This window comes from Oryctolagus cuniculus, chromosome 4 (genome assembly GCF_051225735.1).
Source record: "Oryctolagus cuniculus isolate XC-2025 breed Fujian yellow rabbit chromosome 4, ASM5122573v1, whole genome shotgun sequence".
Taxonomy (NCBI): domain Eukaryota; kingdom Metazoa; phylum Chordata; class Mammalia; order Lagomorpha; family Leporidae; genus Oryctolagus; species Oryctolagus cuniculus.
In genome coordinates, this window is record NC_142870.1 from 110,135,283 (window position 1) to 110,279,461 (window position 144,179).

At 43.0% G+C, this 144,179-nt stretch overlaps 2 protein-coding genes across 8 annotated transcripts; both read right to left on the minus strand.

The window, feature by feature from the left end:
- Positions 1 to 553: 553 nt before the first annotated feature.
- Positions 554 to 59,190, minus strand: GPR160 (G protein-coupled receptor 160). 7 transcript variants are annotated; one of them, XM_008266469.5, is made up of 4 exons: positions 58,945 to 59,190; positions 30,929 to 31,077; positions 5,352 to 5,462; positions 554 to 1,988 (listed from the first exon to the last, which is right to left on the minus strand). In XM_008266469.5, exon 4 carries the CDS (start codon positions 1,917 to 1,919, stop codon positions 903 to 905), a length of 1,017 nt encoding a protein of 338 aa, XP_008264691.1. In that variant the 5' UTR covers positions 1,920 to 1,988; positions 5,352 to 5,462; positions 30,929 to 31,077; positions 58,945 to 59,190; the 3' UTR covers positions 554 to 902. The 7 variants fall into 7 exon arrangements, with proteins under 7 accessions (XP_008264691.1, XP_008264689.1, XP_051715089.1 ...); XM_008266467.5 differs by lacking the exon at positions 30,929 to 31,077 and having other exon boundaries at positions 58,945 to 59,185; XM_051859129.3 differs by lacking the exons at positions 30,929 to 31,077; positions 58,945 to 59,190 and adding an exon at positions 58,292 to 58,427.
- A 25,602-nt stretch (positions 59,191 to 84,792) lies between these two features.
- On the minus strand, positions 84,793 to 120,542 carry SEC62 (SEC62 preprotein translocation factor). Its single transcript, XM_008266466.5, has 8 exons — positions 120,491 to 120,542; positions 112,023 to 112,131; positions 110,753 to 110,858; positions 100,724 to 100,928; positions 100,392 to 100,484; positions 96,261 to 96,321; positions 92,643 to 92,762; positions 84,793 to 86,971 (listed from the first exon to the last, which is right to left on the minus strand). Exons 1-8 carry the CDS (start codon positions 120,524 to 120,526, stop codon positions 86,502 to 86,504), a joined length of 1,200 nt encoding a protein of 399 aa, XP_008264688.1. The 5' UTR covers positions 120,527 to 120,542; the 3' UTR covers positions 84,793 to 86,501.
- Positions 120,543 to 144,179: the final 23,637 nt, after the last annotated feature.

Below are 144,179 nucleotides of genomic sequence, written 5' to 3' on the forward strand. Positions count from 1 at the left end.
ATTTCTGTACGTGTATAAGTAAATATGTGGGTCATGATGTAAAACCATGTGCCTTAATGTGTCAAAAAAGGCACTAATTCTGGATATGCTAAGTTAGATTCATGCAACATGTATTAGCATTTACAAATGAAATCAACGTTTACTTCATAAAGTGACTTGAGATTATTTTGCTATTTTATTTCAGTGGTTCTTAATGGGGGTAGTTGTGCCCACCCACCATGAGAGGTTGGGCAGTGTGTGTAGTTTATTGTCACTGCTGGCACCTGGGGGCACAGGGCAGGGATTCTGCCAAGTATTGCTACAAAGCCCAAGGCAGATCCTGCAACAAAGAATTACCCAGCCTCAAATGTTAATAATGCTGGGTCTGAGAAACCCTTCTGTACTTTTACAGTGTGGGATTTGCTGATGTGATTATGATTTGAGATGCCAGTACATGATACAGAGTTGTGACTAAAAATGAATCAGGTAACACTCATGGAAAGAGACATGGTTGCTATTCGCAGTTCTGTGTGAACTCTTCCCTATGTTAAGGTTTACACCAAAATAATCTTGATTTTCTTGGCTCTGAATTTAATAAAAGGTTTATTTAACTTTATGTATTAAAGTTGCAGTGAAATTTTAGAATTACACAACATTTTGCACTTAATAGTTTTGTGGGTGACAAACATCAGTGTGGCCAAATGTTTCATTTTTGAGTTAATAAATTAGTATTTTTAATATACAATGTTTGTGGACAAGTCTAGAAACTTCCTGGAGTTGTATTTTTGAAAGAAAACACTCTTTAATACCCATCAGAACTGCAAAAGACGTAGCCTGGAAAAGCACGGGAGGAGGAAAGAGCTGCAGTTCAGTTCATATCATTCTTTCCCTTAAGTCTCAAGTAACTTTAACATGGCAGCATACTAACATGTGATTACTGACATAGGCTTTTCAATTTGCTCAAAATTAGGAACTATAAGTGGAATAAAGCAGCATTTCCAGTTCACAAATGGATCTACAGGTAACACAACATCTCTTAAATTAAGCTTGTGACAATTAAACCAATAAATTGTAGCAATGAGGAAGCTATTGACCAAGTACAACCAGGGAATGTTCAGATCCATATATGCTGGTATCTGTACTTTAAGTAAAAGAATGATTACTTGAAGTAGTACAAATGGTAGCCAGGTACCAAGAAAACAGACAATGAGTTTGGACAATAGTACTTTTTTAGAGTTCACGTTATAACTAGAGTGGGATGAAAAAGGAAAATATAGGATAGTCTCATTCATATAGGAAGTTATTCTAATAGCCTGTACCAACGTCATGACCTCTGACCAAGAGGTTATAAAAGCTGCAAGTAAAACCAGCACCATGGCAAAGGCCAGCCAGTAACTCTGACTGCTGATGTAGAAAGGACACTGAAAAGAAAAACCATTCTGTGTCTTCAGGCTTTGGTCAATGGATGGATCTCCCAAAACATAAGCTAGGACTGAAACCCAAGTTATAATTACTATAAAGAAATAAAGTAATTTTTGACATTTAAATGACAGCATGGTGGTGTTAGAGAAATGCAGGCAATAGTCGATACAGGCTATCAGGAAAACTGGATAATGCAAAAAGCCGTAAGTAAAGGAAATAATTTGAGTAAACAGGCAGATGTGGTATTTAGTAAACCGAATGCCCAAAAGTACAAAATCCCTGTAATAGGATATAATGGAAATGTTTACCAAAAGTAAAAGATCAACAAGTGCTAGAGAAATACAAAAACATCCCATAAAGTTTTCATGGGTGTTTTTTCTTCTCATTGCTAGCGTGACAATGTTTAGAAGTATTTTCCCGAGTATGATCAAGAACAGCAGACAGTTAGCATCTAGGGGCTGGTTTGTCTGATGTAACTCATACTGAACAGCACAGTTCTCTGAAGAGAGAGCGGTCATTTTTAGTTAAATTTCAAGAAGACCTGCTGAAATACAGGTCACAACACTGCTTCACTTTATTTTCCATCCCTGCAAAAAAAAGGGGGGGGGGGAGAAAATATTGATGTTATCTTGATGCTATCTATCTCTACCTTAAAACTCTACAAAAGCAAGCACCCTTATTTCTAAAATGTAACTTAATGCAATCCTTTCTCCCTGAACAATTGATGGAATAAATAGTAATTCTATTTCCAAGAAGACTTACAGAATAAGAACATGTTCAAGAGGAATTAATGTGTAAACTCCGGTAGTTTTGAGGCCTAAATGGTCAAAACTCCCAGATCTTTATACCAAAGTGTTATGTATCAATTGCTAACTTCTAAGTATAGGCTTAATAACTTAGAAAAGAGGTAAGAGAAGTACTTTTATCTATTAGAGCCAAAACACATGCCTAACATATCAGCTTGATAGTAATACTCAAAATAATTGCTGAGAACTCCTACCCCAGTCCCATTCTGACTCCACATTCCCCAAACACCCCTTTGTAAAGGCTACGCTTAGGGGGCCAGCAGAACTTTCAGGTTAAAATCTTTGAGCTTCAGACAAAGATAATTAAGCTGAAAATCGCAGAAATGTAGAGAGAGAAAAAGATTTACTTTAGGGATGTGACTTTTTAGGTGATAAAGCCTGAAAGAACAAGAGTATAAGGAAGAGATGGAGAACATTTACAAATGGGAGGTAAAGGCAAAAGAACAGGAGTTGAGGCTTGAATGATGACTCCATTTGAAATCAGGAAAGAATGGCAGAAGAATCCACCTTTTTTTTTGGACAGGCAGAGTGGATAGTGAGAGAGAGACAGAGAGAAAGGTCTTCCTTTTGCCGTTGGTTCACCCTCCACTGGCCGCCATGGCTGGCACACTGTGGCCGGTGCACCGTGCTAATCCGATGGCAGGAGCCAGGTGCTTCTCCTGGTCTCCCATGGGGTGCAGGGCCCAAGCACTTGGGCCAGCCTCCACTGCACTCCCTGGCCACAGGAGAGAGCTGGCCTGGAAGAGGGGCAACCGGGACAGAATCCGGCACCCTGACCGGGAATAGAACCTGGTGTGCCGGCGCCGCTAGGCAGAGAATTAGCCTAGTGAGCCACGGCGCCAGCTCAAATTCACCCATAAAAAAAAAAGTCCAAAAGGTATTGCTCTTCAAAGCCCAAACAGTAACAAACCCATCTATATATGTCAGCAACTGGAGAGGGGTTAAAAATACATACATCATTGTGCACTGTTGTGTGCACCCATTACAAGTATTTCTCAGGATAGGAGGAAATCTTCATTTACATTCCATGTTTTGTATACTTAAAAAACGTGGTAAATTTCCACAATTTGTGAAATACAAGTTTCAAAATTATTTAGTAATATGTCAGGTAAAGATACACACATCTATGTAGTAGTATTATGTTTGTAGGTCTTTTTGTAGTTTCGATAGAGTTTGGAAATACAAAGCTGAATTTGCCTAAAAGCAGGTCGCTGATGGCTACACAGTTCTCAAGGGAGTAGTGAAGTCACTGAGGATAAAGAATTCAGTGTTGACAGAGTGAACCCTTTCTCTCATGGTCATATAGCTACTGTGTCACAAGCTTGTTTATTAAGGTACACAAATAATGTATGTCTCAATGCATGCTCGCTCACTCTCTCTCACATACATATATATATATAAATTCCTAAGCAAACTTCAATCAGGTTTATTTTGGTGGAAAAAAAGTTTGTGGGGGAAAAAGCTGTGCATGGATTTCAAATTGAAGATACCTTGTATAGGTATAAAGTAACTGGTCAAAGTACTTGCCTATATGCAAACATCCTACAGCTTAACTTGACCCCATCTGAAAAGTTCCATTCCAAGTCTGATATACAAGGGTACAGAAACCTAAGCTGCCAACTTGACAATGCCACTGGCCTTGAAAGTGGTGTTTTTCTTGGATAAAGCTTAGACAGAATAAGGCCATTTGAGATTTTCCTCCTGCCCCCTTAAAAAATCAAAGACCCATTATTGATTTAAAATAGGGGTGAGGTAGGTAAATGTCATAGGTTCATATTCATAAAGACCCACTTTTTTGGGGGGGGGACAGAGAGACAGAGACAAAGGTCTTCCTTCTGTTGGTTCACCCCCCCAAATGGCCACTACAGCCGGTGCGCTGTGTCGATCCGGAGCCAGGAGCCAGGTGCTTCTCCTGGTCTCCCATGCAGGTGCAGGGCCCAAGGACCTGGGCCATCCTGCACTGCCTTCCCAGGCCACAGCAGAGAGCTGGACTGGAAGAGGAGCAACTGGGACAGAATCCAGTGCCCCAACTGGGACTAGAACCTGGGGTGCCGGCGCCGCAGGTGGAGGATTAAAATTTGGATTCTACTCAAAATCCGAGTCAGGAAAGCTAAGTAGACCCCATACAAATGGTGGTTTCACTCCACTTCATCACTGACTCCCACAGGGGAAGGCCAGAAAAACATGGCAGCCCCTCAAGGAGAACTCTTAACGTCACCAGAGGCGAGAGAAGGCCACAGAGGAGGAGCACCAGCTACAGACTGAGGCAACCAAGAAGCTCTTAGAAGAAGCTCTTTGGCCGGCGCCGCAGCTCACTAGGCTAATCCTCCGCCTTGCGGCGCCGGCACACCGGGTTCTAGTCCCGGTTGGGGCGCCGGATTCTGTCCCGGTTGCCCCTCTTCCAGGCCAGCTCTCTGCTGTGGCCAGGGAGTGCAGTGGAGGATGGCCCAAGTGCTTGGGCCCTGCACCCGCATGGGAGACCAGGAGAAGCACCTGGCTCCTGCCATCGGATCAGCACGGTGCGCCGGCCGCAGCGGCCATTGGAGAGTGAACCAACGGCAAAGGAAGACCTTTCTCTCTGTCTCTCTCTCTCACTGTCCACTCTGCCTGTCAAAAAATAAAAAAAAAAAGAAGAAGAAGAAGAAGAAGAAGCTCTTTGATTCTAAGGGAATCAAAGATGGAAGAAAAGAAAAATAAGACCTAGGGAAGATGTGCAAGAAGAAGAAATCCAAAGGAAACAAAACAGCAAATATGGATACCACGATCATGGAAACCAGTCATGCTTTCCCAGAGGAGGCAAATTTTATACTTTCTGACCCACTTCCCCAGTAGATCGCTAAAACTATTCAAAATGGCAATATTTTGTTCTTTAAACTGGTTCCCGGGACAAGACAAATCCTTTGGTAAGCTACCTGTCCCAAATTTTCCCTTCAAAAGGAATTCATTGGTTTTAAGACTTGGTACTTTTCCTGCATGATGTTTTGAACTACTTAGGAAACAACTCATGAGCCCCATGTGTAACCTAAAAAGTTACTGTCAAGGCATCTTGTCTCTTCCCTGACCATGCTTGGTGGTCTGGCTTGGTCTGAAAGCATTCTGTACTCTATTTAGAATGCAAATCAATTATCAACACGCCATACTTACTCTGTCTCAACTGATGATCTTCCTATTGCGTTTTCGTTTTACTGCCATTGATTATGTTACTTTGGCTCCTTGCATTTCACTTTTCATACCAAAATGCCACGTGAGGAAGTTCTGTATGAAAAAAAAAAATCCATCATTAATAGCCATCACTGGAGTCCAGTGTGACGGCTGTGTAGAAAAAACTCCGTAGAAGACTGCAACTAACTGCTTATATAGAATTCTTAGTTTCTTTTCAGCCAAAGGAAGAAAAGGGTACTTAGGCTGAACTTCACTGGCGTGGGCGTTGTGCAACAGGGTAGGTCCCTGTGTCAGATGCCTGCATCCTGTATCGGAGTGCTTCCCCTCTGGCTTCCTGCTAATGCATTATGGGAAGCAGCAGATGATGGCTCAAGTACATAGGTTCCTGCCACCCACCCATGAGACCCAAGTGGAATTCTAGCCCTTTGTTTTTTTAATGTTTATTTGTACTTGCTTCAAAGCCCACCAAAGACTGCAAGATGTTAGTGCACACTACAGCAGGATGTAAAGAAACCTGCAGGCAGTTCTGAGACTCTGATTTCAGGACATTTTTTACATGTGAACATACATGGAAAATTACTGTATTTTCTTAAAAAATTGAGAACAAGGTGGAACAAGATGGTGGCTAAGACATGCCAGTGGCCAGCTGCCCCATTTGTGTACATCAAAAGAACAAGAGAAGCCAGGTGCGAGACCCAGAACATGGTTTTCATACGATAGTAAAACATCTGAAGAAGGCAGGAAGAAAAGGCTGGCGTGTGTTACCCCTCCCCCATTTCCAGATACCACGGCGTGGAGAGACAAGCCTCTCAGGAGCAGGAAGGAATTAAGTCGAGTAACTGTCACTTGCAACCCACTACATGACCCACCATAATAAAAACCAGTGCTGGCCGGGGCCCCACAGCTCCTGTCCCTATGCCTGTACATGTAAATTGTCTTCCGACCCTCCTTAGCCAAGTCTACCACCCCTTCCCTACCTTTCAGCAGACCACAGAGCAAGACTCCAGGCAATGGGTAGGAGGGTGGGAAAGAGAATTTGAGATTTCGCCCTAGAGCCAAGGCCAGCACCTGAGACCCAGCACCTGATAAAGCGCAAAGGCTTCTGCCTGCAGGCCACTGCTCACAGATGGGAGCCTCTGGAGTTGCTCCAGCAGTAGGCAGAGATTTGTGCCCTGATGGGACAGGCTCCTTTTTGGCAGGCATCCCCACCAGCCTCACGTGGGCCTTGTGTGCACTGCTGACTGCACAGGGCCTGAGTGCGACCCAGCTTAGTGTCAGTCTGGGTGGCCAAGGAGTTGCCTTTACCACTTCTCCACTAACCTTGACAGATGGTAAGGAGCCATAGGACTGTGTCTTGGTGCCCAGTGCAGAGCCGATAAACACCCCACACTGGGCAGATCCTAATGGTCCCTGTCCCCAGGCCAATGCCAGCAGGCAGCCTCTGGATTTACATTCCAGCCATTTAGTCCTAATGCAATGCAGTGCTATGAGGAAATGAGATCCAGGTGTGATCTGGCTCTCCCACCCATCCCACCCCTGAAGAGAGGCTTGTAGGGACAAACTCCCCACTCTGAGCAGCACATAAACTGATTTCAGGCAGATCTAGGCTCAGAGAATCACTGACAGATGATAATTTTTAAAACTCAGAAATCTTTGAACTGAACAGTCCACCAAATGAAGTTAAAATTCCAAGAGGTACCAATAGCAGAACAGATGGAAACAGGAAAGAATCTGTGAGCTCAAAGACTAAAAACAGAGAAGTTGAGTAGGCACTGAGACATGGTGGGTTGAGCTGCCTCTCGGGACACCAGCACCCCATATCACAGTGCCTGGGACTGAGCGCTTCCACTTCTGATCCGGCTTCCTGCTAATGGGGCTGAGATGCAGCAGAGATGGCCAAGATTCTTCCAGGTCAGCCTGGCCAAGCTCTGGCTGTTGTGGGCTTTTGTGGAGTAAATTAGCAGATGGAAGATCCCTCTGTCTCTTGTCTTTCTGCCTTTCAAATAAATTTTTAAAAAAAATGCGTAGAGGGCCAGCGCCGCGGCTCACCAGGCTAATCCTCCGCTTTGTGGCGCCGGCACACCGGGTTCTAGTCCCGGTCGGGGCACCGGATTCTGTCCCGGTTGCCCCTCTTCCAGGCCAGCTCTCTGCTGTGGCCAGGGAGTGCAGTGGAGGATGGCCCAAGTGCTTGGGCCCTGCACCCGCATGGGAGACCAGGGTAAGTACCTGGCTCCTGCCATCGGATCAGCACGGTGCGCCGGCCGCAGCGCGCTGGCCACGGCGGCCATTGGAGGGTGAACCAACGGCAAAGGGAGACCTTTCTCTCTGTCTCTCTCTCTCTGTCCACTCTGCCTGTCAAAAAAAAAAAAAAAATGCGTAGAGAAGAATCAAATTAAAAAAAAACATGAAAATTTGGGGACATTATGGGAAAAAAGTAAATATCCGAGTTGCTAGGATTCAAGAAGGATATAAATATTCTAAAGGGGTGGAAAGCATATTCAAAGAAAATAGAAAATTGTCTGAACCTACAGAGAGACACAACTATTCAGGTCTAGTAAAGTTAAAGGTTACCAGCATAGTCAACCAAGTCTGTCCCCAAAACATCTAACCAAGCTCTCCCAGCTTAACGATAAGAAGATTCTCAAAGCTGCAGGAGAAAAAAAGAACACTTACAAATGTCCCAGTTTGTGTGGTGCAGACACTGAAGCAGAAACCTTGAAAGCCAGGAGGAAGTGAGATGAGACTTTGTAGTACTGAAGGGAGAAAACGGGAGGAGGAGGAGGAGGAAGAAAGCCAATCTACTAGCCAAGTGTAATGTACTCACCAATGATACCCTGTATATATAATGAAGAGGTAAAGACGGTCTCAAAAGATGAGAAGCCACCAGACTTGTTTTACATGAAATGCCAAAGGGAGTTACTCAAAATGAAAGACACTGAGTAGTAAGAAGATCTCAGCGGGCAGATCACTGGTAGAGTAACTGTACAAACTCATAGTCCTCTAACAGTAAATATGGTGTACCTTTAATATGGGGGGCGGGGGGACAAAGTAAAACCCCTAACAATTGCATTAACATGTTAAGAGACATGCAATACAGAAAGATGTAAAATGGGGATCAAAAATTCAAAATGTGGGGAGGGATGGAGTGTAAATTTATTATCTTTTGCTAATATCTTTTGTTTCTTGTCCTGTTTTTATAATCAATGTCAAGTTGTTTCCATTTCAAAACAGCTTGCATAACCAAATGATGTTTTCCATAAGCCGCATGGCAACTATAAAGCAAACATTTTTAATAGACAAGGACCCACAAAACATGACTAGAATCACTTAAGCACAAAGGAACAGTATATGGGAAGAAGAAAAGGAACTATAATAAAGCTAGAGAACAAGTATCAAAATGGCAGTAATAAAATATTACCCATCAGTAATTATCAGTGTAAATGGACTGAATTATGTAATCAAAAGAAACAGAGTGAATGGATGAAAAACGCTGCCTACAAGAAATTCACTTCTGGGCAGTGTTACGGTGCAGTGACCCCAGCATCCCGTATCAGAGTGCTGGTCTAAGTCCCAGCTGCTCCACTGACCCAGCCCCATTAATGTGCTTGGGAAAGCAGAGGAGGATGGCCTGTAAGTGCTTGGACCCCTGCCATCCGTATGGGAGTACAGGATGGAGTTCCTGGCTTCTACCTGGCCCAACTCTGGCTGTTGTGGCCATGTGGGGAGTGAACCAATGGATGGAGTATCTCTCCCTCCCTACCTTCCTCTCCTCTATTATCCTGCCTTTCAAATAAATCTGTTTTTTAAGAAACATTACACCTCTAAAGGATATACACAAACCAAAAGTGCAAAGATAAATTAAGATATACATGCAAATGAAATTAGAAATACCGTAATTCTTATTTGATCAAATATACTTCGATTCAAAAAAAGTAAAAGGATGGGGCTGGTGTTGTGGTGTAGCAGGTTAAAGCCGCCACCTATGATGCTGACATCCCACTTGGGCACTGGTTTGAGTCCTGACTGCTCCACCTTTGATCTAGCTCCCTGCTAATGCACCTAGGAAAGCAGCAGAAGATGGCCCAAGTACTTGTGCCTCCGTACTTACATGGGAGACCCAGAAGAAGCTCCTGGCTCCTGGCTTTGGATGGGCCCAGCTCCAACCATTGCAGCCATTTGGGGAGTGAACCAGTGGATGCAAGCTTCTCTCCCTCCCTCCCTTCCTCCCCGTCCCTCCCTGTTTCGAACTTTGCCTTTCAAATAAATAAAAATTTTTTTAAGTGACCATTTAGGGAGCGAACTAGCAGATTCTACTTCCCTCCCTCTTTCTAACTCTGCCGTTCAAAAGATAAGTAACTCTTAAAAAACAAAACAAAATAACATACCTCCACATAATAAAGGCCATATAACAAGTCAACAGCTAACATAGTAAATGGCAGAAAAACTGAAGCCTTTTTAAAATCTGGAACAAGACAATGTGGCCCACTGACACCACTTCTATTCAACACAGTACTGGAAATTCTGTTCAGAACATTTAGGCAAGAAAAAGAAAAGGCATCCCAATTGGCAAGGAGAAAGTCAAATTATCATTATTCAGGTGATAAGATTTTATGCATATGAAATGCAAGACTCCACCAAAACACTTTTAGAATGGAGAATTGAGCACAGTTGCAGGATACAAAGTCAACAGTAGTGGTGTTACACACTAAGTGAATTATCAAAAATTAAATCAAGAAAATCCCATTTTCAATCGCCATACACACACATGCACACAGTGCAGAAATCAGTCCAACCAAAGAGGTGAGCAATCTGCAATGAAACCAGAGAACACTGATGGCAGAAATTGAAGATGACACAAAGCAACGGAAAGACACCGTACTCTTACAGTGTGCATACCATCCAAAGCAATTAACAGATTCAATGCAACCCTTATCAAAATACCAAAAACATACTTCATGGAAAAAAAACTAGAAAAAACATTACTCAAATTTCTATGGCCCCATAAAAATCCCCAAATACCCAAAATAATCTTGAGCGAAAAGAAGAAAACAGGAGCCATTAGCTCCCTGACTTTATTTTTTTTAATTTTTATTTACTTTTTTGACAGGCAGAGTGGACAGTGAGAGAGAGAGAGAGAAAGGTCTTCCTTTTTGCCATTGGTTCACCCTCCAATGGCCGCCGCGGCCAGCGCATCGTGCTGATCTGAAACCAGGAGCCAGGTGCTTCTCCTGGTCTCCCATGCGGGTGCAGGGCCCAAGGACTTGGGTCATCCTCCACTGCACTCCCTGACCACAACAGAGAGCTGGCCTGGAATAGGGGCAACCGGGACAGAATCCGGCACCTGACTGGGACTAGAACCCGGTATGCTGGTGCTGCAGGCGGAGGATTAGCCTATTGAGCCGTGGCGCCGGCCTAAACTCCCTGACTTTAAATATTTCAGAAAGCATGGGGCCAACGCTGTGGCAGTGTGAGTTAAGCTGCTGCTTATTATGCCGGCACCCCATACTGGAGGCCAGTTCAAACCCCAGCTTCTCAACTCCCCATCAGGATTTCTACTAATGCATATGGGAAGACAAAAGAAGATGGCCCAAATACTTGGGCCCCTGCCACCCAAGTCAGAGATCCAATGGAGTTCCTGGCACCTGGCTTCAGACTGGCCCAGACCTGACTTTGTGACTATTTGGAGGAGTAAGCCAGTGGATGGAAGATACTTCTTTCCCTCCCTCTGCCTTTCAAATAAACTAATCTGTAAATCAGCACATAAGATATATCACAAAGCAATTAAACAGCATGGTGTTTGCATAAGACATGTGACCTATGGAACAGAAGAGAGACCCTAGAAGTAACCCCATGTATTTATAGCCACTGATCTTTGACCAAGGTGCTAAGAACACACACTGGAAAGAGTTACAGAGAGAGGAGTCTTCCACTGCTGGTTCATTCCCCAAGGGACGCAATGGCTGGAGCTGGGCTGATCTGAAGTTAGGAACAACTTCTGGGTCTGCCACGGAGGTGCAGGGGCACAAGGACTTGGGCCATCTTCCACTGCTTTCCCAAGCCACAGCAGAGAGCTGGATTGGAAGAGGAGCAGCCAGGACTCGAATCAGTGCCGACATAGCATGCCGGGGCTTTAACCTAGTGTGCCACAGTGCTGGCCCCAGGACAGTCTTTTCAATAAATGTTCCTGAGAATGCAGATGAAGGAAACTAGCACACGGCCTGACCATATATACAAATCAACTCAAAATGGATCCGAGATATAAATATAAAATCTGAACCTTAGTAAAAGAAAATGTCGTTCAGGACATTGGAATGCTAAGAATTTTTTTGGATCAGACCCTAAAAGCAAAGGATACAAAAGCAAAACTATACAAATAGGATTTCATCCAATTAAAAGGCTGTTGCACAGTAAAAGAAACAACATGTGTAGAGAGAATCTATAGTACAGGAGAAAATACTTGGAAACTATACATCTGTCAAATGGGTATTAACCAGAATATATAAGGAACTCAACAGCAAAACGCTCCACAAATAATCCACTGAAAAACGGGCATCGGGCAGGTGTTTGGTGCAGCAGTAAAGTCACACCACTTGGGGGCAGGCGTGCGGCACAGTGGCTGTGTTGCTGCTCGGAGCACCCGTATCCTGTATCAGTGCCAGTTCAAGTTCTGGCTCCTCTGCCTCCAGTCCAGTTTCCTGCTGTTCATCTTGGGATGCAGCAGATGGCGGCTGAAGTAACTGGGCCCGTGCCACCCATGTGGGAGACCCACATTAAGTTCTAGGCTCCTGGCTTCAGCCTGACCCAGCTCTGGCTCTTGTGAGCACATGGGGAGTAAACCAGAGGATGGAAGATCTCTCTCCTTCTGACTCTCTACCTTTCAAAGGAATGAAAATAAAATTAAAAAGACAAGATACTGCCGTAGATGTCCACAGCCCATAGCAATAGTGAGTTTTGAGCCTTGGCTCTGCTTCGGATTCCAGCTTCCTACGTTTTTCAAAGACATACTAATGGCCAGCAGGTGCGTGGGAAAATGCTCAGCTTCACTAATCATCAGAGAATTGTAGTTCAAAACCGTGATATCATCTCACTCCATTTAGATTGGCTATTGTCAAACAGACAAAGATAACAGATGCTGGCCAGGGTAACCCTGCACTCTGTTGGTGGGAATGTAAATTACTACAGCCATTGTGGAAAACAGATTCCTCAAAAACTAAAACAGAGCTACCATGTGATCAAGCAGTGTATCCCAGGGAAGGAAGTCAGCCTGTCAGTCACTGCACTGCTGTGTTTACTGCAGGACTGTTCCCAACAGCCAAGCAACAGAAACACCCCCAAGTGTCCATCAACTGCTGAAAAGATAAAATGCGTACAAATCCACAATGGAATACCATCCGGCCATAAAAGGATAATCTTGTTAGCAACCATACGGATGAAACTGGAGGTCATTATACTCAGTGAAAGCAGCCACACACAGAAAAAAGGTTACCACATTATATCTGTTAATTTGACCTCATAGAAGTTAAGAATGTAATAGTGGATTTTATAGGCCTTTAAAAAAAATTCTTAGAAAGGACCAGTGCTATGGCGTAGCTGATAGGGCCGCTGTCTGCAATGCCAGCATCCCATATGGGCGCCGATTCGAGTCCCAGCTGCTCCTCTTTTTTTTTTAAACTTTTATTTATTAAATATAAATTTCCAAAGTACAGTTTATGGATTACAATGGCTCCCCCCCCCATAACTTCCCTCCCACCCGCAACCCTCCCATCTCCCGCTCCCTCTCCCACTCCATTCACATCAAGATTCATTTTCAATTTTCTTTATATACAGAAGATCAATTTAGTATATATTAAGTAAAGATTTCAAAAGTTTGCACCCACACAGAACATAGAGTGTAAAATACTGTTTGAGTACTAGTTATTGCATTAATTCACATTGGACAACACATTAAGGACAGAGATCCTACATGAGGAGTAAGTGCACAGTGACTCCGTTGTTGACTTAACAATTTGACATTCTTGTTTATGGTGTCATTAATCTCCCTAGGCTCTTGTCATGAGTTGCCAAGGCTATGGAAGCCTTTTGAGTTCGCCAACTTCGATCTTATTCAGACAAGGTCATAGTCAAAGTGGAAGTTCTCTCCTCCCTTTAGAGAAAGGTACCTCTTTCTTTAATGACCTGGGATCTCACTCACAGAGATCTTTCATTTAGGTCCTTTTTTTAATTTTTTTTTTTTTTTTTTTTTTTTTTTTGCCACAGTGTCTTGGCTTTCCATGCCTAAAATACTCTCATGGGCTCTTCAGCCAGATCCGAATACCTTAAGGGCTGATTCTGAGGCCAGAGTGCTATTTAGGAATCTGCCATTCTATGAGTCTGCTGTGTATCCCGCTTCCCGTGTTGGATCGTTCTCTCCTTTTTTATTCTACCAGTTAGTATTAGCAGACACTAGTCTTGTTTATGTGATCCCTTTGACTCTTAGACCTATCAGTGTGATCAATTGTGAACCTAAATTGATCACTTGACTAGTGAGATGGCATTGGTACATGCCACCTTGATAGGATTGAATTGGAATCCCCCGGCACGTTTCTAACTCTACTGTTTGGGACAAGTCCAATTGAGCATGTCCCAAACTGTACATCTCCTCCCTATTATTCCCACTCTTATATTTAACAGAGATCACTTTTCAGTTAAATTTAAACACCTAAAAATAATTGTGTGTTAATTACAGAGTTCAACCAATAGTATTAAGTAGAACAAAAAAATACTAAAAGGGATAAAGTATTACATTGTACATCAACAGTCAGGACAAGAGCTGATCAAGTCACTGTTTCTCATAGTGTCCATTTCACTTCAACAGGTTTCCTTTTTGGTGCTCAGTTAGTTGTCACCGATCATGGAGAACATATGATATTTGTCCCTTTGGGACTGGCTTAATTCACTCAGCTGCTCCTCTTCCAATCCAGCTCTCTGCTATGGCGTGGGAAAGCAGTGGAAGATGGCCCAAATGCTTGGGCCCCTGCACCCGGGTGGGAGACCTGGAAAAAGCTCCTGGCTCCTGGGTTTGGACTGGTGTAGCTCTGGCTGTTGTGGCCATCTGGAGAGTGAACCAGCCATTGGAGGACCTCTCTCTCTCTCTCTCTCTCTCTCTCTCTCTGCCTCTGCCTCTGCCTCTTTAACTCTGCCTTTCAAATAAAATAAATAAATCTTTTAAAAAATCCATAGAACAATCATAGAAAGTGTAATTTTTAACTGTGTGGAAAAAGCTTCGGATTAATAAGTATATTCCCTTTGGGCACATGACTCGTGTTAGAGTTGAAGTTCAACCTCAGGTTGGATTTCAAAGATCCTGTTCTTAGTACGCCATAATTTTGCAAATAAAAATCCTTAACAAACTATCAGAAAACTTTAACCCAATCAGACAAAAACTCACAAACAAGCAAGCAAAGGGAACTTTCCTAAACCAGATAGTGTCTGCAAAAAAAACCCCTACACTTGCACTCATGCTAAGTGATAAGAGTGATCATTTTCCACAAGACCCATAGAAGTGTAGGGGTGTCTACTCTCCACGCCTACTCAACAGTTTATTATTATTATTTGAAAGAGTTACAGAGGGAGGTAGATACTGAGAGAGAGAGGCAGAGAGGTCTTCCATCGGCTGGTTCACTCCCCAAATTGCCACAACAGCCAGAGCTGAGCCAATCCAAAATCAGGAGCCAGGAGCCTCTTCCAGGTCCCCCATGCAGGCAGGGTCCCAAGGACTTGGGCCATCTTCTGCTATCCCAGGCCATAGCAGAGAGCTGGATTGGAAGAGGAGCAGCCAGGACTAGAACTGGCGCCCATATGAGATGCTGATGCTTCAGGCCAGGGCTTTAACCTACTGCACCACAGCGCCAAACCCCGCTACTCAACATTTTATCAGACGTCCTAGCCAGTACAATAAGGCAATAATAAGAAAGTGCAAGTTGGAGCAGGTGTTGTGCAGCGAATTAAGCTGCCTCTTGGGACATGCACATCTCCTATCAGAATGCTGGTTGGAGTCCCTGCTACTCAGCTTCCCATCCGGCTCCCTGCCACTGTGCCTGAGAAGCAAGTGCTTGAATCCTGGGGACTCAGGTGTGAGATGGGGATGGAGGACTCCGCTCCTGGCTTTGGCCTGGCCCAGCCACAGCTGTGGCAGCCATTTGGGAAGTGAACCAGCAGAGGGAACATTGTTGTCACTTTGCCTTCCAAATAACCAAATAAACAAGTTTTTTAAAAAGCATATAGACTAGAAAGAAAGATGTACAATGGTCTTTATTTACGGCTGATATGACCATTACTCAGATAAGAAATCTATGATAGGAGCTATAAAACTAAAAAGTGAGTTTAATAAAGTCACAGATTAATTTTTATAGCTGGGACTGGTGGTGTGGTCCAGCTGATTAAACCACGATTTGAGAAGCCAGCATCCCATATAGGAGCACAGTTCAAGCCCTGGCTGCTCCGCTTCTGATCCAGCTCCCTGCTGATGGCCTGAGAAAGTAGCAGAAGATGGCTCAAGTGCTTGGGCCCCTGCCACCCACTTAGGAGACCAAGATGGAGTTTGAGGCTCAACTTCAGACTGGACCAGCTCTGGCCATTGTGGCCATTTGGGGGAGTGAACCAGTAGATGGAAGATTGATCTCTTTCAAAATAAAATTTTTAGAAAAATTGTAAAAACTTCCTATATACTATCAATAAACAACTGGAATATGAAATTCTAAAATTATTTATAGTAGCATAAAAATATGGAATACTTAGGGATAAATTTGGCACAGCATGTGCAAACATGGTATCTTGAAAATTTAAAACACTGCAGAAACACTAGTGAACTGCCTGAACCAGAAGTCTGAGCAAGGTTTTTGGTAGAAATCTGCAAACTGATTCTATATCTGATGTGGAAATGAAAAGGACTTAAGACAGCCTAAATAATTTTTACAAAGAACAAAGGTGGAGGATTTATAGAACCTGATTTTAAAACTTGCCAAGAAGTTACAGAAATAGACTCTAGTTTTTGCTTAAGGATTATTTGTCCTATAAGTCATTCATTCATTCAACAGGTACAGCGCATCCCATTTGTTGGTCCACTCCCCATATGCCTGCAACGGCTGGGGACTGACCAGACTGAAGCTGGGGAGACAAACTCAATCCAAGCTTCTCATGTGGTGCAGAAGCCCCGTTATCTGAGCCCTCACTGCTGCTTCCCAGGGTCTGCATTAGCAGGAGGTTGAAGTCAGGAGCTAGGAATCAAACCAAGGTACTAAGATAGGGCATCTTACAACCTCAGGCTAAACACCTGCTACTGCCATAAATCAGAAGAGAGTCCAGAGAAAGACTCACATATTTGTGTTAAGCTGATTTTCAACAAAAGTGTACAGGAGTTCAATGGGAGAAAGGAGACCTTGCTTAAAATGGTGTTAGAAGCTGGCGCCGCGGCTCACTAGGCTAATCCTCCACCTAGCGGCGCCGGCACACCAGGTTCTAGTCCCGGTCGGGGTGCTGGATTCTGTTCCAGTTGCCCCTCTTCCAGGCCAGCTCTCTGCTGTGGCCCCAGAGGGCAGTGGAGGATGGCCCAAGTCCTTGGGCCCTGCACCCCATGGGAGACCAGGATAAGTACCTGGCTCCTGCCTTCAGATCAGCACGGTGCGCTGGCCGCGGCGGCCATTGGAGGGTGAACCAACGGCAAAGGAAGACCTTTCTCTCTGTCTCTCTCTCTCTCACTGTCCACTCTGTCAAAATAAAATAAAATAAAATAAATAAAATGGTGTTAGAAAATTGACAGGGGCCGGTGCTATGGTGCTGTAGGATAAGCTTCCTCCTGTGGTGCCAGCATCCCATATGGGTGCTGGTTCAAGTCCTGGCTGCTCCAACTGCTGATCCAGCTCCCTGCTGATGGCCTGTGTGCAGTCTCTCTGCACTCATATGGGAGACGTGGAAGAGGCTTCTGCCTCCTGGGTTTGAATCAGCCGATCTCTGGCCATTGCAGCCATTTGGAGAGTGAACCAGTAAATGGAAGACTGCTCTCTGTCTCTGCCTCTGTAACTCTGCTTCTCAAATAAATAAATAAATCTTAAAAAAAAAGAAAGAAAATTGATAATTACAAAAGTGAGAAAACCCCAACCTTGACCCTTTTCTCACATCATACACAAAAATAAACTCAAAATGGATCATGGGACTAGATGTAAAAACGGAAATTTCTAGAGATAAAAAGGAGAAAGTCTTTGTAGTTCTGGGTGGGTGTATCAGCTTCCTAGGACTGCCCTTAACAAATTATCCCTGGTGGCAAATTTAGACTGGGTAGCTTAAAGCAACACATTCATTCACTCTGGTTCTGAGGCCAGAAGCCTGAAACCAGAGGTCTCTCCGAAGGCTCCGGAGGAGAAGCTACCCAGGTCTCTCCCTGCTTCTGTAGACTCCTCATGCTCCTGGGCCTGTGGCAGCATTGGACTAATCCTGCTTCCACGTTTTCCTGGCCTTCTAAGAACATCAGTCATGGGATTTATGTTCATCCTAAACCAGTAAAAACTTATCTGAAAAACCCAAAATTTCCAGAAAATATTTCCAAACAAAGTCACATTGTGATGTTCCAGTCCTGCCAAAGACAGGAATGTGGAACTCCATCTGGGCTTCTCACATGGGCACAGGAGCTCAAGCACTTGGGCCATCCACTGCTGCTTTCCCAAGTGCATTATCAAAGAACTGGATTGGAAGCGGAGCAGCCAGGACTCAAACTGGCACTCATATGGGATGCCTGCATCGCAGGTGGCTGCCTAACCCACTGAGCCACAGTGCCAGCCCCAAGAAGGCAGGTGCTTTCAGATATGATGCATGCACACCTATACATTCATGAGTATGACTTCTTTAAAAATCAGAGTTCTATTTGCAAGCACAGTTAAGAAAATCAAAAGGCAAGGTATAGACTAGAAGAAAATATTTAAATATCTCATAAATGAATTGGAGCCAGAATACAAAAGGGTTCTTACAATTCAATAATCAGATCATTAGTCCATTAGTAAAATGGCAAAAGACTTAAACAGACACACCCCCAGCACAGCTAAAATTAGCAAGACTGGTAATATGTCCCGGCAGGCAAGTAGAACTGGTGGATGGCTCGGCCACTGCTTCGGGGAGTATAAAATGGCACAACCACTTTGGCAAACCGTTTGGCAGTTTCTTAGGAGGTTCAGTATTCAATTAGCATTTCACCCAACAACCCCCCTCCTAGATATTTATCCAACAGGGCTGAAAACACAGGCGGGTTTGTACACAAACACGTGGGGAGTTTATTCAGCAGGCCTCATGCCAGAAACAAGCCTAATGGCAACAGGAGAACAGATGAACAAACTGTAGTATAGCCATAAAACAGAACACTTCTCAGCAATACAATGGAACGAAGTACTCATGCGTGCTACCACAGATAAAGCTCAAAAGCCTGCTGAGTGAAACAAGCCCAACACAAAAGAGTAGAGACTGTGTGATTCCAATGATGAGGAATTCAATACTGACGCAACAAATCCATGAGGCCAGACAGATCATCAGTGGACACCGGGCCAGGCTAGCGCAAAGCAGCACAATGAACCTTATGGATTGGGCTGGGGGAGGGGGGATGTGGTTCAAAGTGCACACATGTTTCAAAATTCAAACTATACATTGAAAATGAGTCTTTTGCGGGCCGGCGCCATGGCGCACTAGGTGAATCCTCCGCCTGGGGTGCTGGCATCCCATATGGGTGCCGGTTCTAGTCCCGGTCGGGGCGCCAGATTCTGTCCCAGTTGCTCCTCTTCCAGTCCAGCTCTCTGCTGTGGCCCCGGAGGGCAGTGGAGGATGGCCCAAGTGCTTGGGCCCCTGCACCCACATGGGAGACCAGGAGAAGCACCTGGCTCCTGGCTTTGGATCAGCGTAGCTCCAGCCGTAACGGCCATTTGTGGGGTGAACCAACGGAAGGAAGACCTTTCTCTCTGTCTCTCTCTCACAGTCTGTAACTCTGCCTGTCAAATAAATAAATAAAATCTTTTAAAAAATGAGTCAATTTATTTTCTTAAAAAATATTTTATTTATTTATTTGAGGGGTAGAGTTACAGAGACAGGGAGAGACAGAGAGAAAGGTCTTCCTTCCACTGGTCCACTCCCCAGAAGGCTGCAACGGCTGGAGCTGAGCTGATCTGAAGCCAGGAGCCAGGAGCTTCTCCGGGTCTCCCATGCAAGTGCAAGGGCCCAAAGACTTCAGCCATTTTCTACTGCTTTCCCAGGCCACAGCAGAGAGCTGGATCGGAAGAGGAGCAGCCGGGACTTGAACCAGTGCCCATATGGGATGCCGGCACTGCAGGTGGAGGCTTACCCCACTTTGCCACAGTACTGACCCCCAATTTACTTTTAAGATGTTTAATCTCACAGTAATGAAAATAAATAAAACCTAGAATTAATTTAAATGTCTAATAATAGGAAACTGACTACCTAAATTATGATGCACCTTCTAGGGAAAACAGCTTTTTAAAACAAATGTTGTCGGGCTGGCACCATATAATAGTAGGTTAAGCCTCCACCTGTGATGCTGTTTCAAGTCTCGGCTGCTCCACTTTCCATCCAGATCCCTGTTAATGCACCTGGGAAAGCAGTGGAAGGTGGCCCAAGTGTTTGGGCCCCTGCACCCATGTGAGAGCCCCGGAAGAAGCTCCTGGTTCCTGGCTTCGGATTGGCCAGCTCCAGCCATTGTGGCCATCTGGGTAGTGAACCAGAGGATGGAAGACCTCTCTGTCTGCAACTCTGCCTCTCAAATAATTAATTCTTTACAGCAAAAAAAAAAAAAAAAAAAGTTACAGTAACCTGCTCCCCCTCATACTACCACTAAAATAACAGTGAAATCAAGTGAGTCCCTGAACTAGAATGAATAAGCCAATGTAATTTGTGATGCTGGAAGGCAGCAGAGAACCAAGTCACAGTTTTTTAAACTGGTAAACACTAGAAAAGTAACTTTTCCTGTCTTTGCTCTACAAACTGACTCATTTGTGATCAGGTCATGAGCGGAGGTTTTATTGTAGAGAAAGTTCTCTAGTTAATAATAAAAAATGGTAAAGTTTGAAAAGCTCCACTTTGCAAGTCCTTGATGCACTACTAATTGAGGTGGGCCGGGATCATCCACGACTATGACACCCAAAGAGAGAGGAGAAAAACACATCACCACCCGGGAAGTAAAACTGCCAAGAATATTAGAAGTTGGTCCAACCTATAGATTCAACCACTGAAGAACATGTCAGATGACACCCTGGGTATGGTCACCAAAATCCAGATGGTAGTAAACCCCACAGGGCGAACAGCTGTTTCTTTCATAAACTGTATCATCGACACAAAAGATTGAGAGTTAAGATGAACAACTGGGGCCAGGTACACACACGTTTATAGACCAGGAAACCGCCTCAAACTCACACAGGGTCTGCTTTGTGGGAACAGGCATCGGTTAATGGTTATTCTATTTGTAGGTTTGGAAATGTTATTTAAGCACTTGTTTTATTTATTTATTGAAAGGCAGAGTTACAGAGGGGTGGGGAGGGAAGAAGACAGAAGCAGAAAGAGAGAGAGAGGTCTTCCATTTGCTGGTTCACTCCCCATGTGACTGCAATGGCCAAGGCTGGGCCAGGCAGATGCCAGGAGCCAGGAGCTTCTTCCAGGTCTCCCACATAGGTGCAGGGGCCCAAGCACTTGGTCTATCTTGCACTGCTTCCTCAGCTGCATCAGCAGAGAGCTGGATTGGAAGTAGAGCAGCCAGGACTCGACCTAGCACCCACATGGGATGCCGGAGTCGCAGGCAGCAGCTTTACCTGCGATACCACAGCACCAGCCCTGGTTTGGAAATTTTTATAACTTAGTTTTAGAGGCGTAAACCTCCAAAGATGCAGGAATGGTAATGACTGAGCACCTTACTGCACGAAGTGCAGCGTGAGGAGCAGAAGCACAGGTATCACCAAGGAGACGACCCAGTTCAGGCTGGAGTTCAGCCCACAGAATTAGTGTCCCTTTTTAATTTAATCCTCGGGAATCATGTACCCTGGACAGACGGAAGCCAGCAGTGGAGGAAGTACAGTGACAACTTAATCTTTGCCTCAGGATCCTCAAAGGACTCAGCAACTGTTGACTCAAGTGTCCTCAGAAAGGGATGCCAAGATGGGGTGACAAATAGAATTCCTTGCAAAGGAAGTAACAGACAGGGCCTCAGATCCAGCCCTCAAAGACAAAGCGCCACTCCCTCTGCTGCCATGGGGTAAGAATGGACAAGTTCTCCTCTGGGACAGTAAAACAAGAAATCTTTGGACTGTGGACATAACTGAGGATAGACAAGAACCCTATTGAAAACAGGGAGACAAAGTAAAAGTACATATACTAAAAGCTGATTGATCGTAAGATTACATAGAAGTAATCAGAAGCAAATGCATGAACTACTGAAATCCATGTAGGACATGACAGAAAATTTCTCCCATGAAATTGAGATCTTAAAGAAAATCAAAATGAAATGAAGAATTCAATAGAACAAATATAAAATGTGGTGGAGAGCCTTAACAACAGAATTGGTGAAGCAGAAGACATAATATGAGACTTAGAAGACAAAGCACAGGAGAGTATACAGTCAAACCAAAGACAAGAAAAGGAAATTAGAAAACTAAAAAACACTGTGGGGAATCTACATGATATTATATATATAAAAAAAACCCTCAATATTTGGGTTCTAGGAGTTCCTGAAGGCATGGAAAGAGAGAAAAGATTAGAAGGCCTCCTTAGTTAAATAATAACAGAAAAATTCCCTAGTTTGGAGAAAGAAAGGTACATCCAAGTACAGGAAGCACACAGAACTCCTAATAGACAGGACCAGAGAAGATCCTTGGCATGACACACTGTAGTCAAACTCATCACAGTAAAACATAAAGATTCTAAAATGCATACAAGAGAAACATCAGATTACTTTCAGAGGACCTCCACTTAGACTCATAGCAGACTTCTTACAGGCTAAGAGAGAATGGACAGATATAGTCCAAGTCTTAAGAGAAATAAACTTGGGGGCCAGCACTGTGGCTCAGTGGGTTAATGCCCTGGCCTGAGGCACTGGCGCTGGTTCTAGTCCCAGCTGCTCCTCCTCAGATCCAGCTCTCTGCTATGGCCTGGGAGAGTAGTAGAAGATGGCCCAGGTCCTGCACCTGTATGGGAGACCCGGAAAAGCTCCTGGCTCCTGGCTTCGGATCAGTGCAGCTCCAGCCATTGCGACCAATTGGGGAGTGAATGAAGACCTCTCTCTCTCTCTGCCTCTCCTCTCTCTGTGTAACTCTGACTTTCAAATAAATGAATAAATCTTTTTTAAAAAGAGAGAAATAAACTGTCACCCCAGAATATGATACCCTGCAAAGCGCTCATTTATGGATGAAGGTGAAATAGACTTTTCATAACAAACAGAAATTGAAAGAATTTGTCACCACTCATCCAGCCCTACAAAAGATGCTTAAGGATGTGTTGCAAACAGAAATACAGAAACATGATCATCACTATGAAAGAAGGTAAAGGAATAAATAAGTAAAAGTTCAAAGGAAATTCAAAGTAAAATACAGGAATATGTTTGGAAAAATGGCAGGGCAAAGTCATTACTTATCACTAGTCACCTTGAATGTAAATGGCCTCAACTCCCCAGTTAAAAGACACAGACTGGGTAAATGGATTAAAAAACAAACCCATCTATTTGGTGCCTACAAGAAACAAATGTCACCAACAAAGATGCACACTGACTGAAAGTGAAAGGATAGAAAAATATATTCCATGCCAACAGAAAACAAAAAAGAGCTGGTGTAGTTATCGTAATGCCAGACAAAATAGACTTTAACACAAAAACTGTTAAAAGGGAAAAAGAAGGGCACTATATAATGACTAAGGGATAAATTCAACAGGAAGATAACTATTATAAATGTATATGCAACTAATTACAGGGCATCTGGCTATTTAAAAGAAATGTTTAAGGGATTTAAAGGGAGACTTAGACTCCAATACAATAGTAATGGGGGACTTCAATACCTCACTTTCAGCAATGGACAGATCAACCAGACAGAAAATCAACAAGAAACAGCAGATTTAATCGACACTATAGACCAAATGGACCTAACAGATATCTACAGAACTTTTCACCCTACAGTTGCTGAATACATAGTCTTCTCAGCAGTGCATGGAACCTTCTCTAATATTGACCACATACTAGGCCATAAAGCCTGCATCTCAACAAATTAAAAAAAAATTTGAAATCATACCATGCATCTTATCAGACCACAATGGAATGAAGCTGGAAATCAGCAACTCAGGAATGAGACTGAACAACATGCTCTTGAAGAACAGTGGGCAGTCACAGAAGAAACCAAAAGAGAAGTCTGGAAACAAATAAGAGAACACCACAACATATCAAAACTTACGAGATAGAGCAAAAGCAGTGTTAGGAAAGTTTATAGCAATAGGTGCCTGCATGAAGAAACTGGAATGGCACTAAACAAATGAGCTGCCAATGCATCTCAAGGATCTAGAAAAACAACAGCAAACCAAACCCAGAACTAGTAGAAAAGAAATAATAAAAATTGGAGAAGAAATCAACAAAATTGAATAAAAATACAAAAAATCAGCAAAATAAAGAGCTGGCTTTTTGAAAAAATAAACAAAATTGACACACCATGGGCCTAACTAACCAAAAAAAGAAGAGAGAAGACCAAAATCAATAAAATTAGAGATGAAAAAGGAAATGTAACAACAGACACCACAGAAATAAAACGATTCATCAGAAATTACTATAAAGAGCTCTATATGTCAACAAACTGGGAAACCTAGAAGAAATGGATAGATTCCTGGACATGTATAACTGATCTAAATTGAGCCATGAAGACATAGAAAACCTAAACAGACCCATAACCAAGAAGGAAATTCAATTAGCAATAAAGGCCCTCCCAACAACGAAAGCCCAGAACTGGATGGATTCACTGCTGAATTCTACCAGACATTTAAAAAAGAACTAACTCCAGGCCGGCACCGTGGCTCACTAGGCTAATCCTCCACCTTGCGGCGCTGGCACACCGGATTCTAGTCCCGGTTGGGGCGCCAGATTCTGTCCCGGTTGCCCCTCTTCCAGGCCAGCTCTCTGCTGTGGCCAGGGACTGCAGTGGAGGATGGCCCAAGTGCTTGGGCCCTGCACCCCATGGGAGACCAGGAGAAGCACCTGGCTCCTGGCTTCACATCAGCGTGGTGCGCCAGCCGCAGCGGCCATTGGAGGGTGAACCAACGGAAAAGGAAGACCTTTCTCTCTGTCTCTCTCTCTCACTGTCCACTCTGTCAAAAAAAAAAAAAAACAAAAAAACAAAAAAAAAAAAACAAAACAAAAACCAACTAACTCCAATTTTTCTCAAACTATTCAAAACAATTGAAAAAGAGGGAATCCTCCCAAATTCTTTCTCTGAAGCCAGCATCACCTTAACTCCTAAACCTGAAAAAGATGCAGCAGAGAAAAAGAATTACAGACCAATTTCCCTGAGGAACACAGACGCAAAAATCCTCAACAAAATTCTAGCCAATCGAATCCAACAACACATCAGAATGATCATCCACCCAGACCAAGTGGGATTTATCCCTGGTATGCAGGGATGGTTCAACATTTGCAAATCAATCAGTGTGATACATCACATTACCATCTATTGAACAAAAACTACATGACTATCAATAGATGCAGAGAAAGCATTTGATAAAATACAACACCCTTTCGTGATGAAAACTCTAAGCAAATTGGGTATAGAAGGAACATTCCTCAACACAATCAAGGCAATTTTTGACAAACTCATGGCCAGCATCATATTGAATAGGGAAAAGTTAGCATTCCACTGAGATCTGGTACCAGACACAGATGCCCATTCTCATCATTGCTATTCAATATATTGCTGGAAGTTTTAGGCAGAACCATTAGACAAGAAAAAGAAATTAAAGGGATACAAATTGGGAAGGAGGAAGTCAAACTATCCCTATATATAGAACATGGTTCTGGTTCTATATATAGGGGATCCAAAAATACTCCACTAAGAGACTATTGGAACTCAGAAGAGTTTGGTAAAGGAGCAGCATATAAAGTCAATACACAAAAATCATCAGTATTTGTATACACAGACAATGCCACATCTGAGAAAGAACTTCTAAGATCAATCCCATTCACAATAGCTACAAAAAAAAATCAACTTGGAATAAATTTAACCCAGGAAGTAAAAGATCAATAATGAGAATTACAAAACATTAAAGAAATAGAAAATACAAAAAATGGAAAAATCTTCCATGTTCATGGATTAGAAGAATCAGTATCATCAAAATATCCATTCTTCCAAAAGCAATTTACAGATTCAATGTAATACCACTCAAAATGCCAAAGACATTCTTCTCAGATCTAGAAAAAATGAAGCTGAAATTCATATGGAGGCACAGGAGATCTCGAATAGCAAAGCAATTTTATACAAGAAAAACAAAGTCAGAGGCATCACAATACCAGATTTAAAGACATATTACAATTATAATCAAAACAGCCTGGTTCTGGTGCAAAAACAGATGGATAGACCAATGTAGCAGAAACACCAGAAATCAATCCAAACATCTACAACCAACTTATGTTTGATCAAGGAGCTAAAATCAATCCCTCGAGCAAGGACAGTCTCTTCAACAAATGGTGCTGGGAAAACTGGATTCCACATGCAGAAGTATGAAGCATGACCCCTACTTTACACCTTACACAAAAATCCACTCAACATGGATTAAAGATCTAAATCTATGACCCAACACCATCAAATTATTAGAGAACATCAGAGAAACTCTGCAACACATAGGCATAGGTAAAGACTTCTTAGAAAAGACCCCAGAGGCAAGGCAAGCAAACCAAAAATTAACAAATGGGATTATTTCAAATTGAGAAGTTTCTGTACAGCAAAAGAAACAGGAAAGTAAAGAGGCAACTGACAGAATGGTATAAATTATTTGTAAACAATGCAACTGATAAAGGATTAATAACCAGAATCTACAAAGATATCAAACTCCACAACAAAACAAACAACCCACTTAAGGGATGGGCCAAGGACTTAAGACATTTTTCAAAAGAGGAAATCCAAATGGCCAACAGACACATGAAAAAGTGTTTAGGATCACTAGACATCAGGGAAATTGCATATCAAAACCACAAGGAGGTTTTACTTCACCCCAGTTAGAATGACTTTCATACAGAACTCAACAAACAGTAAATGCTGGCAAGGATGTGGGGACAAAGGCACACTAAACCATTTTTGGTGGGAATGCAAACTGGTAAAGCCACTATGGAAGACAATTTGGAAATACCTCAGAAATCTGAATATAGTCCTACCATACAACCCAGCTATCCCACTCCTCGGTATTTACCCAAGGGAAATGAAATCAGCAAATAAAAGAGTTATCTGCACCTCCTTTTGTTTACTGAAGCTCAATTCACAATAGCTAAGACAAGGAATCAACCTGAATGCCTATCAAAGGAAGACTGGATAAAGAAATTATGGGATATGTACTCTATGGAGTACTACACAGTGGTTTAAAAAAAAAGAAATCCTGTCATTTGCAACAAAATGGATTCCGATTCTAGAAAACATCATACTTGATGAAATAAGCCAGTCCCAAAGGGGCAAATACGATATGTTCTCCCTGACCTGTGACAACTAATGGAGCACCTAAAAGGAAACCTGCAGAAGTGAAATTGACACTTCGAGAAGCAATGACTTGAACTTGACTGTCAAGGAACAGTTTATTATCTTTTTTATTATTTTCTCTTTTTACTTAAAACCATTGGTTGAACTCATTACTTAACATAGAATTATTAATAGGTGTATAAATCCAATTGAAAATAGATACCAGTAAAATATAAGAGTGAGACTAAGAGATGGAAAAGCTGTACAGTTCAGCACATATTCCCAAGGACTTACCCCTAAGGATAAAGCTAAAAATTTGCCATGGGACTCCAAATCCCATTAAGCTGGGTGGTACTAATGCTATCTTACATGTTAAAGTGATCATATTAAGTGTGTAGTTGATCATGTAGATAGGCATAAGTGTAAAAGGGATCACATAAGAGCAAGTGTCTGGTAATAACAATAGATAGAATTAAAAAGGAGAGAATGTTCCAACATGGGAAGCAGTCCACACAGCAGACTCATAGAATGACAAATGCCCTAAACAGCACTCTGGCCTCAGAATCAGCCCTTAGGCATTCATTTCTGGCTAAAAAGCCCATGAGAGTATTTCAGGCATGGAAAGCCAAAACACTGTGGCAAAAAAAAATTACCTAAATGAAAGATCTTTGTGAGTGAGATCCCAGTGGAAAGAATGGGCCATCAAAGAAGGATGTACTTTTCTCTGAAGAGAGGAGAGAACTGCTTTGCTTATGGCCCTGTCTAAATACTAACGGAGTTTGTGGACTCAGAAGGGCCATAGCCTTGGCAGCTCATGTGAAAAGCCTTGGGTAGGGGCCAACACCATGGCACAGTAGGTTAATCCTCCGCCTGTTGTGCCAGCATCCCATATGGGTGCTGGTTCTAGTGCCAGATGCTCCTCTTCCAATCCAGCTCTCTACTGTGGTCTGGGAAAGCAGTAGAAGATGGCCCAAGTTCCTGGGCCCCTGAACCCATATGGGAGATCAGAAAGAAGCACCTGGCTCCTGGCTTCGGATCGGTGCAGCTCCGGCCGTTGTGGTCATCTGGGGAGTGAATCAATGGACGGAAGACCTTTCTCTGTCTCTTCCTTTCACTGTCTATAACTCTACCTCTCAAATAAATGAATAAAATCTTTAAAAAAGAGCCTCAGGTGATCACTGACGTGATAAATAAGACTGTCAGTTGTTAAATCAACAGGAGTCACTGTGCACTTGCTCCCCATGTAGGACCTCTGTCCTTAATGAGCTGCACTATGACAATTAACTGTAAAACTTGTTTTCAAACAGTACTTGTGTGTCTGTGTAGGTGCAAGCTGTGGAAATCTTTACTCAGTATAGAGCTGATCTTCTGTATATAAAATTAAAAAGGAATTTTAATGAAGAATGGGATGGGAGAGGGAGTAGGAGGTAGGATGGGAGGTGGGATGGGGGGAAGAACCACTATATTCCTAAAGATGTACCTATGAAATTTGTATTCATTAAATAAAAGCTTTCTTTAAAAAATTCCAACATGGAATTCTAGACTAAGCTAAATGGCCAATTAACTGTAAATATAAAATAAAGTCATATACTGAAAAATGTTTGCCTCACACAAAGTTCTTAGGAAGCCAGCGGAAGCTACTTTCCATCCAAAGGGAGGAATAAACCAAGAAACATGGGATCCTGGAAACAGGACGCATCAGACGAGAAAAGAAGGACCCCGAGTGGGAGAAGACAATCTGTGTACCAGATGTAAAGCCACAATCTAAACTACAACAGGGCACATGGCTATGAGAGAGATTTCTACAAGAAGATAGAAATTCCGAGTTTCTTTAAATGCATAGAGAGAGATTTAACAGAAGTAAAAATTGTGGGCCTAGATGAGTTCAGCAGTTCAGTATATAGAAAACAAAGACTGGAGCAGGTGTCATGACATAGCCAGTAAAGCTGCCACCTGTGGCACCGGAATCCCATTTGGTGCTGGTTTGAGTCCCAACTGCTCCAATTCTAATCCAGCTTCATGGTAACGAGCCTGGAAAAGCAGCAGAAGATGGCCCAAGTGCTGGGCCCCTGCACCCAGGTGGGAGACCCAGATGGAGCTCCTGGCTTCGGACTAGCCCAGCTCCGGGGGTTGCAGCCATCTGGGGAGAGAACGAGCAGATGGAAGATTTCTCTCTCTCTGTCTCTCCAATTCCGCCTTTCAAATAAATAAATAGCTCAATTTTTTAAAAACTTTTATTTAATAAATTTAAATTTCCAAAGGACAACTTTTGAATTATAGCGGCTTTTCCCCCCATAACCTCCCACCTACCCACAACCATCCCATCTCCCACTCTCTCTTCCATTCCATTCACATCAAGATTCATTTTCAATTATCTTTATACACAGAAGATCAATTTAGTATATACTAAGTAAAGATTTCAACAGCTGACACTCACAAAGAAACACAAAGTATAAAGTACTATTTGAGTACTAGTTTTGCTGTTAATTCATATAGTACAACACATTAAGGACAGAGATCCTACATGGGGAGTAAGTGTGCAGTGACTCCTGTTGTTGATTTAACAACTGACACTCTATGGGGTCAGTAATCATCTGAGGCTCTTGTCATGAGCTGCCAAGGCTATGGAAGCCTTTTAAGTTCACCAATTCCGATCATATTTAGACAAGGCCATAGTCAAAGTGGAAGTTCTCTCCTTCCTTCAGAGAAAGGTACCTTCTTCTTTGATGGCCCATTCTTTCCACTGGGATCTCACTCAGAGATCTTTTATTTAGGTCATTTTTTTTTTTTTTTTTGCCACAGTATCCTGGCTTTCCATGCCTGAAATACTCTCATCGGCTTTTTAGCCAGAAATGAATGCCTTGAGGGCTGATTCTGAGGCCAGAGTGCTGTTTAGGGCATCTGCCATTCTATGAGCCTGCTGTGTATCCCACTTCCCATGTAGCATTGTTCTCTCCTTTTTTAATTCTATCAGTTAGTATTAATAGCTAAATTTTTTTTTATTTATTTGAAAGACAGTGTCACAGAAAGAGACAGAGCCAGAGAGAGAGAGTTCTTCCATCCACTGGTTCTCTCCCCAAATGACTGCAATGGTAAGAGCTGAGCAGATCTGAAGCCAGGAGCTTCCTCTGGGTCTCCCACATGGGTGCAGGGGCCCAAGCACTTGGGCCATCTTCCACTGCCTTCCCATGCCACAGCAGAGAGCTGGATCAGAAGTGGAGCAGGTGGGGCTTGAACCAGCACCCATGTGGAATGCTGACGCAGCAAGCCAGGGCTTTAACTCACTGTGCCACAGCGCCGGCCCTGTAAGTAAATCTTTAAAGTAAAAAACAGAGAGGTGCTGGGGGAGAGAGGGAGGAGAGGGAGATGATGATCAAAAGAAAAACAAAAAAAAGTATTCAGGAAAGGAAACATAACCAATGTGTAAGGCACCAGTCAACTGTGGAGAAATGCTGCAGACTCCTAATACCGTTAGCAGTGAGTAATGTCTGACCACGATAACGTAGTTATCTACGCAGCACAGGCTCATGGGTACGTGATAGTGGTGGTGGGGCTCACCAGCAGTGTGCAAAGGGTCTAAGGAATCATGTTCCTTTTAGTAGGCCAGTAGGTAAAGCTTAATATAAGCATATAATCATGCTACTGAAGATATGAGGGTAAAAACTGAATCAGCGAAGTTGTCTACGGGGAGCAGGAAGACAAATGGTTCTCCTCTCCCCCACCCCCATAGGAATAAACCCTGGGGCCCAACTAGATAAGCCTTTGAATAATGTGCTTTTGATAAGTGGGTAAAAAAATGAAATTATAAAGTTAAAACATGGTTATTTGATCTTAAAACAAAGACTGTATTTCACTTACTTTAGGGTACAGTGTTCCTTCATTTCTTTTGCTATCTTTTAAGTCAGGATGCTGATGTATGTTGCAGTCTCTGTTGGCCAGGTGGTGGCTGTGAAGTAGCTGTCATAACCAAGTCGGGGTGAACTCAGTGGTTACTCCAGGTTGCAAGGCTGGACAAGTGCAAACACTCAGTATTTTGATTAGCTGCCATTTAAGAACCACCTGAATAGTCATGGTTGTCGAAGTCTGTTGGCACCTTCTGCTATGATCTGGAACGCTGCAGCGTCAGCTCTTGGCTTGGGGGAAGAGGCACTGTGGTGCAGAGGGATACGCTGCTGCTTGGGATGCCTGCATTCCACATTAGAGCTCTGGGCTGAGTCCTGCCTGCTCTGCTTCCAATCCAGCTTCCTGCCGACAGGCCTCTGACAGCAGTAGATGTTGGCCCACTGGGCCCCTGTCACCCACGTGTGAGACCCTGATGGAGCTCCTGGCTACAGCCTGGCCCAGCCCAGGTACTGCAGGCATTTTGGGAGTGAACCAGTAGATGGGAGGTATCTCTCCCTCTAACCCCCTCTGTCTCTCTGCCTTTTAAATAAAAAAAAAAATGTGGCTTGAATAAAACCCTAGATATAATAATGGTACATTCTTAAAAAAGTTTCATTGGAATATACTTCATGTACAGTTCATCCGTTCAATGTGTAAAATGCAAAGGCAGTGGAACATGTCTAAATGTGCCACTGCTGTCAATGGCAGAGATGATGGTATTCTGGGGGAAATGCAGGTACTGAAGTCTACATTGCTGAGGAAAGTTGGGCACTCAATATGAAGGCATTTTAGGAATACCTTAACCAACTGATTTTGCTTATTTTGTCATAATAATGCACATACAACATACAACCAAATAAATTAACAAACTAAGCCTAACAACACTCTTTGAATGAAGATGACAAATTTAAGTTCAAAACAAAACTGCATTACAATTTGGCAGGATGTTTTCCTTTTTAGTGGTACATAAAATCATGTCTTAGAATTGGTGGCATGTTAGGTTGCATGAAACAAAAGTAAATCTCATAAAAATATATATTTTGGGTAAAAAATAAATTATCCAAAGATACTTTGGGGCCGGCACTGTGGTGCAGTGGGTTAAAGCCCTGGCCTGAAGCGCCGGCATCCCATATGGGCACCAATTCTAGTCCCAGCTGCTCCTCTTCCAATCCAGCTCTCTGCTATAGCCTGGGAAAGCAGAAGATGGCCCAAGTCCTTGGGCCCCTGCACCCATGTGGGAGACCTGGAAGAAGCTCCTGGCTTTGGATTGGCACAACTCCGGCTGTTGTAGCCATCTGGGGAGTGAACCAGCATTTAGAAGACCTCTCTCTCTCTCTGTCTCTACCTCTCTCTGTAACTCGGTCTTTCAAATAAATAAAATAAATCTTTAAAAAAAAAAAGATATTACATAACTATTGAAAGTAATGTGTTTGAGGACTAGTTAATGAGTGGAGAACTTTAAAAAATGTAAGATGGAACAAAAAGACCCAATAAACAAAACCATGTATGGTGCAATTCAACTTTGTTTATATATAGACTGGATGGAAATATTACAAAGTGTTAACAATGGTTATCTTAGTTTTATCCTTACACTTTCCAACTGTTTGAAACTGATGATATTTTATTTTAGAATGAGATAGCCATTTTCTAACTATAATGCTATTATTTTACCTATTAAACAATAACAATGCTGTCCACATTAAAATTTTCCTAACTGTCCTAATATTGTCATTTATGGTTTTTAAAAAACAAAATCAGAGCCAGTGCTGTGGCTGTGGGGCCAGCATCCCTTATGAATACCAGTTCTAGTCCCGGCTGCTCCTCTTCCAATCCAGCTCTCTATTATGGCCTGGGAAAGCAGTAGAAGATGGCCCAAGTGCTTGGGCCTCTCCACCCAAGCTCCTGGCTTCAGGTTCCTGGCTTCGGATCAGCCTATCCCTGGCCATTGCGGCCATTTGGGGAGTGAACCAGCGGTTGAAGACATTTCTCTTCGTGTCTCCCTCTCTCTGTAACTCTCTCAAATAAATAAATAAATATTTTTTAAAAAGTCCAAGACCCAATCAAATCTGACATCTGTCTTATTTTTAATCTAGAATAGTTTCTCATTTTGGGGGGATCTTTTTAAGAGTGTTGGCCAGTTATCTTGTAGAATATCATCCAATTTGGATCTATTTGCTTCTTCAATGTGAGATCAACATTTCTGTCACCCTGTGGGATTCCCAGAAGAGGCTCGTGGCTCATGGCTTTGGATGGGCCCAGCTCTGGCTGGCCGTTGTGGCCATCTGGGGAGTGAAGCAATGGATAGAAGATCGATTCTCTCTCTCTCTCTCTCTCTCTCTCTCTCTCTCTCTCTCTCTGTGTGTGTGTGTGTGCACGCGCACACACGCATGCGTGTGTCTCCCTCTTTAACACTGCCTTTCAAAATAAATAAAATAAATCTTTTAAAAAAATATTTATTTTTACTTACATTTATTTGAAAGGCAGAGTTACAGAGAGGGAGAGGCAGAAGCAAAGACGGAGAAATCTTCCACCTGCTGGTTCACTCCCTAAATGGCCACAATGGCCAGGGCTGGGCCAGATAGAAGCCAGGAGCTTGGAATTCCATCCAGGTTTCCCATGTGGGTGCAGGGGCCCACACACTTGTGCCACCTTCCGCTGCCTTCCCAGGCGCATTAGCAGAGAGCTGGTTTGGAAGTAAAGCAGCCAGGATTCCAAACAGTGCCCATATGGGATGCTCATGCTGCACACGGTGGCCTAACCTGTTATGCCACAGTGCCAGCCCCAATAAATAAACCCTTTTTAAAAAACATGGCCAAAATCCCACCCTGAAAGATATTTTTTTAAGATTTATTTATTTTTTGAAAGAGTTAGAAAGAGAGAGAGGTTTTCTATCCGCTGGCTCATTCCTCAACTGGCAGCAACAGGTGGAGCTGTGCTGATCTGAAGCCAGGAGCTTCCTCCAGGTCTACCCATGCAGGTGCAGGGGCCTAAGGACTTGGGCCATCTTCTCCTGCTTTCCCAGGCCACAGCAGAGAGCTGGATCAGAAGTGGAGAGGTGGGACTTGCACCGGCATGTATATGGGATGCCGGCACTGCAGGCGGCGGCCTTTACTTGCTACGCCACAGGGCCAGCCCTCTCCCACCCCAAGATATTTTTTAAAAAATCCATGCACACTTTTCACATAGTATGCATTTCTATGAACTTTTTGAAGACCCCTTTATACTCATGGATTTCAACAAAATGATTTGCTCCAAAATAAATGCATCTTTTGATTCCACTTTCCATGAACTTTTTGAAGTACCCTTGGACATTATGGATTCCTTAATTTATTCTTCTCGAATGTGTTATAATCTGCCTGCTTTGTTAATTCGCCTGCTTAAAATTTCCCAAATTTGTCCTGACCACTGCGTTTTGACTGATACACGCTCCGGCACGGAGCACTGGCCTGCTTTCAGGCATCTCGTACTTCTGCTGACCCAGAGTCATTCCTTCAAGGAGCCCTACTTCCTTCTAATAAAAACTGTATTCAGAAACCAGAGCCTGCACATGGGTACACACTGCTACTGGGGTATCATTGTGTCTAGGCCCTGTTAATGACAGCGATAGTATATATATTCTCTATCTAAACATATCGCGGCTTCATATTAACTCTTCCATTCTTAAGGTAACATCACAGAATCCTCTTCACTCTAGCCTACTCCAAATGTTTCTCCCTTCTCCCTCAGTGAGAACCTGCCTCCTAATGAATTTACTGTATGACACTTTTGTTCTAGCTACCACACGTGCTGAAAAATTCAAGTTACTACACTGGTATCATTGCCAACAACTAACCACGTAACTAAAGTTCACCATTTCTTTCCCATTCTCTTTGACACTGGACTATATCCAATGAGGGTGCATTCTTAAGTGTTATGCAAAAAGTTACCTGAATTCCTTTCGCCCCCTTTGTGGTTATGTGATATACCATTTGGAGTCCTCGTTTGTTGCATATTCAAATTACAGGATTTTATTTTTAATTTCATATAATTAAATGTATTTAACACTGTTCAAAATCAAAACTATGTAAAAAGATATACTCAGAAAAGTCCCATTTCCATCTCTATCCCCTCCACTCACACCATGTACTCCCTATCATTTGTTTCTGGCTTATAGTTCCTACCCATCTTGTTGCAAAAACAACTCGCACACAAATTTTGAGCGCATGTTGTGTTTAATTTTCCTTGTTTTCTAAATAAACTTCCCCTTCCAGTTAGATAAACTCTTTTGCAACTGTATTCTCTCCACACACATGCCCCCCCTTTAAAACATGTCCTGGGCTGATGTTGTAGGACAGCAGTTTAGGCTGCCACCTGCAACACTGCCATCCCACACTGGAGCAATGGTTTGAGTCCCAGCTGCTCCACTTCCAATCTAGATCCATGCTAACATGTCTGGGAAAGCAGCAGACAATGGCCCAAGTACTTAGGCCTCTGCCACCCATGTGGGAGACCCGGATGGAGCTTCTTTCTGGCTTTGGCATGGCCGCCCCAGCTGTTGAGGCCATCTGGGGAGTGAGCCAGTAGACAGGATATCTGAGTCTCTTTATCAGTCATTATGCCTTTCAAAAAATTTGTAAAAATTTTTCTATAGTTGCATTATGTGGATACAGTATGGTTTATTCAGCCAGTGTCCTATGGTAGGCATCTGTGTTTTTTTTTTTTTTTCATTAATTTATTCGAAATGGGGAGAGAAAAACAGAGAGAGAGATCTGCCCTTTGCTGGCTCACTCCCCAAATCCCCAATAGCCACGGCTGGGCTAGGATAGGCAGGAGCTGGGAACTCAATCTAGGTCTCCCACATGGTTGGCAGAGAGCCACCTACTTGAGCCACCTGCTGCTCAATAGCAGGAAGCAGAGCAGGACTCAACCCCAGGGACTCCGACATGGGACGTGGGCATCCCAGACAACAGCCTAACTGCTGTGACGAACACCCAATTCTAGATTCTTTCTATTTGTAAATGATGTAGCAATGGATGGCTTTCTATGAATATATATTCATTGTCATTTGTGGAGGTGTCTCCTCAGGAATAATTACTTGAAGTGGGGCTATTAGGTCATAATTTTGTTAGATATTGCCAAATTCTTCACAGAGACTGATGATTCTCATTTCTTAAAAATTTATATACTTAATTTGAAATGGAGAGAGGAAAAGACATATATACAAAGAGGGAGAGTGGGGAGGAGGTGGGGGAGGGGAAGACAGAGAGAGAGAATCGTTTTTCCATCTGCTTGTTTACTACCCAAATGGCTGCAACAACCGGGGCTAAGCAAGATTGAAGACAGAAGCCAGGAACTCCATCCTGGTCTCCCGTATGGGTGGCAAAGGCCCAAGTACACGGGCCATGTTCTGCTGCCTTCCTGGCACATCTGTGGGAAGCCAGATTGGAGGTGGAGCAGCAGGACTTGAACCAGCACTCATACACAGCCCTGCAAGTGGCAGCTTAACCTGCTGCACTACCATGCTGGCCCCTATCTTTCTTGAATGATGGTTTATTTTGTATTGAATTCTAAGTTGAAGATTTTACTCTCTCTGTTCTAAATCCTATTACTGATGAGAAATCTGTTGTCAATGTAACTGCTGTCTCTTAGATGTATGGCAGATACTGTTAGCTGCTGTCCAAACTTCTGTCCTCTTCTTTTTCCTGGGCACCTGGCTGATCTGGGTTTTCCAGCCTCCCTTGCATGGACATATGACTTATTTCCAGCCAATGGGGTGTGAGCAGGTGTGATACGAACCACTCATTCCCCACTCCTGGGGGCAATCCGAGCCACTCCACAGCATGTGGGCGGCTGCCCTTTGCTGGGTCCCTGCGTGTGTGCACAGCCAGCCACTGACCCGAAATTCCCAGCCTGGACTAGTGCAGGAGAGAAGTACACCTGCATGGGGTCTGAGGTATCTGAGCGCGTGGACACTTCCACACATCCCGCCCTGTTCCCAGGAACCCGAGTGCCTGGGGGGCCCTGAGAGGCCTTCAGCGTGAACCCGCTGACTCCTTCTGTGCCTCAGTGCTCTTTCTGGGTGATCGGGATGATGGCAGCCCAACTCCGCTAAGTCTGCTCGCTCACCCTTTCGTACCGCCGCTACCTCTGCCAGGTGTAGCTCCTGCGCCGTCTTCACTAGCTGTCTAAACGCTCTGTCCAGCTCTCCCGTTGTCCCCTGTGTAAGTTTTGTAATGTCTTCCTTATGTACAGCCTTTGGCTAAACATCATCCTTGGAAGTCTTAATCAAGATCGAAAATGATGAGGGTGATTTCACTGTGTCTTCTGCCTGCTCTCATTACCGCGAGGATTCGTAACCAGAGCAGGGGTTTCTGAGACGAGGTCTTCTGCATAAACCTGCAGCACAGCTGTTGGGATGGCTCAACTCCCTCACGGCTCACCACGGCCCAGGGGCTTTTTCTGCAAGAAGAGGGGCAAAGCCAAGCCTTCTGCACCTTCAACCTCTTACTTGCAAACTTAAGTAGCCTTCATTTGACTTTGTCCAATTGATTGATGCGCAGTTTATCTAAGTTATTTTGACTTCTGTTTCCAGTATATTCTTGCATACAAATACATACACTAATACACCACCAGTCATGGATTTAAAAACCCGGTCCCGGACTGACCTCTGAGAGTTAGGTAAGTGAGAAGAATTAGCCTCTTCTATCACCATATGCTTGTTAACATCTCTGAACGACTTTCCAACCCTCGAACCGTGGTCTCATCTGAGCTAAACTGTTTCCCTGGGCTGTTGATGATGATGATGTTATTCATAATCAAATCAACATGAGGAAGTTAGATATATGTGCCCCGCTTCCTCCAGATCCTTACAGTGTTCTTATAAAAATTAGGTTACACTGGCATGATTTGTTTTTCCATAGAGCTACCATTAGTTTCCTCCCAATGCTTTATATTGGCTTGCACAGTCACATCTGGTGGTATATTTTCACACACTGTCATCGTTAAGTGGGGACTTGACCTGCTGCACTACAACGCCAGCCGCTGCTCCTGCTCTTAACCATAGAAAGGGGCTCTCCGAAGAAACCTTTTCTCTCCCCATGTCACACATCATTCAGTGTCACACTGCTAAAATCCCACGTGTGGGCATGTCCCCCACATGTCAAGCATTTCTCCAGGGGGCAATTTCATCATTTTTAAAAAAGATTTATTTTATTTACTTGAAAGTCAAAATTAGAGAGTGAGAGAGGAAGAGACAAAGAATGATTTTCCATCTGCTGGTTCACTCCCCAAATGGCCGCATCAGCTGGGGCTGGGCCAGGCCAGAGCCAGGAGCTTCATCCAGATCTCCTATGTGGGTCAGGGGCCCAAGCACTTGGGCCATCTTCTACTGCTTTCCCAGGTGCAGTGCAGGGAGCTGGATAGGAAGTGGAGCAGCTGGGACTCGAACTGGTGCTTATGGGATGCCGGCTTTGCAGGTGGAGGCTTAACCTACCACGCTGCAGCGCCAGCCCCCCAAAAGTCATTTCTGTTGCCATCTACCCAGATAGAGCATTGGGCCCACACAGGTTGACAGCTCGGTCCCACGAGACTGCCTCTCACTTCAGACGCCAACTGCATGTACAGTTGTGACCTCTGCTTCTGACTGACCAGATATGTAACCCAGGGATCACACGACCTCCTCCTCAGGTTCAATCAATGTCCAATTAAGCTCATCCAGCCCCAGGGAATGCTTTACTTAGGCTGATTGATTCATCATTGGCTATGAGTGATCAACGTGTCCCTGCAGGTCAGTGGGTAGGACTCAAAGTTCCAACTCTGTGATCACAAGGGTGGCTCCAACAGCAACCAGGCCCCGTATGGAGGTGGCCCAGGAGACCAGCTTGAGTCACCTCATCAGAACAGAGGTGCTCCTGTCACCCAAGAAATACCCTGATAGGAACTCTGTCAGAATCAGTCAAAGACCAGCTATTAGAACCAAACATCCTCCTAGCGCCCGTATCTCCAAGGGTTTCTGCAACTCTGCATCAGGAACTGGGGACACTGGCCAGTACCTAATTCCTGTTATTTCATAGTAACACAGGCTTCAGCCTGCAACGACCTAGAGTTGCCATCAGAAATCTGTGCTGTGTACAGTTCCTCAGATCTCACTCTCAGTCTCTGGCTTCTGCACATGGCTCCTGGGATGACTCAGCCACCACAGAATTCACACTGGGGCACTGCTCGTGCTCAGCCCTTCGTGTTTGCTGAAACCGTGGCTGTCATCATGGCTAAGAAAGTGATCCAGGCCAACCACCCAAAGGAGATCCATTTTTCACCACTGGGTGTGGTGGCCCACCCAGCCTTCTCAGGCCGTTTTCTCCTAAGTCCTTAACAACAGTACTCTAGATCGAGGCCAGCTTGCCTGTTTTGTTGTCATCCTTTCAGCGTTCAGATAATACAACAGACACATCTTCTGAGATTGATTTTTTTTAAAGCATAAGACTAAGGGTGCGACCAGCATTGTGGTACAGTAGGCTAAGCCTCTGCCTGTGAAACTGGCATCCCATATGAACACCAGTTCAAGTCCAAGCTGCTCCATATCTGATCCAGCTCCCTGTTTATGTGCCCAGGAAAACAGAAGATGGCCCAACTGCTTTGGTCCCTGCCACCCACCTGGATGACCAGGTTGGAGTTCCTGGCTCTGAGCTTCAGCCTGGTCCAGCTCTAGCTGTTGCAGCCATCTGGGGAGTAAACCAGGGGATGGAAGATTTCTGTATGTCTGTTAGTCTTTCTCTTTCTGTAACTCTTTCAAATATATATAAGACTGTCTATGGCCATACCACCCTGAACACGCCCGATCTCATCAAATATACATAAGACTAATGGTGGGGGCCAGTATTGTGACATCGCAGGTTAAGCCTTCACCAGCAATGCCAGCATCCCATATGGGTGTCAGTTGAAGAGCTCTCTGCTATGGCCTGGGAAAGCAGCAAAGATGGCCCAAGTGCTTGGGCCCTTGCACGCACATGGGAGACCAGAAGAAATTCCTGGCTCCGGGCTTCAGCCTGGCCCAGGCCTGGCCGTTGCGGCCTTTTGGAGAGTGAACCAGCAGATGGAAGGTCTCTGTGTCTCTTCCTAACTCTGCCTTTCAAGTAAATAAAAAATAAATGTTAAAAAAAAAGACCAATGTTGAGGATTTAAGAGACATTTTGGGTTCAGGCAGGATACTCAAGTCAAATAACTCTACTGAAATATATATGGTACTTTTTAGATTATATTTCATGAAGACTGTCTGACATAAAGTGTCTAAATCATACTCCTGAACAATGCCAAGATGTTCAGATGTTAAAACTGAGTAATAGAGGCCTTGTGGTACAGCAGGTAAAGCTGCCACCTGTAATGATAGCATCCCATATAAGTGCCATTTCGAGACCCAGCTGCTCCACTTCCGATCCAGCGCCCTGCTAATGCACCTGGGATGGCAGCAGAGGCTGGTCCAAGTGCTTGGACACCTGCACCCATGTGGGAGACCTGGAACAAGCTCCTGGCTTCAGATTGGCCCAGTTCTGGCCCTTACAGCTGGTTTGGGAAGTGAACTAGTGGAAGGAAGATCTGTCTCTCTGTAAACTCTGCTTTTCAAATAAACAGTTAAAAAAGAACACAGGGAAAGAGATGAAAAAAAAAAAAACTGAGTAATAGTGGTCTCTTTTCTAGTTTTAGTTAAGGAGAAAGTGCCACAAAGGAAAAACACTGCACAAAGGAAAACAAAGATATAACCACCATTTGAGATGCAGAAAAATCTTGACAAAATTCAACATCCCATTCATGATAAAAGAGCGGTCAGCAAGCTAGAAATTTCGTTTCCTTACTCTGCTAAGGAACATATGGGAAAAATCTACGGCTGTCGTCAGACTTCATTGTGAAACGCTGATCATTTTCCCTCTAAAACTGGGGACAAGGCAACAATACCTGATCCCAGCACTTCTTAAAAAAAAAAAAAAAAACTATACTCCTGAGGAACAGTAGTTTTTCTACTTACTACATGGTGAATTCTTATTTAGAGGAGGGTTAAGCTTGTGATTAGAAAGTAAACTGAGGCCGGTGCCGTGGCTCACTAGGCTAATCCTCCACCTTGCGGCGCCGGCACACTGGGTTCTAGTCCCGGTCAGGGCGCCGGATTCTTTCCCGGTTGCCCCTCTTCCAGGCCAGCTCTCTGCTGTGGCCAGGGAGTGCAGTGGAGGATGGCCCAAGTGCTTGGGTCCTGCACCCCATGGGAGACCAGGAAAAGTACCTGGCTCCTGGCTTTGGATCAACGCAATGCGCCGGCCGCAGCGGCCATTGGAGGGTGAACCAACAGCAAAGGAAAACCTTTCTCTCTGTCTCTCTCTCTCACTGTCCACTCTGCCTGTCAAAAAAAAAAAAAAAAAAAAAAAAAGGTTGTTAACTGAGGGAGGAGGCAAGATGGCGGAATAGGAAGGGAGCACACTGATAGTCCGGGGAGAGACAGTTTAATAAAAGTGGAGATACTGCAGGTTCAAGGAAGAGTAGGGGAGGAAACAGCAGAAGAAACTCTTCCGGAACGCGTGATTCACAGCGGACTTGCGTGGAGAGCGTGGGAGCCCACAGTTCGGGACACCAGCGGCAGACTCAACACACCAGCGCTGGAACGCGAGGTGAGCCGAACCTCAATAGCCCGAGACACTGGCAGGCAAGCGGAGAGAGGAGACTAGAGGGAACGACCCCTGGGTGGGGGGGGGGAGTTCACCAGGCTAACTGGAAGAGAGAGAGAGAGGAAAAAAAAAAGTGACTGGTATGGACACGGGTTTCTCTCTCTCCGCTCACCTCTCAAGGGCGAGCAAGACAAAGAGCAGGCGCCATCTTGGACATACATCATAAGCAGAGCGACCTCAGGTCTGCACCGGCCCTGAGCCTAGCAGAAAAACCTGACTCTGGGCGGGGCGAATTAACAGGAGATTAGGACCTAGTAAATTTGTGGTGCTACTGAACTGAGACTGTGAAAAAAGAGACGGTGGGGGAGAGAACTCACGGAATTCACGTGAGCACTCTCCAGAGACGCTACAATTCTGTAACTTTGGCAACCCAGTGGGAGACTGAAGGAGAATTTGAGCCCACTCTGAGGGCCGAACAGATTCCCTGTGTGGTCCTTGGGAAAGAGCTTCCGATCTCTGGCTCCTGTGGGTATATCATTTGCCTGCTAACTACCTCCAACTTCGTTCAGCTGTGCAGAATTACTTCCCTTTTGAATCAAAAAAAAAGAGAGAGAGAGATTTACCACGCCTAACCTGGGAGTGTCACCTTTGGCACACCAAACAGAGCTCTCAGGCCACACCCATCTCAAGCCCTAAGGCTCCATCAAAAACAGTCCACTTAATCTAGAGTCATAGTATAACAGGAAAAAGCACCACAGTGAAGAAACCAAATATCTCCAATATGCCAAATAACAAACGCAAAAACCGAGGTAATAAAAACAAGGAAGTCACCATGACGCCCTCAAATGAAAAAGACACCCCAATTCAAGATTATGAAGATGATGACATAGAAGAAATGCAAGAAGCAGATCTCAAACAATTGATAAGAACATTAAGAAGTTCTCAAAAACAAATTCTTGAACTACAGAAATCCTTAATGGACAAGATAGAAAATCTCTCTCGTGAAAATGAAATATTAAGGAGGAATCAAAATGAAACAAAACAACTAGTACAACAGGAAACTGTGATAGTGACTGAAGTGAAGAATTCAACAGATCAAATGAAAAACACAATAGAGAGCCTTACAAACAGAATGGGTGAAGCAGAAGAGAGAATATCGGACTTAGAAGACAGACAACAGGAAAGGATACAGTCAGACCAAAGAAAAGAAGAGGAAATTAGAAATCTAAAACATATTGTCAGGAATCTTCAGGATACTATTAAAAAACCCAACATTCGGGTTCTAGGAGTTCCTGAAGGCATGGAGAGGGAGAAAGGATTAGAAGGCCTTTTTAGTGAGATAGTAGCAGAAAATTTCCCAGGTTTGGAGAAGGACAGAAATCCTAGTACAGGAAACTCACAGAACCCCTAATAAACACGACCAAAAGAGATCCTCACCACGACACGTTGTAATTAAACTCTCCACAGTGAAACATAAAGAAAAGATCCTAAAATGTGCAAGAGAGAAACGTCAGATTACTCTCAGAGGATCTCCAATCAGACTCACAGCTGACTTCTCATCAGAAACTCATAAGCTAGGAGGGAATGGCGAGATATAGCCCAGGTACTAAGAGAGAAAAACTGCCAGCCCAGAATATTATATCCTGCAAAGCTATCATTTATGAATAAAGGTGAAATAAAGACTTTTCATAGCAAACAGAAATTGAAAGAATTTGTCGCCACTCGTCCAGCCCTGCAACAGATGCTTAAAGATGTGTTACACACAGAAACACAGAAACACAGTCATCAATATGAAAGAAGATAAAGGAAGGAAACCTCACAGCAAAAGATCACAGGGAATTCAAAGCATATATTAGAACTTATCTTTGGCAAATGGCAGGGCAAAGTTACCACTTTTCATTAGTCACGCTGAACGTTAATGGCCTGAACTGTCCAGTTAAAAGACACCAATTGGCTGACTGGGTTACGGAACAAAACCCATCTATTTGCTGCTTACAAGAAACACATCTTTCCAACAAAGATCCATACAGACTGAAAGTGAAAGGCTGGAAAAAGATATACCATGCCAACAGAAATTAAAAAAGAGCGGGCGTAGCCATCTTAATATCGGACAACATAAACTTTACCACAAAAACTGTTAAGAGAGACAAAGAGGGGCACTATATAATGATTAAGGGATCAATACAACAAGAAGATACAATTATCAATGTATATGCACCTAACTACAGGGCACCAGTTTATCTAAAAGATTTGTTAACGGACTTAAAGGGAGACTTAGACCCCAATACAATAGTACTGGGGGACTTCAATACTCCACTCTCAGAAATAGACAGATCAATAGGACAGAAGATCAACAAGGAGACAGTAGATTTAAACGACACTATAGCCCAAATGGATCTAACAGATATATACAGAACTTTCAATCCTACAGCTAAAGATTTTACATTCTTCTCAGCAGTACATGGAAGCTTCTCTAGGATTGACCACATACTAGGCCATAAAGCAAGTCTCAGCAAATTCAAAAGAATTAGAATCATACCATGCAGCTTCTCAGACCATAAAGGAATGAAGTTGGAAATTAGCAACTCAGGAATCCCTAGAGCATACGCAAACACATGGAGATTGAACAACATGCTCCTGAATGAACAATGGGTCATAGAAGAAATTAAAAGAGAAATCAAAAATTTTCTGGACGTAAATGAGGATAACAGCACAACATACCAAAACTTATGGGATGCAGCAAAAGCAGTGTTAAGAGGAAAGTTTATATCAATAGGTGCCTACATCAAGAAATTGGAAAGGCACCAAATAGATGAGCTTTCAATTCACCTCAAGGATCTAGAAAACCTACAGCAAACCAGACCCAAATCTAGTAGGAGAAGAGAAATAATTAAAATCAGAGAAGAAATCAACAGGATTGAATCAAGAAAAACATTCCAAAAAATCAGCCAAACGAGGAGCTGGTTTTTTGAAAAAATAAACAAAATTGACACCCCATTGGCCCAACTAACTAAAAAAAGAAGAGAAAAGACCCAAATCAATAAAATCAGAGATGAAAAAGGAAATGTAACAACAGACACCACAGAAATAAAAAGAATCATCAGAAATTACTACAAGGACTTGTATGCCAGCAAACAGGGAAACCTATCAGAAATGGATAGATTCCTGGACACATGCAACCTACCTAAATTGAACCAGGAAGACATAGAAAACCTAAACAGACCCATAACTGAGGCAGAAATTGAAACAGTAATAAAGGCCCTCCCAACAAAGAAAAGCCCAGGACCAGATGGATTCACTGCTGAATTCTACCAGACATTGAAAGAAGAACTAACTCCAATTCTTCTCAAACTATTCAGAACAATCGAAGAGGGAATCCTCCCAAATTCTTTCTATGAAGCCAGCATCACCTTAATTCCTAAGCCGGAAAAAGATGCAGCACTGAAAGAGAATTACAGACCAATATCCCTGATGAACATAGATGCAAAAATCCTCAATAAAATTCTCGCCAATAGAATGCAACAACACATCAGAAAGATCATCCACCCAGACCAAGTGGGATTTATCCCTGGTATGCAGGGATGGTTTAATGTGCGCAAAACAATCAATGTGATACACCACATTAACAGACTGCAGAAGAAAAACCATATGATTATCTCAATAGATGCCGAGAAAGCATTTGATAAAATACAACACCCGTTCATGATGAAAACTCTAAGCAAACTGGGTTTGGAAGGAACATTCCTCAATACAATCAAAGCAATCTATGAAAAACCCACAGCCAACATCCTATTGAATGGGGAAAAGTTGGAAGCATTTCCATTGAGATCTGGTACCAGACAGGGATGTCCACTCTCACCACTGCTATTCAATATAGTTCTGGAGGTTCTAGCCAGAGCTATTAGGCAAGAAAAAGAAATTAAAGGGATACAAATTGGGAAGGAAGAACTCAAACTATCCCTCTTTGCAGATGACATGATTCTTTATTTAGGGGACCCAAAGAACTCTACTAAGAGACTATTGGAACTCATAGAAGATTTTGGCAAAGTAGCAGGGTATAAAATCAATGCACAAAAATCAACAGCCTTTGTATACACAGACAATGCCATGGCTGAGGAAGAACTTCTAAGATCAATCCCATTCACAATAGCTACAAAAACAATCAAATACCTTGGAATAAACTTAACCAAGGACGTTAAAGATCTCTACGATGAAAATTACAAAACCTTAAAGAAAGAAATAGAAGAGGATACCAAGAAATGGAAAAATCTTCCATGCTCATGGATTGGAAGAATCAATATCATCAAAATGTCCATTCTCCCAAAAGCAATTTATAGATTCAATGCAATACCAATCAAGATACTGAAGACCTTCTTCTCAGATCTGGAAAAAATGGTGCTGAAATTTATATGGAGGCACAAGAGACCTCGAATAGCTAAAGCAATCTTGTACAACATAAACAAAGCCGGAGGCATCACAATACCAGATTTCAGGACATACTACAGGGCAGTTGTAATCAAAACAGCATGGTACTGGTACAGAAACAGATGGATAGACCAATGGAACAGAATTGAAACACCAGAAATCAACCCAAACATGTACAGCCAACTTATATTTGATCAAGGATCTAAAACTAATTCCTGGAGCAAGGACAGTCTATTCAATAAATGGTGCTGGGAAAATTGGATTTCCACGTGCAGAATCATGAAGCAAGACCCCTACCTTACACCTCACACAAAAATCCACTCAACATGGATTAAAGACCTAAATCTACGACCTGACACCATCAAGTTACTAGAGAACATTGGAGAAACCCTTCAAGATATTGGCACAGGCAAAGAATTTCTGGAAAAGACCCGGGAGGCACAGGCAGTCAAAGCCAAAATCAACTATTGGGATTGCATCAAATTGAGAAGTTTCTGTACTGCAAAAGAAACAGTCAGGAGAGTGAAGAGACAACCGACAGAATGGGAAAAAATATTTGCAAACTATGCAACAGATAAAGGGTTAATAACCAGAATCTACAAAGAGATCAAGAAACTCCACAAAAACAAAACCAACAACCCACTTAAGAGATGGGCCAAGGACCTCAATAGACATTTTTCAAAAGAGGAAATCCAAATGGCCAACAGGCACATGAAAAAATGTTCAAGGTCATTAGCAATCAGGGAAATGCAAATCAAAACCACAATGAGGTTTCACCTCACCCCAGTTAGAATGGCTCACATGTAGAAATCTACCAACAACAGATGCTGGCGAGGATGTGGGGAAAAAGGGACACTAACCCACTGTTGGTGGGAATGCAAACTGGTCAAGCCACTATGGAAGTCAGTCTGGAGATTCCTCAGAAACCTGAAGATAACCCTACCGTTCGACCCAGCCATCCCACTCCTTGGAATTTACCCAAAGGAATTTAAATTGGCAAACAAAAAAGCGGTCTGCACCCTAATGTTTATTGCAGCTCAATTCACAATAGCCAAGACCTGGAACCAACCTAAATGCCCATCAACGGTAGACTGGATAAAGAAATTATGGGATATGTACTCTTTAGAATACTATACCGCAGTAAGAAACAACGAAATCCAGTCATTTGCAGCAAAATGGAGGAATCTGGAACACATCATGCTGAGTGAAATAAGCCAGTCCCAAAGGGACAAATACCATATGTTCTCCCTGATCGGTGACAACTGACTGAACACCAAAAAGGAAACCTCCTGAAGTGAAATGGACACTATGGGAAACGGTGACTTGATCAGCATAGCCCTGACTGTTAATGAACAACTTAATACATTATCCCTCTTAGTTTTTTTTTCTGTTCTACTTAATATGACTGGTTTAATTCTGTAATTAATACACAGTTATTCTTAAGTGTTGAAAATTAACTGAAATGTGATCCCTGTTAAACATAAGAGTGGGAATAAGAGAGGGAAGAGATGTATAATTTGGGACATGCTCAAGCTGACTTGCCCCAAATGGTAGAGTTAGAAACATACCAGGGGATTCCAATTCAATCCCATCAAGGTGGCATGTACCAATGCCATCTCACTATTCCAAGTGATCAATTTCAGTTCACAATTGATCATAATGAAAGGACTAAGAGTCAAAGGGAGCACATAAGCAAGTCTAGTACCTGCTAACACTAACCGATAGAATAAATAAAGGGGAGAGTGATCCAACATGGGAAGTGAGATACTCAGCAGACTCATAGAATGGCAGATGTCCTAAATAGCATTCTGGCCTCAGAATCAGCCCTAAAGGCATTCGGATCTGGCTGAAAAGCCCATGAGAGTATTTCAGGCATGGAAAGCCAAGACACTCTGGCAAAAGATCTCTGTGAGTGAGATCCCAGTGGAAAGAACAGGTCTTCAAAGAAGGAGGTACCTTTCTCTGAAGGGAGGAGAGAACCTCCACTTTGACTATGACCTTGTCTAAACAAGATAAGAGTCGGAGAACTCAGAGGGCTTCCATAGCCTTGGAAACTCATGACTGGAGCATAGGGAGATTACTGATGCCATAGACAGGAGTGTCAATTGGTAAAGTCAACAACAGGAGTCACTGTGCACTTACTCCTCATATAGGATCTCTGTCCTTAATGTGCTGTGCATTGAGATTTAATGCTATAACGAGTACTCAAACAATATATTTCACTTTGTGTTTCTATGGGGGTGCAAACTGTTGAAATCTTTACTTAATGCATACTAAACTGATCCTCTGTAAAAAAAAAAAAAAAAGAAAAGAAATTATCAATTCCCAACTTGACTCTCACTGGGATTAAACATGACAATAGGTCTGATCTGATTTCATCATCATTTAAAAAAAATCATCTATTATTTTTCACTTTATGTTTCTGTGTGGGAGCAAACTGTTGAAATCCTTACTTAATGTATACTAAGCTGATCTTCTGTATATTAAGATAATCAAAAATGAATCTTGATGTGAATGGAAGGGGAGAGGGAGTGGGAAAGGGGAGGGTTGTGGGTGGGAGGGACCGTATGGGGGGGAAGCCATTGTAATCCATAAGTCGTACTTTGGAAATTTATATTCATTAAATAAAAGTTAAAAAAAAAGAGAAAGAAAGAAAGTAAACTAAAATTTGTCATTGCAAACATTAAAATAAGAGGGGCCGGTACTGTGGCACAGTGGATTAAAGCCCTGGCCTGAAGTGCTGGCATTCCACGTGGGTGCCGGTTCTAGTCCCGGCTGGTCCTCTTCTGATCCAGCTCTCTGCTATGGCCTGGGAAAGCAGTGGAGGATGGCCCAAGTCCTTGGGCCCCTGCACCCACGTGGGAGACCAGGAGGAAGCTCCTGGCTCCTGATTTCGGATCAGCTCAGCTCCAGCCGTTGCAGCCATTTGGGTAGTGAACCAGTGGATGGAAGACCTCTCCCTCTCTGTCTCTACCTCTCTCTGTAACTCTGTCTTTCAAATTAAATAAAAATAAATCTTTTTATAAAAAAAAAGAGAAAAATAAGAAAGGAAGGGGCAGGGAGGGTGGGAAGTATTATGTTCTTAAAACTCTACACAGGAAATACATGAAATTTGCTCCCTTATATAAACAAATAAAATTTCAAAAACATTTATTTATTTGAAAGGCAGAGGAACAGACAGAAACAGACAGACAAAGAGATCTTCCATCATTCCTCAAATAGCCACATGACTGGGGGCTAGGCCAAGCGGAACTCCATCTGGGTTTCTACATGGGCCATCTTCATTGCTTTCCCGGGCACATTAGCACAGAGCTGGATCAGAACCAGAGAGACCAGAACTCAAACCGGTGTCACTCTTGTACAGGATGCAAGTGTCCCAACCAGAGCTACGCCACTCAGCCACAATGCTGGCCTCTAACTCCCATCTCTGCTGCTCAGCATTGCAGGATGTCCTAGCCAGTTCAGCAAGGAAAAAAAAGGGGGGGGGGCATACAACTCAGCAAGGATAAAGTAAAACTATTTGATAAATGGCAAGATATACCATAACCATGGCAAAAAAGATTATGCAAATGAACCCCAGACTGAGAGATTCAAGGTACTGTCAGCCCTCAGTATCTGTGGCTTCCATATCTACAGAGTCAACCAAACACAAATCGAAGAAATATTTTTTAAAAATGCATCCACAGTGAATATACACAGACTTTTTCATGTCATTATTCCTTAAACAACATAGTGTAACTATTTTCATACTATTTATACCCTACTGGGATATGTATAGTTCTTATCAAACCCAACCAGGCTGTTATAAAAAAAAAAAAAAAAAAAAAAAAAACACTAACAAGCTAATTCCAAAGCATGTATGAAAACACACAATGCTAGAACAGTCAGGAGTTTCTGAAAAGGGGATGTGCATTGTGACGTAGCTGGTGAAGATGCTGCTTGGGACTCCCACATCCCACCCAGAGTGCCTGGCTGGAGTCTTGGCTGCTCTGCATGTTTCCCATCCACCTTCCTGCTGACTCGCTTGAGAAGGAGCAGGGGAGGGCCCCAGGGCTTGGGTCCTGCCACCCATGTGGGAGACCCAGATGGAAGGGAGTTCCTGGCTCCTGGCTTCAGCATGGCCTAGCCCTCATTATCGTGGGAATTTGAGGGATGAGCCAGCGGAGGGAAAATCTTTCCCTCTGTCATCTCCCTCTCACTCTGCCTTTGTTTTCTTTTTCTTTTTCTTTTCTTTTCTTTTTTTTTTTTTTTGACAGGCAGAGTGGACAGTGAGAGAGAGACAGAGAGAGAGAGAAAGGTCTTCCTTTTCCGTTGGTTCACCCCCCAATGGCCACTGCAGCCGGCGCACCACACTGATCCGAAGCCAGGAGCCAGGTACTTATCCTGGTTTCCCATGGGGTGCAGGGCCCAAGCACTTGGGCCATCCTCCACTGCACTCCTGGGCCACAGCAGAGAGCTGGTCTGGAGAGGGGCAACCGGGACAGAATCCGGCGCCCCGACCGGGACTAGAACCTGGGGTGCCGGTGCTGCAGGTGGAGGATTAGCCTAGTGAGCCGCAGTGCCGGCCATCATTCTGCCTTTCAAATAAATAAATAAATAAATTTTTAAAGTTTATAAAAATAATGAAGCTTGAGCCTGATTTCAAGACTTTTATAAACTACAGAACCCAAGGCAGTAGGGTCTTTGCTGAAGAACGGACAACACATAGACAAAACAGAGAAGAAAGCGCTGTGGTGCAGTAGGTCAAATCTCTGCCTGCAGTGCCGACATCCCGTATGGGTGCCAGTTTGAGTCCTGGCTGCTCCCTGCTAATGCACCTGAGAAAGCATCAAGTCCCTGGGCCTATGCCACCCACATGGGAGATCCAGATGAAACTCCTGGCTTTGACCTGGCCCAGCCCTGGCTGATGTGGCCATTTGTGGAGTAAACTGTGGATGAAGATCTCTCTCTCAGTCTATGTCTCTCCCTAACGCTGCCTTTCAAATAAATAAATCTTTAAAAAACAAAGTGGCTAACTGGATGAAAAAGAAAGCAAACCAAAACCTTAATCCCACCTCACACCATAAACAGATTAATTTAGGATGGATCACAGGACTAAATATGATGTAACTTCAAAAAGTTCATGGAAAGGATTTAAAGATCAGTTTATTTTGGTACAAAAAACTACCTCCATGTAGTATTTTCGTAATACTCATGTTCATGAACTCTTTGAAGACCCCTTATAAAAACTAACATTCTCACCAGCGCCGCGGCTCACTAGGCTAATCCTCTGCCTTGCGGCGCCGGCACACCAGGTTCTAGTCCCAGTGGGGCGCCGGATTCTGTCCTGGTTGCCCCTCTTCCAGGCCAGCTCTCTGCTGTGACCCGGGAGAGCAGTGGAGGATGGCCCAAGTGCTTGGGCCCTGCACCCCATGGGAGACCAGGAGAAGCACCTGGATGCTGCCATTAGGCCGACGCACCATTGGAGGGTGTACCAACGGAAAAGGAAGACCTTTCTCTTTGTCTCTCTGGCCACTCTGCCTGTAGAAAGAGAGAGAGAGAGAGAGAGAAAGAGAGAGAGAAAAGAAAGAAGGAAAGGAAAGGAAAGGAAAGGAAAGGAAAGGAAAGGAAAGGAAAGGAAAGGAAAGGAAAGGAAAGGAAAGGAAAGGAAAAGAAAGGAAAGGAAAGGAGTTGGGGCTGGCACTGTGGCATAGTAGGTTAAGCCACTGCCTGTGATGCTGGCATCCCATATGGGTGCTGGTTCGAGTCCAGGCTGCTCCACTTCTGGTCCAGCTCCCTGCTAATGTGCCTGGGAAAGCAGTGGAAGATGCCCAGATGATTGAGGACCTGTATCCACGTAGGAAACCTGGATGAAACTCCTGGCTCCTAGCTTCAGTCTGGACCAGTCCTGGTAGTTGCAGCCATTTTTGGGGGGTGAATCAGAGAATGGAAGATCTCTTTCTCCCTCTCTCTTTTCAAATAAATTAATTTAAAAAACTAATGATATCAAATATTATTACTGATATCAAATATGTGAAGAAATCAAAACACTTAAACACTGTTGGTAGGACTCTAATGCTGTACAGCCACTTCCGGCAAACAATCTGGTAGTTTCTAGAAAAGCTGAATATAAACTTAGCATATGAACACTCGAGAGAAATAAAAATTAGGTTCACACAAACACTCGTTCCTAGCAAATTATGTAGTTCATAGCAACATTATTCCTAACAGCCAAACCTAAAAGCAACTCAAACGTCCATCAACTGATGAGTGGCTGAATAAAATATGGGATGTCCATAAAATTGCATGCAGGAAGCTAATCTCTGCCTTCCCTTCCCCTGAATGTCAATGGGAAGTTCCCTGTGACTACTTAACAGGACAAGGAATTAGAACTCATGTTACCCTCCATGATAAGGTAAAACAAAGCCTCTGCCATGTTTGCGTTTCTGGCCTGAACCTCAGTCCACTTTTGTGTTCCCCTGACAGGCAAACAGAAACCTGCATCCCTGACTGCAGATCATATTAGACAGCCCTGTTTAAAATGATGAAATGTTTTCAATGTTTAAAATGCAAATGCTAGTTACCAGCACCAGCATTACTTTCCCAAGTTAAAACCTAGCCGCTGTATAATTTTTCACACTAATGGCCAATCAGGCAGCATAAATCCACAGAGCCTGTGTCAGGATTTCATCAAATTGTCCTAGCCCCTCACAGCCTTCCTATGAGGCGTGCTTAGCCCTGGCCCTACAGGAGCACTGGGTGCCCAGGGGCCCCGGGCTTACCCGCCTGCCAGGTGATGGCACCCTGACTGGGCTGGGAGGCCTGTGCCTGACTATCACTCCACTTTGCCACCCCAAGCTCCTCCTCTACGCCGGAGCAGTTTATATCCACAGGAATGCCATGCAGGGATTTTAATCCTCGAACCACAGAGCCGAAGCCCTGGGTTCAAAGCCCGAGGCTCTGGCCCAGTTCTCGCCAGTCCCAAAGCTGTGCTGTGCCTGCTGGCATTTGTCACAGCGAACGCTTCCATAAGGCCATGGGGCAGCCCAGATGGGCTGAACTGGGCCCCTTCAAGACAACATCGTTGGCATGGAGAAGCATTTGCACCCTGTAGTCTTTCTCCTGACATTATGGAGTGGGGGACTCCTCCACAGAGAAGTGCACATAAAGGAGGCACATAAAGAAGGCAGTCAGCCAGCCCTGGCGATGAATCCTTGCTCCAGGCAGGGTATGGGATAAGCACTGACTTGTGCCACCTCAAGCTCACATCCCTAGGAGGTAGCTACTATTAGTGCCATTTTGCACAGGGGGATAGGGCAGAGGTTAACAGGAAAAAAAAAAAAAAAGGTCACAGTCACATGGCGAGGTGGAGGAAGAACTAGAAATCCAACCCGCAAGCCCGAGTGTATACTGAAGACTGCTTGGCTACGCCGCTGTTTGCTCTGGCTAATAATCAATCAACCCACTTTTCCTTGACAAGGGAGTTAATCATCTCCTAAGACGGCCACACCTACAGGGCTGAATCCAGGGCTCTCCTGCAAGCGCCCCATACACCTCTACAAAGCACCTCAGCCTCCCAACTTGCTTCTCTGGGTCCAAACCACTCTCGGGGTGACGGCCTCAAATCACCCCTTCGCCAGGCTGTTTTGTGATGCTTCCTCTTCCTAGTCTCTCCCACCTCCAGCCCCTCCCCACCTCACACCAGTCCGGCTTAGAAACAGAGATCTACATAAAAACCTCCACTGTAACGACACTCCATGCAGAGGACAACAGCTGTCCCTGCGGCACCTCCGTGGAAAATTTCAGGAGGAAATTAACTGGCCCATGGGTGGCCTTGCAGAACCCCCTCCACAGCTGGAGGAAGCACGGGCGCCCCAGCTCCTCCTCCAAGGGGGCTGTGCCCAAGCGCTGCTTAGAGGCACATTTGTCATTTGCAGGAACGGGGTGGACACAAGGAAGGGAGAGAGGAGACATTCGCAAGTTCTGGGAAATCCCAGAGGGGCCAGGATCCAGCTCAAAGGAGGCTGGAAACCCAAGCCACAACCTCGGGATCATCTGGAGCCCAGTCAGGCTGCTTAGAGGGGGCAGCCCTCTTGTACCCCGAGGAACACCCTGGGGAACCCCCGCGCTGTACAAGAGCCATCTTCTCACTCAGAAGAACGGATCAGGCCCGTCTTTTCCCTAACTGCCCACACGTGTACCCCCATCTTCACTGCACTGCAAGAGGAGACAAACTGGCAAGTTGTATAGTAGTAAGTGGACAGGGTATGAGAAAAATGTCAGAATTCACATTTTTCTTCTTAAAAGTTCCTAATTAATAAATTATTTGAAAGGCAGAGTGATATAGACTCTATATCACTATAGAAACTATAGTGATGTATTGACATAGAGATTGTCCACCTGTTAATTCGCTCCCCAAATGGCCGCAACAACCGGCTCTGCCACGCAGGTGCAGGGGCCCAAGCGCTTGGGCCATCTTCTGCTGCTTTCCCAAGTGCATTAGAAGCACAGCAGCGGAGACTCTAAATAGCACTCTGCTATGGGCTCTGGTATGGAAGCAGCTTCCTAAGTGGTGGCTTAACCCACTGTGACAGCCCTTGAATTCATGTTTCTGGCAGAAGCACTGCAAAGCAAACACAAGCCTCTCTACGTTTCTCTTGTTATCTCGGTTTGGATGGAGGTGTTAGGCAAGGAGTCAGAAATGAACCCATGTGTGTGAGGGGAGCCTGAAGAAACCAGCGTCTGCTTTGGAAACCCCAGAAGCCCAGCATCTTGCACTTCCAAGTCCTGCTCAGACCCTGATAACCTTCCAGGTGGTCCCAGCCCTTCCCCCAAGGAAAGCTCCCAGAATTCTCTCTCCTCAGGACCAGATGAGTTCCCTGACCTGGTAACATGGGGCAGTAAAACCTTCACAGAGGCCCTAAGGGAAGGCCCCCTGCTCTGCCCGGTGCCAGCACCTCTGGGGAGGAATCCTTTCACCAGGGTTCCCTACCCTTTGTCCTGGAGGAGAGGGGGAGGGGGGTAAAGAGATTCCCTTAAAAACCGAGGGAGTCCAAACACGGATAGCGGTGCCCTCTGCTCTCTGCTGAGCCGCCCGCCTGGCCTGCCCAGGTGTATTCTCTCCATTCAGCCATGCAACCTCCCGCTCCCTCAGTCTGAGTGACTGGGTGCACTCTATCGGTCCCTGCTGTTCTAACAGATGCCCTAGCCTTAATAAAACCTATCACTTCGCTCTCTGTCTCATGCCTGAATTCCCTCTTGCATGAAGACAAGAAACCCACGGCTGCCACAGCCTTTCCTCCGGTGACGGAGGCACATGGAAGGATCTCTCACCTCAGAGACAGGGCAGTACAAGTGCAGGGCACCCACCTCCAGGAGCAGCAAGGCCAGGGAGGCTGCAGCCACCACGTGTCCCTAAACTGCTCCAGGCCCGCCTTCAGGAATTCTGGTGGCAGAGTATTTGAAATCTGATTTTCCATGCTGCCTCTGCATGATAAAAGTGTCCAAGGGCCCATTGGTGGATGCACACCATGCCCCTGCCCCACCGGGTCCCCAGGGCAGTGAGGTGTGGGGAGGAGAAAGTCCGCCTGCACTGTCTACCCCGGGCCTGGGTGTGTGGCTCTGCTGCCGGCCTAAGGTCACGGCACACCCTCTCCAGGCCACAGAGCTGAGTTTGCATCTTGGTGTTACTTTTTCCCTAGAGCGAGCCTCAAGCACACTATTAGCCTCTCTGAGGCACAACCTCTATCTGCAAAATGGGCCACAAACATCCAATTTAGAAATATTTGTGAGAATTAAAAACATGTATCCTCTTAACATAAACGTTCCTTTAAAGGCAGGCGTCTGGCACAGAGGTTAAAATGCCACTTGGGTGCCCACATGCTGTATCAGACTGCCTGGGTTCGAATCTCACCTACACTTCCACTTCCAACTTCCCGCCAATGTGCACCGTGGGAGGTGGGAGGTGGCAGGTGACGGCTCCAGTAGTTGGGTCCTTGTCACCCACGTGGGAGATCTGGATTGACTTCCCAGCTCCTGGCTTTGGTCTGCCCGGCCCCGCCTGTTGCACGTATTTGGGGGAGTGAACAACTAGATGGAAGATCTCTGTCTCTCTCTGCCTTTCAAATAAAATTTAGAAAGTTAAATTTCCTTTCACTATACCCCTGAAGAACAACTCTCAGCCTCTGTAGAGTTCAATGTTCTCCCCTGTGAAAAACAAAACAAGGGCCCATCACAGCTGCTCCAGCTGGCCCGAGGCAAGCAGAGCGCTTCCACCGTGGGACAAGGGTGCCGACTTCCCCGCCGGCACCCTTCCCGCTTACTCTGCGTCCCTAGTGCGTTGCCAGCCTCCAGTAGCCTCCAGTAGCTCGAGGCAGGGAGAGGACGGCATCACACCTGTAATCCCTTAAAATGGCTGTCAGCAACCAACTCCTCGCTGACCCGGGAAGCATTAGGTCACCAGCTGGTCACCTGGGGGTCCGCAAGCTTCCTTCCCTTCTCCAGGCTCTCCTCTGAGGGGACTGGAGAGGAAGCTGAAGGTAGAAAGGCAACTCACCCAACAGTTTCATATCTTTGGCTCACACAGACAACTGCACTGCAAACCAAATAATTTCACTGAGACGCCATAAAGAAATCAACCGCGGTGTTTTTCGGGGGCAGGGGAATTTTTCTTGGCTCTCTCATTTTTCCCCCTACACACGCAATGCAATTAGGACACGCTCTGGGGCATTCCGGAGCTGAAGGCAAAGACGCCTCTCCACCAGTGGCCCACGCGGCGGGGGCGGGGGTGGGGGGGCTCTGGGGATGCACGGGACACTGCAGCTTCTGACTGTCGCAGATGGCGGTTACTGCGTTGGCTGTCTCCCTGAGTCAATGAGACATCACATTAGCTGACCATGAAGCGGCTGCAGGTGTGAGTTTCTCTGGCGGGAGCCACCTCCTCCTCCTCCCTCCGCTGAACTTCAGTAGCTCCCTCTCAGCATCTTTTCTAAATCACTCATCAAGCATGACACAATGAGGAGGAATGATAGGATCAATTTGGAGGAGCAAAAATGCACAAGTTGAATATATAGCTGTTCATCCCACCCCCACCCCCACCCCCACTCCGGTTCTTGAAACAAGATGTGTAGGATTCTATTATGTGCTGAATATTTACCACCGGGTCCCGCAGCAGATGCAGTGACGGGAACTCAGCAGCGCGCGTTAGCTCTCTTCCAGGTAATATCCAGGTCTCCACTCAGCTCCTACCTTGCTTTTCTACTGTGAGTTTTTTTTTCACTGATGTCTGTGGTGCTTCCAGGAGCATACCCGGCTGTATTCCCAACTTTTGAAAAGCAGAACTTGGAAGGGCCACCAGGCAAAACTTCTAACATTTTATACAACCCTCCCGATGCGAGGCAGCTCAAGCCCCAGGCTGGCTAGGGCCCTTTGTATAGAAACAGCTGACCCAGCATCCACCTGCATCGGATCTGCTCAGCTTTGCCTTGCTCAGCAAACACCCCCCCCCTCCCCGACAACCCTGGAAGCGAGAAAAGGGAGGGGTTGGGGGCTCTTTAGGAAAGGCAGCCTTGACACCCAGTTTACAAAAAATAAGTCTCCTGCAGGACATCCTGGAATCTAAAATCACCTGTGGTGCCAAAGCTACCTTGTGCAAAACAGCTCCACAGGTGGTGACGGCTGTACTTGTAAAGGAAGGCACACACAGAAACGGGTGCAGTAGCAATACTGCAAGGACTGCACTGGGACTTCCAAACACATCGGGCAGCTTCAACTGTGAATGAGTGACAGCCAATCGCCTCTCACGTTGTCCCCCCACCCCCAGCAGTGCCCCTAAACCGGGCTGTTCTGAAGCAAACCCCCCAACCTGTACTTGAACTTTAGTCAACACCTCTAGGAATTTTAAAAAACCCTTGTCGTGATACAATTACCGAAAAACAAAGCTGATATCTTTAATACCATCAAATAACAGGTGCACATCTCCACCATCTAATTTTTTTTTAAAGTTCTTTTATCAAATTAGGATGCAACCAAGGTCCACACACTCTATTTCCGCCTTGTATCTTAAAGTCCTCTCCCTGTGCGTTGTACAGTCCCTGACCCTCTGGCATCTGCGAATACCTCTCATAACTCTACTCCGGAGATTAGAAACGCTGCCCAGTACGTGTGTGCGTTTGTATGTAAATTTATAAATACAGAGCACATGGCAAAACCATTTCACCCGAGGCAAATAATCCTGAGAGCCAAACCCTCATTCATGAGTCCCCTGCCACCCTTCCCGGTGTGGGCTCTCGCAGGGACTCGAACTCACTCGAGTCTGCCACACACGTGTGGGGCCAGGCGGGTGCGGCTGCCCCTGGCTCAACCCTCCTCCGCAGGGCAGGTTGGCCCAGCACCACCTCCCCGGGGCCAGCTGGGCAAGGTGTGAGAAAAGGAGTTTCAGCTGTCGTTCCGGAGGGCGGTCCCGGTTTAGATCTAGAGGGAATTCTGAACCAGCTGGGCTGCTCAACAAGAAACCAACCAGGTCGTCATGGCCTCTGAAAACAGCCCTGCAAAGCCCGGAGGCTTAATCCCCGTGGCTGGCGCGCGCGGAGACGCTGTCCCCGACGCTCAGGCCACTGCAGGGGCCGCGAGGTCGCCCCAGCTAATGCACGTGCGTGTGTGTTCGTTGACTGCGCGCACCCAGGACAGCGGAAAGATTCAAACCAAGCCCCCCTGGAACGGCCGGTGCCGAGGGTCTGGATTGGGTACCCGCCCACCCCCGGGTCCCTGTCCCCGAGCCCACGACAGACTACACTTGCAGAGGCTGCGCAGTAACCCGCACCCCGAAACAGGAAGGCTGGCGCCTCCGCCGCCCCGCTCCGGGATCTTTTTAAGTAGCCGAGAAAGCTCAGGAAATTCCTCGCCTGCCCGACGTGCGCAGCGCCCCGCGGGGGACCCCTGCAGCCGCGGCCCCGCACTCACCCGCAGTTGGCGCTAGGCGTCGGGGGTCGAGGGCGCCCCACCACACTCGCGGCGAGGTCGCCACCAGGCACCTGCCGCGTCCGGCCCCAGGTGACTGCCAGAAGGAGGGGCGGGAGCCCGCGCGCCGCCCGCCTCCGCCCCGCCCCGAGCGCTCCGGGGTGGGGCTGCGCGACCCGGGACCCCGCCGCCACCCCGCGGCCCGCGACGGCGTCCACGCCTGGCGGCCTCCCCGCGCACGCCCCGGCTGCGCGCTGGCGGGACAAGGGTTTGAGGGTGCCACCTGCTGGCAGGCTGGAAAATAACAGGTTTGGGTTAGCAGGGGGTCGCCCCCTGGTGCGGGTTCGGGGAGCCGACGGGCGCTTCCTGAGACCCCAGGACTTAGGTTGCAGCCCAAGGAGCTCCGCATCTTCCCAGCAGGCAGGGCGGGCAGGAAACCTTGGGGGACTCAGTCTCTCTTCCGACGCCACAAATTTTGACCTACGGCTGTCGTCTCCAGATGAGGGTACACACAGGGAGACAGAACTTACAGGGCCCTAAGCAACCGCCCGCAGTGCGCTATGAATTCAGATTTTAAATTAAGTCTGCAAATCGCACCCTGACATTGCACGGCTTTTTTGTGTGTCAACAGTGCTAATTGGTTGTGGTCATTCAAGATATATTTGTTGAGCACCTCCGACTCGCCAGTCATTTCAACAGTTAAAATACAGCACAGCTTCCTCCCCCTCCTCCTCTTCCTGCAGAGCCTTGCACGGAGGGGTGGCCTGGGCCTCTCTTCAGCTCCCAGGGAGTCGGACTGGCCTTGCGCACAGTTATCGCCTGAGGGTACAGGAGGGCCCTCCACCAGCCCGGAAGTGGGAAAGGACTTCCTGGAGCCCGGCTGAGCCATGACCTGCAGGGTTGTGAGGTGCTTGATCTGAGACAGGAAAGGCAAGTGGCTCAGTGTAACCGAGAAGAAGCGGACGGGGACCAGATCAAGCTCTTAACAAAAGCAAAACGGCCATCATCTACGGAGCGTACAGTTGAAAGCAGGGACTGCTCATAATTGCTTCAAACTAGCCTCACACCTAGCCTACCAGGTAGGGTTATGGCCTTTACGAGAGGCCCCTTGATCGTGACGTAACGTCAGACTAATAGTTTATTTCCTAGACTGTATCTGCTCTGCTAAAATTTTTAAAAGAAACAGAGCAGAAACACACGCTTGTTGTGACAGTCATGAATGACTGGTATGCTAATTTAACAGAGGTGCATATTTCTATTAAATCAGAACTCTTTTTTTTAAACGTAAATTCTGTCAGCTTCCAGCTTTGTATTTTTAATTGCCAAACAAGATATTTTAATGGGCCAGAAACATGTTTTTGTTGAAATTAAATAACATTACAAATTAATATTATTCGGGGCCGCCCTGCGGAGGAGGGTTGAGCCGGGGGCAGCCGCACCCGCCTGGCCCCGCACGTGTGCGGCAGACTCGAGTGAGTTCGAGTCCCTGCGAGAGCCCACACCGGGAAGTGTGGCAGGGGACTCATGAATGAACTGCTGTACCAAGTGCCTGTCCTTTGAGTGTGCTTCTTGTGGTTAAAAAAAAAAAAGTTCGGGAAACTAGTCTGAATATATAAGCAACGTATAACACGAGCCGGTTGTGGTTCTTGGGTTTACTTTTCTTGGGGGCCTCATTCAACAAGTAGTCAATTAAGTGCTTCCCATGAGGAAGATATCGAGCTGTGCCCCGGCTGCCTCAGCAGAGGACTGAACAGACACTGTTCCTAGGCCCATGGAGCTGGTGTTTAACAGGGGAAGCAACTTTAGATGACTGGCCACCAAACAGAGTGGTAACAATTTCAGGACAAGGAGAGTGTGCTGAGAGCTCACCCAGGCGGCACCTGACCCGAGCCTGGGGCCTGTGGAGGAAGTGGTGTGCGGAGCGACAGCAGAGGCAGGAGCAGATGCAGCTGAGACAGGACAGAGAAGGGGGTGAAGGATGAGCCTTTGAGCCTTGCATACAGCCTGAAAGCTGAGACTGGACAGGGACAACACAAAGCGCCAGAGGCACGGGAGAAGGCCGCAGGGCCTGGGACCAGGAAGGAGCAGTGACAGATAGGAGCCTGCAGCTGGGGAAGCGGACAGCTGACATGGGGCTTTGCAAGCCAGGAAGACAAAGACGCAATGAAGTCTCATTTTCTCTCCAGCCCCCCCCCCCAAAAAAAAAAGCAATGACTTCTGGAATTTGCTTCAGATAATCCAAGAACACTGAGGAGAGAGATGAAACAAAACTGGTCATTCGTTGGTAGTTGCTGAAGTTGAGCAGTGGGTATGTGGGAACACAATAGACTCTCTACTTATTGTGAATATTTAAAATCTTCCACAATTACAAGAAGGAGGGAAAGAATTCCTCCAGCCACCATGAAGAAAAGGAATCAGAACACATGTGAGGAAGCTAGTGTTTGCTGGTAGACCAGTGAGAGAGAAGATTAAGTGTTAAAATGAAGTGGTAAGAGCAGAGTTTAAGGTAAGCAGACAGATTCTCCTGAAAACAGAACTTGAATAGGTAGACCTTGGTGAATGATTAGCCATGAGAGGAAGAGGGACATCCCATACGTGGTCCCTGTTTCCTGGCCTGAACAACCAGGGAAAGGCGCTTTCGTCAGGAGTGATCTGCCAAGCATGAAGACCTGGTCAAGTCTTACTACTTCTTCCTGATATATGGTGCCCCTGGTTGGAGTTTCTGGGGGACCTGGGGTACCCGGCCGTGCGGTGTGGAACATGTGCATTCTGATGACTGTATGGGACCCTGCAGCTGCCAGCCTCTCATCTGGCCATAGCTGATTGGTTCCTGCTTTTCACCAGGCCCAGCCCGCCATGGACCTGTTAGAGCACACCCCTAACTTCCCTAAGCTCCATGTTAACCGACTGCTGATGGGTTTTTGGCCAAACCACATTCAGGCTCTGCTGATTCCCTGATTGGTTCAGGTAGCATACCTCATTAGCATATACCTTGACCAATCAGGTGAGCTTCCTTCTTTAGAAACACATAAAAATCCCAAGCCAGGCAGTGCCAACCAGCAACCCTTTTGGGACCCCTCCTGATTTCTGGTAGCTTTGTTTGCTTCTTGCAACAAACTTCTTTCACTTTGCTCACTCTTCCTTGTCTGTGTGCCTCATCCTTTGTGGTCACAAGACAAAGAACCCAGCTGAGAGCAGACGCTGAGACAGGGAATACTGTGACACTCCTGGACCAACCTGGCAGAGAGGAGAAGCTGTGACCCCAGGGGAGGGGAGAGGCTGCAACACGAGAAACTGTAATATAGAAACTGTGCTGTTTCTGAAGAATCTGGCAAAAAGAAGAATCTGCCACGGCTCTTGGAGAGACACAGACCCTAGAGGTTGGAATGCAATCAACCATGAACAGCATGAACAGTTTAATTCAATTCACCAAATTCGCTGCATTCTTTTTTTTTTTTTTTTAAGATTTATTTATGTATTTATTTGAAAGAGTTACACCAAGAGAGAAGGAGAGGCAGAGAAAGAGAGGTCTTCCATCTATTGGTTCACTGGCCAGATGACCGCAACAGGCAGAGCTGAACCAATTGGAAGCCAGGAGCCAGGAGCTTTTTCCGGGTCTCCCACGCAGGTGCAGGGGCCCAAGCACTTGGGCCATCTTCTACGACTTTCCCAGGCCATAGCAGAGCTGGATCAGAAGTGGAGCAGCCGGGTCTCAAACCAACACCCATATGGGATGCCAGCACTGCAGGTGGCGGCTTTACCAGCTACAGTGCTGGCCCCTTGCTGCATTCTTACTATTGCGCTAAGCACTGTTTTGGGAGATGTGGGGTGGGGTGAAAGGAACATACAATTGTAAATACAAAAACTCTCACTGAGTGCCTTTGATGGGAGAGGAGTTTGGCAGGCATTACCTATAACCCTCCCAACATCCCTGCCAAGTAGACACCATTCCACACTTTATAGATGAGGAAACAGAGGTTTGGAAAAGTTGTGGAACTTGGCCAAGGTCTGAAATGCTCCTCAAGTCCAATGTTTGTCTCTAATGCTTGTGATCCTTCCACCATACAGTATGACAAAACTTCAAATAGGTCACGGGAAATAGAATTAAAAGATTAATTGATTTTGGTGTCAAAATTTTTTGAAATCCATCCCATAAAAGAACTTCATGAGGCTGGCGCTGTGACATAGTGAGGAAAGCTGCAGCCTGTGGTGCTGGCATCCCATATGGGCACTGGTTCAAGTCCCAGCTGCTCCACTTCCAGTCTAGCTCTCTGCTATGGCCTGGGAAAGCAGAGAAAGATGGCCCAAGTCCTTGGGCCTGTGCACCCATGTGGGAGACCTGGAGGAAGCTCCTGGCTCCTGGCTTCAGATCGGCACAGCTCCAGCTGTTAAAGCCAATTGGGGAGTGAACCAGCATTTAGAAGACCTCTCTCTCTCTCTGCCTCTCCTCTCTCTGTGTAATCTGACTTTCAAATAAATAAATAAATCTTTAAAAAAATAAAAAAAAACATATAGTACATTGAAAATGGAATTAAGAAAGATTAGTTATTGTATTACAAGAGAAATTGAAATGCATGCATACTGTTCTTCACAGGATGCATCATCCATGAACTTGTAAGACCCTGAGCATGCCCAAATATAGCCACAGTCAGTTGTCTTAGGGGGATGGTTGGAACTGTAGGACATCATGTTGAGTGAAATAAGGTGGACACAGTGAGACAGATACCTGATGTTCTCTCCTAAATGTGGGTATCAATTTTTTAAAAAAAGATCAAAAAAGAAAAATGCCTGTGTGTATCAGTTTTGCAAATGAAGTGTTTTGACCAACATTTAAAAACATTTTTTTTAATCCAAGCATACAAAAGGTCTCCCAAAAGTTCATAGAAAAATAGTATCATGAACAAACTGTGCATGTATTTCAAGGTATTTTTACACCCCAAAACTTACCTTTTGATTCCATCTCTCCCACAGATTTTTTTGAAAGTCCCTTATATTGACTGAAGGGCAGATGAAGACATTCCAAAGAAAATCCTGGCTGCTTCACAGCTGAGCTTCTCACAGTTGTACCAAGGCTGGCTGACAACCATAGTCTTATAGTCCCAGGCTATCGCTAATAGCATGCTGCCTGGAAAATAATACATGACGATTCTGAGCCGAGGCAAGCCGGTTCAGCACCTCCACCATCAAGAGACACAATTATCTCTGAATCGAGTTACAGCATCTTTGTTCACATGGTATCTTTAGCCCCTTAAATCCAATTACCGGGATGATGTTCTATTGTTTTATGTGTTCCTTCCCTAGAGGTCAAGAATATTATTGTTGTGAGGTCAGCAACAGACAAGATATCTAGCACTTTCTCTTCCTTGTTGAAACTTCTATGACCATAGAAAATGACTGTCTTGTCAAATATTCACAGACCTGCATATATTCATCTTTTACATCTAGCCAGGTAGTGAGACAGTAAAATATATCCATGATAAGTTCGTTTCAATGATATAAGGTGAAATGTAAGGGCAATTTCCCCCCTAATTTTTTTTTTAATATGGAAAATTTTCAGTATTCAAAAAAGAGAGAGAAAAGAGCAGTACAATGTGCCCTGGTGTTCCCATCACCCAGCGTGAACAATTATTAACGCTCGGCCGGTCCTGTTTCACCCACACCCACCCACTTCCTCCCACATGTTTTGTTCCACAGAAAGCTCTAGACTTCGTATCATTTCACCTGTAAATATTTCAGTATGTATCTCGAAAAGATAAGGATTCTTTGGGGGCCAGGAGTTTGATCAAGCATTTCCTGAGAAGGGTTTGTGAGGAACATTTGCCAAGAACTGGCTCCGATGTTTTGCTAAAAGTTGCATTTCTCCTGGGAGAAGGAGAGGAACAAGATCAGAGGCGATGGGAGGTTGACAGAAGAGCTGGCAGGTGAGGGGTGAAGGGCCTTGGTAACACCAGCGCCCCCTAGGGGAAGCCAGGCCTGTATGAAATCCAGGACTTTGGGTCTGGGACCAGGCTCTTTGTGGTTGGCTTTCTCAGTGTTCGCTGAATTTCTCGGTGCTTTTTGCTGAGTCTGAGATGGTGTTTTAATGGCGGAAACTCAGCAGAGGTGGGGACCTGGTAACTACCTTTTGTGCCTGCTTGTGAGCAGCGTCTTTTCTCTAGGGCCAGCTCATTTTCGTGGGGAGCAGTAACAAGTCTATTCAGGGAGAGTAGCTGTAGGTCTCCTAGGGTGGAGTGTGCACAGGGCTGTATCCCACAGTACTTGGCACAGCACTCAGCCCACAGTAGGTGCTCAGAAAATGCTTGTTGCAGGAAGAAAGGGAGGGAGGAAGGGAAAGCAACAAGGAGTAAATAATAGAATGCCCGAGTGTTAGAAATGGTCAAATGTAACAGTAAACAAGACCGCAAGTAGGGGCCAGGAGTGTGGCACAGCTGCTTAGGCAGCTACCTGTGGTGCCGGCATCCCATATGGGCACCAGTTTGAGTCCCAGCTGCTCCACTTCCCATCCAACTCCCTGCTAATGTGCCTGGAAAGCAGTGGAAGATGTCCCAGGTGCTGGGGCCCCTACACCCATGTGGGACACCCAGATGGAGGTCCACGCTCCTGGCTTCGGCCTGATGCATTCTGGGCCACTGTGGCCATTTGGGGAGTGAACCAGGAAATGGAAAATCTCCCTCTCTCCCTCTCTCTCTCCCCCTCTCTCCCTCTCTCTCTCCCCCTCTCTCCCTCTCTCTCCCCCCCCCTTTCTCCCCATAACTCTGCCTTTCAAATAAAATAATAATAATAAATCTTTTTAAAAAAAACAAGATGGCAAAGAAAAAATACCTGTGAAGAGCCCCCTCCCCAATGCACCCTGTTATCCAGGTTCTAATCCCAAGTCCCAGGACCTGTGCACATGTGGAACAAGTTAAGGATGTTGCGATGGGAGACGGCCTGGGTTTTCCAGACAGGTGCACTGTGCTCACCAAGGTCCTTCCACGTGGAGGGAGTCGGGGAGAGTCAGAGGAGGCGGTATGACGAGGGACCCAGCAGTCAGAGCCACGTGGGTGCCGTCTTTGAAGATGGAGGAGTGAGGCCATGAGTAGGGAATGTGGAAGCCTCTGAAAGTGGGAAGAGGCGCAGAAATGGATTCTCCTGTGGAGCCTCCAGGCGCCAGCCTTTCTGACTCCTGCATTTTAGTTCCGTGAGATGCACTTGAGAATTCTGACCTCCAGACCTGTATATTCCAGTGTGAGCAAATGGATCTTAGTCCCATGGAGAATTTGGGCAGACAGTGCAGAACACACACCTCAAAATTAGCCTCCTAAGGGCCAGCATTGCGGCTTTGTGGGTAAAGCCATTGCCTATGACACTGGCATCCCAAATGGGTGCTGTTTTGTGTCCTGGCTGCTCCACTTCCCATCCAGCACCCTGCTAATGTGCCTGGGAAAGCAGTGGAAGATGGCCCAAGTGCTTGAGCCCCTACCACTCAGAGAAACTCTTTTTCAAAGATTTATTTTATTGGAAAGGCAGAGTTGCACAGAGAGAGGCAGAGAGAGAGGGAGGGGGAGGAGGAGGGAGAGGGGAGGGGGAGAGGGAGGGAGAGGGAGGGGGAAAGGGGAAGTGGGAATGGGAGAGGGAGAGAGAAAGAAAGAGAGAGAGAGACAGAGAGAAGTCTTCCATCCTCTGATTTACTCCCCAGATGGCTGCAACAGCTGGAGCTGGGCCAGACTGAAGCCAGGATCCAGAAGCTTCTTCCAGGTCTCCCACATGAGAACAGGGACCCAAGCACTTGGGCCATCCTCCACTGCTTTCCTAAGCCATTAATAGGGAGCTGGATGGGAAGTAGAGCAGCTGGGACACAAACCAGCACCCATTTGGGATGCCAGTGCTTCAGGCTGTAGCTTAACCTAATGCATCACAGCACTGCCCTATAAGGACATCTTTTTACATAAAATATCCTCCTATGTCAGACTCAGCAATGAAGAGATGAGTAATCCAATTTGAAAATGGGCAATGGTTTGAACAGATATTTGTCCAAAGATAGACAAATGATCAGTAAGTGTAAGAAAAGTTGCTCAACATCATTCAGAATTAAGGTAGTGAGATTCAAAACCACAATCATGTGTCACTTCATACTCAACAGGATGGCTATGATATTAAAGATGTGATGATAGGGGCTGGCGCTGTGGCATAGCGGGTAAAGCCGCTGCCTGCAGTGCTGGCATCCCGTATGGGTGCCAGTTCAAGTCCCGGCTGCTCCACTCCCAATCCAGCTCTCTGCTCTGGCCCGGGAAAGCAGTAGAAGATGGCCCAAGTCCTTGGGCCACTTCACCTGCATGGAGACCTGGAAGAAGCTCCTGGTTTCTGGCTTCAGATTGGCCCAGCTTTGGCTGTTGCTGCCATCTGGGGAATGAACCAGCAGATAGAAGATCTCCCTCTCCTCTCTCTTTCTGCCTCTCTGTAACTCTGCCTTTCAAATAAATAAATCTTAAAAAAAAAAAAAAAGATGTGATTGTAAGAAGTATTAGTGAGAATGTGGAGAAATTGGATCTCTCATTCACTGCTGGTCAGATTGAAAACAGTTTTCCAGTCCCTGAAAAAGTTAAACATAGAATTATCCTATGACCCAACAATTCTACTTCTAGGTATTACATATTCACAAGAATTGGAAAAATATGCCCATATCAAAATTTGTACCTGATTGCTCATAGCAACAGAAAGAACCCAACTGTCCACAAATTAATGGATGAATAAACAAAATATGGTATAACCATGCAATGAAATACTATTCAGTAATAAAAAGGAATGGATTATGGGTGTGTATGCCATAATATGAATGAATATTGTGAACACTATATTAAGTGGATAAAGCCAGGCACAAAGGATGGATCACATATTGTATGATTCCATACATATTAAATTTCCAGGATAGGCAATTCTATAAAAAGAGAAAGTAGATTTAGTGGTTATTAGGGACAATGACTGCTAATGGGTACAGGCTTTTGGCTTTTTTTTTTTGGAGGGATGAAAATGTTCCAGAATGAGATAGTAATGATGCTTTCATAATTGTGTGAATATACTAAAAAATTACTGATGTGTACAGTTCAAAAGTGTGAATTTGACAATACGTGGATCATAACTTTAAAAAAACAGAGAGATAGAACATCTTAAAAATTATTCCACACGGAGCAAATGGACCTGGATTATTTATTGATTGCCTCCCAACAGCCATTGGGTGAAGGCTGCTCTTGGAAATTCTTACATCTCTGGAGCTTGTGGCCTGACTTCTGTATGGACTTCAGGAGCCAGAGAGAGCCTTCAGTCAAGATGTGCATGTTGGTACTTAGAAGTTGGATTCAGATATTTTCAGGAGCTATCTGTTTCAAGATGGATAAGTGAAAAGTCCCCTATGACTCATGGGTAAATGCTGTCTGTCATTTGAGGTTATACAGTATTGACTTCTTACTGCTCTGTCCTCACATAAATCAAAAAGAGTCCTTGCCGGCGCCGCGGCTCACTAGGCTAGTCCTCCGCCTGCGGCACCGGCACACTGGGTTCTAGTCCCGGTCGGGGCACCGGATTCTGTCCTGGTTGCCCCTCTTCCAGGCCAGCTCTCTGCTGTGGCCAGGGAGTGCAGTGGAGGATGGCTCAAGTGCTTGGGCCCTGCACCCCATGGGAGACCAGGATAAGTACCTGGCTCTTGCCATCGGATCAGCGCAGTGCGCCGGCCGCAGCTCGCTGGCTGCGGCGGCCATTGGAGGGTGAACCAATAGCAAAGGAAGACCTTTCTCTCTGTCTCTCTCACTGTCCACTCTGCCTGTCAAAAACAAACAAACAAAAAAATAAAAAAAAGAGTCCTTAAACATGAAACCTGGAGCAATATGAGGGGTTTCCATGAACTTTTTCTGATTCAATTTATTTTGAGATTAACCATAGTTAGCTTCAAATAGTGGAAATCAAACCTCACTGGGATGGCTGAAAAAGATGACTAATAATACGTATTAGTGAAGACGTGGAGAAATTGGAACCCTCATTCATTATTGGAAGAAGAAATGGAATTTATTATAAAAGTGTAAGTGGCCCCAAAACTTATTGGAAAATCTGGAGAATGAGGCTTAAACCATGGTAAGCAGTAAAGGAAGCCACACAGTTGGAGCCGAAGCCAAGATCACAGTGCAGGACTGACCGGAGAGGACCATTGCTCCTGGGACAGGCACTTCCAGCGGTACAGGCTTGAAATGGTTAAGGTCTAACACAATCTTTTCTGGATGAAGGGGGGATCAGGCAGGACTTTTTAATCCAGGGCTACCTGGATCCAAAGCCCCACACTTTCTTCTGTGGGTTTCCAATTGCTTTACAAGCAAAATGATACACAATGGCCGAAGGGTAACTCATGGTGCCTTAATGATGCCAGATGGGATTTGGACAGTGTCCCCAAGTACCCGAAGCAATTGAAGTGGCATTAATATGAAATGCAGCCATAACCTGCAATCAAATTGGTGTCCCCAACAACTTAGGGCTGAGGTTGCCAGGAAATCATGTTTGCCAAGAACAACCATACCGTGGTGAGCAGGTAAATGATTTACACCCCAGAGACAATGTGCTCAGAGCCTTAGCCCCTCCTGCCTGTGGTTCCACTCTCCAGCTTGCATTTTCTGGGTCAATTCCAGCTGCTTCCATTTTTGAAGCCCTTGTTTCATCCTTTCTTTTTACGTTTTTCTGTCATTAAACCCTCCTATTGCCTGTCCGCTTATCAGAGATCTTTGCACAGTAAGCTGTTCTAAATCAATCGCTCCCACACTTGTTGGACTCAGAAACTCTTTTAGAAACTATTGAGAATGCCGAAGCGCTCTGTAGATGTGGGTAATTGTTCTCATACCTACAACATTAAAAATTAAAATAAAAATTTTAAAAATATCAATTCAAAAATGAGATTCTATACAATAAATAACATGTAATCTCTTTATGAAGAATAGCTTTTTTTAAAACATTTTGTGAGACAAGTAGTACTATTTTACGTTTTTAGGAAACCTGTGGAATGTCTGGTGTAAGCGAGATGCCCGTATCTGCCCTTCATTTAATCTGTTGCCAAATCCCGCTGGAAAGCTCCACTGTGCACTTGGGAAAGAATGAGAGTGAGAAGGTGACGACATCTTAGCATTGCTGTTGAAATAATTTGACCTGGCGGATGTCCTGGAAAGGGACAACCAGGAACTCCCAGATTACACACTGAAGACTGCTGCCATTTTGGTGCTCTTCATTTATTTTTATGCATCCATATTTTGTGCTGATAAGAAACTGCAAAGCAGTTGTCCAAAGTGATCATACAATTTTGTATCCTCACAGCAACAAATGAGAGTTCTTTTAAAAAAAATTTATTTATTTATTTGAAAGTCAGAGTTACACCGAGAGAGGAGAGGCAGAATGAGAGAGAGAGAGAGAGGTCTTCTATCTGCTGGTTCACTCCCCAGTTGGTTGCAACAGCCAGAGCTGTGCCAATCTGAAGCCAGGAGCCAAGAGCTTCTTCCAGGTCTCCATGCAGGTGCAGAGGCCCGAGGACTTGGGCCATCTTCCCCTGCTCTCCCAGGCCATAGCAGAGAGTTGGATCGGAAGTGGAGCAGCTGGGTCTTGAGCCGGCACCCATATGGGATGCTGGCACTGCAGGCAGGGCCAACCAGCTACGCCACAGCACAGGCCCTGAATGAGAGTTTTGTTGTTCCACATCCTTGCCAATGTTCGGTGGCAATGCTTTGGTTTGACCATTCTGCTAGGTGTATGGCGGCATTTTATTGCCTTAGTTTGCAGTTCCGTGATGGCATACATTGTGGAATAGCTTGTTCTGTGCTTATACGCCATCTGCATGTCTTCCCTGCTGAGCTCTCAGCTCAGATATTGTTTCTGTTTCAAAGTTGGGTTGTTTCTTTGCTTATTGTTGAGTTTTAGGAAATCTTTGTGTAAAAGTTCTTTATCAAATAAGTGCTTTGAAAATTTTTTTTTTTTTTTGACACGCAGAGTTAGAGAGAGAGAGAGAGAGAGACAGAGAGAAAGGTCTTCCTTTTTTGGTTGGTTCACCCCTCAAGTGGCCACTACAGCTGGTGTGTTGCGGCCGCGCGATGCGCCGATCTGAAGCCAGGAGCCGGGTGCTTCCTCCTGGTCTCCCATGCAGGTGCAGGGCCCAAGCACTTGGGCCATCCTCCACTGCACTCCTGGGCCACAGCAGAGAGCTGGACTGGAAGAGGAGCAACTGGGACAGTATCCGGCACCCAGACCGGGACTAGAACCTGGTGTGCCGGCACCACTAGGTGGAGGATTAGCCTAGTGAGCCGCGGCGCTGGCCTGAAAATATTTTCTCTCAAGTTGATGGCTTGTGTTTTCACTCTTCACTCTCTTGACAATGCTTTTTTTTTTTTTTTATGGGCAGAGTGGACAGTGAGAGAGAGAGACAGAGAGAAAGGTCTTCCTTTGCCGTTGGTTCACCCTCCAATGGCCGTTGTGGCCAGCGCACTGTGGCCGGCGCACCGCGCTGATCTGAAGGCAGGAGCGAGGTGCTTCTCCTGGTCTCCCATGGGGTGCATCCTCCACTGCACTCGCGGGCCACAGCAGAGAGCTGGCCTGGAAGAGGGGCAACCGGGACAGAATCCGGCGCCCCGACCGGGACTAGAACCTGGTGTGCCGGCGCCGCTAGGTGGAGGATTAGCCTAGAGAGCCACTGCACCGGCCTGACAATGCATTTTCTAGAACAAAAGTTTTTAATATTAATGAAATCAAATTTATTATTTTTTTTTGTTTTGTGGATTGTGTCTTTAGTATTATGCCTAAAAATTCATTGATAAATCTCGGGTTTTTGCTGGTTTTATAAAAACCGCAGAATTGTGAATGATTCATTACACAGTATTATTGTTACAAAGCTTAAAATTGATATATAATTCTTCAGATTTATTCAAAGCACAAAATTCAATTCAAATAAATCTTTTCCTGGAGATTTAGCTAATGCTTCTGTGGTGGAATGAGGAGAAAAGGTTGTGCCAAGATGGCCGCTGACAACAGAAACTGCCTGGCAACAGGTTGTGATTGGATGGCTTCGGAAACCACATGACAACAGAACCTGACTGACGGCAGGCCATGATGGATGGTTTCAGAAACTGTCTGGCAACAAGAGCCTGACTGGCAGCAGGCTGTGATTGGATGGCTTTGGAAACTGCCTGGCAGCAGGCTGTGATTGGTTGGGGCATAGACCACCCCTTGACTGGATTGGCTGGTCTTGGCTATATAAGCTGTTGTACTAACTCAAACGAGTCTGCGGGCTGCTGGCCTCAGGCCTGTTTTCACCCGACTCCCGGGGTCTGTGTGATGACTCCCCGCCTCTTGCCCCCACCACGCTCCTCCTCCCAGAAGCGAATCCACTGCAACATTGTTGAGAAATCAACTGCAACACGCTTCTGCTTATTTTATTTCAAGGCAATCACTTCAAGTCATCAGTCTAGGAGATGAGAGAGTTTTAAGATGTTGGACAGCTCTGATTGTCCCTCAGCTCTCCACTTCTAGGGGTCACCAGACCCACTTCTGCAACTGCCCTTGGCTGATGGAGGTAGGTCCCTGCTTCCTCCCGCTGGATCACCTGTCCCATCTCAGTGCGCTAACTCTCAAGTCTCTGACCACTAGCAGCTGCTAATCCTGCTGATCACCTGCTCTTAACACAGACAGGCTCCAAGAGGGCACTTGCCGGCAAGTGGCAAGAAAGTGGCAGTCTTCCACCTTCTCACAAAGAGTAATCATCTTTCATGTGTGTCTGCATCTCGGCTACTTTTGTGGCTGATTTAGAATATGCAAAAGACCAGCATTGGTTGATATTTCCAGCAAATTGTGGTCAAGCTTGCTGCATTCAACACATGAAATGCCTGAACAAGGTGGTGCTAAATGACCACACCCTATATTCTAAGTATAGAATGGCTTTCCTGCAGAAATCAACGAACAACAAATGCTGGCTCATGACAAGAGCCTCCGGTGATCACTGACGTCATAAATCAGAGTGTCAATTGTTAAATCAACAACAAGAGTCACTGTGCACTTGCTCCCCATGTAGGACCTCTGTCCTTAATATGGTGTACTATGAGAATTAACAGTAAAACTAGTCTTCAAACAGTACTTTATACTTTGTGTGTCTGTGTGGGTGCACACTGTTGAAATCTTTACTTAGTGTAGAGTTGATCTTGTATATATAAAGATAATTAAAAATGAATCTTAATGAAGAATGGGATGGGAGAGGGAGTAGGAGGTGGGATGGTTTGGGGGTGGGAGGGCGAGTATGGGGGGAAGAAGCACTAAAATCCAAAAGTTGTACTTATGAAATTTATATTTATTAAATAAATGCTTTCTATAAAAAAATGCTGGCAAGGATGTGGGGAAAAAGTTACCCTAATCTATTGTTGGTGGGAATGTAAACTGGTAAAGCCACTATGGAAATCAGTTTGAAGATACCTCAGAAATCTGAATATAGTCCTACCATATGACCCAGCCATCCCACTCCTGGGAATTTACCCAAGGGAAATGAAATCAGCAAATAAAAGAGTTATCTGCACCCCCATTGTTTATTGAAGCTCAATTCACAATAGCTAAGATATGGAATTGACCTAAATGTCCATCAACTGAAAACTGGAGGAAGACATTTTGGGAAATGTACTCTATGGAATACTAGACAGTGGTAAAAAAAATGAAATCCAATCACTTGCAATAAAATGGTGACTCTGGAAATCATCATACTTAGTGAAAGAAGTCAGTCCCAAAGGGACAAATACCATATGTTCTCCCTGATCTGTGAGAACTAACAGAGCCCCTCTTCCAGGCCAGCTCTCTGCTGTGGTCAGGGAGTGCAGTGGAGGATGGCCCAAGTCCTTGGGCCCTGCACCCCATGGGAGACCAGGAGAAGTACCTGGCTCCTGCCATCGGATCAGTGTGGTGCACCGGCCGCGGCAGCCATTGGAGGGTGAACCAACGGCAAAGGAAGGCCTTTCTCTCTGTCTCTCTCTCTCACTGTCCACTCTGCCTGTCAAAAAAAAAAAAAAAAAAAAAAAAAGTAGAAGTGAAATTGACACTTTGAGAAGCAATGACTTGAACAGCCCTTGTCGTAACTGTTGAGGAACAGTTTTGTTTTTTTTTTTCTTAATGAAGAATGGGACTGGGAATGGGAGAGGGGGAGGAGGTGAGGTGGGAGTGGGCGGTGAGAGAGAAGGTATGGGGGGAAGAATCACTATATTCCTAAAGTTGTATTATGCAATTTGTACTCATTAAAATAAAAGGTTTCTTTGGAAAAAAAAAAAAGCCTGCTGTAGATTTATTGAATTTCAAGTCCCACCTGTGGTTGCCTTAGAGGGTTAGACCACATATTTTTGGGCCTAATATGGCTGGTGGGCCTGATGTCCCCATACCCGCATGATTAGGCAGTCACTTCCCCTCACTTTTCTCCAGCCCTTGGCAACCACCAATCTTTTTTCTTTCTTTCTTTTTTTAAATATTTATTTGAAAGGCAGAGTTACAGAGAGGCAAGAGCAGAGAGAGAGAGAGAGAGAGAGAGAGAGAGAGAGATCTTCCATCCACTGGTTCTCTCCCACTGATCTGAAGCCAGGAGCCAGGAGCTTCTTCCCAGTCTCCCATGTGGGTGTAGGGGCCCAAGGACTTCGTACATCCTCCACTGCTTTCCCAGGCCATAGCAGATTGGAAGTGGAACAGCTGGGACTCAAACTGGCGCCCATATGGGATGCCGGCACTGCAGGCGGCGGCTTTTCCCGCTATGCCACAGCGCCAGCGCCCACCAATCTGTTTTCTATCTCTATAAGTTTACACATTCTTAAAGTTTGATATGAATAGAACCATACAATATGTGGCCTGTCATATCTGGATTCTCTCACTTAGCTTAGTGTTTTTGAAGTTCATCTATGGTGAAGCATGTATCAGACCCAACTTTGCAGCTATTTAGAGAGTGAACCAGTGGATGAAAGTACTCTTTCATGCACTCTCTCTCCCTCTTTCTAATAAATAATAATAATCAGCATCACGTGTTACTTGGTGTTTTAAAAACTAATTATCCAGTTAACCTATACTAGTGGCAGAACATTAAAAGACAACAGGAAGTTGGCCGTGGATAAAACTAAAGCAACCCACTCTATTTAATTGCACAATTCCTGCTGCCGTAGTGTACAGAGGGATCTTATGTTGCTACAAGAGGGGCTGAGCTTTATAGCATGAGCCTGCTTGAAATAAAAATAAAATCCCTGTAACTAGATGTTGTATCAAGGAAAATTAGCCAAGAGGAAGGAAGTGGAGTTGTTCTCGGCACGTTGGACAGTGTCTTGTGCTGCTTCCTCTTTGTGGTGTGACAGGGTGGGGCAGGGTCAACAAAATGAGCATCCTGAACTTGTGACTTGACTTTCTACAGGTTTACCTTTTTTTTTTTTTTTTTTCTGACAGGCAGAGTGGACAGTGAGAGAGAGAGACAGAGAGAAAGGTCTTCCTTTTGCTGTTGGTTCACCCTCCAATGGCCGCCGCAGCGCGCTGATCCGATGGCAGGAGCCAGGTGCTTCTCCTGGTCTCCCATGGGGTGCAGGGCCCAAGCACTTGGGCCATCCTCCACTGCACTCCCTGGCCATAGCAGAGAGCTGGCCTGGAAGAGGGGCAACTGGGACAGAATCCGGCGCCCCAACCAGGACTAGAACCCGGTGTGCCGGCGCCACAAGGTGGAGGATTAGCCTATTGAGCCACGGCGCCGGCCCTACAGGTTTACCTTGAACAAAGGCACGCATGAGATATCTAAGAGAGAAACAGAATGCTTATTTGGGATTGTCCCCGATGTGCTGGAAGCCTCTATACCAAAGAGGTCCAACAACTTAATTCTTTCACTCCTTTCCTATCTACTCTAATAGCTGGTGATTACTTTTCACTTGGATTTGTAGACTCCTCCAGGGTAATATTCCCAGTCTTAGAAAGCATTTCTGTGGATGACAGATACACACACACACACACACACACATACACACAGGGAATGAGTGACAGTCACTAGAAAATCCTCATTTCCTGGGTAAGAGCTATCTCATCGGTCTTCTCTGTCTACCCAGTCTCTCCTTCATGGTCCCTCTCTTTCTGAAAGCCCTCATGCTGTTTGGCACAAGGAACTTTAGGGCACACAGGGTTCTAGCATTTCTTAGTACATGCCGATTGCCACCCCTCGCCATCTGTATGGGGTGGAAAAAAAAATGCAAGGTGGCAACAGAGCTGAAAATTTGAACTTATTATCTAGCAGTTGGCTCCCTGCTACAGGGGAATCATAAGTGTGTAACTGTGGCTTGGAACCTTTAAAACAAAGGTGTCATGCTCCATTACCATCATTTAATAAAGAACCTTGGCTGGAAACTGAGGAAAGCAATACACATCTTCAGAGTCCTTGCAAATATTTTAAAGTAATGAAATTACATAATTTTTAAAGTAATAAAAAGTAATCTAAGACTACTGGAAATCAATTCTTTGGAAAGTTGGGGTTGAAGTGGGAGGTGAGGTAGAATAAATTTGGGAATTTGTAGAATACATTTGGGAATTTGTAAAGTGGAGAACCCTGAGGGTTCTTTTATTAAATAAGGAAACAATTTACTAAAAATAAAGTTTCCAACTCTGTGAACCTTTCCAAGTAAGCCATCTGCCTTGCCTTGTGCAGCATCCGAGTCAGTCAGGTGGTCTCTGTATAGATGCCGACCACTTCAACACACACTCGGGATTCTTGCCCTCAGTGGTAGAGTCACCTGCTTCCTGCTGATCTTGATTGTTTCTCTGCAGGGCACAGTGCTGTAACTGCAAAGGGTGAGGATGTGTATTTGAAGACATGGCATGCTATTACAGAATCTTCCTCTCTTAATCCTCTTTTATGTGGATCATTGTAATAGGATATATTTGGTCTAAAACATGCACTTGGCATATACTAGTGTAAGGTTAACTTGGATTCACATTTTGAAGTTGAAGTTGGTGAGCAGAACTAATTTCAAATCACAAGCTGGTCAATGAATTATTCTTCAGGGAAATTACTGTCTTTAATTGCACACATGATATTCTCTCTCAGAGTATCTAGGTATGTATGTTAAGATCACACTTATTTACCATCTCTTCCCATCTCAGTGAACACACCCAAGTCAACAGATAAGAATTTACAGAAGGGGAGACTGGCGCTGTGGTGTAGGGGGTAAAGCCACCACCTGCAGTGCCGGCATCCCATATGGGCGCTGTTTTGAGTCCCTGCTGCTCCACTTCTGATCCAGCTCTCTGCTATGGCCTGGGAAAGCAATGTAAGATGGCCCAAGTCCTTGTGCCCCTGTACCCATGTGGGAGACTGGAAGAAGCTCCTGGTCCTGACTTCTGGCTTCAGATCTGCTTAGCTCTGGCCATTAAAGCCATTTGGGGAGTGAACCAGCAGATGAAAGATCTCTCTCTGCCTCTGCCTCTCTGTAACTCTGCCTTCTAAATAAATCAATAAATCTTTTAAAAAATGTATAGAAGGCTATATAAGAGTTGTTTTAATAGTAGTTGTCTTTGTATGTTAAATTTTCTGTTTCTTATTGCTTCTAAGTATTTTTTTTTCTGTAAGAAATATTTAAAGAACCACAAGAGGGAGTTGTGATTAGAATGTAGATATCTATACAATTTGGGACATGCTCAATTGGACTTGCCCCAAATGGTAGAGTTAGGAACATGCCAGGGGATTCCAAGTCAATCCCATCAAGGTGGCATGTACCAATGCCATGTTACTAGTCAAAGTGATCAGTTTCAGTTCACAACTGATCATACTGATAGGTCTAAGAGTCAAAGGGATCACATAAACAAGACTAGTGTCTGCTAATACTAACTGATAGAATTAAAAAGGAGAGAATGATCCAACATGGGAAACGGGATACACAGCAGACTCATAGAATGGCAGATGTCCTAAACAGCACTCTGGCCTCAGAATCAGCCCTTTAGGCATTTGGATCTGGCTGAGAGCCCATAAGAGTATTTTAGGCATCGAAAGCCAAGACACTCTGGCAAAAAAAAAAAAAAAAAAAAAAAACAACAAACAAAAAAAAACCTAAATGAAAGATCTCTGCAAGTGAGATCCCAGTAGAAAGAACAGGCCATCAAAGAAGGGGGACCTTTCTCTGAAAGGAGGAGAGAACTTCCACTTTGACTATTACCTTGTCTAAATAAGATCGGAGCTCGTGAACTCAAAAGGCTTCCATAGCCTTGGCAACTCATGATAAGAACCTAGGGTGATTACTGACGCCATAAACAAGATTGTCAATTGTTAAGTCAACAACAGAAGTCACAGTGCACTTACTCCTCATGTAGGATCTCTGTCCTTAATGTGTTGTACTACATGAATTAACGGTATAACTAGTACTAAAACAGTACTTTACACTGTGTTTCTGTGTGGGTGAAACTGTTGAAATCTTTACTTAATATATACTAAAATGATCTTGTGTATATAAAGATAATTGAAAATGAATCATGGCTGGCGCCGCGGCTCACTAGGCTAATCCTCCGCCTAACAGCGCCGGCACACCGGGTTCTAGTCCTGATTGGGGCGCCGGATTTTGTCCTGGTTGCCCCTCTTCCAGGCCAGCTCTCTGCTGTGGCCCGGGAGTGTAATGGAGGATGGCTCAAGTGCTTGGGCCCTGCACCCCATGGGAGACTAGGAGAAGCACCTGGCTCTTGCCTTCGGATCAGCGCGGTGCGCCAGCCACAGCGCGCCGGCTGCGGTGGCCATTGAAGGGTGAACCAACGGCAAAGAAAGACCTTTCTCTTTGTCTCTGTCTCTCTCACTGTCCACTCTGTCAAAAAAAAAAAAAAAAAAAAAAAAGAAAGAAAGAAAGAGAAGAAAATGAATCTTGATGTGAATGCAATTAGAGAGGGAGTAGGAGAGGGGAGGGTTGCGGGTGGGAGGGAAGTTGTGGGGGGGGGGGGAAGCCACTGTAATACAAAAGCTGGGCCAGCGCCAAGGCTCAATAAGGCTAATCCTCCGCCTTGCGGCGCCGGCACACCGGGTTCTAGTACCGGTTGGGGCGCCAGATTCTGTCCCGGTTGCCTCTCTTCCAGGCCAGCCCTCTGCTATGGCCAGGGAGTGGAGTGGAGGACGGCCCAAGTGCTTGGGCCCTGCACCCCATGGGAGACCAGGAGAAGCACCTGGCTCCTGCCTTCGGATCAGTGTGATGCGCCGGCTGCAACGTGCCGGCTGCAACACGCTGGCTGCAACGCGCCGGCCGCGGTGGCCATTGGAGGGTGAACCAGCAGAAAAGGAAGGCCTTTCTCTCTCTCTCTCTCTCTCACTGTCCACTCTGCCTGTCAAAAAAAAATAATAATAATACAAAAGCTGTACTTTGGAAATTTATATTTATTAAATAAAAGTTAAAAACAAAAACAAACAAAAAGAATGTAGACATCTAAGTCTACTAGAAATACATAGAGAAGTTCATAATCATTCCAACAGACACATCATTCTCCTTGTCCCTCATCAGCCTTTCCAAGGAGTTAGTGTAGTCTGAGTTGCAAATCTGATTGTGTCACTCTCCTGCCTTAAGTCAACAGCCCCCAACGGTATTTCAGTGTCATTGTTCACTTACTGTTGTGTGTGTTAGCCATGCTTCAGTTCCACATGACAGGAATCTCATGCAAGGTATCTTAAGCAAAAATGAGAAATTTGCTGCCTCATACAACTGAAAAGCCTGGGGTGGGGTGGCTTTAAGCAGGGCTAGATGTAGGAGCTCAAAGAAGACCTCAAAGCTCCCTTGTCTTTCTCATCCATTTCTTCCTGATCTGCTTTTTTCATGTTGGTTTTTCTAGACAGGCTCTGTCCACGTGGAGGCGATACAACCAAGGCATCTTCAGGACTTTGACTGGCTTGGCATGGATGAGGTATGCTTCCTTGAGACTGGTCACTCTAGAATGAATATTATGATTGTTTACAGCCCTTGTCTCTACTGTTGAGGAACACTGTTTTTTCTTCCCCTCATACTATTTGTTGAACTCTACTTACTAAGTAGGGTTAATCTTATGAGAATAAAGGAAATCAAAAATAGATTTTTGTAAAAATTAAGAATAGGAATAGGAGAGACAGGAGGGGGAAGGGTGGAAATGTGGGTGGGAGGGATGGTAGAGTGGGAAGAATCCATTTGTATATATGAAATGTCTGAAGTTTGTATACCTTAAATAAAGCTAATAAACAAAACTACTACTCAAAGGGAAGGAGTTTCTCAAAGGAAGAGATTCTAGGCAAACAAGGATCCGCCTAGAATCCTTCTCTAGATTCAGGTCTTTTCTCGCCATGTCTCAACTATCTTCAGCTCCAGTAACATGCCACGCTGGCTCTGTCAGGTCTTACTTTGCTGTACTGGCTCTATTTACCTGGCCAACACCAATTTATCTTTCAAGATCTTGTTCACGACACTTCAACAGCGACAGGGGTGCTTTTCTTGACCTTCCCAGACCAGGCTGGGCACTCATTTATGGGATGTTCTAAGAATGTCACAGATACTCTGGATTTCATCCAACACTGTGTCGTAACTGTTTGCATAAATACTTGTCTCTTATAAACTAGCTCCTAGAGTTGATTACACAATGCTTGACACATATGATTCCACAAGTGTTTGTTGAATGACTAGCAGATAATCTCAATATGGGAAGATTCTGCTCGCCTCCCATTTAAAAAGTTGCTTAAAGGGGGTGGGTGTTTGGTGCAGTGGTTAAGTTTGCGATGCCCACATTCCATTTAAAAGTACCTGGGCTAATGTTCTGGTTCTACTCCCAATTTCTAGCTTCCTATTAATATGTATCCTGGGAGGCAGGAGGTGATGGCTCAAGTACTTAGGTCCTTGCCACCCACATGGGAGAAACAGATTTTGTTCCTGGCTACTGGCTTCTGCCTGGCTCAGTCACTGGTTACAGAAAGCATATGGGAAATGAACCAGTAGGTGGAAGATCTCTTATTTCTCTGTCATGTGTCTCTATCTCACTCTCTGTGCCTTTCAAATAAAAATTGCTACAAAATTTTATTTAGGTGTAGGATATAATCTATCTTAAACAAAACCTTACCCAACATGTATAACTTGCTAATCTATGCTAATGAGATTGAAATGAGATATGAATAATACTAAATGCTAAATTAAGTACCATTAGCATTTGAATATGATTTAATAGTCGTGTTTGAAACATTGGTGGGTCTGATTTTGTTAGGTCAGGGGTTCTTAACCCAGAGTCTACAGATCTTTAAAGAATTTAAGGATAGAATTCAGATAAGTGAACCTGCATGGGGAAAAATACATTTCCATTAGACTACAACTGAAGTTTAGTATTTGCTTCAATAGTAAGCACAGACAAGTCAGTTACAGTGACTGTGACTTTGTCAATAATAGAAACCAGGCATTTTCATCTCACTTTACAGTTGCTGTAGGTGTTAATATATTATGTATACCACTTCAATGACACAGCCTCAAGATCTAGACCCTAGATCTAGCTATTAAGTGCACACATATATTACAACATCACAAATTAATGTTTTAACAGTTTATATTTCAATGGAATTGATCTCTGTATCCCATGCATTTCATTTTCTGTACATGAACACATTATTCTGAGAAGGGGTCCAGAATAATGAAGTGATCTAGGCAGTCACTTAAAAGGAGTCCGAAGTGTGGTGAGATAACCGCAGGTAAACTTCATCCACCCTGGCCTCCTTTTCCAGTCATTGTCTTGCTAAGAAGAGAGGTCACAGACCTTTTGGGCAGTTGGAAAACTAAGACCTAAGAAAGACCCTTCATGTTAAAATTTTATCTGTATGGAAAGAAAAGCCACGCAATTTAAGCCCCAAGGGGTCTCTGGAATAAGTTGGAAAAGTATAATAAACACATTTGGGCCTAATCAAAAACTTCCAGCTAATCTGCAGACATTGGTTTAAAGGCTTACCAAAAAAGATAAATTTGTCTTGTGTGGTAGCCTGCATAGACAGCCACTAGAACTGGATTTTATTTATCTCAGGTCATGCTCTGCAAAGGCAGTGGGCTCCTTTCTAATGTTTGGTGCAAGGATCTGACAAAGAGGTCAGAGTTCACGTTCCTGCTCCTTGGCTTATTGGTCTTAGTTCCAACAGGAAACAGATGGCTCTTAAATTAAGATCCTTTTGGGGAGATGTTGTACAAAAGTGTGAATAGAATGAACCCACAGAGGAAGCACAGTAGCCTTGGCAACTCCAGGCTAGCAGCAGAACTGACATTATCCTTGGCCAGGAGGGAAGGGTACAGGAAGTGGCAACTCCGAGAGGGGTGGACGTTTGGGAGAAATGATGACCTTTCAATACCAAGGTAGCCCCACTGACTACCTGAGCATCCTCAGATTTCTGCAAGAAAAACCATGGCCAAACCCACCCAGAAGCCTAGAGGCACAGGAGCCACTGCTGTGGTCTGTGTGTGTCAGCTCTGTTGGGACAGAAAACAGAGTGCAGCTGGAAGGGTAAATAAGTCCAGCACATTTGGCAAATCCATGGCACTTATCATATTATTGGACACCCCAAGAAGCCAGAACTGTATGTTTATTTATGGCTGTGCCTGATAAAATCATGGTACAAGGTAAGTGCTTAGTATTAATGAACAGATATGAAATATTGCTGAAACAGAGTAAAAGCAAATTATCTACTATACAACAATTAAGAAATATTTGCTTTCAGACAGAGTGGATATTTAAAATTACTCAAATACTACAGCAGGATTTAGCAATATATTCTGTTCTGTAGATAAGGTAGGTAAATGCTACAGCTTTTTAATATAGTTAAGTACAGTTGATCTTCATTATTTGTGGATTCCATTTTTTGGTGAATTTGTTCTAAAACTTTTGTGGTGCTTTGGTGGTCACTGGCAGAGCAGCAAAATTAACTTGGCAAATGCATATGCTCAGCTGACTCTGAACAAAAGCCTTCTCGTTCAAGCTCTCATACATGTCCTTTTTGCTCTAATAGTTAATGCCACGTTTTGTGCATTTTTGTAAGTTTTGTTGATTTCACTGTTTAATATCTTTAAAACATTTATTTCTGGAGCCGGCGTTGTGGCGGTGTGTAAAGGCTCTGCCTACTGTGTCAGCATTCCATATGGGCACCAGTTCATATTCCGGCTGCTGTTTCTGACCCAGCTCCCTGCTAATGCCCTGGAAATGGCATCAGCAGATGGCTCAAGTGTTTAGGCCTCTGCCACTCACGTGGGAGATCTGGCTTCAGCCTGGGGAGTGAGCTGGTAATGGAAGACCTCTTTGTCTCCCCCTCTCTTGCTGTAACCCTGCCTTCAAATAAACAGATCTTTTAAAAATACATTATTTTTCATTTTACTCAGAAGGCAGAAAGACAGAGACAGAGATAGAGACAGATAGACAGAGGGAGACCAATCTTCCTTCTGCTGATTCAATTCCCAAAAGCCCACAATAGCCAGGGCTGGGCCAGGCCAAAGACAGGAGCCTGGAACTCAGTGTGGATCTTCCATGTAGTGGTAGCAACCCAAGCACTTGGGCCATCATTGGCTACCTCTCAGGGTGCACACCAGTAGGAAGCTGTATTGGAAGCAAAGTAGCTGGGACCCAACCAGGTCCTCTAATATGGAGTGTGGGCCTGATAAGCAGCAACTTAATTGCTGCACTAAATGTCTGCCCTTGATTTCACTGTTTAAAATATAATGCTGAGGTGCTAAGTAGTGTTCCTCAGAGCAAAAAGGCTGTGAAGTAGCCGACAGAGAAAACATGCTAGATAAGCTTCATTCAGGCATAAGTTACAGTGCTACAGCCGTGAGTTCAATGTTAATGACTCAACAACATTAAATGAGGTGGCCTTAAAACAGAAACAACCTATACCACGTCTATGCATCGACCAGCTGATGGAAATGCTGTAACCAGAGGTTTGCAGAAACTCAGCCCTGGCTTTCCTTCCTCTAGTAATGGTTCAGCATTTGCTAATTCAGTGACTTTATAGAATATAACTACCACGAATGAGTATCAACTGTACCTGCTATTTTCCAGTTCCTAAGAAAGATTAAAGAAAAAAAATTCAACATACTAAAAACACAAGATTATTTTTTCTAGGCAGTAGCTACCTGGTCCTTATGATGTAAAACCAGAAAGAAGGGGGAAACATCAAAATCCATTACTGCTGCAGAATTTCAGTATGATATATAAAATTTATTATTTTATAGCATTTACTTTTTAATAGCATTCAACTAAATCTAAATTATTTCACTTAGTATTATATAGAGAGCCCCACAGCTTCAAAGCTAAAGAATTCAGATGGAGGGAAAAGGAAAGCACCCTATGTAATATGTTGACTCTAGGAGTAATCACATACATGTTATTCTTGCCACTTGGATTTAGCCTCTGATTAATTCAGTCCTGCTTAGGTGGTCCAATTTTTTTTAACTGCTCACTTACAGTAGCATAGCAAATCTGAAACTCTTAAAAAAAAAAGTCACCATTCAATTGATTACTGTAAACAATTCTCCAGGCTTTGGCATAAGAGTATTTAATGTTAATCAACAGAGCCATCTATTCTTCTGAGTCAGCCTTTTGACTTTTATATTGGTTTAAATTATATAACCTTAAATAGTAAAACAGATATTAAGCTGAAACTTCTAACTCACTTTTCAATCTTAATATCCCCGCCCCCCCATTTCCCTCATCTGCTATTTCTAAAAATTTGTACTAATATTCTGTAAGACTCTATAAACCAGTAAGGTGACTTTCTTGTCCACCATGCTCCAAATGTCTTTAAGACTAGAAACAGTACATATATTATAAAGTATTTCAGGATACATTTTAAGTGCCTGGGTATTATCACAGTAGTAATGGTTAACAGTCTTTTTTATTTCTTGAATACACTTCTGGTATCAATTTCATACACAAAAATAAATATTAATATTTCTGGTGATTACAGATGTCCTTTCTGTGAAAATAAAAAAGTTCTGCAAATGTGACAGGAAAATACCCAGGCACAAAAATTAATGAATATTTGCTGAGAACTCTTAAAATGATTGCAGCTTTGATGAAGTTGCATTAATATCAAACAGTCACATTTCTGCCCATTTATGGGAATGTTATAAAGCAGCAATCAAGTTATGTTTAATGAAGTGTGTTAATATACAGAAAATGTATTCTCTTGCAAAATTAGGAAAACTTAACATCATTGGTTAAGTTAGATGAGAACAGGCCAAAGGAAAATAAAGAGCTACATACATGACTTACTCCAACTACAAGGCAAAATGCTCTGTGACAGAAGGAAACTCATTTTATATTCATTACCAGTTTTTAAGAGCGTAACTTTAAGGAATGATTATGATTATAATTAAACAAAATTTTTCTAAGACTTATAACAGATATGAGGCATAAAATCAAGCTGTAAAACTAGTTTAAAGCAATTAGAGTGCAATGGTTCTCTTATTTTTTCTTTCATATTCTTTATTTTAAATTGATATTTTAGAACAGTAAATTATCTTTCACAGCAGTGCCGTCTGGTCTGATAATACAGTACCCATTTCTGAATGTAAAGATTTAAAATAAATCAAAATAGACATTAAGGCATACAAACAGCTACTTTAAGTCTGCTCTTATTTAATAAGGATCAGTTTTTACTCATAGTCAAATACATGGAATGTTGGCACAAAACTGAAGCTGCTGTAGAAAGATCGCAGATGTTCTGTGGGTTATCGAAACTTCCATTTCTAAAAACATACCCTTACATGGACTTACTTTTACAAATTTAAGTGTTGAGAAATGTCTAAATAATAAGCAACAATTAAAATAAAATGTTTGTTTTCTTTGTAAATTATGTACAGAATACACTTTACGTTACGACAGGAGATAGGGAAGGAACAAGAGTCAACACGTTCCAACCAATGCTGTTCGCTGCTTCTGCTGGAGATGAACACCTTCCTTGGAATTGGATGTACAAATCAGTTTGGATTTCCTACGTTGGGAAAGGAGAGTTTGTAGCTAAACTAAAAGTGTCGATGTATTGTTACTAGTTGGCTTGTTTGCACAAAATGCTTTTGAACCCTGCTAACTTGGAATCATAAAAGGAAATTTCCTGGTATTATTTTATAATGAAAAACAAAAGCTTAATTAACTATTAAGAACAATGAGTTTAAGCATTTCATCTTAAAGAAACTGTGAAATGGCTACATAACTATGCAAAATCTGAAATGCTGGAGTTTCTTTATTTCTTTTAAAGTTATTTTGATTAGTCTAACAGTAAAAAGCCATACAACTATCAAAAAATGCCCTTAATCTAAATGTCATTATGTAAAGTACATCTTTGATAACTATCAAAATGCATGAGATCTATTTACTGTAAAATTATCAAATGGATAACTTATTAATGGCTTTAGACTGTACCAAAATTTTGTAAAACAAATGACTGAATATAACTGCTTAGATGTCAAATACATTTTAGAAATGGATTTAAAGAATGCTACAAATGCCATGTGTACATTATAATGATCAACCAACATAGAAAATCCAACTTCTTGCACTATTCAGTCCCCAAATTAGTGAGATTATGATTTTTCATGTGAAGACTTAGGTGTTTCTTCATCCTCATCTTCCTCCTCCTCTTCTTCACAATCCCCATCTGTTTGCTGTTCCAGTTCTTCCTTTGTGATCATTTCAAAATCATTCCCATTTCCACTACTGTGCTGGGATCGGTCGTCTTCCCGCCTGTCACTGTCTGTGTCTGAATGCCGTTCCCCAGCGGAGCCTTCTGGTCCGTGATTCCCTGGTCCTACTTTTCCCTCCTCATCTTCTTTTTTCTCACTGTCTGACTTTTCCTCACTGTCAGACTTCTGCTGCTTTTTGGTTTCAGATTTCTCATCTTTCTTTAAGTCTGCTTTTGGTCCTTTATATTCATGTGTGTACAGAGGCCTGAAGGAGTCAATGAAGCCCACGTCAGCAGTCAGATTTGGCAAGAACCAAAAGTGGTGTCTTCCTCCAGTTATGAGCCAAATTATGAGAAACAGAATGCAACGAGCTGTGGAGAGAAAGATTTCTTTAACTGAGTATTTCAAAGATTGGTTCAGACAGCAGGGATTTCTGTTAATAAAACACTAGACAAACATTGAGCTCCACTACTGCATATTTCAAGCACTTTAAACGTGAATATTTAAATCCTGACTAGTTCAGCAGCTAGCACAGTATTTTAGCAGCAGATATTAAAACTTAAGGGCACAGTGATATAACAGCACTTAAAAATTATATTTTTCATAGAAGTGCTGTTTCATGCATATACACTTATGATTTCTGTACAGTGACTGCAATGCTATACATTAATAAACATAATAGTGAGTTGGAGTTTAAATATTTATGAGATTATAGTACAAGAAAAGGAAAAAAATTGTGAGTAACACATAAAGGATACTCTAAGAATGAAGCCTTTAAAAGGAAAACAGCAGGGCTGCATCATGACTTTTGTAGGTCCTAGATACTTTTGCCTTTATAGGGCACTTACTCTGTAAGAAATAATCAAAATTCTATTTTACATATACTAATGACTACTTTGGTATAGATGCAAACATAATACTGGATAGGTTTGCTATTATATATTCACATATGCAGATTACTATTTCTGATTTTACTATTTTCTGATTTTAAATGAAAATGAAAACATTTCTGTGGGCCCTGGCAAGTATTGTGGGTTTGAGGCATGTGCCTACTCTGCCTGGATAAAGATTCCCAGAATTAGTGAATTTCTACTTTTTAATCTTCTTTGTTTTACTAATTAAGTAAATCACATAAGGTTTATGAGTTACTCTTTTAGAACAATACTATGAAACAACTGTGGGATAACAGAAATTGGATTTTAAAATTTGTAGTAATAAATTATCACAAACCCCAATACTTCATATAGTCTTACCTTAATTTACCAATTAGGTACAGTGGAGTGATATTTCCTTTTTTCTTAAAGGTCATGATGATTATGTGAATTTCAGGTGTTTTTGTTATATTTTGTATTTTGTTTCCTTTAGAAACAATTGTACCACATATCTATATATGGCATATATATATATAAAGTCTGAAAAAAGCTTATTTATGCTTTTTCCATTATTTGCTTCAGAGAAAAGAAAATGGGTATAGCTGCCTTGATATTTATAAAGTAGTATTTGTAAACAAAATACCTATTTATAAGGCAGAATTTTAATGTTTATAAGAATAGAAATATTCTAAAGATTCATTTACATCAGAATTTGATAAACAAAAATGGTAAATATGAGGGTACCTCAAAAAGCTCACAGCAAAATGGAATTAAAAGATAAGTTTGGGGCTGGCACTGTGGCGTGGCAGGTAAAGCCTGCTGTGCAGGCATCCCACACAGCTACCAGTTCAAGTCTCGGCTGCTCCAATTAGATCCAGCTCTCTGCTAAGGCCTGGGAAAGCAGTGAGAGAATGGCCCAGGTCCTTGGCCCCTGCATCCACATTGGAGACCTAGAAGAAGCTCCTGGCTCCTCCTGGCTTTGGATTAGCCAACCTCCGGTTGTTGCAGCCATTTGGAGAATGAACCAACGGATGGAAGAGCTCTTTCTCTTTCTGTAACACTAGCTTTCAAATAAATAAATCTTTTTTTTTTAAAGGTAAGTTTATTTTGGTGCAAAAATGTTTGAAATCTATGCATAGGAGGATTCTTCAAGAAGTTCATAAATTGAAAAATCATGCAATGATTTCAAAAACTTTTTTGAGCCAAAATAAACTTACTTTTATACTCCATTTTGCCATGAACTTTTAGAGGTACCTTTGTATGTCTAAAAGTATGATTTAATTCCAAGGGCCTATGTTATGTTAAGCTGCCACTTGCACAGCTGGCATCCCATATTGGAGTGCCAGGGCCAGTGCCAGTCCCAGTTACTTTGATTCTGATGCAACTTCCTGTTAATATGCCTAGGAAGGCAGCGGAAGATGGGTCCCTGCCATTCATGTGGGAGACCAGGAAGGAGTTCCTGGCACCTGATTGGGTCCAGCCCTAGCTGTTGAGGCCATTTTGGGGAGTGAACCAGTAAACGGAAAATCTCTGTCTCTGTTCCGTGACCCCCCTACACATAAAAATAAATAAATCTTAAAGAAAAAACTTCACCCATAGAGAAACAGAGATAATGAACAATTTAAGGAAGTTTTTCTCTAAATACAATTACAATACTATGGTAGCTTTCACAAGGTTGTAAAAGATGGTTCATAATACAAAATTTCCCATTATATCCCCAAAACAGCAATACAGAAATGACACAAATACTTACAAAACCTAATTTCTTACCACACACTAACTGGGCACAGCAGAATTCTACCATGTTTTATAGTTTTTCTTTATGTAGCACCAGATTACCAAGGGCAAGAGGGGGAGAATCATGGAAAAAGTGACATGTACTACAATTTTGTTCCTGTACTAAAAGTGACACATTTTATAAAACTGCTGGAGGTGTTGTTTTAAGTGGTGATATTAACAATGCACAGAGTAACACCAAATATAATTTTTATTAATATCTAATACTTCACAGGATAACCTAAATATCCAGTTTTAAATGAGCTACATGTCAAAATTACTTGACAGTATATTTGGAATTGTATTTCCTAACAGAATTAACACAAACTGTTGGGTTTGTTTCCTATTTTAATTCACAAGACAATTTGGATTCATAATGAATACTTAAATCCATAGTGTTTTTGAAAAAATATAAAAAAACACTACTGAAGAAACAGTATTTTCAAGAGTAAAATAACAACCATGAATCATTTAGTGGAGCTAAACTATTGTTGCAAATTTTCAAGGATTTTCTAAATTTCGGTGGTTTGAGAGCCATAAGGCATAAATTTTGTTATATCTAATGTCAAATCAAAATATATGCCTTTTTTTTCTGGATGCAGGTATTACACCAAGTTACCTGCTCAACAGGCTTATTTATTATTTCCTGGCATACAAATGTGCTTGTAGCATGCAGGAGCAGCAGGGTTTTTCTGAGATCATAGAGAAAAGAAGCCCACAAACATAATGGGTTAAAGGAAAACTCAATGAGCTCCTGTGTCCACAGATGGTAGCACTGACCGAGGATGTCCTGATGGCCAGGGTAAAGGGTAATTACTTGGGGCTGTAGGAGCAATGCTTTAAAAATGTAAGAAATATGTATGTATCATACAATCTATACCCAGTTCAGATAATCTTGGTCAAATAATGTCCTGTAACAACAGATATTAGGTCAGTAAAATTGGTGTTGTTTCATCTTTTATAAAGACATATTCCTATATCTTGGTGGAAAGCTGATTTGTTACTTGGGGAAAATAATCAGAACTTCATTACATACACTGACATAAACTCCTGGTGGATCAAGGAACTCAATATAATTAAATAATCATCAGACAATTTTAGATAAGATGAAAAAATTTCATGCATCTTTCTCAAGTTGAAAAATTGAGTTTCCCACATGACATAGGACAATTTTCAAAGACTAGGATTTCAAATAAAATGGTATTTGTTGGTTTTAAACCAGAATAGGTAATATGGTTATCGTGGGAAAATATAGACAAATGTAAATAAGATTAAAATCGTAACTACCACCACTATTCACATTTGGTTGCATTTCCTTTCAGTCATGCTTACCCTGGTATTACTATTTCAAAAAGATCTGTATAGTTATATAGAAAAATACCTTATTATCTTAATTTATTCTTTGACTACGAGTGATGAGCATTTTTACATATTTATCGTTTTGTTTTTATTCCCTCTTCTAAAGGATGAAAGGACATTTGTGTCTTTATCATTTAATATTCAGCTTCTCCTATCAATTGATATGAGTAGTTGGGGATTTTATTTTTTTGGCCTGTCCTGTCAGATTGTTGCTTTTTTTTTTTTTTTTTTTTTTTAAATTTGACAGAGTTACAGACAGTGAGAGAGACAGACAGAGAGAAAGGTCTTCCTTTCACTGGTTCACTCCCCAAATGGCCGCCACAGCCAGAGTTGCGCTGATCCGAAGCCAAGAGCCAGGCACTTCTTCCTGGTCTCCCAAGCAGATGCAGGGGCCCAAGCACCTGGGCCATCCTCCACTGGGCCCCCGGGCCACAGCAGAGAGCTGGACTGGTAGAGGAGCAACTGGGACTAGAACCTGGCGCCCATATGGGATGCCGGTGCCACAAGAAGAGGATTAACCAAGTGAGCCATGGTGCTGGCCCCCGTTGCTTGTTTGTAATTTTGTTTGTTTGATGTGAAAAGGGTTTAATTCTTTAAGATTTATTTATTTGAAAGGCAAAATTATATACAGAGAGGGAGAGACATTTGGTTCACTCCCCAATTGACTGCAAAGGCCGGGGCTGGGCCAGGTTGAAGCAAGGGGCTAGGAGCTTCACTCTATCTCCCACATGGATGCAGTGGCCCAAGTACTTGAGTCATCTGCTGCTGCTTTCCCAGGTACATCAGCAGGGAGTTGGATTGGAATTGGAGCAGCTGGGACACAAACCGGCACCCAGATGAGATGCCAGAGTTACAGGCAGTGGCTTAATTTGCTACGCCATGACAATAGCCCTGGTTTTTAAAATTCTTGGTCATCAAAATCTATTTGTTCTTTCAGTTATATTTATACTTTTAACTATAAAACACTGATCATCTAAAACTGTGGAAAAATATTTATTTGATGTTTTCTTGTTTACTTTTCAAAATATTTATCAACTAATGAGTCTAGGATTTACTCTGGCACCTCAATGAAAATTACTGATCTTCTCCCACATAGCAAGCCAAATTTTTAGAACCACATATTGAATATGTGCATAGAATTTAAACATTTAATATATAAGTTTTATTTACCTTAAAATCAAATCAAATGTTTTACAGAAAATATTACTTTTAATAAATGATGGGGGGTTGGCAAATTAATCCTCCACCTGTGGCGCTGCCATCCCATATGGGTGCTGGTTCTAGACCTGGCTGCTCCTCTTCCAATCCAGCTCTCTGCTATGGCCTGGGAAAGCAGTGGAAGATAGCCCAAGCGCTTGGGCCCCTGCACCCCCATGGGAGACCTGGGAGGAAACTCCTGGCTCCTGGCTTCGGATCAGCACAGCTCTGGCCATTGCGGCCATTTGAGGAGTGAACCAATGGAAGGAAGAACTTTCTCTGTCTCTCCCTCTCACTATCTGTAACTCTACCTCTCAAATAAAATAAAATCTTTAAAAATAAATAAATGAATAAATAATGGCCACTGTAAAGCTATTAAACCCCTTGTTGTAACTAATTTTGAAGTATAACTATACAGATTAAGACACAAAATATATTATGTGTTTCAAAACAACTGAGAATAAATTTCAAAGGTCTCATAAAAAATGACAGGTAAGACAGGTGATAGATGCTAATTAGCTTGATTTAATCGTTCTGCATTGTCTACAAAACAATACATTGTACCCATAAGGTATATACAATTATGATCTGTCAATCAAAAGTAATAGTTATAATAAAAACAACTTTAAAAAAAGATACATTAATCCTCCCCCTTCAGATTAGACCAAATCTAATCAAGTCCAAGTCAGGCTTGGGATTTGACCCAGAAAGTAGGAGTAAATACTTCTTGATTTATCTACATGGATTCTACTATTAAGCTTTCCTGAAGTTCCAGATTATACTTCTATTACTTAATACCTACCTTACTGAGGCCAGTTTTATTAATAACAATACTCACCAACAGCAAGGAGAAGAATGCTGGCTACAAAACAGCCTGCGCCCACACTGAGGTAATAAACACCGACTCTCATTTCGGCTGGCCAAAGAGGGAAGAGGGTGGCTGCTATCACCGCAATCACTGAAACAAGAAGCAGCATTTACATTCATAACTTGTAGAACAGAAAGTCTAACGGCTCGGCTGTACTAACAGCAAACACTTCTGGGGAGGGCCAGCGGGGGGATATGGTGAAAACAAAACATACTGAAATACAGTGTTGTTATTTTTATAGGTAAAAAAGGGTTAATTATGAGCAATTTCCTATTATTCAACCTAACACTTGATACTGTTCTTAAATTACGTTAGGATTTTTTTAGTAAGTTACATATAATCAGAAAAGAGCACTGTCTAAAAATCAAACTGTTAGTTTCTCAAATTATCAACTGATGTCATTTTCAAGCTAAGAATACCTTATTTTTTGGCTATTAAAATATTTGTATACAGAGCAGGATAGCTTGAAGAAACAACAGACAGCTAACCTCAAAAAAAAAAAAAAAAAAAACCTCTTCCGGGAGATTCTGATTCAGGGATGGAGTTCTAATAACCACAGATTGAAAAGGTTCACCAAGTTATTCTGCTACATATGGGTTTTTTGGTAATTATGGTAATTATATACTCCCCAGGTTTTTTGCAAGTGAAATGAAGCCATATGAAAGAATTTTAAGAAGTCAGAAGTCTGGTTATTAAGTTTTCAGAGTAATACTAGGATGAAAATTCTAGCTCTATCATTTTTAAGTTAAGTAACCCTGGACAAGTTTTAATCTTTTGAGATTAATTATAATTTTTTAAGGATTTATTTTATTTATTTTAAAGGCAGAGTGACAGAGAGAGGGAGGGAGAGACAGAGAAAGCAGTTAAGCTACCTTATATTAGTAAGGTGTCTGTTCCTATTTTTTAAAGGTTGAAGATTAACTGACACTGCACATAAAATATTTAGCAAAGTGATTATAGTACAGTGTTAAGCAACCAAAGGTTATCAGTTACTAGCTATGGATTGGGTTTGGTTTTTGACTTATAAAAGTTATTTGAGGGGAGGAGTGGACTGTGGTGTAGCAGGTAAAGCCGCTGCCCGCAGCGCCAAAATCCCACATGGGCGCCAGTTCATGTCCCAGATGCTCCACTTCTGATCCAGCTCTCTGCTAAGGCCTGGGAAAGCAGTAGAAGATGGCCCAAGTCCTTGAGACCCCTGCACCTGTGTGGGAGACCCAGAAGAAGCTCCTGGCTTTGGATCAGCCCAGCTCTGCCTTTGCAGACATTTGGGGAGTGAACCAGCAGATGGAAGACTTTCTCTCTCTCTCTCTGCCTCTCTGTAACTTTTTCAAGTAAAATAAATAATCTTAAAAAAAAAAAAGTTATTTGATGGGGTACCCATGACATCATATTGACCAAGTTTATTTTATCTGCTATCTATTTTTCTCTATTTGTTGAATCATTCTTTCCCCACCCACCCCTGCCCTGTATTTCCAGGAATATCCACTAATGTTAAAAAACCAAATCAGAGGCCAGCATTATGGTGTAGCAGGTTAAGCTGTTGTCTGCGATGCTGGCACCCCATATTGCAGCACTGGTTTGTGTCCTGGCTGCTCCATTTTCTGATCCAGCTCCCTGCTAATGTGCCTGGGAGAGCAGTGGAAGATGGCCCAGGCACATGGGCCCCTGCAACCCACTTGGGAGACCTGGACAGAGTTCCTGGCTTCAGTCGGCTTGGCCCAGACTTGGCCATTTGGAAAGTAAACCAGCAGATGAAAGATTCCTTTCTCTCTTTCTCTCTCCCTCTCTGAGTCACTCTACCTTTCAAATAAATAAAAATAAATCTTAAAAAAAATCAAAACCAAAGCGTATAGTCTTCATTCAATTCTTGTTCCATTCCCCAAAAGTATTAAGTTTATTTGTATTCCCAGATTATCTATATATATAAATGAACCTACAAACCTAAAAATATATTTTTGAAAATTTATTTATTTATTTGGAAGGCAGAGTTACAGAGAAACAGAGAGACACCGATTTCCATCACTGGTTTACTCCCCAAATGGCTGTAATGGCCAGACTGGCCACAGGACAAAGTCAGGAGTCTAGAACTCCATCCAGGTCTCTCACGTGTGTAGCAGGGGCCCCAAACACTCAGGTCATCTGCTGCTGCTTTCTCAGGCACATTAACAAGGAGCTGGTTCAGAAGTGGAGTAGGCTTTACTTGACCCAGGACTCAGATAGGATGCCAGTGTTGCAGGTGGCCCCTTAACTTGCTGTGCCACAATGCTGACCCCCAAAAACTTTTTTTTCTTCTAAATGAAAAAGTTTATACCATCTTTACTCTTTTGTAATTTTCTTTGTTCACTAATTCTATTTAGATATCTTTCCATCAGAACATCCTAATTCTTTAAGAGGTGCATGATTCTATTGTATAGGGGTACTGTAATTTATTTCAGATTCTCTTATTGAGAAACTTGAATTATTTTGAGTTTTACCAGATTACAGACAACGGTGCAATGCAAATATCCCTCTATATGCACATTTGTACAACTACCATTTTTTCCAAAACCTGTATTAAAAAACTCCACAATCCTCTTAATCATTGTTGCCTTAATTTGTACTTACTACAAGTGTGACTTACTGTTAGTCATGATGATTAGTCACTGTATTTTTTTTTTTTTTTAAACTTACTGGGGCCAGTGCTGTGGTGTAGTAGGTAAAGCAGCTGCCTGTGGCACTGGTGTCTCATATGGGCAATAGTTCAAGTCCTGGCTGCTCCACTTCCCATCCAGCTCCCTGCTAATATGACTGGGAAAGCAGAAAAATATGGCCCAAGTCCCTGCACCCCTGGACCCCATGTAGGAGACCTGGAAGAAGCTTCTGGATCCTGGCTTTGGATTGGCCTAGCTTCAGCCATTGCAGCCATTTGGAGAGTGAACCAGAGGATGGAAGATATCTCTGTCTCCCCGCCCCCTTTCTAACTCTATTTTTCAAATAAATAAATCATAAAAAAAAAGATTGGATTGGAAGTGGAGCATCTGGGACATGAACCAACTCCCATTGTATTTCTTTGTCTATGAGCTACCTTTATTATTTTTCTTTCAGGCTGTTAATCTCGTAAATATTTTTGCTTTAATGTGGCACAAATATTATCCTTAACTCACTGCTTATCTTATGGCTTTACTGTATATTTTTGAAAGTGTTAATTTTTTTTTTAATTTTAAATGCCAAGTTAAAAAGAGAAGGAGAGACAGAGAGATCTTCCATCTGCTGGTTCACTCTCCAAATGGCCACAATGGCCAAGGCGGAAGCCAGGACCTTCTTCAGGGTCTCCCAATGGGTATAGGGGCCCAAGTACTTGGGCCATCTTCCACTGCTTTCCCCAGGTGCATTTGAAGAGAGCTAGATTGGAAGTGGAGCAGCCAGTTCTTGAATGAGCACCCATGTGGGATGTCAGCATTGCAGGCAAAAGCTTAATCTGCTACACCACAACATTGGTTCAAGTGGTAACTACTTTATAAATTTGGAAATGTTTTTCTTTATGGCATTTGCATTTTGTTTTCTACATTTCATACAGTAGTTTAATGCTACTTACATCCTGCTACTTACCAAGAATTAATCCCATGACAAACGTTTTAAAGTGAACTGGGTCATAGATCCACACATACACCTAGAAAAAACAAGAAATCACAGTGCTGAAACTTTCTAAAATCACGTTAGAAAATGAAGCTTAATTCTATATTTCAGGTCTTCTCAAGCTGTCACCACTCTTCTAACACATCAGAGAGGTACTTTCTTTCTTTCTTTCTTTTTTTTTTTTTTTGACAGGCAGAGTGGACAGTGAGAGACAGAGACAGAGAGAAAGGTCTTCCTTTGCCGTTGGTTCACCCTCCAATGGCCGCCACGCTGCAGCCGGCACACCGCACTGATTCGAAGCCAGGAGCCAGGTGCTTTTCCTGGTCTCCCATGGGGTGCAGGGCCCAAGCACTTGGGCCATCCTCCACTGCACTCCCGGGCCACAGCAGAGAGCTGGCCTGAAAGAGGGGCAACCAGGACAGAATCCGGCGCCCTGACCGGGACTAGAACCCGGTGTGCTGGCGCCGCAAGGCAGAGGATTAGCCTAGTGAGCTGCGGCACCGGCCGAGAGGTACTTTCTAATGTAAAAAAAATTCCAAAGATCTTTCCTTCTGTAAAGGTGTTTTTCTGACATTCAGTTAGATTCTAAGAAAACTTTGTATCTATAATGTACTTAAGTAAATTTGTATGTACTGTATGTACTCAATAATCTGTTCAGATGTACAAATTATTATTTAATCTAAAGACTCATAATCATTAATCTGTTTGTCCTTAATGTAATGATGAACCAGCTGGGCTAAAAGCCAAGTTAAGACAGGATCCTGGGGCCAGTGCTGTGGTGCAGACAGTTAAAGCCACGGTCTGCAATGCCGGCATCCCATATTGGTGCCGGTTCAAGTCCCAGATGCTCCACTTCCAATCCAGCTCTCTGCTATGGCCTGGGAAAGCAGAAGAAGGCCCATGTCCTTGGACCCCTGCACCCATGGTGGAGACCCGGAAGAAGCTCCTGGCTCCTGGTTTCAGATCAGCTCAGGTCTCTCTCTGGCTTTACCTCTCTCTGTAACTTTGTCTTTCAAATAAATAAAATAAATCTTAAAAAAAAAAAAAGGCTCCTGTGCTACTGCAGATCTGGAAGCACTCAACTCCACCCTATTCTCACCTTTGATATGACACAATAAAGACCATGCTTGGTAAATATAAAGACTCTGTAACTCTCTTGAAATAATTTCAGGGCCTACTTCTCCATGGAAGATCTATAACCCTAAGTTGGGAACCACTGCTTCAAAGCTTACTTTTACTTTTATAGGCTAATAAATATATATATATTAAAGATGTATTTATTTATTTGAAAGGCAGAGTTAGAGAGAGGCAGAAGCAGAGAGAGAGAGAGAGAGAGAGAGAGAGAGAGAGAGAGAGAGAGAGGTCTTAATCTGCTAGTTCCCTCCTCAAATGGCTGCAATGGTCAGAGCTGAGCCGATCTGAAGTCAGGAGCCAGGAGTTTCTTCTGGGTCTCCCATACAAGTGCAGGGGTCCAAGGACTTGGGTCATCTTCTACTGGTTTTCCAGGCCATAGTGGAGAGCTGGATCAGAAGTGGAGCAGCCGGGACTCATATGGGTGCCCATATGGGATGCCGGCACTGCAGGCAGTGGCTTTACCTGCTACGCCACAGTGCAGGCCCAAAGGCTAATGATATTTTACACAATAAATTAGAACTCTGCTCCATCGTCATCCATGAAACTCTTAGTTTCTATAAATAACAGTACTTTTCCACTTCCTACTTCTGTTATGACCAGAAGTCTTTATTGTACTGTCTTCTGACTTGGTTTTTCTATTTTGAATATACTGGAGTTCCACTTCTACTTTTATTTTACTCTGCACCTCTTCTCAGGAATCAGATTCACCAGAGATTATTTCTGTCATTTACCATTGTAAAATAGATGATTTAAATAAACAAACACATTTTCCAATCTTCAAAGTTTTGGAGTGCATACTGCCTTCTGCAGAATAAAATCTAGGTTTTTCTGCATGGCAAGCATGCATGGTTTTGCTTAGGCTGCTTCTTTTCAGACCTATACTCCTTCCTGGTCCACATGGTAATCTGCCAGTCATCTTTCAAGGCTCAGCTCAAGTGTCTAGGGTCTCTAGACTCTCCTTGTTCTTTCTGATCAAATGATATATTCTTGATTGGTGTTCTCACACTATAAATGTTTATTAGATGTTTATATTTTTGCTAGACTATAACAGCCTCCTTTTAGAGAATTTTATTGTGTTTATAATGCTCTAAGCATATAAAAAATGTCTACCATAAAAGCTGATGCTAAAGTTTTAACTGAAGGAAACTGAAGTCTTGCTTCAGAAAAGTCCCGTGGTCTTCTATTCCAGTGGCTCTTAAACCAGAGGTTAATATCAGAATCACCTGAAAACACTTTATACCAATATATATTCCACCACCTAATTCTACTCTAGAGATTTTTGTGCAAGTATGTCTGGAATGAGCCTAGAACACAACACATATTTTGAAGTTTTCCTATAACTTCACACATGTAGCCACAGACGCTAACACTTTATGAATGCTACTTTTGTATTACAAATAGCAAGAAAGGATGTCTTGAAATTCACAGTAATTCAATGGCCACTATATTACCAATGTTTTGCATTGATTAGTGAGTAAATTAAACAGTCTTCATGGAAGGCTACCATCACACAGACATCCCATTACAAAAGATACAATAAAATTATCTTGAGCAAGGCATCAAGTAATGTTGAAAATTTTGGCACTTTAAGTTAGATGTTTGACTGCATATTATCTAAGAGACAGAGATCAGTAGATGCCTGTTAGCTATTGTGTTAATTCTTTTATAGTAATAGAAACACTGCCTTTTAGTTGTGCCAATAGCCATCCACTATAAAAAGTGCATTTCTAAGACTTTACATATGACCAAATGACTCATTTCTGGCCAATGAAATCCAAGCAGAAATCAAACAGACAGCTTCCTGGATGGTGTATTTAATTTGTGTTCCTTAAAGAGCAGACATTTTCTCCATGCTTCCAACTTCTTTTGGGTATAGACAGAAACTTGGCAGTCATTTTGGACCATGAAGTAAACAGCTGGAAGCCTCATGTGGAGAAGAGAAGAGAAGCTCGGTCCTACCATGGAGCTACATATCTGTACTGCTTACCCCTAGATTTCATGGATGAGGTCAATGTTATTTCCAAGTTTCCTATTACTAACACAAAATCAAATCTTATTCTAATATTTAATAGATCTAAATCCAGAGAAATTACTGATTTTTTAAAAAATATACTCATATAGTCCCCAACTTTTTTGACTTTATGATGTGAGAGTTATATGCATTTGATACAAACTGTACTTCAAATTTTGAATTTTGATCTTTTCCAAGTCTAGTGATAAATGGTATGATACTCTCTCATGATGCTGGGTAGCAGTAGTGAGACAGTTCCCAGCCAGACATGTGCTCATAATGGTTATCAGCACTCTGCTGCCAGGGTTTTGCACCCCATTATATTCACAAAACATCCATCTGTGTGTGTACATGAGCTATCCAATACATTATTTTAAAGAGAATTTGGGAGCAGGCGTTTTGCCTCATGATTAAGACACCCTGCATCTCACATCAGAGTACCTAGGTTCAGTTCCTTACTCTGGCTCTTTACTCCAGTTTCCTACTAATGCAGACTCTGTGAGGCAGCAGTTGATGGTTCAAGTAACTGAGAGGTGACCTGGCTGACAAGGATTGTAGTCCTCAATTATGGCACTGCCCTTGGCCTAGCCCTAGCCATTGCAGGCATTTGAGGAGTGAATCAGTAGATGGGAGCTCACTGTTTCTCTCAGTTAATCAATTAATTTTAAAAAGCCTTTGTTACATGACTTTGCTCAACTGTAACTAATGAAGTGCTCTGAATACACTTAAGGATTGCTAGGCTAAGCAATATTTGGTAGGTTAGGTATATTAAATGCCTTTTCAATTTAGGATATATTCAATTTATAGTAGGTTTATTGAGATGTAACCCCACTGTAAGGTGAGGAGCATCTGTACTTAAGTATATGGTTAGATTTCTCTAAATTACTTTTCTTAGTGAAGGCAAACATATTTCTAAAAACTCCTATAGAAAACTGGATTTCTAGGCTAAATACTCTTACCTCATTTCCATCCAGAAACACTTGGTCATCATGTGGCTCAAGTTTGAATTTTTTTTTAGTTTCCTTCTTTTTGGGAGTTCCTGGAGTTTCCTCCTATGAAAACAATTTGAAGAGAAGAAATAACACAGCAAGAGAAAACCAGTATGATATGTACACAAATAATTTTTACTGACTCTGTAACACAGAAATAACAATTTCTATGCACAGTATTTATAATACCCTAAGTATGGTTATCTGAAGTAGCTGCCACATAGTATTTTAAGTGTGCTCACATGCTGGTTGGATCATGTGCACATAATGATTTTTTATTTTTACTTAATTTTATGAACCACCTTTTTGGACTCTTCTTTTTCACCATCTTTTTTTTTCTCTTTTTCCTTTTTTGTCTTTTCATCTTTTATATTTTCTTTCTTGCTCTTTTTATCTTCTTCTTTTCCACTTTCAGTTTTTCCTTTATCTTTTTCTTTCTTTATGTCTTTATCATACTTCATTTTCATTACTTTTAATGCCCGGTGGAAAAATTGTTTCTTTAATAGCCTTTGGGAAAAAAAGGTACAATATTACATTCCCTGACAATTATTCAGATAGACTAAAAAAAAATATCAACACTTAAATAAAATGAAGAAGATGTAAACTGACAACTCACAAGAGAAATCACAACTGGAATGCCTATGCAAAAAACAGTCAACTCCATCCATAATCAAAAAACTTTACAGCCAAATTATATAAATGTTGTCAAAGTAGTTCAGTGATATTTAATAAAATTTTCACTTCTAACTCCATAATTCAGATATAAACAATTACTGATTCAGAATCATCCATATAAAGTTTCTCTCCAACTTTAGTAGAAGTAATACAACTCAGCTTTATTCAATGTTAAGTCTCAAGTGCAAGAACAAAAATAATAAAGGAGGAAATAGTTCAAGAAATGTTAATGAAAGTGTGCCCATGATTGACTAATCCAAATCACATCTTCTCTGCTCTTTCTTGATGTTGTTTATTACTCTATGTATTTCATTATTCAGCCAGCTGCTATAATGAAATATCAAGTAAGTAATAAATAATTAAGTATATTAAGATGAGATTGCTGGATTTCGAAAAGGACTCTCACAACATCAAAATAAAATTCTGCAGTATATTTGGCAAAACACTATGTATACCTACTTTCACTAATTTCTTCTCTCTTTCTAGCTTTTTTTTAAACATTCTTTCCTCAGTGCCTTCATGTTGCTACACTCTTTCCCTAGAATGTTTTCCTCCAGAAATAAGCATATTCTTTTGTTTTCCTATTTCCTTCAAGTTTTCCCTCAACCATAACCTATGCTGTTTCTAAGTCCACTTCCATCCTGATTCCCATTATACTATCCATAGCACTTATCTTTTTTTTTTAAGACTTATTTTATTTATTTGAAAGGCAGCAGAAAGGGGGAGAAACAGAAAAAGAGGTCTTTGATCTCCCCAAATGGCCACAACACCTTGGGCTTGGCCAAGCTTCTTCTAGGTCTTGGCCAAGCCCTTCTTCTAGGTCTCCCATGTGAGTCTAGGGGCCCAAGCACAAAGGGCTGTCCTCCACGGCTTTCCCAGATACACTGGCAGGGAGACAGATAGGAGGAGCAGCTAGGACTCAAATTGGCCCTCATATGGGATGTGGGTGCTGTAGGCAATGGCTTTACCTTCTATGTCACAGCGCTGGCCAACACAGCACTTATCTTCTAACCTATGATATCATTTGTTTTATCTGCTTATTCCTTCACTAGACTCTAAAGAGTAAGACCCTTGCTTTATTCATTTACCTGTTTAGGTGCTCAGTTGATCCCAAATTAAGGTAACCTTGCCTTTAGTTGCTCTCTAATCTTAAAATCCTGCCCAAGAAACTGTGCTACCACCCTTACCTTTGTATTTATTTATTTCTTAAGATTTATTTATTTGAAACAGTTACACAGAGAGAGAAGGAGAGGCAGAGAGGCAGAGAGAGAGGTCTTCCATCCACTGGTTCACTCCCTAATTGGCTGCAATGGCTGGAGCTGGGCCAATCCAAAGCCAGGAGCCAGGAGCTTCTTCCGGGTCTCCCACAGGGGTACAGGGGCCCAAGGACTTGGACCATCTTCTATGCTTTCCAAGCTATAGCAGAGAGCTGGGTCGGAAAAGGAACAGCTGGGACTTGAACCAGCACCCATATGGAATGCTGGCATTGCAGGCAGCAGCAGCTTTACCCTCTACGCCACAGCACTGGCCCCAACCTTTGTATTTAAAAGTCCTCTCTCAAATCATGTGTTCCAATCTGAGTTCCCGACTTATTTTTTCATTTTTGCCTTGATAATTTACAACTACCACAACATGGTTAAGTAGGCCTCACTACCGCCATCTTTGCCCACTAATGGTGGTGATCTACCTGTGTACTTAATGATCACTGATGGGGCCGGCGCTGTGGTGCAACACCCTGGCCTGAAGCGCTGGCATCCCATATGGGTGCTGGTTCGAGACCCGGCTGCTCCACTTCCGATCTAGCTCTCTGCTACAGCCTGGGAAAGCAGTAGAAGATGGTCCAAGTCTTTGGGCCTCTGTACTTCTTAGTGGCTCCCAGCTTCACATCCACGAAGCTCTAGCCATTGTGGCCAATTGGGGAGTGAACCATCGGATGGAAGACTTCTTTCTCCCTCTACCTCTCCTCTCTCTGTGTAACTCTGACTTTCAAATAAATAAATAAATCTTTTTAAAAACTGCTCACTGATGCCTGCTCCAGCACATCACCACTTGTTGATTAGATGTTTCGTTCTTGCTCAGATGACCCTTTCTTTCTGGCCCTATTTTGCATCCTCTGGAGCACCTGTGTTTTACCTGCCTGTCTTCTAGATTTCTTCATTTGGTTCATTCTATTTGTTTAAAAGATCTACTTAGCACATTGTGTAGCTGTTTAAACTGCCCTCTAAAATGCTTCCATTAGCATCTGCTACACACACACAAAAATCTGAAACAAGACCTTAATGATTAACCACTTACAAGTTAGACGGTGAGATTTAAGAGTAATAGTGGGCATTTGAATACAGAGAAATTATCTAAAAGATTTGTTTATTTGAAAAGAAGAGTGAAAGACAGAGAAGGAAAGACAGCTCTTCCATTCTCTGATTAATTCCTCAAATGACCACAACAGTGGAATTTAGGCCAGGCCAAAGCCAGGAGCAAGCAACTCCATCTTGGGTGGTCACCTATGTGGGTGGCAGGAGCTCAAGTACTTGAGCCATCATTTGCTGCTTTCCAGCCAGGCACATTAGCAGACACTGAAAATGGAGTAGTCAGGACTTCAACCAACATTTTGATATGGGATACCAGCATCCTAACCAGTGACAATGCACTGTGCCACAATGATACCTTACCCCCCCACACACACACCTTTTTAGATTAATTTACTTATTTGAAAGGCAGAGTGACAGAGAGAGAGAGAGAGACAGACAGACAGACAGACAATGCGCAATCTTCCATCCTCCAGTTCACTCCCCAAACAGCTGCAATGGCCCAGGCTAGTTCAGGCCAAAGCCAGGCGCCCAGAATTCTATCTGCGTCTCCCACATGAGTGGCATGGGCACAAGCACTTGAGCCATCTTTCATTCTCTTCCCAGGTACATTAGCAGAAAGCTGAGTAGGAAGGAAGTAGAGCAGCCAGGACTCGAATCTTTTTTTTTTTTTTTTTTTTTGACAGGCAGAGTGGACAGTGAGAGAGAGACAGAGATGGACTCAAATCTTGAACTGGTGCTCTCACATGGGATGCCAGTGTTGAAGCAGAGTTTAATCCACTGTGCCTCAATGCAGGCCACAAACTTTGTTTCAGAATGATCCAGAGAGAGAGGGAGAGGCAGATACATACACATACACACACGCCTTCCACCTGTTATTCCCCAGATGTCCACAATAGCCAGGGTTGGGCCTGCCAGGAACTCCAACCAGGTCTCCCACATAGGTAGCAGGAAACAAAGTACACAAGGCCATCATCTGCTGCTTCCCAGGTATATTATCAGGAAGTCAGATCACAAGCAGAAGTGGGACTCAATTCCAGGTACTTTGATATAGGATGCAGGTGTTCCAAGTGGCAGCTTGACCAGAATGCAGCCCCAAGTTTTACAATTTTTACTCTACTCTAGAATGTCTTGAAAAAATTTACAGTGAAGATATATTCTAGTTTTCTTGGTGTACTTCTGTGATTTCCTGATTTTCTATTAGAAATATTTATTACTGTTCAATAGGAAAACAAAAATATATCTTGGTCACTATGTATTAACCAAAAAGCTAGCATTTTAAATTAGTGCATATTGTAGATGTCCATATATTAAGAATACATGTGCACACATACAGATACCTGAAGTCTATAGTCCCAAATGGTAATGTAATTATCTATTAAGCAACATTAGTAATTTGAGTTTTCTTCTGTATCATTTCCTAAATGTTTGGTTTTCTCAAATTTGCTTTCTTAGAAAAACCTATTCTCCATGCAAAATAAATCATTTAAAAAACAAATCATAGAAGGCAAGTTAAGATGCTACTTAGGGGCCAGCACTGTGGCACTGCAGGTTAAGTGGCCGTCTGCAATGCACACATCCATGCAAGTGCCAGTGGTAATTGTTCCACTCCTGATCCAACTCCTTGCTAATGAGTAACCTGGGGGGAAGCAGATGACTGCACAAGTTCTTGGGGGCTTGCTCCCCATCATGGCTCTACTTGTAGCTTTGGTGTGGCCAAGCCCTGTATGCTGCAGGCATTTAGGGAGTGAACCAGAGGATGGAAAATATGTCTGCCCCTCTATCTCTGCCTTTCAAGTAAAATGAAAATAAATAAACTAAAAATAAAATATTAAATAAACCATTTAACTTTAGAAGAAAAAAACCTGCTAATATAGGACACATACCAGCAACAGAATCTGCTACTGTCACCTTTCCTGCATAGCTGCCCCACTTCCATGAAACAAAAGTAGATTATTAACTTCCAATCAAATTGGAGTTAAAATAATTTTATATTTAAGTAGATAGTCAACCTGGCTGAGTAATTTTAGGGTAATTTAATTTCAGTTCACTTCTAAAATGAGGTATCAATCTCATAGGAGTTGTTTTTAAGAAAAATGAGAAATCTGTAAAGTGTTTAGCATTGTGCCTGGCATACATGTACTCGGTAAATGCTAGCCATTATTGCTATGGCAAAATCTTTAATTTCATTTAATAGTTTTGGAATACACACATATTTGGTTTCATAATCATTATAGTATCATTCTGTTCTGTTCTAAGTGGAATTACTGACTTATTCCTTGATGCATCTTTAGAGAATGTTTACTTGAACTCATTCTATGCCTAGAAAAGTAAAACTGATGCTATGTAATCTTTGTAATAAAATCAGAATCTCCATTTACCGGGCTTTATATACATTATATTATACAAATCAGTATACAAAGCTCTCTGACGTTTTCTTTTTTTTTGACAGGCAGAGTTAGACAGTAAGAGAGAGAGACAGAGAGAAAGGTCTTTCTTTTCCATTGGCTCACCCCCCAAATGGCCACCACAGCTGGTGCGCTGCGCCAATCCGAAGCCAGGAGCCAGATGCTTCTTCCTGGTCTCCCTTGTGGGTGCAAGGCCCAAGCACTTGGGCCATCCTCCACTGCCTTCCCAGGCCACAGCAGAGAGCTGGCCTGGAAGAGGAGCAACCGGGACAGAATCTAGCGCCACAACCAGGACTAGAACCTGGGGTGCCGGCGCCGCAGGCGGAGGATTAGCATAGTGAGCCACAGTGCCGGCCTCTCTGATGTTTTCACACAACTACTCATACTTCCCTATCTCGGTAAGTTCTGTGCCCTTTGCTTGGAATGACGATCATTTCTTTACCTGTTGAGTAATTATCTATTTATATTTCAAAATTTGACTGAAACATCTTCTCTATGAAGTTATTCTGGATAGCCTCTCCACCTATTTTAATTAACTATAGATCTGCTCTGATTAGAGTATGCTTTTTTTTTAAAGATTTATTTATTTATTTGAAAATCATAGTTACAGAGAGAGAGAGAGAGAAAGAGAGAGAGAGACACACACACCCCAATTGGCTGCAACTGTTGGAGCTATGCTGATCTGAAGCCATGAGCCAGGAGCTTCTCCTGGGTCTCTCATGCAAGTGCAGGGGCCCAAGGATTTGGGCCATCTTCTACTACTTTCCCAGGCCATAGCAGAGAGCTGGATCAGAAGAAGAGCAGCAGGGACTCAAACCGGCACCCTTATGGGATGCCGGCACTGCAGGCAACGGCTTTACCCGCTATGCCATAACACTGGCCCCGTAGTAGTATTTTTAAAAAATATTTATTTTACTTGAAAGGGAGAATTACAGAGAGAGGGAAGAGACAGAGAGAGATCTTCCATCTACTTGTTCACTCCCAGCAACGGCCAGAGCTGGGATGGTCCGAAGCCAGGAGCCAGGAGTTTCATGTGGGTCTCTCACATGGGCGCAGGGGCCCAAGCACTTGGAACATTCTCTGCTGCCTTCCCAGGCACGATAGTAGGGAGCTAGAATGGAAGCAGAGCAGCCAGTACTCAAACTGGTGCCCATAAGAGATGCTGGCACTACAACAGCTATGCCACAGTTCTGGCCCCAGAGCATGCATTTTTTTGTGAGAAAATAAGTTACAGTAATCATTATATTCCTGGGGCTTGGCATATAATAATAGATATTTGATAAATACTGGTTGAATAAATATATTGTTTTAAAATAGCTTGTAACAAGTTTCTAAAATGCTTATAAAAAGTTTTAAAATTGCTATTGTAGTTTTCCTCACCTCTTAATTTTTTTTTTCTGGTTGAATCAACATTTACTGAACACCAGGCAGGTGTTAGGCACTTTCACCTATATGGCACCTGTGTGGCAACAGTGAAGTTGTATTAAATGCCCACATTGTGCTAATTGCTGTGGAGTTACAATAACGTGTAAATCGGTCCTATAAACTGTTTTCAGATTTACTTAGCAAGAGATGTAAAAAACTAACACATTTGCAAGAATTCTAAAATAGTAAAGGGCCAAAGTAGGTGATGCTAACTCAATAAGTTAGGTAGAACTTTAGATAAAAAGGTTAATGAGGGCTGGAGGACCTGTAGAATACTATACAGTAGAGATGAATCTTGAAGGATGTGTTTGTAATATTAGAGGAGGTAAGGGTGAATGAACCATTCAGGGAAAGTGACAGGTTATGATTAGAAAAACAACAAAACAGAAGCCATGTAAAAGAAGGACATTATTGGGACCAGCATTGTTGTGGCATAGTGGGTAAAGCCTCTGCTTGAAGTGCTGGCATCCCATATGGGTGCCGGTTCAAGTCCTGGTGCTCCATTTCCAATCCAGCTCGCTGCTAATGGCCTGGGAAAGCAGTAGAAGATGGCCCAAGTGCTTAGGCTCCTGCACTCATGGGAGAACTGGAAGAAGCTCCTGGCTCCTGGCTTTGGATCAGCCCAGCTCCGGCCACTGCGGCCATTTGGGGACTGAACCAGCAGATGAAGACCTCTCTCTCTCTCTGCCTCTCTGTAACTCTCTCTGCCTTTCTAATAAATAAATACAAATCTGAAAAATAAAATAAAGGACATTATTGGACTAGGGGCTGATGAGACAGTCTTATGAAAACTAGGCTGAAGAGTTCATACATGAAATAGGCCACAAAAAGGCATGGACTGCTTTAGGGGCCGGCGTGGTGGCGTAGTAGGCTAAGCCTTCACCTACGGCACTGGTATCCTATATGGGCACTGGTTCTTGTCAGGCTGCTCCTCTTCCAATCCAGCTCTCTATTATGGCCTGGGAAAGCAACAGAAGATGGCCCAAGTACTTGGGTCCCTGCACCCACGTGGCAGACCCAGAAAAAGCTCCTTGCTCCCGGCTTTGGATCAGCCCAGCTCTGCTCATTGCAGTCATTTGGGGAGTGAACCAGTGGTAGGACGATCTTTTTCTCTGTATCTCCCTCTCTCTGTCTGAAATTCTATCTCTCAAATAAACAAACAAAATCTTAAAAAGAAAAGCTGCTTTGTTATCATTCCATTTTTTTTTTTAATTTCCTTTGTTTTCCCTCCATCAAGTCTATTTAGCTGCTTTGGAAGATGAAACTGGACAAGATCTCTGTAATTTTGTCTCTGGTTGGGAAGGAACTCATGGGCACTGGCCATCAAGAAGAGTTGGTGGTTGTATTAGAAGAGGCTGTGAAGATCTTAGGTAGAGTCATCCTTCTCTCCTTTATTTTAGTACAAACAACCTAACATGAATGGAGTAAAATATACAATGAAAAATCAGTGTGCCTCAAGGAAAGTCTTTGTATTCAGATCTTTTGAGCTTTTCATTAAACAAGGTACAAAGCCTCCCAAAGGGCCAAGGTATATAGATGAATATTGCCTGCTCTCCTCAGAGGTTTGGGCCCACAGATTAATATCCCAAGTTAACAGTATTGGCAGGCAAATCAGTTTTAATTTTTGCCCCATTAAATGCATCCTTATTTTCTTAGAGGAGGCAGCAGAGTGCAATGGTTAAGAGCTGGATCTAGAATCTGAGATTTGTCACTTACTAGCCGTATGACCTTGGACAAGGTACTTAACTTCTATGTGCCCCAGTTTCCAAATTTACATCTCTTAATTTTTAAATTATATGTAAAAAATAAAATTATTTTGAGTCAAAGAGGTTAGACTGCACTTTCAAGTTAATTCTAATCAGACAAATTGCTTTAAAGGACAAGTAACGGGCCAGCGCTGTGGCGTAGCAGGAAAAGCTGCCTGCAGTGCTGGCATCCCATATGGCCGCCAGTTTGAGTCCCAGCTGCTCTACTTCCAATCCGGCTATGGACTGAGAAAGCAGTAGAAGATGGCCCAAGCACTTGGGCCCCTGCACCCACGTGGGAAGACCCAAAGGAAGCTCCTAGCTCCGGATCGGTGCAACTCCGGATCGGTGCAGCTCCGGCTGTTGCAGCCATTTGGGGAATGAACAAGCAGATGGAAGACCTCTCTCTCTCTGTCTCTCCTTCTCTCTCTATGTAAGTCTTTCAAATATAATCTTTAAAAAAAAAAAAAAAGGACAAGTATTGGCCGTACCAGTCTGAATGATGAAACTTATCATTTCTAATGGGTCCATTTAGTGACCTCTAGTCTTTGGCAACTAAGAATTCTAAGAAATATTTGGGGGCTCGCGCTGTGGTGCAGTGGCTGAATATATGGCCACCAGTTTGAGTCCTGGATGCCCCTTTCCGATCTAGCTTTCTGCTATGGCCCGGGAAAACAGTAGAGGATGGCCCAAGTTCTTGGGCCCCCTGCACCTACGTGGAAGACCCACAAGAAGTTCCTGGCTCCTGGATTTGGATTGGCACAGCTCTGGCCATTGCAGCCATTTGGGGAGTGAACCGGTGGATGGAAGACCTCACGTGCTCTCTCTCTCTACCTCTGCCTCTCTATAACTCTGCCTTTCAAATAAATAAATAAAACTTTAAAAAAAATGAAATACTTGATAAGTCTTTAACTTGACAGTTTAAGAAACCAGGTTGTGAAATAGCAGTTTTTAAAAGGGCTGTCAGACGGTTGAAATTTAAGTGCATTAAACAAAATATTAGGTAAGTACTGTCAAACACTATTAAACATGCACAATAATCTAAAATCCCAAATTCCCTATAAACTTATGTGTCATGACAAACAATTTAAAAGTATCTGTTAAGAAACATTCTTGGTATGTATTAAGTAAACAGAGAAAAATATGAAAAGAAAATAATCACACTTCTAAGAGGAAGAACATTTTTGTCTTTTAGGTACACTATGTGCCATCAAAAGTTTTTCTGAAAAGAAAAAGTACCTATTATGAAAAGTATATGTATGCTACTGTATATGTACTTCATCTTGAAATCCTCAAAAAGAGACGAAGTAGATTTTGCAGCTGTGTTGATTTTATAAGGACTATTACATTAACAACCACTAAATTAAAAAGGGAACGGTATCTGGGTTATGGTTCAGGGTATAGGTACTAAAAGAAGAAAGTTAAAGTTCTGGAAAAAAGATTTCTCCATCATTTGCTCTACAAACGAAGGAATTTTCTGTTAACCCAGGGAAAAGCATATTAATTTTTATTGCCTTTTGTTAACTAGGCCTGGCAAATACACGAAAGTAATAGAATCTAATGAAAAATTATATACAGTTTAGATATAATAGTCTAATAACAAATGCATTTCCAGAGGTACTCAAGAAATCTGGGTTACAAATGCATGGTATATTTGAGATCTGCTGTAATATAAGCTGCATTTGATGATGAGAATAGGTAAGCAACTTCAGGACTAGAAAGAAAACTAAAATGATCATTTATATTATCCTTCACTAAGAAATAAATACTACCTGTTGCAGTAGTCAACCACAGACTCCCTGGTTGTAAATAAAGCTTCCTCTCCTTTCTTGGCCTTTGCCCACTTTGAATCCAAAAGGCAATCCACTGCTTTTGAAGCTAAAGAAAAAAATTTATTAAATTTAATATGCATGGAAATTTGTATCTATCGAGTATTTTATAAATCAAATTTCAACATTATTGCAACAGAAACAAATCAAGCTCAACAGAATATTAAATTTAACATGATCACAAACAGTTCCTCCAAACCTCAACATATTGATATCTTTTTGTGAAACATACTGATATTTTTTTACAGTAATGCTAGAAAACAAAGCATTCAGAAATAAATTTAATTAAAACAAAGTAATGGAGAGATGTTCTCAACACCCCATTCCCAGTATTTAGATGTAACCATTATTCTTATCAAATAATCACATGTAATATTAACAAACTAAAACCATCCTATCTCCTCCCCAGTAATGACAATTCTTATCAAATTTTACTGTAATCCACTGACAGATAAATAAGCTCTGTGAAAAACCTACTCCTGTAACTAGAAGCAGCTAAATATATTAGATTTTAAGATAAGTATGTTTATTTTTGATTTAATATAAATACCCAGATCACTAATAAACACTAAAGAAAAAAATAAATTTCTTTTCCATATGGTAATCCAATTTTAATTGATAAGATACATAAACTCAACCATTATTTGTAAAATACACACCCCCACCCCCACCCCCATAGATGACATTAGCTTTCGGGGTGGGGAAACCTTTTTTCTACCAAGGACCATTTGGATGTTTACAACATTATTCATTGGCCATACAAAATTATCAACTTCAAAATTAGCCTGCTACAGATTTACTAAATTTTGAGTCTTGCCTATGGTTGCCTTGTCAGTGCCAGAGCAAATGGTTTGAGAGCTTTATCATTCTCTACCCCTGGAATGTGAAGAATCAAAAGACCGAATTAGTTCCTACACTTGATCTTAGCCAAAAGGCCGAGAAGCGATAACGCGTTAGTTCCATGTACATATACCATCTAAATAAATGGTATTATTTTTAAAACACTGAAAATAAATCTTATTTAGAAAACACCTTCTTTTACTTTTTTTTTATTATAGGCATTTTCAATCATAAAAGAAAAGAATAATTGCTACATTTCCAACACCAGCTTCAACAGTAACACTTGGAAGAACTTCTAAGACTGCATATACCCCAAATTTACGTAACTTCATAGGACAAGTAAACTAATACGGTTTCACTGATATAATCTTACCAATAAAATAATCAACCCGGTGTCCCATCATATTGGTGGACTTTGTTGGACAGTTGAATCGAAGATATTTGGCTACAGCCTTCTCTTCTTTAGATGGCTCACCAACTTCCTATAACATAAGAATATTAATTTTGTGTAATTATTTACTTGAGAGATTCTAGTTCTGATAGTAATTTACAGATCCTTTCTGTAATTATTTCAAGTAGAGTATATAGGCTTTGCTTTCAAATATTCTTGGGAGCAGATGTGGTAATGGATACAAAAGACAAAACAGAGATTTTTAAATACTACACATTTTTCAAATATAAGTTGATACAGGTGAAGCCTGTCTGCTTCTAGGCCTTAACTCTGAGGCATCTGAATTGTTCTACTAGTATAACTACTTGGTACCAGTTCACTTTCTCTCTTGTATAGTCTTTTTTTTTTTTTCCACAAGCCACAAAGCAATAATTTAAAAGATAAGATGTTGACAACAGTTAAGTGCCTAAATGTCAACGTAAGTGGAAACAGCTGCCATAAATAAATGTTAAATAACAACAGCGAAAGACATATGCCCTAAACAATAACAACAGTCCATGGGAGTTCTCAAATTAACCAATGATAGCTCCCAACTGGCAGCATAAGAATTACTGAGAGGGAGATGATTTGCAGTCCGTTCCTTCCCCTTGTGATTGTAGACAATCTTTTCTCATTTAGTTTTATTCTCTTCCTCAGTAAGGGAGAGACAAAAATAATAAATGCAAAAACAGAGATATTACTATCTCATTTGAGAAACTGATTATGGAAGTGTACTGACAGAGCAGGATTGGAAAGGCTGCTTTAATCCTTCTCTATTTTCTTTTCCCATTGCTTTCCCCAAATTTTCTGTTATGTACACTGCCATTATCAATTGTGTATTATGTGTGACAATAAAAATTAATGATCAGATAACCCAGATGACAATTTCTATAAATAACAAATATTTATGAAATAAAAACCTTTATATAAATATATCACATAGGCTGGAGCCGTGGCTCACTTGGCTAATCCTCCGCCTGTGGCACCGGCACCCCAAGTTCTAGTCCCAGTTGCTCCTTCTCCAGTCCAGCTCTCTGCTGTGGCCCGGGAGGGTAGTGGAGAATGGCCCAAGTGCTTGGGTCCTTGTACCCGCATGGGAGACCAGGAGGAAGTACCTGGCTCCTGGCTTCGGATTGGCGCACAGCGCCAGCCATGACGGCTATTGGGGAATGAACCAACGGAAGGAAGACCTTTCTCTCTATTTCTCTCTCACTGTCTGTAACTCTCTCTTGGTTTCTCTCTCTCATTGTCTAACTGCCTGTCAAAAAAAAAAAAAAAAATCACAGAAAACTAGAATCTTAAAAAAATTGTAAATCAAAATTTAACATTCCAAGTTCACTAACATCTACCTCACTCATAATGATCTGGAGGCCTAGTTATAAAATATATTTCCTGACATAATAAATATGAAAATTCCTTATTAAAATTTTTAAAGTCATATTAAAATATATTAATCCATATTGGAATCATGTATGTTAAGTGATAGTGTTTAATTGTGTAATACACTAACAGCATCCTCTATTAATAAATAATATCTATATATTCACATAGTAGAAAAATACTACTATAATAGTTGAAGACAATGACACTATAAATGGTTTATAGAAACCAATTTTAGGCTGGCGCCGTGGCTCACTAGGCTAATCCTCCACCTTGCGGCGCCAGCACACCAGGTTCTAGTCCTGGTTGGGGCGCCGGATTCTGTCCCAGTTGCCCCTCTTCCAGGCCAGCTCTCTGCTGTGGCCAGGGAGTGCAGTGGAGGATGGCCCAAGTGCTTGGGCCCTGCACCCCATGGGAGACCAGGAGAAGCACCTGGCTCCTGCCATCGGATCAGCGCGGTGCACCGGCCACGGCGGCCATTGAAGGGTGAACCAACGGCAAAGGAAGACCTTTCTCTCTGTCTCTCTCTCTCACTGACCACTCTACCTGTCAAAACAAAAAACAAAAAACAGTTTTAATACTGATAACTTGTTGCTGGAATGTGCTTAGTTAAGAACTGTGGGAGGGCCCTTTACTCTGCACCTCTGATGTTCTACCTAGTTTCACTCAGTTATGTCCCACCGACTGTAAGTCCATGAATTCCCAAGTCCATTTCTGAATAGTGAGAAGAGTATAGGTTTTGTTGGTTTTCCCCATCTCCTGACAGACTTGTAATAAATCTCTTTCTCAGAAGAAAAAAAATAACTGCGGTGGAGAAGTCTGAATAAACAAACTATTCAAACACACACTGAATGTTTACCTATAATCTTATAATACCTAAAGATTCCTAAGGCAGGATACCTAACTTTTCCATAATATTAAAAGCAGCAATTATCACTTTCCCAAAAGAGTGGTAGACTAAATGAAGTGCATAAACATTGTGAATAAAAGTAAGCACAAAACTTGGCTCCAGTAGAGACCAGTGAAGTAGTACTGGAAGGTTACCTGCAAGTATGATACACTAAAGAGGGTTCAAGGGCAGCTGAGAAATTTCAACTTTACACTGCAAATAGCAGAAAGACCACTAGCAGTTTCTAAATAGAAAGACATGAATGAGAAAAATATATTATTTTTGTAGCTGCGTGCAAGATGAATTGCAAAGAAATGTGTAAGTCAGGGAAACTAGTTAGATTACTGTACTAGTCAATTAAATTGTGATACTGGGCCAGTAATGGGAAGACATGCATATTTGAAACATTTCAAATGTAGGATAGAACTCAATGATAAAGACTAAAAGAAACTGGCTAGGTAAACGATGTCAGATTTTTAAATTGATCAATTTCTAAATTGGAAAGGACAGTTTTACAGATAGAAGAAATGTAGGAGGAGGGTGATTCTAGAGAACATTACCATTTCAGGCATGATATATCTTAGCTCATACTAACTCAATGAAACCACTTACTGAACATAGACATAAACGTACTAAATCTCCTACTGCTGACAAAGGCATCACATGCAAAATCTGATGGAATATTAAAATATATTAAAAGACTGAAAGATTGATTTCATTTTATGCAATAGGGAAACTGATACTATTATGTATCCACAACATTTAAAAATCTTATTTAACAATTAACTTCAAGTACACCACGCTTTTTCACAACTGCATCCCCTCCTTGTTTTCCTTACCCATAAGTTTAAGGCATGCATCCCCTCCTTGTAAAAGCACAATGAACAGAACCAGAAAAGACCAAGAAAACATGAACTTGGATAATTTCTTGCATAATCAAACACAGAAATACTGGTATGTGTCTACTGATAACTTTAAGTATCCGTATGTCAGATTGTCTTTAACGAGAATAATGTGTGCCACCTGCAGGGGCTATGGAGCCAGAAAGACAGACTGCTGCAAAGAGTACCATGAGAATCATCAGAAGTTGGTCATTAAGAAATCCTGCATGGAGTCTTCATTCTCACTGTTCCACTGCTGCAGCCTGAAGAGGGCATCAAACTGTCTATCTTTTTGCTTTATACATTGGTCTATAGTGCCTCCCCTCTCTGCTTCCTTTTGATGTGAACAGAATATTATTCCTCACTTTTCTAGAAAACGTCTAACTAGAATTAGGAGTCTTCTGGGGAATATCAGCACTCACAAAAAAAAGAGAAACTACTCCAATAATCCTCAAATTTGAGAAAACATTTGATCTCAGTGAACACAACTGCTTTAGAATGAGGAAACTAAGAACCAATACATTTAGTCTATACTGTCTTTGTATCTAAATACCAACTTGCTGGCTGCTGCAATTTATAATGCAAAATTATTTAAATTCCAGATTTTGTTAGAACATTCTTATAAAATGATTTAACAAACTATTTTTACTTTAGAATTCATCAACACTCAAAAGCTATAATGAAAAACAAGTTACAACTTCTAACCATTATTTTGGCCAATACTCAAAACTTTTTGAGAAAGAAATTAGATCAAGAAAAAGTAACCTACAAGCTTCAATTTTAGACTTTCTGCTATAGAAGAACTTTTAAACTATATCCAATAGAAATACTTATCTGATCTACCAGTGGGGAACTGGGAAAAAAGAAAACTGTGGGTTACAAATAATGAATTTTTATCTTTATACAGGCAGTATAAAATACTTGAGAAAATTCAAATAGTAAACACACGGAATAAAATCCAAAAGCTGGAGGGACCTTAGCTAAATCATTGCTTGAAGTTTCACAGTACATTATCAACAAAGCTTTGTAAGTTTGTATTTGGACTACAGCAGTACTCTTCTATAATACTTTCACTCACTTCTACATATTATACTGCCTCATTAGCAACAGGTTTGCTAGGTAACTGCAAGAGCCCTCTGGTAAGTCTCTGGGGACAGTTCCCAGATTTAGGACTGTCTTCCTGAGTTCTTTCTCTTCAGAAGGTTCTGAGAAGTAATACCTGTATAGTACAGCTACACAGTCTCAAACTTTGCTTTCTTCCCTTTCTCGAAATTAAGCACTTAAGCCCATTATATGTCAGTTTTATTGCCATGAGGACAGATGCAAAAATAACTTCCAAAGACTAAAAGTTGCAACTGCTGGTAAGTCATTGAAATGCCCCAAACCTAGGGACAGGCTTTTGGCTTGGTGGTTAAGATGTCCACATTCCATCTGAGTGCTTAGACCGGATACCAGGCTGTGCTCCTGACTCTAGCTTTCTGCTAATGCACACCCTTGTAAGCAGTAGCAATGGCTCAAATGATTGTGCTCTTGCTGGCCACGTGGGAGACCTGGATTGAGTTCCCAGTTCCTGGCTGTGGCCCTAGCTGAGGGTTGTTGCAGGCCATTGGGAATGAACTAGCAGATGAATGCTCTCTATCTCATCTCTTTCTTGAATAAATAAATCCTTAAAAAATGTCCCAAGGGGCCAGAGCTGTGGCACAGCGGGTTAAAGCCCTGGCCTGAGGCGCCGGCATCCCATATGGGCACCAGTTCTAGTCCTGGCTGCTCCTCTTCCGTTCCAGTTCTCTCCTGTGGCCTGGGATAGCAGTGGAGGATGCCTCAAATGCTTGGACCCCTACATCCCCGTGGGAGACCCAGAGGAGGCTCCTGGCTCCTAGCTTCAGATCTGTGCAGCTCCAGTCATTGCCGCTATCTGGGGAGTGAACCACTGGATGGAAGACCTTTCTGTCTCTACCTCGCTCTGTAACTCTGTCATTCAAGTGAATAAAATGGATCTTTAAAGAAAAAAAAAGTCCCTAAACTAAGTATTTTACACATAAGCAGATATTAGATACTCTTTAGCAGGAATAAACTGTATGTTTATGCTATAATATAAAATATAAAAAAATCCAGGATTAAAATATTTCAAAATAACTTATTTTTGTCAACAGTGAGATTAGAAAGAAAATTTAATTGGTAAGTAAAAGCCCCGCTTTACTCTCTTGAGTGATCCTTGGAGAAGTCACATGGACCTGTTTATCTGTAAAATGGAGGGTGCTGGGCAAGATAAGCTCTGTGCCCTCCACTCTGCCTTTGTATCAGACCAAATCTGTGAAAAAGGATTCCAAACAAACCCTACTAGAACCTATCAAGTCTAGAATTTCATGACAGCAGGATTCTAAGTCAACACTTATATTAGGCAGCACTTCATAAATCTAAATAAAGTTGCTATATGTCCCTAAATATTTACAGAACTGCCTTTATTAAATAACATAAAACTCTGTTTCATTAATTGAATTAAGATCACTTACTCTCTTTTGGGAATCAGTCATTAAAATTTTACAATATAGCATCAATGAACACAATAAACAATTCTCTGACTTCCAACTTTGATGAGACATTAGAATCTGAAATTATGTTGCACTAGAAAAAGTAAATTAGCTACTTTTTTTAAAACTCTGAATTTGTTTGCATCAAACACTTTTCCCCCAACGAACAATTACAGTTCAGGGTCACAAAATTTATTAAACATAAAAACCTTTTCTAAACATGACACACTGAGTAATAACAGGAAATTCTGTTGATATTGCACATATTTGCCTGAAAAGTCCTACAATAGAAGCTTTCTGTAACTTAAACTCTTAATTTTGTCATTACACTTGATCTTTCTATCTCAAGTAACATCAATATTATTGTTTCTGATTCTCTAGGAGAAAAAACTAGGGAATTTCCTAGGATAATGTATACTTTTTAGAGATTGAATAAAAACAGTATCTCCAAGACCTCCCACAAACATTCTACTCAGTCATGTAGAAAACTTTAAGGATGGGGAAAATGAAAATCATTCATTTTCATTCTGTAGTATGCTAAGCTGATTTTTAACAATTAGATCCTTAAATAAACAAAATATAACTCATAACCTAAGGGTTTATTTACTTAATAGATTCCTGCTAATCTTTCTTTAGCATATCAAAGAATGCTTAACAAAAGCCAAAATAAGGGTTAGCCCAGCAGTTATGAAGGCCAGCTTCCCACACTGGAGTGCTGGAGGTCAATTCCCAGCTCAAATGCAGATCCTGGGAGTCACCAGTGACAGCTCAGGTACTTGGGTCCTCACCACCTAGGTGAGACCTGGATGAGTTACTGGCTCGAACTGCCCCTGCCCCAGCCCCAGCCCCAGCTGTTGAAGGCATTTGGGGAATGAACCAGTGGATGAGAGCTCTCTGCCTTGTAAATAAATAAATACAACTTAAAAAAAAAAAAATCCAAACTAAATCCTTCATCCTAGGGATCGGAAGCCAAGAAAAGGGAGGTAATGTAATGAGCACTTTTAATAATTCAGAGCAACTCTACAGTCCCAAGAAATATGGAATTATGTATGTTTTGAGGTCAATATCCCTTCTTAGAGATGCAGATATCAAGGTGAAAAGTAACTTGCTCAAAGTTTCTCAGCTAATAACTGGTGGATCCGAGGTACAAAACGGCACAGCCTGCCTTCAGTTTTAGCTCTCCCGACAGTCGTCTGCTCTACCTTTCAGTTCAATATAAGGGCACAACTGATGTAGGAGCAGCTACTCACAAACATGAACATTCAGAACACTAAAGGGCAGTTGAAATTGTCAAAGTGTGTACAACAAGTCATCAGATTGCACTGCCAAATTAAAACTAAGGAGTAAGTACAAATAGGCAAAAATTTCAGCATACATTGTAATAAAATCCTTTCTATCCATGTCAGACCAGGTATATCTTGAAGGAGTAGTGACAGTATAATCAGACACTTCTACTGACCTTAAACACTGGTTTTATCAATGGTCTGAAATTTGAAACTTGCTTCTTTCTAATTCCCTTCTGTTCCCCCTTCACAAATACTTTCTTAATTCTGCCAAACTCCAAATTTCCTGATCATTGATTATCTTTCTCATAGCACTTAAAAGGTTTCAGGGGAATTTTAATTTGCATAGCTCAAAACACCTGTAGGCAGGCCAATAAGCGGATAAACCTTAAAAAAAAAAAAGACGGATAAAACAGAAGACAGAAAAGTCATTATGAACAATGAAATAGTAAGGAACACGAAGACAACAGTAACAATTTGTGATGAACATGTTAAGAAATTCACTACAAGCTATCAATTTATGATGTAGGAAGGTTTCCCGGCACAGGAGCTGACGAGACGACTAATAAACAAACGGCCTGAGTCTAAGATGTTTGACAAACTTAATCCTCTTGGCTAAAAAACAAGAACCGGGCGGGGACGTGGGGAGGGGGAACTGCCGGGGAGAAACACACAAACGGCACGCAGGTGGAATGCGGGAGGGAGGTTATGTAGGTTTCGAGGATGACACACTGGCCTAGGAAACGCTTCCGGGCGCCACCAGCTACGTTGCAGCACCAAAGGGGTTGTGTTTGTTTACACTGTGTCGCCGGGAGGAAAGCCAGCTAGCTTCAAGTGGACGATTAGGTTAATAACGTCGAGGAGAAAGGAGGGCAACCGCATCGGAACATCTGGATCAGGAGATCACCTCCAGGCCCCCGGGGCAGCGGACCGAGTCCCGATCATCGCTCCTCCTAAGACTCCTGCGCACAAAGAACTGGCCGCTTTAGGTCAGTCCTCCGCCACCTTCTACCCCTACTATCCTGGCCTTCATTTCGGGCTAGCTAAGGGGAGACAGGGGAGAAGGGAGGCGCGGAGCCCCGGGGAGGATCCGTGTCTGCGCTCGGGAGGAAGCCGACCTCCCAGTGCAGGCCCCGGCCCGCGCCGCCACAGCAACTCCGCCGGCAGCCGCGCCTCGGCGAGCAGATTCCGAGCGCGGCGCCTCCTTCCTTCCCCAGCCGCTCCACCACCACCTCGGTCTCCGTCTCCGTCTCCGTCTCCGCGGTCGCCAACGCCGCCCCCTCCCCCTTCAGGCCCCTCACAACGACGCAGCCTGCAGCCGGCGGCCTCCCGGCGCAATCCCGCCCCGCCGCGCCCTCGCTTCCGCTCGCCCTTTCAGGGGGCTTTCCCCGCTCCTTCGACTTTCGAGAGCGTTGAAGCCCCCTACCCCAAGGCTCGGCTTTGCTACCTGGATCCGCTTCTTGTGTCGCCTGCGTTCCGCCATGTTGGCCGCTCCGCCCGGTTCCCTCTGACGTGGAGCGAGGAGGGGGGCGGTGGAAACCTCGCGAGAGCGCGCCTCGCGGCCCGTTATGTAACCCGCGGGCCGGCGCCGGGCCGGGGAAGACCGGCTGCCCTGCGGGCAGGGGTCGGCGGCGCCTTTTCTTCCCTCTCCCCTCGGCGGCTGCTGCTGTTGCGGGAGCTGCAGAACCGCTGGGACTGGGGACGCGAAGTGAATCAGCGGCCGTGGCAGGCTGGGAAGAGTCCTTGGTTCTCAAAACTGAGCTTATGCATCACCTGGGAGGCTGCTGAAATACAGATTCCTGGGCCCCACCTGCTCGGAGTCCGAGTCGGTGCTTTGGGGTGGGGCCTTTCCCGGGGTGTTGACTGAGCCCTGCAGAGGTCTGGTCTGGGGCATGCCAGCCCTGCCGTGGTCCCTGCAAGCCCCGGCCCGCTCCTTTGAAGTGTCAGGAAATCCCATTTTCCAGGAAAACCAAGACAGCTGAGGGACAGAGCGATAGATGGACAAATCTAGGGGCTCCACGGTTGCTAGATGGCGGGGCCCAGAGCCACTCATTTCAAACAGATTCTTGGATTCTCCATTCCATTTCCCACTTTGCTTCTCCAAATTCACCTACAGAATTGAGGAGTCAGAGGGAACCTAAGGAAGTAGAGCAAGATGAATAGGACGGATTCTAAGACGCTGGGGATAAAGAAGCCTGGGGAATTACTAGTATTGTAACTATTGTCATTTTAGGGCCATCTAGACCCAAGAAAGGGTCCTTAGTGCTTAGAAATTCCCACGACTTTATGGAGGTTCTGTAAAAAATTTGTAAAACTTTAGGGAAATACAGAAGAAAATCCTAAATCTAGAGGCCAGAGATTTACATTTTATTGTATTCGGATATTTATTCCTACTTTGTGTGTATGTTTATATTTATATATTTTCCTGTTCCTTAAATTGAGAACTATGCAATATAGTAGCCTTATATTTTTCACTTAATATTAAGTTGTAAACACATTATACCACTTAAATTTTTTTCAAATTTCACATATTATGTATCTAACCGAATAGCAGCTAAATGTGTAATTAAGACACATTGAAGCATCTTGATGCCAAATCTTTTAATAAAGTAAACTAGCTCAGGTTCTTTTTTGGACTATGCGATTCTGGTCTAATGGGATTCAGTTACATTCCTCTCTATGATTATAATTTGGTTATGTGTGTAGTCAGAGAGTGGGTGAGAAAGAAGAAATGATTCTTACCAAGTAATCCAAAACAGAATATAGAATATTAAATATTTTTCTTCAGTCCCTCCCTATCTAAAATAATGATGAATTTGTTTTATGCTATTTTTATTTGGAGAACACTGAACAATTTTCATAGGACAGCTGGTCTATAAACATTAACATTGTATGTAACAGACATTGAGCACTTATCACATGAAAAAGGTTAGGTTAAGACTATGCTGGGAAAGGAAAATCCTTAATGGACAATGGCGCTGTTTCTCTCAGGCTACTGCCCTACTACCATCTTCTGCAGAGCCACAGCCATTCACTTCTTAGACCAAAACATGTTGGTTTCTATTTCCACCACTGACATAATTCTTTTGTCAAGCCCAATACCTGCTTTTCAGCTAGCATCCTAGCATTTGATAATATTGATCATTCACTACTTAACTTTCTCTTTTGCCTTGGCATTTATGATACAGCATGTCTTTTTTTTTTTTTTTTAACTCCACTTATCTTCTTTTTCAAGCAGAGAATGAACCTCTAATCAAAGGCTTCAGCATGCAGCAGTCTTCTACTTCGGAGAAGTGGTGCCCATATTTCGGTCATGGTGATAAAAGAGTCAAGTTAAATTAAGAATGAAGTAATAGGGAAGCCAGATACCACCTGGGTAGGCAAAATTTGTGAAGGTAAAATGTAGGTAATTGAGTAGTGCGAACACTGGGAACTCATCTATGGGGGAGGTGTGGAGCAGGACCTGGTCTTTGCCTGGCAGGAGACTTCCAATATCTATATCCATCTCTGTTTATGAAATACCCTGCAGTGTCCACTGCTTTTATAATCATGCTTATTCGTTTTAACCAGATCAATTCTAAGCAGTTGTTGAGGGTTAAAGAAACTTCTGAAGGGCCTTAGCCCCTTGTCTTGCTGCCCTCCCTACCTCCCCAGCCTTGTGCTTTGCAGGGCAGGTACACTGGACTATTGTAATTTCAGGTTGAGCTTCCCTAATCCAAAATGCTCCAAATATAGAACTTTTTCAGCACTAGTGTGGACTCACAAGTAAAAAAATCCCACATTTGACCTCATGTAATGAATCCCAGTTAAAATGCAGACATGTTAAAGATATCATAAAAAGTACCTTCAGGATATGTGTATAAGGTGTATATGAAGTTGAAACAAATTTTATGTTCAGACTGGATCTTATCCCCAGGTTATCTCATTGTGCAAATGAAAACATCCCAAAATTCAAAAACACATCTAGTCCCAAGCATTTTGGATAAGGGATACCCAACCTTTATCAGCCTCTTCCTTCTGATTTCTCCAATTTCTCTCCATCCACTCAGTTCATATGGCTCCTGGCCACCATGCTTCTGTACTCAGCTTCTTCATTTCTTTTTGTGCATTCTGGAGACTCTAATTCCTGCTTACAGTTTAATTCCAAAATACTGCAGGAATGTTTACTTCCAACTTTCTTCTTGATATCTCCATTGACTGTCCAAGTAGAAATTGCCATTTCTCTAGCAAAATCTACCCTATTTACTGTATTTTAAAACTGTGATAGCTGCATCATTATCATTGCTCATTCTAGAAACCTTGGAGGTATCCTAACTATGCCTTCCTGCCAGTCACCAATCCAGCTGGTTATACATCTGAGATGTTTGGAATTCTTTCCTCATCATTGCCACTGCCATTGCCTTGAGGAGCTCATTATCATTACCTACTTGAACTACTATTGCGATAGCCTCCTATTTTTTTCCCCAAACCTACCCTTTCAACACTCCCTTCCATTTAACATTTCTATAAAATATCTCAAACCCTCTTTCCAGCTCCCAGTCTATATCTTTGGTGGAGATAGTAAGAATTTCTCCTAGCAACTTCTTGCCCAAGTTTCCCTTTGAATTTACCATCTCATTTCTATCATTTGACTATTATTTTTTTCCAAGTGATGAGTACAGCCCCTCTGCCTTTATTTTGCCAAAACAAAACTATTAGTTATCAGAGACGTCACTGGCTGTTTTTGAGAAAAAGAGGAGAGTTACATTTATTCATTCATGAAACAAATGTTATTTTGGGGCTTAATTTGTGCCACTACTTTCTTTAGGCACTAGGGATCTGTTAATGATCAAGAGGTGAATATTCTTGCCATTGTGTAACTTATATTTTAAAGAGAACAGGCAATAGACAGGAAGCAAGTTATATGGCATAGTCAAAGCCTTAGGAGAAACAAAGCAGGGTAAAAGGACTGTTTGCAATGGAAGGCAGAGTCTAATTGCACCTTCACGGTCACAGCAGTCTTCTATGAGGGGTTTGTCTTTGACCAAAAAAGCTGTGAAAAGGAGAGAAAGCCCGGTTGTGTATCTGAGGGAGCTGTACTTCAACTGGAATGAACAGCATGCAGAAAAGTCCAGAGGCGGAAGAGTCTGACTGTGGGGAATGATAAGGGTGTCAGTGATTGAAGCAGATTCAAAGCAGAGAAAATAGTAGCGGATTAGGTCATAAAGGGACTAGGACTAGACTGCACAGGGTATATTAGCCCTTGTAAGGACCTCTGCTTTCACTCCGAGGAAAATGAGGCCATCAGAGGGTACGTGAAGCTGGATTAGGGACGAAGGCGTGACATGATATGGTTTCTGGTTTGAAAGGCTCCTCCTGATTGCGGTGTTGGGAATAGACTGGGAGGAGATGCCAGGAAAGAAGAGGGAGGTTCCGTTACTAGGTTACTGCAGCAAACCCAGGAGCCTTGAGGGTAGCTTAGACCCAGGTAGTAGCTATGGAGGCAACAGGAGATGTGTGGATTCTGAATGTATTTTGTAGATGGAGTCAATGGGATTCTGAACATGAGGAAAAGGGAGGAATCAAGGGTGACTCCAAGATTTTTGGCTTGACTAACCAGGAGAGTGGAATTACAACATTCTAAAATGGGAAAGATAAGAATGAAGAGGATTTGGGCTGGGCCTTGTGGCACAGTGGGTTAAAGTCCTTTTGGGATGCCTGCATCCTATATGGAAGCACTGTTAGAGTCCTGGCACCTCCACCTTCCAATCCAGCTCCCTGCTAACGTGCCTAGGAAGGCAGGGGATGATGGCTCAATTTCTTGGGTTCCTGCCACCCACATTGGAGACCTGGATAGAGTTCCTGGCTCCTGGCTCCTGGCTTTGGCCTGCAGCAAATCTGACTATTGCAGGCATTTAGGGAGTAAACAAGCAGATGGAAGGAAGCACTCTCTTTCTCCACAACACCCTTCAAAACAAACAAACAAACAAATCTTTACAAACAAAGAATGGAAGAGGTTCAGTATGGGAAGAACAGGGAGTGGATTTTGGCCTGTTAATGTTGAGAGGCCTAATGGACACCTACGTGGTGATGTGCAATGCCTGCCAGATATATGAGAAGTAGAGTGCAGGGCAGAGGTCCAGGCTGCACATACAGTATGGGGATTTGTTGAAAAGGATTGGACTCTCATCCCAAACACAGCACTTTGGCAGAAGGATTATTTTGAGCTGAAGGCAGTTGAGAAAAATCAGACATGGGAAGAGCTGTCTGCTCTCCATTTACCTGCCTGAAAGCAGGACACAAATTCCCCTTGTGAAGGGGTCCCCCCTTCTTCTGTATCAATAAAAGGAAATAACCATTACCCCAGTGATGGAGACAGCACTGATATGAGTCTACAGAAACAAACTTGATTAAATAACACTTACTAAATAATCCATCATTAATATCCTCCTATATTTAATTTTCCACAATTTGCCTACTCCTAGGACCCCAAACTGCCTTTCCTTCATGTAATCACTTCTCCACAATTTGTCACCTTTGTTAAAATGACATATAGTCTCCTGAGTCTAACCACTTCTTTGGTTTTCCCTTCTGCTCTGCGAAGGCACCATGAATCACAAAAGTATTAACCTCAAACAAAATTTGTCAGGACTGGCATTGTGGTGCAGTGGGTTAAGTCACTGCCTGCCATGCTGGCATCTCATATGTGAACCAGTTCATATCCTGGCTGTTCAACTTCCGATCCAGTTCCCTGTTAATGAGCCTGAGAAAGCAGCAGAAGATGGCCCAAGTGCTTGGGTCCCTGCACCCACGTGAGAGAAACACTTGAAGCTTCTGGTTCCTGGCTTTGGCCTGGCCCAGCTGCAGATATTGTGGCCATTTGGGGAGTAAACCAGTGGATGGAAAACTGCCTCTCTCTCTCTGCCTTTCAAATAAATAAAACAAACCTTTAAAAATATTTCCATACTCTTCTTCTGTTAATCTGTGTTTTGTTAATTTAATTCCTAGGCTCCAGTTAGGAATGTAAGAAGGGGGTCGACATTGTGACATAATGGGTTAAGCCACCACTTGGGACTCCAGTATCCTACATGTGAATGCTAGTTCAAGTCCTGGATGCTCCACTTCTGATCAAGCTCTCTGCTAATGCACCTGGGAAAGCAGTGCAGAATGACCCAAGTACTTGGGCCTCTGCCATACACATGGGAGGCCCTGATGGAGTTCCAGCCTCCTGGCTTTGACCTGGTCTGGTCCTGGCCATTGCAGCCATTTGAGGAATGGATGGAAGACTTCTTTCTTTCTTTACTTTCCTTCTCTGTCATTGTGCCTGCCAAATAAACCCACAAATAATTAAATAAAAAAAAAAACATAGGAGGAACATTTTTCTTCTCCTACAGAGTCATCTGTGCATAGATTGTATTTAAGGTCAAGAACTATGGCTTACCTTCCCCTACCCCAGGACATTTCACAGCCTTTGGTTTTTCTTCCCACAGCTCTAATCCTTTTGTAGTAGTCTCTTGCTGGGCTCTCCTCCCAATTTTGGAGTACACCATGACCTCCCTATCTCTGTGTACACTTTAAATCATAATATGCTACAGCTCCAACTTAAATAATGAGTATTTATGGTTTTCATGAGTTCCATGGCCATCCTTGTAGGCCTTCCCTATATCTTTTCCCACTGGCCCTGCCTGATTCCCTTTGGTCTTTCTATAACATTTCCTATCTTTCTAAGTCTCTTCTCTGTATCCCCGGGTTCTGTCACTTCTCCATGGGGGTGCCTCTGAAACTCAGAATTTCCCTTGCTTCATAGAGAAGAGAAATTGAGCTCTTCCCCAGCTCCTGGATTTCTTTGGTCATAGTTTTGTAAATTAGAAAATTCATTATTACACTCTGCTGAACCATGGTTCAGCAATCATGGGTTCACCAATCTGAATCCTTTCTCTGATGAATAGGTGTGGACTTGAAAAATTCACTTTCTGAGAGTTTTACCATCACAATAAGTGCAAAGGGATAATATAGAAAGGTATTCCCAATGATTAGATTTATGACATCTGGAAACTGATACATTTAGTTTTTTATTCTAATACTTTATCTGACTGCATTTTATATGTTAAACACATGTGTGGCAACATTAAAAATAAAAAATTATAAGGAACTTAAATAATGGCAAAACCTTTTGGCATGGTTCTAGAAAAAATTTTAAAATATGTAGTTAATAATGTTACTGCTTGGCCGGCGCCGCGGCTCACTAGGCTAATCCTCCGCCTTGCGGCGCCGGCACACCGGGTTCTAGTCCCAGTCGGGGCGCCGGATTCTGTCCTGGTTGCCCCTCTTCCAGGTCAGCTCTCTGCTTGGGCCCTGCACCCCATGGGAGACCAGGAGAAGTACCTGGATCCTGCCATCGGATCAGCACGGTGCGCCAGCTGCAGCGCGCCGGCCATGGCGGCCATTGGAGGGTGAACCAACGGCAAAGGAAGACCTTTCTCTCTGTCTCTCTCTCTCACTGTCCACTCTGCCTGTCAAAAATAATAATAATAATAATAATGTTACTGCTTTAGTGATGTTTTCACAAAGAAAAGACAATTTTAATGTAAAATATATTTAATACAAATTACAGTAAGCCTAACTTTATTTGAACACTGAGTTAGTATTTTTAATGAGTAGATTTTTGTTTAGATTTCTACTCAAGAAATGGTATTAAGAAGATGAGAATGTACCATTAGAAAACAAACAGATACTTGTTTTGAGAACATATACTGCACACTATTTTTTCCTAGTTTTTATTTGAGAGGCAGAGCTCCCATGCCCTGGTCTACTCCACAAATGTCTGAAATGGCCAGAGTTGGGAGCTGAGAATTCAATCCAGGTTTCCCACGTGGATGACAAGAGCCCAGTTATTAGAGCCCTCACTGCTGCCTCCCAGGAAGTAAAGGCCTTAGCAGAAGGAAGCTGGAGTCCATACCCAGGCACTCTGATGTGTGACGCTGCTGTCTGAACTTCTAGGCTAAATGCCCACCCGGCATATTTTAATTTTTAGGAAGTTATACACATAATTTGCTGGAGGATGTCTTAAGTAGTGATTATGGATCTACTTCCAAGTTAGGGTCACTGGTTATTCAATTAGTTTTCCTTGAGGATTTATTAAGAACTACTAAAATATAAAATTTATATTCCTATGTGATATGTAAGAAGTTCTGTTACCTATGGTTCCAATCACCCTGTTTTTATTTTTTTTTCTAAACATTGCTTTTAAGTTTTAGCCTCCACTGGTAAATGAATTCACTATGTTTGAAGTAGTGTAGTCAAGACAAACAGCAGAAAAGCACTAGGTTCCTTTCCTAAGCTATACTTCTTAAGGAAGGGGATTTTGAGGTCTTGAGTTTTCATCTGCCAAGTGGAAAATTTTCTCTTCTATCTATCTTGGAACCAGATCTGAAGGTCAGTATACTTAGAACTCAATTGTCATAATAAAACAGTTGCCAGCAGAAGTCTGCTCACGTCCTTATAAAGATAGACTGGGATTACTGAAGTCTTTTCATATACAATTGTTATTCTGACCTTCAGAGTTTGGTAATAAAATAAATGCTGAGAGTTTAGAATATGATTTTAAGAAGTGCCTGAATAATCCTTTGCATGACAAATCAAAGGAATTTGTCTCACCTTAAATTCAGGAGTAAATATGATATGTATTTCCATGCACTCTACAGACCAATATTAGTCATGTAATGACTTTGAATAGCTCTTGTCTTAACTGTTGAGGAACAGTTTTCTTTTTTAATACTATTTGTTGAACTCTTTACTTAGTATAGAGTTAATCTTATGTGTATAAAGTTAATTGAAAACAGATCTTAGTTAAAAACGGGAATAGGAGAGGGAGGAGGAGGAAGGGTGAGGGTTCAGGTGGGAGGGCAAGAAGGGAGGAAAGAATCACTGTGCTCCTAAATTTGTATTTATGAAATGCATGAAGTGTGTATATCTTAAATAAAAGGTTTCCGGAGGAAAAAGATTTATTTTTAATCTTTTTCCAAGTTTTTAAAAAAGATTTATTTATTTGAAAGGCAGAATTATAGAGAGGCAGAGGCAGAGACAGGGGCCAGTGCTGTGGCACAGTGGGTTAATGCCCTGGCCTGAAGTGCTGGCATCCCATATGGGTGCTGGTTCGAGACCCAGCTGCTCCACTTCCAATCCAGCTCTCTACTATAGCCTGGGAAAGCAGTAGAAGATGGCCTAAGCACTTGGGCCCCTGCACCCACGTGGGAAGATCCAGAGGAAGCTCCTGGCTCCAGATTGGTGCAGCTCCGGCCATTGCAGCCATTTGGGGAGTGAACTAGCGGATGGAAGACCTTTCTCTCTGCCTCTCCTCTCTCTGTAACTCTGACTTTCGAATGAATAAATAACTCTTAAAAAAAAAGAGAGAGAGAGAGGCAGAGACAGACAGACAGAGGGGTCTTCCATCTGCTGCTTCACTCCCTAGACGGCCACAGCAGCTGGAGATGCACCGATCCAAAACCAGGAGCCAGGAAGGTCTTCCAGGTCTCCCACGTGGGTGTAGGAGCCCAAGTACTTGGGCCATCTTCTGCTGCTGTCCCAGGACATAGCAGAGAACTGGATTGGAAGTGGAGCAGCTGGGACTTGAACTGGCGCCCATATGGGATGCTAGGCACTGTAGGTGGGAGCTTTACTGGCTACACCACAGCACAGGCCCCCCCAAGTTTTCTGTTTGAAATACTTAAAAAGTTGCAAAAATACAGTGAAGATTTTCCATATACTCTTTTTTTTAAAAAAATATTTATTCGAAAGCAGAGTTACAGTGAGGCAGAGGGAGGGAGGGAGGGAGAGAGAGGGAGAGAGAAGGAGAGAGAGAGAGAGAATGAGAATCTGTTGGTTCACTCCCCAAATGGCTGCAAAGGGAGCTGGGCGGATCTGAAGCCAGGAACCAGGAACTTCTTCCGGGTCTCCCATGTGGCTGCAGGGGCCCAAGAACTTGGGCCATCTTCTACTGCTTTCCAGGGCCATAGCAAGGAGCTGGATTGGAAGTGGTACAGCCAGGACTTGAACCAGTCCCCATCCCATATACTCTTTACACAGTGTTAACATCTTATATAACCATCATTTTCAAAATAGGAAGTTAACATTCACACAGTATTACTAAGTAAGCAATAGACCTTATTTGAATTGTGCAATTTTCCCCACTAGTATCCTTTTTCTGCATAGGATCAATTCAAGCTCACAAATTGCAAGCAGTTTCCTCAGTCTCTTGGCCTCTTTTAATCTAGCATAGTTCTTCAGTTTTCCTTTGTCTTCCATGGCTTTGCTTCTGAAGATAACTGGCCAGTTTTCTTGTAGGATGTTGCTCAGTTTGGATCTTCCTGCTACTTTATTCACAGTTAAATTCAGGTTTTACATTTTTGACAAGAATATCATAGAAGTGACTTTTGTGTCCTTCTCTGTGTAGTTGAACTGTGTCATCCCTGGTAATGAGCTGCTCTGATCACTTAGTTATGATGATCTTCCAGGTTTCACTACTGCAAAATTAGTGTTCTGAACTTAGAAATTAATCAGCATCTATAAATGATATTTGAAACTATGTTTGTGTCATACCTTTTTCCCATTAAGTTTAACATCCATTAATTATCTCTGCCTGAAACAATTATTACTGTAATTTTTCTATTTCTACTATTCCTTCTAAATTTATTGTGATACTATTGCAAGAAAGAGTTTATTCACTCTTTTGTTTAATTATTAAGTCATCTACTTGGCTTGCTCCCCTAGAGACTGCCACTTAGGAATGGTTTATGAAGACAGTCCGTGGCATGCCTTCTGTACTGCACTTGTCGCTTTACCCCCTGAGGATATAACCAACAACGCAGGGTTTAGGCAAGAGGCCAGTGCAGGAAAGGAGGTAGGGATGCTGAAAACAGCTGACTTGTTTGAGTGTGCTTTTCAGGGGATGCTCCAGGAAAGCTTCTCTTACCACATTGTGTTTGGAGGGAGCTGTACCACCAGTCAACCACGGAACGCTGCCACAAGCCCGTATGGGCCAGAGTGATTTTTTCCTAATTTCTATTTTGTTATTGGGAAGGCAGAGAGGGATTGAACAAGGGAGGGAGAAATGGGGGGGAGTACTTCTGTACGTTGATTCACCCCTCCATCAAACCGCCCCCCGAAATGCCCCTAAGAGTCAGGGGCCAGGCCAGACCAGACCAAAGCCAGGAGCTGGAAATTCAGTCTGGGTCTCCCGCCTAGGTGGCAGGGATCCAACTGCTTGAACCGTCACCTGTTGTCTCCCAGAACGTGCAGTAACAGGAAGCTGGAGTTCAGAGCAGAGCCAGACTTGCGCCCAGGCACTGTGATCTTGGATGTGGGCCACCCAAGCAGTATCTCACCCTAAATCCCACCCCCAGTCAGAGTTTTAAACATACAGTGTGTGAAGATATATGTCACTTGAGCAGGAAGGATGCTCCTGCTCCACGCTTTGTACATTCTGGGCCCTCCTCTACCCCGTGCCGTAAAAGCCATGACAAGCTACCTCTCAAGGAAGAGGTTTTTTCAGGGGACTCTACTTTCCACATCATCTTTACTTGTCACAGGTAAATAAAACTTTCCTTTTAACAACTCCCACTGAGAGCTGATTTTTTATATATATTATATACTGTGGCAAAGTGGGCTAAGACCTTGCTTGCGGTGCCAGCATCCCATCTGGCTACCGATTCATGTCACAGCTGCTCCACGTCCAATCCAGCTCTCTGCTATGGCCTGGGATAGCAGTAGAGGATGGCCCAAGTCCTTGGGCCTCTGCAGCTCCTGGCTCCTGGCTTCAGATCAAGTTATCTCTGGCTGTTGTGGCCATTTGTTGTGGCCTTTTTGTCTCTCCCTTTTTCTGTAACTCTGCCTTTCAAATAAATAAATAAATTCTTTTCTTTTTTTAAAAAAAAAAGCTGATTATTTGGTGACACTCTGAGCAAATTAACCCCTTATGTGTGCCAAGAAGAAATGCTCCTTTTTTGAAATCTATACAGATGTGTGTGTGTGTGTGTGTGTACGTGTGCACACATGCTTCTTTTATTGGCAAAGAGCTTGCATGGTTTTGCTGAAAGAACCTAAGGAAGTATATTCCCTACTAGGAATCTGTTTGCATCTACTGATTGACACCAACGCTGAAAAAGACCTTGAACTCAGTGAGAGGGCACACACAGCATGTCTAATAGACTGGTGTGGTCCTCGCAGAGGGCAGGGTTTTGGAAAGAAGGATGTGGGGCATCCTCAGAGCAAGGAGCATCTTACAGAAGAAGAAGAGTCCAGCCTGGCGGATTAGACAGAAATAGGGCATGGGCTTCGGAGGTGGAATTTTAGGTCTCTGCTGCAGGATTCACCTCAATGCAGACCTCTGGCAGTAGATCTGACTCTTGGCAAAAGTTGCTTAGTTTATTAATTGAAAGAGTCCCGAGAGTAAATGTTTGAACACTTTGGGTCCAAGGAAGCTTTCTGTGGGATCCTGTGCTGCTGCACCTGAGGATAACCCAGATGGAGTATTCTTCTTACCTTGTAAGTCAACAGTTTGGAACTCGAGCCCCCAGCACAGCTGCAGAACTGTTGTTCGGTGACAGCCTATGTTGCAGTAGGCATTGACGACTTCCCATTCTACCAGTACCAGGAGACAGCTGCAGGCACAGAACAACTTCCGCACTGAGTAAAACTTCTACAGAGCTGTCTGCCTTGAGGCTGTGGAGTCCTGGTCCAGCATACCGTAATGACTAATAATGACCATAGTGATTCATGGGCATATGTAAGATCCCTGAAGGTTCCAGAAAGTTTCCAGCATAGGCACACTGTTAAAAACTGGGCTTTTCACACACAGTTAAGCAAGAGGGGGAAGCAAGGTGCTACTGAGATTGATACTTACATCATGGTAGAACTTTTGTAGGTGGGAGGCCAGCAGACCGGGGCGGCCCCAGAGCTTCACATTGCCATGTAAGCAAAGCAAAACCCAGCACATCAATAAAATAAAACTAGAGACTTTACCAATCAGAAAACACCAGCTCACTTCAAACCAGGGTCTTTCCAGTCCAACCAATTAAATATCTTTCCTGTGTTTTACTTCTGCCCTCAGCCTATATGAGCTCTCTGTCCACGTTCCTGTAGCAGAACCTTATGAATTATTTTTGGTTCTGAGTGTTGTCTGATTCATGAGCCATTCTTTGATCAAATAAACTCTTTACATTTTTACATGTCTGTTTATCTTTTAGCAGTAGGGGACTTTATTGCTTACCCATTGTTTGAGACAGGTTTGCTCTGGGTTTCTAGAGTTGGAACAATAGTTTGTCCTAGCCTATTTTGTCTCCAGAGCATACACTGTAGCTATTTCAACCTGTAAAGCAAGCAGATCTTCATGAGATGTCATCGTCCTGTTGCACATGAGTAGTAATCACCTCTTCCTTACTCAGACATTTCCTTCCCCATGATACCAACTGTATTAACAGGCTGGACCCAAGATCCAGATGATGAACTTAAAACATTTATCAGTAACTCACAGGCAATTATAGCTGAATGCACATCTACCAGAAAATCTTACATGCGTCAAAGCACGGCCAGTCATGACTGACAACCTTCAGGCAAATAGCCGGAGTTTGTAGGAGCTTGGAAAAGCCAAGAGTCAAAGTAAAGAAAAGGAAGGGACAGCTTCCAAAGCAGCATGGGATTTGCCATTTTATGGGCAAGTTGAGTGTCTTCTGTTTGCTTCTTAGGATCCTCTCTAAACCACTTTCTGCCTGCTTTCTAGCCCGGAGGCTGGCCTGTGGGATTGATATGAATGGTCTCCATTGACTTCCAGCTTCTGGCTAGGCTGCATCAATGGAGAGCCTGGAAGGAGCCTGGAGGATGGGAGGAGAGGGCAGGTTTCAGTCTGCTGGCTCACCTTCCTACTGGGAGGCAGCAGCCTGGCTGAGTCCCTGGGGAAACATCACAGTCTTGGCTAGGCAGCTCTCTGCACTCAGCTCTCTCAGTCAGGGCTTTGGAGTTGGTTCAGCGTAGCATGGTGTAGGCTCCAGCTGCTCCCAGCCTGAGGAGGGGAACACAGGCAGAGACACTAGGAGAGGCTGGTTGACTTGTGCTGTCACACAGGTTAGAGCTTCCCAGCCAGATCCCATGATGGGGCAGGCTGCATGTCCATTAGCTCCAAGGACTTCCTGTCGCACCAGGGAAAGGAGTCCCTGACTAGGGGTGGAGGTGATGCTGGAGGCCCGGGGAGGTGCAGGGGTTGGGGGGTGGGTTTTGGCCTGATGAAGGAAACACCAGGGTCAGTCCTCTCCTCTCCTAGAGTAGAAAGTGAATGGGTAATCGAAGCAGGCGTTTTTGTTACTTCCTACTGGGAAGAACTGCAAATTCAAATAGTACTGAGATTTCTCACATCGCAGACTAGCAAAGATCAAAAGTTTTGATAAAATTCTTGGCAAGAGGGTCAAGCAACAGGCACTCATTCATACTGCTGGCAAGCATGTACAATTTTACAACATCTGTGAAAACAATAATTTGACAGGCCCTTTGGCCCAGAATTGCACTTTCAAGAATTTTTTGTGCAGCTATGCCTGCATCTGTATAATGTCACATTTATCCCCAAAAGAAGAAGCATGAGGCACGGTAGCAGCTGCTGCCACTGAAAACAAGAGGAATCTTTGCCAGGCAAGGTGCAGGCCATGTACAAGTAAAGAATGACAACACTTCCAGCCAGACCCAGCACTGTGGCGCTGCTGGAATAGAGGTAAAACGTTATATGCTGGAGGAAATGAGTAAGAATCGGGTGCCCACCACCTACACTGGGGACGAGCTAACCTGTTCTGATCAATCATTTGGAAAAAGCAGACACTCTGGGATGGCAGGTTCAAAGCCTCACCGCCCTGGAGCACACATGCTCTTCCAGGCGTGGGCCTCTCTGGTCCCCTCTACCAGGTCTAACCTACTCTCAGCTCAGGCCGGGTGAAGAAGCAGCTCAGCATAACCCAGACCTTGTTGCAAACATCTCATTTGTAAATGCTTCCTAGGAACTGGCAGGAGTGTACCAATGTCTCTGAGCTAGATGGCAAGAACAGTAGGCAACAATGCTTCATGCTCTCCTTCCACTCAGACACTTGAGCTACTGATCATTTTCCTGTCTCAATCTGTTTTGATAGTAGGATTTCTTTTGCTTCATTTGTTGAGCTCTCTTACAAAACTCATCATTCACGAGTGAGCAGAGAGCTGTTCTCTGCTTGTGTAACCTTGCAAGTGGGTGAGGGGAGGGTTTCAGAAATGACACAATAAAGTGTAAAGCCTTGCAACACAACCAGGCGCTTTAGACAGAGTGACAGCAGTCATCCGAGGATCTGCCTGAAGGTAATCAATCCACACGGAGAGTTTCTCTTTACGTGATTTTTCTATTAGCTCTGGTTGGATTACCTGCTTTCAGTTTTCCCAACTTAACTGTAGAAAGTGTTGGGAAATCTGAAAAAAGAGTTTCCCACAAGACTTTACTTTTTAGGAAATAAGCAAATCAAACCAGATTTTGTCATGCTAGCACTTCAAGGCACAGGTCTTGCCTCCTCTAATACATACGCACATACATGCATGCACACGCATGTAGGGAGAGAGAGAGGGAGGGAGGGATGTGTGTTTGGATGGACAGATGTATGTCATGGAGTATTAATTGACAGGGATCTTATGCATAGGCCACTGCCGTCATTCCCAAGATTAGAAAATGGAGGCTTAAAGAACTAAAATGAGATACAATTATTGCAAGATTTAATTTTTTTCTATTTATTTCAGAGGCAGAGAAAGCAACAGAGAGAGGGAATGAGACAAAGACAGAGAAATAGATGAAGACAGACAGAGAGCTCTCACCTGCTGATTCACTCCCAAATGCCCACAACTGCTTGAGAAATAAGACTACTCCATTGCAATGCAAACTTAGATCTTTAGCTCCAAATGAAGCACTGTCTCACTTGTGAGACACTGCCTGTGGGCTTGTGAAATCCTGCTCCTTTTAAGGAAGGGTTTTCTATTGACTTGGCTAGTGCAGATTTGTGGTTTACCGATGGTTTCAGGTAAGAACTTGACCTGGTCTTCATTTGGCAGGTGCATGGGAACAGAATGGTGCAGCAATTGCTGTATTATCTCCAGTAGCTTGTGAAGAATTGAACTTTTAAAGAATTATTTATGGGGCCAGTGCTGTGGTGTGGCGGGTGAGGCCACAGCCTACAGTGCGGCATCCCATATGGGTGCCAGTTCAAATCCTGGCTGCTCCACTTCAGATCCACCTCCCTGCTGTGGCCTGGGAGGGCAGTAGAAGAAGGTCCGGGGTCGCTGGGCACCTGCACCCACATGGGAGACCCAGAAGAAGCTCCTGGACCCTGGCTTCAGATCAGCGCAGTTCCGTCCATTGTAGCCAATTGGAGAGTGAACCAGTGGATGGAAGACCTCTCTCTCTCTGCCTCTCCTTCTCTCTGTGGGTAACTCTTTCAAATAAATAAATAAATCTTTTTAAAAAAGTTTTTTTTTATTTGCAAGGTAGAGTGACAGAGAGAGAGAGAGAGAGAGCATGATGGAGAGGGTGAAGAGAAGGTCTGGAAGGAGCATGAGAAAGTTCAGCATCCCATGATTCCAATACAGTTTTTGTGATGGGAACCTTGGGATACTGGATAGTTCATAAACAAAGAAATTATCATGATCGTCACATATATGATTGCATAATGATTACCTTAAAACAGTCAATCACGTCATCTTATTCTTCAACCATTCATTATTTTGGGTGCTTTGAAACAGTGCACAGAGGCAGGCGCCGTGGCTCACTAGGCTAATCCTCCGCCTGCGGCGCCAGCACCCTGGGTTCTAGTCCCGGTTGGGGCACCGGATTCTGTCCTGGTTGCCCCTCTTCCAGGCCAGCTCTCTGCTGTGGCCTGGGAAGGCAGTGGAGGATGGCCCAGGTGCTTGGGCCCTGCACCCACATGGAAGACCAGGAAGAAGCATCTGGCTCCTGGCTTTGGATTGGTGCAGCGCCAATCTCTCTGTCTCTCTCTGTCACTAACTCTGCCTGTCCAAAAAAAAAAAAAAAAAAAAAAATAGTGCTCAGAATTCATAGTTGCTGATTTCAAAGGGCTAAAAAATCAAAAGGGTGAGATGAGATATTACAATTGAAAAGTAAAATTATGGGGCTAAAAAAGAGAGAATTTAAAAATTCAGGTTGTAGGGAAGCACTGATCAATGTATCCAGCCCTCCTGGCCACACAGATTTGGTATAAGATAGAAAAGAGTCAACGTGACAAGGTGACAGCTAGGTGACAGCTAGGACTCTGGATCTATTAGGGAAGACACATGCTCTTCTTTTCTATTTGTCTTTGGAGAATGTTAGGTCTACTTTGCTACAGGCATACTGCTATGCTGAGAGGGCCTTGAGCTGCTTGGAAGCCGCTTGCACAGAACAACTTGCGAGTCAAGGAATGCAGCTCAACAAGAAACTGGATCCTTGGTGACATCATTTGAACCAGTAGATTAACCTTGGCAGCTAGACTTCTTTGTAAATCAAAGATTTTAATGTTCATGAAAAGCTTCTGAATCTTCCTACAAAATATTGTATTTCATCCCTAGCATCCACCCATCATGCCTTTCCTGCACAAATCCCTGTTTTTTGAAAAGCTCTTATTCTTGTCCTTTATCTTAATTTTTAAATTTTTAATTGGTTATTGACAGATTCAATGTGCTTTGTAAATACAAACCTAAGAACACAGTGATTTTTCCCTTACTCCCTCCTTCCCTCCAATCCTGATTGTTATAACAAAGTGCCAATTTATATTTTAAATATTTCAGTGATAGCAATCAGAAGTCAGTCAAAACACTCATTTGAAAAATTCTCTGTAAGGGAAGTAGTGCTTAGGGAGTATATTGTAGATGCCTTTTGCTTGGAGAGTTGATGAGTCTAAGTCAAACACTGGCAATGATTTTTTTATGCCTGTGGCATGGGAATGGTCATCAGGCCTGGAGTAAATTTGTGTGTGTGTGTGTGTGTGTGTGTTTCATCTGCTCTCAGGGCTAAAAATGTTGCCCTTTACTTCTGTTTGGAACTGACCTTTGGCTATCATTCATGTGTGACCTGTGCAATCAGACACTGGCTGATTCATTATGATCCCTGGGCAATGAATCTTTATTTATTTGCTTGCTTTATTTAATGAGTGGTTTTCCAAACAACTGGTGTTAACACAGAGCAGAAACAGCCAAGTTGATCATGTAGGAAAATCTGAGTATGAAAGGATTCCAACCCATTGCCAGCCTCTGACAGGAATTCCAATCTCCTCTAACAATTTACCGTCATCACCTAATACCATAAGGTAAAACTACCATAAATAAAAGTTCTTCCTGCTGTTCCGAAGCAAGCTATTTCTATCTACTCAGTGTTTGAGGATCTAAACATGTGTCTGGAAAGAGAATGTTGCTATGTAGAGATCTGTGACAGAAGTCTTAAAATATCAGGGAACTGCTCTCAACTACTATTTATCAAACTGCACCAATGCTTCCTGTGAACACTTGTAATCTCTGTTCTGCAGGAGAGAGACAACTGCAGCAGACTTCTATCATCGAAGCCAAGCACAGGACTACATCTGAAATAATTCTGGCAAATACTAGGCTTCCTGTCCAGAACGTGTTGGATTACTCACATAAATGTCAAAGAACAGGTCTGCAGTTTAGCAAATTACCAGCTTGGCCCACGTAGAAGGAAAAAAAAAAGTTCCCAAGCTTCCACATTTTGCAGGGTTCAGAGAGCAGTTGAATGACAATTCTAGTCTATGATTCAAAGTAGCTGGTGCATAATCTACTTTAGGAGAGAAACAAGCTTCTGATTTATAACAGAAGGTTAAACTTTGCTTTGTGGATACTGTACAATGTGTCCAGGTAAATTAATTAAATAACTTTACAACAGTATGGAATAAAGACAGAAATGTCTGAGGAATAGGCGACTGAGACAAATCAAAGAGAAACAAGACTGCAGATAGAGGAGAAAGGCTATTTCAACCCCTCTTGTAATTACAGCTCATGGGTTGCACATCCTAGTGCGTGTATGTGTGTGTGTGAGTGTGTGTGTGTCAGTGTATGTGTCTGTGAAGAGGCCTAGAGGGATGGGGCAATTATGACCCTGTCCCCCAGCAGTCATTTGAAAAACTCACCAAGACTTTGGGGGTAAGTGGGAGACTGGCTGAGATGACAACTACAGGAAAATTGAACGAATGGGTGTTTTACTGTTACGGGAAGTGCTTTGGAAGTGAAGTCCTCTGAATTTAGAAGGTGGTGGTCTAAGGGCTTGGGAGTCAAGAAGCGGGACAGAGCATGTGGACACATCCGCTGTCAAGCTGGTCGTCAGAACAGAGAGGAACATCCTCCACACGGTGAGACTGCTGAGACTTCCCAGGATCCACGGAGGGTCACGTGCGGCAGAACTCTTTGGGGGAGGATTTTCTGGATTAGCAAAGACAGGGGAAGACCTCGGAGCCCTGATTTAGAAGACCTGCAAGTTGGTATCAGCAAGAGGGAGTGGCTGGAAAAGGGAGGGTCCCGGAGCTGGAGATGGACAATCCCCTGCCAGGGACCCCCCTGGGGGTGTTCATCCTCCCTGCCGGTGCGACCAAGAGTAAATCCAAAGCAGTCTCCTCTCCACCAGGAATACAACCAAAACCTTCCCCCTTTTCCCGTAAGCCAAAGTAGAGGTTCTGGCCCAAAATGAACTACAAGGGTGAGGGGTGAATTGGAGTTAATTTTTCCGAGGGTTGCAATCTGTTTAGAAGAGGGCAGTCTTAGGATGGTAAGGGAGGTAATATCCCTACCCCTGCTGTCACAGCTGGTAGAAGTGGGACAGGAGGTTGCAGTCCTACTGCCTTTGGTTCTCCTCTCCCCAGTTCCCCTACCTCTTCTTTCGCAGCTCTTTCTCCTGGGTACGTGGGTCCAGTCACAGCGGGGTTTGCAGCAATGTGCTCTGAGGAGAGATGTCCCAGACAGCTTTTGCTTTCATCACAATATGTGCTGCTTTGCTTGGGGGTCTCTCTCCTGTGACACAGATGTCCCCAGTGCCAAAAGTCAAGTACCCAGTGAGAAGCAATCTCTGTAAAATCCATGAGATGACAGCACCCCCAGTGGTTACAAGGGCCCAGGCCTCCAGTGTGGGAGCACTGACAGCAGTGACTGAGCCCCAGAAAGGAGATGCGCTTTCTTCTTGTGCCCCCCAAGACGTGCTCTGGGAGAGTGAGAGGAAGACCTACAGTTAACATGAAGGATTTTAGCTTCTTATAACAGCTGATTTATCACATTTTCCAGAACTTTCTCACCTATTTTGAAATGAAATAAGCTATTTCTCTCCATAGGAATGGAACTGCAGGAAAACAAAGAAACAAACCCTGATATGGAAATCTAGCTGTTACCAAAGAGGAGCACAGAAAGGCACCTCAGAGTCCTGAAGACTAGTTTAGAAATCACAGAACGAAGAATTTTAAGGGAAGACTGACAGGGAATGGGCTGATAAAGGATTTGGGCTTGTTCTGATACTTATTTATTTTTCCTCTCACACTTGTATTAGCTAACCACACACACACACACACACACACACACAATTACCGCTTACCACAAATTCTACAGTCAACAACTCTGCATGACCATAAGCCGGCAGATCTAAGACCTGTGCTGTTCACCTTTCATCCCTAGCTGTAGCACTGGGCCTGCTACACAGGTTTTTCAGGAATTAGCTACTGAGTGAATGAACTGTTCAACAGTGATACCAAGGAACCGATGGCTTCCTAATTATTTCTACAAGTCTGTAAATGACTGAGAAAGAGAAAACAGCATTTGTAATAAGAGGAGGAGGATTAGGATGGTTAGCTTAATATTATAACTGTAAAAACACTGGCAGCAGTGATGTTCTCCAGGAATAATTTGAAAATTATTAGAAATTTATAAATTAAAGCTTGTCTTCTTTCTTCCATGTTAAAGACTAAGGGATGACCTACATAGAGAAAGTAGTCAGATTTTTTTTTACAGAAATAGTGCTTGAGACCCTTAATTTTGTTTTTGTAAGATTATCTTTATAGCATTATGTGACAATTGTTAATTAAATTCAGTACATTTTTATACACTTTATACATTTAATTAAATTAGTCCATTTTTTGTTTAGCTAGTAAAATACAATGAACTAATAGGGAATGAGTCAAAGAGGGAACTAAAATGTATTAGAAAGTATTTCTTAACTTGGGTGCACAGATTAAGAACAATCTGATTTTTCAAAATGGTGCTCAGTGATGTTCAGGTGAGATGAGCTTCTCACAGCTGCACGATGATACGTGAGCCATGTTCACCTATGTCAAAGACTTTGGGCCTTATATTGCCATATGTAGAGAGGACAGGCTGGATACCTACACTGAATGGACTGCAACTGTCTATAAACAGACCTTTCTTACGTCCATAATAAAACAACAGTGTGCATATTTACTATGATGAGACATTGTATTTGCTTAAAGCATATATTTAGTATTTGTGGGCATAATAAAAAATCACATGTTTTATTAAAATTCTTTTAAAATTTATTTTGAGAGGCAGAGAGAGTAAGAGCAAGAGGAAGAGATGGAAAGAGGGCACTCCCTTCTACTGGTTAACTCCCCATATGCCTACAACAGCCCCAGCCCAGGGCCAGGCTGATGCTAAAAGCTGGGGACTCAATCCAGGTCTTCCACAAGGGTAGCTGAAACCCAGTCACTTGACCTATCGCTGCTGCCTCCCAGAGTCTGAATGAGCAGGAAGCCAGTGTCAGGAGTGGAGCTGGGTATCAAATCCAGGCACAAGTGTCCCAACAGGTATCCTCACTGCTAGACCAAATGTCTGTCCCTATTCCATATATTTTAAATAGTAAGTATGTCTTTCTAAATATGCTGAATTTTTAAGCATTAGTATCCACACATATTCCCTTTAGGAAACATAACTTTTTAAAACTTTTATTACAGAAAATTCAAACATAAAGTGTGAACAATGTAATGAACTTCAAGAACTGAAAAGCCAGCTTTCACAAGTACCAGCTCATGACCATACTTGTTTCACTCACATGCTCAATGCCTTACCTACACCCTCTCCTCTTAACTTAGTTTTCCAAGCAAATCCACTTCGTGATATTGCCGGGACAGGTACTCTTCTCTGGGCCTCTTTTTTCCCTACACGTTTCTGGGTGGACTAACGCTACAAGGCCCTGGCTGATCTTTTACCATTTCTTGAGATGGGTTATATAGATTGTATCCTTAACAAATGAGGTGGGGGCTGGTGTTGTAGTGTAGTGGGTAAAGCTGCTACCTGCAGTGCCGGCATCCCATATGGACGCCAGTTCTAGTCCCAGTTGCTCCACTTCTGATCCAGCTCTCTGCTATGGCCTGGGAAAGGAGCAAAAGATGGCCCAAGTCCTTGGGTCCCTGCACCCCTGTGGGAGACCTGGAAGAAGCTCCTGGCTCCTGGCTTTGGATTGGTGCAGCTCTGGCTGTTATGGCCAATTGGGCAGTGAACCAGCGGATGTTAGACTCTCTCTCTCATTCTCTGCCTCTTTTCTCTCTGTGTAACTCTGACTTTCAAATAAATAAATAAATCTTTTTTTTTTTTTTAAAGAAATGAGGTAGCATCTCTCCACACTTTTCACCTACCACCATCAGAATAAAGCGCAGGCATGCTTACTGCTTGCTGTAAAACTGTCGGCTTCCCCAGTCGAGCATTCCTTAGCTGAGTAGCAAATCCCTTGCGTGCAGCTATTCTCTGGATCCTTCTGTGTTACTCCTACGGCAAAAGGAGCCAACACACACACGCTGGTGTTCATGCTGCTTACCATACCATGAGTAATAAAATCCTTTGTCTGTAACCTAAGAATCTTGTGTGTTGGCTAGTCACCAGAAAATAATTATAGCCTAGTTAATTAGATTGAGGCAGAATCCAACCAAATCCCAGATACAACACATCTCATTTTATCTGTACATATTTCAGTATATAATCCTAAAACACAAGTTTTTTAAAAAAAGAAACTGCAATACTGCTATTACATCTTAAAAAAATTCTTTACTATCATTGAATACCTCACTCGTGTTCAAATTTTCCCAATTGTTTCATAAATTTTATAATGTGTTTGAGTAAAGATTCAAATAATTTCCATGATTGTATTGGGTAATTTGAATTAAAAAATTTTTATTATAGAAAAATATATGTAGCATAATATCTACAATTTCTAAGTGTATAATTCAGTGGTATTAATTACATTCACAATGTTGTATACCAATCACTGCTGTTTCCAAAACCTTTCCACCTGAATGATTTGAATCTTAAGTATTTTTAATCTAGAAAGATTCCTTCTTTCTCTGGGAGTGTCAATTGGTAAAGTCAACAACAGGAGTCACTGTGCACTTACTCCTCATGTAGGATCTCTGTCCTTAATGTGTTGTGCATTGAGATTTAATGCTATAACAAGTACTCAAATAATATATTTCACTTTGTGTTTCTATGGGGGTGCAAACTGTTGAAATCTTTACTTAATGCATACTAAACTGATCCTCTGTAAAAAAAAAAAAAAAAAGAAAAGAAAAGAAAAGAAACTATCAACTCCCAACTTGACTCTCACTGGGATTAAACATGACAATAGGTCTGATCTGATTTCATCATCATTTAAAAAAAAATCATCTATTATTTTTCACTTTATGTTTCTGTGTGGGAGCAAACTGTTGAAATCCTTACTTAATGTATACTAAGCTGATCTTCTGTATATTAAGATAATCGAAAATGAATCTTGATGTGAATGGAAGGGGAGAGGGAGTGGGAAAGGGGAGGGTTGTGGGTGGGAGGGACGGTATGGGGGGGAAGCCATAGTAATCCATTATTCATACTTTGGAAATGTATATTCATTAAATAAAAGTTAAAAAAAAAATCAGGTCATTTCTACTATAGAGTTTGCACAACCCAGAGTTTGCTATTTTGACAATGATGATATTGTTCAACATACTCCTCTATTCCTATGTTTCCTGTAAATGGGTTTTTGGAGCTAGAGGTTTAATTAGATTCAGATCAGTTTTTTTTTTTTTTTTTTTAAGACTGTTTCACATGGGGTTTCATGGGTTTCCATCAGTCTGCACATAATGTGA

Coding starts and splice junctions, on each gene's coding strand:
- GPR160 (XM_008266469.5), bottom strand. CDS start 1,919: ATGACCGCTCTCTCTTCAGAGAACTGTGCTGTTCAGTATGAGTTACAT.
- SEC62 (XM_008266466.5), bottom strand. CDS start 120,526: ATGGCGGAACGCAGGCGACACAAGAAGCGGATCCAG. Junction 112,132..120,490: donor GACACAAGAAGCGGATCCAG/GTAGCAAAGCCG, acceptor CTTATGTTATAG/GAAGTTGGTGAGCCATCTAA. Junction 110,859..112,022: donor CCGGGTTGATTATTTTATTG/GTAAGATTATAT, acceptor TTTTTTCTTTAG/CTTCAAAAGCAGTGGATTGC.